Source organism: Pogona vitticeps, chromosome 1, assembly GCF_051106095.1.
Source record: "Pogona vitticeps strain Pit_001003342236 chromosome 1, PviZW2.1, whole genome shotgun sequence".
NCBI classification, from domain to species: domain Eukaryota; kingdom Metazoa; phylum Chordata; class Lepidosauria; order Squamata; family Agamidae; genus Pogona; species Pogona vitticeps.
The window spans coordinates 71,934,980-72,057,659 of NC_135783.1; the positions used below are offsets into that span (position 1 = coordinate 71,934,980).

A 122,680-nucleotide genomic window follows, 5' to 3' on the forward strand; every position below is an offset into this window, starting at 1 on the left:
AGTTTTGGATATCCCGGACAACCTAGATAGTATGGTTACTGACCTCGAGCCAGACATTCTTGAGAGTGAAGTCAAGTGGGCCTTAGAAAGCCTGGCTAACAACAAGGCCAGTGGAGGTGATGGCATTCCAGTTGAACTATTTAAAATCGTGAAAGATGATGCTGTTAAGGTGCTATATTCAATATGCCAGCAAGTTTGGAAAACCCAACAGTGGCCAGAGGATTGGAAAAGATCAGTCTACATCCCAATCCCAAAGAAAGGCAGTGCCAAAGAATGCTCCAACTACCGTACAATTGCACTCATTTCACACGCTAGCAAGGTTATGCTCAAAATCCTCCAAGGCAGGCTTCAGCAGTATGTGGACCAAGAACTCCCAGAAGTACAAGCTGGATTCCGAAGAGGCAGAGGAACTAGAGACCAAATTGCTAACTTGCGCTGGATTATGGAGAAAGCCAGAGAGTTCCAGAAAAAATATCTACTTCTTCTTCATTGACTATGCAAAAGCCTTTGACTGTGTGGACCACAGCAAACTATGGCAAGTCCTTAAAGAAATGGGAGTGCCTGACCACCTTATCTATCTCCTGAGAAACCTATATGTGGGACAGGAAGCAACAGTTAGAACTGGCTATGGAACAACTGATTGGTTCAAAATTGGGAAAGGAGTACGACAAGGCTGTATATTGCCCCCCAGCTTATTTAACCTATATGCAGAATACATCATGCGGAAGGCTGGACTGGAGGAATCCGAAGCCGGAATTAAGATTGCTGGAAGAAATATCAACAACCTCCGATATGCAGATGATACCACTCTGATGGCAGAAAGTGAGGAGGAATTAAAGAACCTTGTAATGAGGGTGAAAGAGGAGAGTGCAAAAAATGGTCTGAAACGCAACATCAAAAAAACTAAGATCATGGCCACTGGTCCCATCACCTCCTGGGAAATAGAAGGGGAAGACATGGAGGCAGTGACAGATTTTATTTTCCTGGGCTCCATGATCACTGCAGATGGAGACAGCAGCCACGAAATTAAAAGACGCCTGCTTCTTGGAAGGAAAGTGATGACAAATCTTGACAGCATCTTAAAAAGTAGAGACATCACCTTGCCAACAAAAGTCCGAATAGTCAAAGCTATGGTTTTTCCTGTAGTGATGTATGGAAGTGAGAGCTGGACCATAAAGAATGCAGACCGCCGAAGAATGGATGCCTTTGAATTGTGGTGCTGGAGGAGGCTCTTGAGAATCCCCTGGACTGCAAGGAGAACAAACCTATCAATTCTAAAGGAAATCAACCCTGAGTGCTCACTGGAAGGACAGATCCTGAAGCTGAGGCTCCAGTACTTTGGCCATCTCATGAGAAGAAAAGACTCCTTGGAAAAAACCTTGATGTTAGGAAAGTGTGACGGCAAGAGGAGAAGGGGATGACCGAGGATGAGATGGCTGGTCAGTGTCTGCGAAGCTACCAACATGAATTTGACACAACTCCGGGAGGCAGTGGAAGATAGGAGGGCCTGGCGTGTTCTGGTCCATGGGGTCACGAGGAGTCAGACACGACTAAACGACTAAACAACGACGAGGGGTAAATTCAGGCTTTTCTCAGTGCCTGGGGATATCTGACTAGGAGAGTTGCTGGGGCAGATTTTGCCTGCAATGGAATAGAAGTGCCACCTATATTCCTCAATTCAGTTGTGGGTGAAGACTTCAAGGTTGGGTTGACTTGTTCTTGGGTACTATGCTAATTGAAGAATGACTCTGGCTGTGTGAGAGACAGGGGCAGAAACTATTCTTGTCTTTATGAACATTCAAGGGAATTCAAAGCCAGATTAGCAGACCCTCTCAAAACGTCCAGAAGATAATGATTAAGGTATATAAAGAGGTTCAGAAGTTACTTTAGTTGTCTTAGTTATCTCTAAAGAGATGCCATGCTCAATTGCTGTCATGTTATGCTGTGCCAAGAGGGATTGCACTCTGTGCATGTAAGTGGATATGGGAAGGCCTGGAAAAAAAACAGAAAAACTGAGGAAAAAAGAGTCCCCCCCCCCCATTATTTTCCAAAGCCATTTTTTGTTTTTATTTTTTCTGAAAAAAATTGAGGAAAAATGGAGTGTGGAATATGTTCTTTTACAATGATAAATAAATATGCCTATGACAGGATATTTGAACTGCATAACACGAAGACCTTAATGACAGATCTCTGAGACGTTGTATATTTAAGTTATCTGAGAGAACATAAATGATGGAAGTACAACATAGATTAGATAGCTTTCTTATTTTCTGGTGTATTTTCTCTGTATTGCTCCTAATTGAGATTCATTTTGATTGTTTGCTCCAAATTCTTTAGATGCATTTTTGAAACCTTTTGAAATGTTTGCCTTTTTGTATTTTTCATTATCATTAATAAAATAAAAAATATTCTCAATTCAATTATTCAGATTTTGGGCTCAGAGGGTTTGTGGTACTTAAAACCAGATCTTGCCTTGACCAGCTACTGGGAATCTGTTTTATTGCAAAAGTGGTAGCAGTTCTACCTTAACCATGTGAATTTTTTGGAACTCCTTGAAGGCACTCCTTAGTTGGGTCTAGAGTGTCGGGAGGTACTGGGACCAGGCAGGTTCCCTAGCTATCACCACATTTTGCTCTCCTGAGCTCACTCACTCCAGGATCAACAGGGTAGTGTGGCTCAGTGGCTAGAGTGGGACTGAATGTGGTGGTTCATCACACAGAAAACAGTGCAGAATCATTCTTGCAATCTAGGAAATGCCTCTGTTAATGCAGTCTAGGGTTGTATTTCAGAGCCAGTCACCATAGTGAATAGAGTGTCAGACTGTTTCCCAGAAGGGTTGAGTTTAAATCTCTGCTTGACCATGGAAATACACTGGCAGGTAGCGCTGGCAAAACCACTCTTCCAATATCTCATACACTTCAGAAGCCCTCTTAGGGTCATCATAGATTGAATTGGCTTGAAGGCACAAAAGAGGCAAGGCTGCAATCACTGTTCGGCTGCTGTACTGTTTGCTCATGTTCGGCTTATGATCAGTGGACCAACTGGCAAGGAAGCAGAGGCTAAGTAGGAGACAGTGGCTTGCCTAAAGCCACCTAATAAGTTCCTATCAGAGGCAAATTTAAACAAGAGACTTTCTGATTCCCACCCTAATCTTCTAGGATGTGGTTCTAAACCAAGGATGGATAGATTTAAATGAAATGAAATGAACAATGCCTTGCTTCTTTCTTTCCTCACCTCCTCATGAATATGTACTACATATACATGTTGAGGGACTGGGAGCTACCCATTATCCTCTCCCTTGTCTCCTTTTGCTCTTCACAGACCTTTCTCCCATAGGTTCTGGATCCATCACCTCCCCTTCAATGATACTGAACAGATAATAGCGATGTTCCAAACATGGACCTGATACCTAACGACACCCTGTGTTCACTGCTCTAGGGATACAGGGTTCTTCCATCTGCTATGCATAAATATGTTAAAGTGAGGAGCGTACAAAGGAAAAAAAAACCTGACAACCTAATCACTTCTGTATGCTTTCCACCTGGAAAACTCTGAAAAGGATCACCATAAGTCAGAATTCACTTAATGGCACATTATTATTATTCATCCTAATTCAGCACTGACATGACTATATTGTATGCAGGAATTCAAACACAGATGTTTAAAGAGTTAGGCACCGAAAGCCATGGGTCTGGATCAAATAATTTGTCAGTCTTGGTTTCTCCTACATTCAGTTTTCCCTAAAAGCTTTCAAGTTCTTTCCATTCTAAACATGAAGTGTGTACCTTTTGGAAAATCCCTGTCAGCAGTGAGCAGAATGACACTCTTCCTGGTCCATAGCGGTGGCTTTTTGTTACCCCACCCCGTGTGGCAGTGAAGGCTCTGTACTCTCCCTTCCCCAGCCCAGCAAGACAACTGCTGAGGCTTGAACACAAACTTCACTCTTTGCCCTGTTGTTGTCATTGCGTTATTAACCTCTGAGGAAGAATATCCTGAAGGAAGTACTAAATATTAAAACAACGGTGCCTGTCACTAGTTGGAAAGAAAGAATGGAAGTGTCCTGTCTGGTTGGCGGTATCATAATACAAGCTAGTGGAAGATTACTTCACAAAAAGCCAAAGACTTCAGATTGTGTTGTCTCTGTATGGCCCCCAGCATAAACAAAATGCATTAGATGCATTTGCTCTCATTTCTGCTGTTGGCTCTCCCATTATGATGTGATATTTATGTTTCTTTCTAGAGCACTGTTAACTGAGGAAGGGGTCACTGGAGTCATTTCTGCATGAAGGGATAAGAAAGCTCTTGGCACGCACTTGGTTCTTGCAGAAGTTCCTAATTCCTGCCAAGTCTAGTTGGACCCCTTGATGATTGCTAATCTCTTTCAGTTGTATGGTCAACCCTGAAGCAGTTCCTCAAAAATGAGAAGGAAATATAATCTCCTTATTTAAGACACTGGAGAATCACAACTTGTGTAGTGTGTGCTTTGTGAGAAAGGGTATTGCCAAATACCTGTTAAGAAAATTACTACCCTGGAAGAAATAGCGAAATCTATTTTCAGAAGATCAGGCAGATTTTGAAAAGAATTACTTCAGATAATTGCTTTACCCTTTTGATATGTTTTACAGATTCTCACTAAAAAAATACACTTTTTATGTCTTTCCTTGACCTTGTGACATCAGCTGACCATTGTTTATTTCTGGTTGCCCACACTGTGTAGAAGTGCAGGCAACCAGGAAAAAAAATGACCACTAAATCTTTGTGTTTTTCCTTCTTGGGAAAATTTAAGGAAAGTAGAATAATTGTGTAATTAATAGATAATGAAAATTATTTTTAGTTGCAATATACAGTTGCGAAAAAAAAAGAGTACACTCTCTTTGAATTCTATAGTTTTACATATCAGGACATAATAAAAACCATCTGGCCCTTAGCAGGTCTAATAATAAAGTAAATACAACTTCAGATGAACAACACATGACATATTACATCGTGTCATGATTTATTTTACAAATAAATACATGTGTGAAAAACTAAGTAGACCTTATGATTCAATATCTTGTAGAACCACCTTTAGCAGCAATAACTTGAATAATTTTCTGTATGACTTGATCAGTCTCTCACATCATTGTGGAGGAATTTTGGCCCACTCTTCTTTACCATGTTGTTTCATTGAACTCTGCAGGCATTCATTTATGTACAGGTCTTATAAGGTCCCGCCACAGCATTTCAATTGGGTCGAGGTCTGGACTTTGACTGGGTCATTGCAACACCTTGATTCTTTCCTTTTTCAGCCATTCCATTGTAGATTTGCTGGTGTGCTTGGCATCATTATCCTGTTGCATGACCCGATTTCAGCCAAGCTTTAGCTGTTGGACAGATGGCCTCACATTGGACTCTAGAATACTTTGGTATACAGAGGATTTCATGGTTGCCTCAATTACTGCAAGGGACCCAGATTCTGTTGCTACAAAACAAAACTTCCTCCACCATGCTTGACAGCTGATATGAGTTGTTTGTGCTGATACACTGTGTTTGGTTTTCTCCAAATGTGGCACTGTGCATTATGGTCAAACATCTCCACTTTGGTCCAAAGGACACTGTTCCAGAAGTCTTGTGGTTTGTCCAGATGCAACTTTGCAAACCTAAGTCATGCTGCCTTGATCTTTTTAGGGAGAAGAGGCTTTCTTCTGGCAACCCTTCCAAATAAACTGTACTTGTTCAGTCTTTTTCTAATTGTACTGTCATGAACTTAACATGCTAACTGAGGTCTGTAGAGTCTGAGATGTAACTCTTGGTTTTTTTTTCAGTTTTTCTGAATATTGCATGGTCTTACCTTGGGGTGAATTTGCTTGAACATCCATTCCTAGGAAGATTGGCAACTGTGTATTTGTGAAGGCTTTCATGGCCGGGATCTAATGGTTTTTGTGGGGTTTTTTTGGCTCTTTGTCCATGTTCCGAAGGCTGTTCTTCCTAACATTTCACCAGTCTCTGTGGCCAGCATCTTCAGAGGACAGGAGTAGCTACTGCTGTCCTCTGAAGATGCCAGCCACAGAGACTGGTGAAATGTTAGGAAGAACAACCTTCAGAACACAGCCAAAGAGCCCGAAAAACCCACAACAACCATTGGCAACTGTCTTGAATGTTTACCACTTGTGAACAATCTTCCTCACTATAGAATGATTGTTTGGAATTGTTTGGAAATGGTCTTATAACCCTTCCCAGATTGACAGGCAGCAATAATTGCTTCTCTATGATCATTACTGATATGTTTCCTCCCTGGCATTGTGTTAACACACACATGAATGCTCCAGACCAGCAAACTATTAAACATTGGATGTTAGAGAAGTGGCCACATTTGCTGATGATCAGTAAGCCAAGGGCATTTGGTTAACAGCATGGCTACCTGCTGCTACTTAGCTTCTTAATTCCTATGGAAGCAGTAAGAATGTACTTAGCTTTTCACAAATGGTTTGTCCATTTTGGCTTTATTTTGTGTAAAATAAATCATGACACAGTGTAAGATGTCGTGTGTTGTTGTTCATCTGAGGTTGTATTTACATAATTTTAAAACCTGCTAAGGACCAGAGGATTTTTATTATGTATTGATACATAAAACCATAGAATACTTTCTTTTTCACATGACAGTACATCAGAAGTGCAATGATTCATAAACAGAAATGAATAATAAAAGCACACAGCAATTAATTAAGCTATACAGTATATCACAGAAGTGAGTGCACCCTCTCACGCTGGCGCTTCGACAGGCAGCAGGCCAGGATCCGGAGCAGCTGGCACTGGTGGCGGATCCAGAGTGGGGTCTCGAGACACCTCCATGCCCGGGATTCCCCCTTCTGCCACTACTTCCGGTTCCACCAACGCCACTTCCGGTTCCACCACTGCGGCCTGCCGCCCGCTGGATTTTGGTTTTTTTTTTTTTTTCAGTTTGGGCACTTGGGCCCAAAAAGATTCGCTGCCACTGGCCTAGGCCATCTTTATATACAGCAACAATTAATTTTTTCAGATCCTCAAATAGTTCATTACCATGAGGTGCCATGTGGAACTTCCAGTGACCAGTCTGAGAGAGTGACATTGATCACACCTGCTCCCCCTTCACACCGGAGACATGTGACACTAACGGGTCTCATGACACCAGGGAGGGGAAACGGCTACTTGGGCCCAATTTGGACATTGTCACTTAGGGGTGTACTCACTTTTGTTGCCAGTGGTTTAGACATTAATGGCTGTGTGTTGCGTTATTTTGAGGGGACAGCACATTTACACTGTTATACAAGCTGTAGACTCACTGCTTTACATTGTAGCCAAGTGTCATTTCTTCAGTGTTGTCACATAAAAAGATGTACTAAAATACAGTATTTATGAAATGTGAGGGGGCGTGCTCACTTCTGTGATATACTGTAAGTTTGTTACAATACTTCATACTCATTCCATTCTGCATGCCTAACTTTTTCCAGAAGTGGGATACTTCAGAGTAAGTCACAGCATCATTTCCCTTGTAAGTAACAAACAATGCAAGCCTATTATTTACTGACATGGGCCTAAGTTTAGAACACATTTAATGGGACTTCCCTTGGAGAAAATGTATTCCAGAACTTCATGAGTCCTCCCATGCAATTACTGGTGACCCATCCTCTAAATGTGCAGGGAGGTTGGACCTGCCTTGAATGTAACTTCATTGTAGTGAGAACCCCTGTCCTTAAAATGACTTGCCTTACAACCTCCTCCCACCATTTCTGACCACTAGTATTTTATCTAGTATTCCAGCATCCCAAACTGAAGGTATAAAGTACAACAGTAGAGGAGACAGCTGAGGTTGAAGGGTGGAGAGAAGGAGCCAGCAGAAGATGGGTGAAGAGCAGAGAGTCGACAAGAAGAACATAGGAAGATGTGATGAACACCACATGAAATCCCGGGTGTGGAAAGCAAGATTGCAAAATTTAAGGCTTGAGAATTGCCAAGGAACCAAAACCTTATTTAAATACTGTATTGGTCATGACAAGAAAATAGGGCTTGACTTAGAACAGTTCGATTTACTACTGTCACTGGGGAACCAATTTGTTAAGTGCAAAAGTCTGCAATACTTGTAACCTCTAAGTCAGGATATGGAGCACAAAATTAACAAGTGAAAAAGCATATGTATGAATACATTTTATTTGGCTTCCTTGCATTTCTATATGATCTGTTATGCAAGGACCTAGTGAAGTATCAGTGTCTTTATTCACAGAATAAATGTTTCCAGTTTGGGGTTTGAGCTAGGAAAAAAACATTCAGAATCTGTGCTGTTTTACTTTGAGGTCAGTTGTCTCTCTGGTACAGAACCCAATAAATGCTCACCAGACCAATGGATCTCAGGGGACCCGCAGGCAATTGTCATGTGATCTAGCCAAGCTATTCATTGTTCTGTTCATCTTCCCCATTTACTTTTGCTTCTTATTCACAGCAAGTTAGATAGTCTTTGCCAGACAGTGGCTTGCTCACAATTAGTTCACATTCATGTCTATAAAGCTGGAACACACCCAGAAGTGCCATTTTGCCATGGTACTCAGAAAACAGTTGTTAAAAATATTCTGAGAAAAAGTTAAAAGGGAGAAGCAAGTTCTTCATCAACATGGAATCGTCACAAATGGAAATGACAGTCACTGAGCAGAACAGTACTTCCGCATGCTCCTGGTTAAAAAAATAAAAACTTTGCAGAATTGGCCTCATCGTAACTCCATAGCGAGATACGTTCTCAAAAGTGTCTCATAAATTGACAGTAGCCCAACTTTAGTATGTATATGTGTGTGCACATAGGGATACTTTTGTATACACTTGTGATGACATATCTGTTAATCAAGTCCAACTTTTGAAATATAAAGGGTACACAGGACAAAAGGCCTGTGGACACATGGACTCAACTGGCCTACAGATATATGGCCCATGAACTGGACTACTGACCTGTGGAATGGCCTGCCTATGGAATAACATTGAAGAAAGCCTTGATTTGCTTCATATGCAGTAGCAAAAATGGCTGAGGATTCATTCCAGTATGGACTTTTGCATGATGGAATGAGCAAAGAAAGACAGACACTGTATATGATTGCTTTGGCAACAAGGCTCTGGTGGAGCTGGAAGACAATGGAACAGTATGGACAGGCTACAAAGTTGGATACTTTCAGTGGCTCAAGGCCCACTATAGTCACATTGTGTGCCACAGGACAAAGGGATGATTTACTTTCTGGGAATATAGAAAAGTGGTGCAATGCACTTTTTCTTTCTCAGCTTGCCATCTACCAACACAGAACTGAATTTTATGGGTAAAGGTAAGGAAGCCAACCAGAATGTAGGGAAATTAGGGGTATCGGTGGAGCAAGAAACAATTGTTGCTTGGGGCTCAGAATCACATTCTTTCATGCTCACATCGATGCTCAAAGGCAAATGCTTCTTAGCTCACTCTTCCTCATGTAATTTTTACTTTTGCAGATTTTGACTGTTCTTGGGCCCTTAAAACACACACACACACACACACACACACACACACACACACACACACACACACACACACACACACACACACACACACACACACCACAGAGAGAGAGAGAAAGAGAGAGAGAGAGAGATCTGCTCTATTTTACATTTTCCTTCTGATTTTCCCATCCAAATTTTCCTGGCTCAATTATCCTGCACATTCCCCCGAATCTTCAGGAACCTGTTCCTTGACTAGGTAGCTATATGTCTTTCTTCCTCAGTCTTTAGGACAAACATCTTGAATACAGTGAGCTTCAACTAGAAGACTGGTGGAAGGTTAGGAGCAAATATAGCATTTTATAAAGGGCTAACTGTGGCTAATTTTACATAACTGTAATTTCATCTGATCCTTGAATTCAGGTTTTTCTGCTTTGCTTTTTTTATCATTTCACTGGATTTTGCCAGAAATTCACTGATTTTCCTTTGCTTTCTTTTATATTGTGTCTTCATTTCATGAATCTTATTCTCTGTCTATCTGCTGTGATATAAATAAATCTTCAAATTAATTGCATGTATGGATAGCCTCAGATCATTTCTGATTATACCTTCTGCCCACTGGGGCAAATAAAGGACCTCATTTTCAATATAGTCCGCCATACACTACTACAGTCCTTCCATTACCATTCCTAGTCAGCTGTCCAATAGGCAAACTGTACCACCAAAAAGAGAAATGGAGCCGAGTATCATCTGCTCATTGATTCTTGCAGCAGCTCTCTCAACAATCTCACAGGGTGACTTTACATAGAAGCTGAATCAACCCAACAAGGCAATATCAGTCCCTGAAATTAGCTTTAAGAACTTTCCATCAAGAATTAAACTGCTGGAGTACAGCCCAGTGAGTCTAACCTCTCAGCCCTCTGGCAGTTCTAGAGGGATACAGTGGAATGTGGCTGATTGCATTGGCAGGCCTAAAAACATAAAGGAAAATCAATAGTGTCATGTTGCTCTTGTCACTCTTTCCAAAAGTTGAATGTCTGGCTCAGCCTCAGAAATGAACCATGAGATGGAGCTTAATTGAGATGCATCCAAATAATCAGTTTCACTCCAATGTACCTAGAACCATTTGATCACAGCCCATCTAAATATTTTTGCCAGGTACGAAAGAGTGGTCATGTTTAAACTGAGGTCAACCTTGATGATACAGTTTGTGTGTAAAAGAGGTGCTCCACTAAGTGGCAAAATACATCTGTTTGTCATAAGTCATGATTCTTCTTGTCTGCATTTCTTACATTTAGAACACATTGGTTTTTAATTGGTCATTCGATGGTAAACATGGACTTCAATTGAAGATCCGATTTCTAAAATGCATGTATCTGAGGAAATCCTGTAGTAAAAAGGGAAAACTGGTTGGCAGACAAACAACTCATTATATTCTCGAAGGCTTTCATGGCTGGGATCCAATGGTTGTTGTAGTTTTTTGGGGCTGTTTGGCCGTATTCTGGAGTTTTTTTCCTCCTAACGTTTCACTAGTCTCTGTGGCCGGCATCTTCAGAGGACAGGAGTTAGAACTCTCTGTCTTCAGACAGAGAAAAACCTCCAGAACACGGCCAAACAGCCTGAAAAACCTACAACAACCAACTCATTCATTACTCATAATGTCTAGTTTGACCCTTCCTCAAATGACTAATGACTGTTCAGTAGGATTGTAGCTTTCGTATGCAGTTCCCAGATTGTGATATAATGCTTCGAATTTGGAATGCACAGCTTAAAATAATTACATGTACTGTTTGTTGTTTTAAGAAAGTACCCAGTGAATTTATTCTTCTAGCATTTTGGTATATTCTAGTCAAATGTGTATGCTAGGGTAAGACCACACTGGAAAGCCAAATGGGAATGATTTGGTTTTGCTACACCCAATCTCCCACATTAAAATCACAGTGCTTTGCATTTTCCCCATGGGCCTGAAAATCATGCCCCAACTATGTCACTGTAACACCACCTACAGATATGCTCTCCCATCTTTATAGGAATGTATCACAATTAACTGCTCAGAAAAAAAGCCTATTTACATTGTTCTGTCTTGGAATAGTAGAAATCTCCCAGCGGCAGAGAAAGAAGGCCAAATCAGGAGCAAAAAAGAGCTGGACCAATTGAAATCAGTCATGCAGTCAGTAAAAAAAACACCCTCAAATTCATCTGTTTTATAAATGGAGCAAATTCCATCGTATGTGACCATGTAGTCACACTCTTAGTCTATACCCTTAAATAATGAAATAATTGGCTATGATAAGATAATATAACCATTACAAATTGCATCATATGAAATCATTACCTGCATGCAGTGAATTATTAATATAAAATGGTTTACTACTCTTGGGCATCATCATTACTACTACTACTATTGCATGCTATCCACTTGATTCCAATTTATGGTGACCCAAATGAGGGTTTCCTATGTGTAAAATACACAGTGATTTACCATTCCCTTTTTCTAGGGGCGCCCTGGGACTGTGCAGCTTGCCCAAAGCTACACAGGTTGTTGTTTCTTCTAGAAGAGATAGCAGGGAACCCAACTCTCAGCTTCTGGCTCAACAGCCAGATATATAGCTCATTGAGTTATCAGAACATGATCAATATGATACCTGTCCTTAACCTTCATTAGATTGCTACTACGTATATTAAATCTGCATTGTTTCACTTTTTAAGTTTATGAAGTGCACCTTTGATTGCAATAAGATTCCAAAAGGAGTTCCAGGGCTGTCAGCCATCAAAGGAGTAAACAATATGGGTGACAAACAGTATTATTATCTTTGCAGTGATGATTATTGTTTTTAAACTCTTGCTCTACATCCACTAGATAGACTAGTACAGGGAATAACTGACTGTTGATGGCTCTTGAAACTAGAGCACACAGCAGTCCGAAACCTGTGACCTATTTATTATAAAAGGTTGCTTGCAGTAACAGTATTTGGGTGCGCTCATTTAATTATTTTTTAATCCAGCCTTTCAGACAGAAAATCTCTCTCAAAGCAGCTCACAGCAATTAACATACAGCATTTATTTATGCACAAGATTTCATCATACTAGCCTTCCCACCATGGCTTCAATGCACTGTGCAGTTTTCAGGTCCTAAACATAAATATCAACTGGAGGTTACTGCTATTTGTCTATTTGTTTTGGTGGCTGCCCCTTTTGTGTGTCCTGGCCCTTTGATTTCTTGGCAAAAGGGCCCATTCCTTAGGAAAGTGAATCTCACAGATGTCCCAGGAATGCTGTGTGTGCTTTGCAGAGGCTCACCACCCAAAGAACTGTGTGCCTCCCTCTCATGTTGAGAGATGGGCATGCAATGAACCAGGAACCCAAAAAAAAAAAAAAAAAAAAAAAAAAAAAAAAAAAAAAAAAACCACAACAACCCAAAAACCCAAAAACCCATGAACCAGGCTAGTTCATGGTTTGTTTCATGAGCAGTTTGGGGAGCTACGCTTTCATGAAGTGAAAAAAAAAAAACTCTGAACTTTTTCATCATTGGTGTTTTGTTTTGCTTTGTTTCTGCCTTCCCCAGAAAGCCCTCCTTCATGGGCCCCAGCACCTATGTTACTCACTCTAGGTCTCTGCTACCCCCCCCCCCCCTTTGCTGCTGCCCAGCTGAGTAGGACAGTAAACTGTCTGGGGCCTACTTCCTGCCCCAGTACTTCCTGGAAGGCTTAAGGTGTTGCGGGAAGTATAGTTTTGCTGCCCATTGGGTCATATACAGTGGGGTCTTGACTTGAGAACTTAATCCGTATTGGAAGGCGGTTCTCAAGTCAAAAAGTCTGTAAGTCAAGTCTCCATTGACCTACAGTGCATTGAAAACCGATTAATCCCGTAACAGGCCGTTTTTGTTCCATTTTGGTTTTTTTCTGGTCTGTAAGTCAAATCTCAGTCTGCAAGTCAAACCTAAATTTTGCGGCCAGAGAGGTCTGTAACTCAAAAAGTCTGTAAGTCAAGCCGTCTGTAAGTCAAGGGTCCACTGTATAGGGAAACCTCAAAGAACTACACTTCTAACAACACCCTATGCCTCCGAGGAAGCAATGGGACAGTGTGGCAGTAGCAGAGGGGAGGAGGCCTGGAGTAAATAAAATAGGTGCTGGGGCTCATGAAAGGGGTTTTTCTCATTTAGAAATGGGCCTGAACCAAACAAACTACAAACTCTTTTTTAAAAACCATTCACATGGTTCATGGTTTGTGGGCACAGACGAACTATGAAACTTCACGAACCGCCATGGTGCTGGTTTGTGCCCATTTTTACTCGTGTGTTGTATTCCCAAATACCAGTTATGATGAACATCAGAGGACTCAAACCAAGTGACAGCAGTGATGTTTGGAGGATGACAGTGGCAGGTATGGCACTTCCATTTCCCTTGGCAATAATGAAGTGATGCATTCTAGACAGCGGCAGCTGGTCTATTAGGGCAAAAGGGGCATTGCCTCATCTCGAATTCAGGTCAGCCACAGCCAGCACCACTCCAGCCTGTCTCCTTCATAGAGGTGGGGTTGACATTTGTCACTCACATGGTCTCTGTATGTGTGTGTTTATGAATATATTTGCCGCTGCCTTTCAGTTCTTGCTCCATTTGCTTGCTTTGTGCCTTCCATCTGGCCACCACCAACAGTCACCAGCTGCCACTGATCCTGGCATTGTCTTGTGTGCTGTGAGCTATGATACATATTCTCAACACTGTAAATTCACTGGCTCTTTCAATGTGTGGATGACATGTGAGCATTATCACTAGTGGGTGGACTGTGGCTATGTTTCCAGAGATGCTCTTGGTTTGTTATTCACTTTATCACACTGTTACATTTTCTGGCTGTGTTTTTTTCCTCTTCCCTCCCAGGGTGACTACAGTATACACTAGCTACAGTGATCATTCTGCCTGGTATAATTAGACTACAAAATTGCTTAGTGCAATACCATGCACAAGACTGGGCAAACGGTGCCCTTCAGCCTACCATGATCCCTCACCATTGGTTAAACTGGCTCGGGTTAATGGGGGTTGCTGACCAAGACCATCTGGACACTAGATGTCCTGATGGCTGTGACTCACTGCATGAGTGGAAGCTTGACTGTAGGAGGCAGAATATGAGGCTCACCTAAAGACATGCTCCAGTTTTGCACCTGACTCATCATGCATCAATTTATCTCCATGTCACTTCCTCCTCAGAGTAAAGTTTTCATTTATCATACTCTATAGAGTTGCTGTAAATGGAAATCAGTTAATAAGGGTTAAGCTGTATTTGTGTGCAATATGTTTCTGAGCTCAATGAGTTCAGCTGGAATAATCTGAGCAAGGAAGGCAATTAAGGACTGTCATGCCAACATGAACTCAGGTTTTCTCCTTTGCCAGTAGGTCTGCTAGTCAGAAATATGCATTTGGGGATTGGGACCTTCTTATGAACTTCTGTGGTTGTCCAGAACCCTTAATGATTGCTATAATTGCATGCTGTCAAGTTAATTATGATTTATGGTGACCCTTTCCAGAATTTTCTAGGTATAGAGTATGCAGAAGTGGTTTACCATTCCTAGGGGCATCCTGGGACTGTGCAACTTGCCCGAAGCCACACAGGCTGGCTCTACTCACAGAAGACACAGTGGGGAACTGAATGTCCAACCTCTGGCTCTGTAACTAGGTACCCAACTCACTGACCTATCCAGACAGTTTCCAGAACCCTAAGCCATGAAACAGCTGATTCTCATCAAAATATGCTGATTATTCTTATAATGCTTATGTAAGAAATATTTTTCTGCAGCTCTGCCAGCACTTGTGGCCCATTCTGAATGCTGTGGTTAAGTGCATAAGCTGTTACAACATGGTCACATATTAAAATGAAATAAGACACAACAAAATAGTTCAATGTGCCTGAAATGAACTTAGTGAGAGCAAGGCAGATATATATATACCCTGACATGAATATTGAATTCAACTTAAGTCCTTATTTGTTCCTATACCTGGAAGAATATAGAAATAGGAAATGAGCTCACCTGCATTAAGACTCACACTGATTTTATATTTACCACATAATGGCTTTGACCAAGGTTAGGCTATCAAAGGACCAAATTTAGACTACCTCGTTTTTGGAGAGCGGAGTGGGGCTCAGTAGCAGAGCAGCTGTTTACCTTTTGACAGAGTATAGGTTCATGCCCTAAAAATAACAAATAGGGCTGAAAAGGACTATAATCTGAAACACTGAGAAGTTCCTGCCAAACAGTATGGACCAGAGATGCAGCACATGCTCATATCAATACCAACCAGGCCTAAGGGCTATTTTGAATCCAATACCATAGGCAGGGTCTTCACTTCTGGATGTGAACAATGCTGAGCATTATGGACCAGCATTCTAAACTGACAATCCTATGTTCCTTTTAACATTTAAAAACATTTTACAGAGTGCAAGTGCAATAAAGTCTATACTAATTACTCTGTGTCTACAGGGGCACCTGATGTGTTCCTCCCTTTGTTTTACCACATTTTGCATATTCTTGGTCTCATTCCTAAATGTCCTCTCTCTCTTTTTTTCTTCTCTCTCCCCTAAGACATGGAGCTAGTATAAATTCATATAACAAACATGTTTTATCTTTCATCCAAAAGCATCCTGGTTGCTTATTCTAAGTACATATTTCTATGCAGGTTTCTGTGGATAGGGTGAAAGAGATTGATCCAAATAAAAAGAAGGTTACCTACCTGTAACCATAGTTCTTCGAGTAGTCCTCTATGAATTCACACAAATGGGTTGTTTTGTGCCTGCGCTGAACGTCTCGGAAGATTCTAGAGCTTAAAGATATATGTTTAGTGGGATGTTCCCCCACGGACCACATGCTCCGCTCACCTCAGTTCCCCCTCAGTTCCTAATAATTCTCCTCTAGGTAAAGAGTTATTTTAATATAAACCTGGGTGGGATGTCTGAATTCACAGAGGAGCACTCAAAGAACTATGGTTACAGGTAGGTAACCTCCTTTTCTTCTTCATGGTCTCTGTGAATGCATACAAATGGGTGACTACCAAGCTTCACTTACTGGATAATGGGACGTCACGGTAGGAAGGATGCCAAAACAGCTCTGCTCTTGTCTGCTCCGGCTCAAGAACAATAGACTCGGCACTTGGTGTTCGTCCTCGATGCAAACATAGCGATGGTTGGTGTTCCCCATTGACGGCAAGGGCAATCGAAGATGGAATTGTTCAGAGACCACTCATGCGTTCTCAATGTCAGACGACTGAGGTGATCTGCAATGTAGTTCTCGTCCGTGAAAATGTGTACTGCTATCGGGAAGATGTGATGTTGGTAACACCATTCTACTCAATAGCGAGGTAGAGGAGGGAGCGCCTCCTTGCTTGTTCACATAGTATAAAGCTGTGGTATTTTCTGTGGAGAGCTGTACTACTCAACCCCTGATGATTGGTAGGAAAGCGTGGAAGTCTTTGATAATCGCTAGAAGCTCGAGATGATTGATATGGAGCATTCTTTCTTGATTTGTCCACAGCCCATAAATGTTGTGTTGAAGGCAATGTGCTCCCCATCCGGATGGACTCGCATCAGTGGTAACTTGCACCATTGGCTGGAAGAGTTGAAATGGTCATCCTACAAGTAGATTTGATAGAGAATTCCACCAGGTGAGTTGTTGGGATAATTCTGGTGTTACTGTGAGTCACATAGATGAGTGGTCTGTCATCGGGTTGAATAGTGACAAGTGCCATGACTGGAAAGACCGCATTTTGAGTCAGGCATGCTGAATCACTGAGGTTGTAGGTGCCATGAGCCCAAGGAGGTGTTGGACGTGACAGGATGGTATGGAGGTTTGAGATTGGAAGGGCTGAATGGCCATCTTCAACTTTACAATCCTTTCTTGAGGAATAAATGCTCTGGCCTGCAGGGAGTTGAAGAAGACTCCAATGTAAGTGACTGTTTGGGCTGGTTCGAGGTGCAATTTTATAAAGTTCACCTTGAGTCCGAGACTTCAAAGTGTGTCAAGCATGATACTGGTGGCTCTGATGGCGTCATGATAGGATGTCACTACTATCAACCAGTCGTCTATATAGGGAAGATTTGACCCGTTTTGTCTTTTTAGAGGTTGATTTATCTTTTTTCTTTTTAGAATTCCAGGGCTTGAGCTGAAGTCTTCGATACTGACGTCGATTTCGGTTTCGACTTTGGCTTAGACTTATCAGACTTCTTTGATCGTGGAGGAGTCACATAGCCGGGAGCAGGCTGAGATTTAGTTTGCTGCTGTACCGGTGGATCTGGGGATCTTGTGGACTCCATCAAAGCCACAGCAGGATTAAAGGATTTCTCCCACAAGTAAGAACGAAGTCTCTGGAGCCTGAGTTTAAGGTTTGTCAATTTTTTGCAGGCCACACAAGAGTGGGTAGGATGTTGCTCCCCCAGACGAAATAGGCAGTGATCATGGCTGTCTGTCAGCGGTATCTTATTAGAGCAAGCAAAGCACCGCTTAAACGGGCCTGGCGAGGACATAAAAAGCAGGAAAATAGAGGGAAAAAATGGCTGAGAGCAGGGGAAGCAAAAACACAGCTAGGGAAAAATAAAGAAAAACTCATGGGGGAACGCCGAATCACTAATTAGAAATAAAGAAGGTAAATTTAAGGTGTTGATTGATTGATTTTGATGCAATAGAATCTCAAAGGCAATGACTAATGCTCAATTCTTCTGGAGGACATCTGAACGACACGGCGGAAAAAAGGATCTGAAGGGAAACTGAGGTGTGCGGAGCATGTGCTCTACGGGGGAACATCCCACTAATCATGTATCTTTAAGCTCTAGAATCTTCCGAGTCGTTCAGCACAGGTGCAGAACAACCCATTTGTGTGCATTCACAGAGACCACAAAGAAGAACATTATGGTTCAATGAAGATTTGAATCCAGGTCTCTGTGGTCCAACCCAACGATTTTACTTCTACCTTTCTTGCAGTGCTCCAGCAGCTTTCTCATGGCACACTAGCTGGCATGTTTCTTCTGCAAGCTACCCAAACAATATTTGTACAAATTAAATAATTAATATATATGATGCTTCTAAGTCTTGCAACAGAAAAGAGAAGAAATTGTAGCTTCTCTTCCCCCTTCCCTCTGGGTCTTGTTTCCCACCTCTCCATATCCCAAACAACTGTCATTGAATCAGGTTTCTTTTCAGGCCACATGAAAAGAGGATGAAAATGTAGGCTGCCATTTTGAGAGATTTTTATTTTTAAAACACATAACATTCTCTGATTTTAAATCTGGGGGCCTGTTTGGCTCACGATTTTGAAATTACTAACACATTATATTGTCAACATTTTTAATGCAACTATTTTTTTGAAGATTGCTGAATTCCCTTTTATAAATAATTAGCATTCTAAACTGGACAAAAATGTAAACAGCTTATAGTAACTAAATATGCATTCATAGATACCAGTTAATTTCCCCTCCCCAAAAGAAGACTTTCACTTTTAGCTAGTTTGGAGCCCCGTATATAAAATGCTTCCAGAAAAACAGGCCTTCTTTCACGTAAGTGTTTAGTGGGTGAGGATATGAAGGCCTTAGCAAACTATTGCTTGAACATGGCAGATGTAATATAAAGTGGAAGAGGTGTGTGCGCATGTGTATTCTTCTGCCTTGCCTGCCAAAACACAATCATGTTAGTCTACATGTTGGCAGTAAAATGTATCAACAAGTATTGAGGCCTGTGGTATTTGAAGAATATGCCAGGTTTCAGTTTTAGGTTTGGAGAAAGCAATGACTGACATACTTTTGTTGGTTAAACCAGGCCAAGAGACATTTTTTCCACCACTTACATCTTACTATCCATGTTTTAAAATACAAATGCCTGAACAAGTACGTATGATGTTATTGCCTAAGGCAGGGGTAGGCAACCTGTGGGCCTCCAGATGTTGTTGCAACTGCAACTAGCATCAGTCCCAGCTGATGGAGGACCACAGATTGTCCACATGTGACCTAAGGAAAAGGAAAAATAGAGTACATTGGTATGGATCTCATTGACCCATAACAGGATTTTCCTTCTGAGTGACAGCACCTAAGACTGCACTTTTCTTTCGCAGTCTTCACTGAACAGACTATCATGGTGAGACCAATTGCATATGTCATGGAAAGGGCAGCATGCCAGTGATGGAAGCCTTTATGTGCATATAAAACATGAACAGGATTTGGGCCTATATACTTTACTGTTGCAAACAGTGCTTTGAAATCTTCAAATTCAAACACTTTATAGGCAGCTTTTAATAAGAGGTATTTTTTCTTTTATCTACTTGTATTTTTTCTCTCGTTCTTTTATGACTTAAGCCTAATAAAATGAATAAGTGGTTGGAGATAAATAAAACTGTGTATTTAGAACCCACTCCTGTCAAGGGCTGGAAAGCATTGGCTCTAATTCTAGCCTCCAGTTATCATCTGTTCAAGAGGAGACAGATAAGCTATCCACTGTAGTTCCTACTGTAGAAATATTTTCTTTTATCTTTAAAAAAGAGAGATGACCATTACTGACTATTTCTTTCTATGATCATATTTTATTACATTACAATGCCTTGCTTCAAAGTTACCAGCTGCTGATATTTTAGGAAATTCTTATTGTTTTAAATTTTTATTGTTTGCATGATTTTGTATGTACCATATGTGTGTGTGCTTTTCTTATATTAGCAAAAACAACCCTCATAGCTTCCCTTATCTGAATGATAATATTGTCATTTTTACATTTGTTGGCTCCCAAAATTTCACATCACATTACTTTTCAAGCATTCATTTGTATTTATTTCTTTAAATTATTTATACGCCGTCTTTCTCCCCATAGGGAATCCAATGTGGCTCACAACGGATACAATTTGAAATTTAAAAACACCATATAAATATCACATTAAAAAAACAATTAAACATACATTAAGAGTTAAACATACATTAAGAGCCTCGTGGCACAGTGGTTAAAACGCTGTACTACAGCTAAAACTGTGCTCACGACCTGGGGTTCAAGTCCCAGGTAGCCGGCTCAAGGTTGACTCAGCCTTCTATCCTTCCGAGGTCGGTAAAATGAGTACCCAGCTCGCTGGGGGGGCAATGTGTAGCCTGTACAATTAAAAAAATGTAAACCGCCTGGAGAGTGCTTGTAGCGCTATGGGGCGGTATATAAGTCCAATAAATAAATAAATAAATAAATATTAAAAAAACTCAAGTACAGAAACAATTGAAAAACATTAAAAAACCTATAAGTTAAAAACCAGAATTCCTGAGTTAACTTACTGCTTAAATGCCTGCCTGAAAGAGAAAGTCTTTGCCTAATGACAAAAGGACAAGAGGGAGAAGTCCAGCCTGGCTTTTATTCCAAATTTTACCTAACAGATAGAGATACCAACACTGTAGCATGATCGAATAGAGCAGACAGCTAGACTTGTTATTTAACTATAGCATTTATGGAAAGTGGGTGGGGAGATCCTGGCAAAAGTCCACCTACGATTTGGGGATTTATAGTGAAAGACTTTTATTGATACACAAGCAGGTATTGAATGTACTTTTATTAAAATCATAATTTTAAGCTAGCATACAGATCAAGGCATTCAAAAAGGCATGTCATGACAAATAAAGAGAGAATGATGCAATTTACAAATTAGGAAAGGGCAAAAAACAATAAAGTATCAAGGAAACAAATCCAACACCTGCCCGAATTTGAGAGGGGCAGACAAAACAGGCTCAATTAAGCATACTACCTCATGACATCAAAATCAGAATTCTGCAGATGTTAAAGACAAGAAATAATTTACTAAACAAGTAAATATGCTTGGCTTCTCCCTTCAACAGCACTGTGTTTAGGGGTGCTGTTCAAAATCTGTGTATAGCTTGTATGCTCCCAAAACATAACTACAAAGCATAAACAATTGATTCACTCTCTATCTCACACACACATACACACTAACAAACACAAACACACAAAGGCAGCTAAAGGACAGAAAAAGCCTCTAACCGATGAGGAAAATGGAAGTTCAGTCTCTCCTCCTCCCTGCTCCAATGGAGCATCATGACACTATGATGTCCCCTGACCCATGTCAGCCTCCCAGCATGTCCCAACACCCTCCCTGGCTGCCACTGGGAGCCACTATGCTAGGAGACGAGGTCAGCTGGGCTACTGCCATCAGACTGGGGACCACTGCACCGCCAACAACAAGGGCCTTGATAAGTCTGAGACCCATCTTTCTCAGGCCACTTCCGGGAGATGAAGAGCAATACAGTTTTTATAGATATTTATTTATTGGATATCTATTTATTTAGTAAAACATTTATTTATTTATTTTTAAAAATCTGTATAACCAAAACTGTGCTGCTCAGATCTGTGCAATTCAAGAGAGAAATATAGACTAAATGAAGATGGACACTACTTAGCTCCGCTGGAAATTAAAGTCCTTGTGTATACTAAACAGCATAGAGAAACTATACTAATATGGACAAGTATTATAATTGAAAACAAAGTAAAAATAAAGGAAAAAATAAAAAAATGTGCTGACACCTTAAAGACTTTTATATTTTATATGCGCTTTTTTTAGACAAGACCGCTTCATCAGACATGAGAGAGATAACATGGCAAACATAGGTAAAGGTAAAGGTTCCCCTTGACATTTAGTCCAGTCATGTCTGACTCTACGGTGTGGTGCTCAACCCCGTTACCAAGCCGTAGAGCCAGCATTTGTCCAAAGACAATCTTCTGTGGTCACGTGGCAAGCGCAACTAGACACGGAACACTGTTACCTTCCCACTGTGGTGGTACCTATCTATCTACTCGCATTTACATGCTTTCGAACCGCTAGGTTGGTGGGAGCTGGGACAAGTGATGGGGGCTCACTCCGTTGCGTGGATTTGATCTTATGACTGCTGGTCATCTGACCTTGCAGCACAGAGGCTTCTGTGATTTAACCCACAGCGCCACCACGTCCCCATCGGCAAATATTTATACATGGCATCAAAATACAGATTGTGGTTGGCTGGTAAGAAAGTCAGTGGGTATCTAATAGTGAGATGATAGCCTCTTTAATATATAGGTATATTCCATTGAAGATTGTGTTGTAAAAGATGCAAGAACCTTTGCCATAGAATAATAACAGTAGAATAATATGCATGCTAATTATACTGAGGAGATTGGCCTTTTACAGCTGCTAATGACCCTTTCTTTACAGGATGTTTTATAAGTAGCTACAATGGTGCGTGAATTACCCCAGGCAATGGATGAGCACAAGTGCAACATGGCAATGAGTTAAGAATCTTTGGTTTGCTTTTGAAGTATTTAAGGTGGATCTGTTAAGGAGGAAAATATATATGGAAGATACTGTACAGCAGAGGTTGTCAACCCCCAGTCCGCGGCCTGGTGCCGGTCCGTGACCTGAGCCGGACCGGGCCACGCAGACCTCCTGCCCACCGCACGCATTCCCCTCCCCACAGCTGCTTTGTGCACGTGTGTGTGTGCCAGCACCGGTGTGAGCACTCCCCCACCCCTTCATGCATGCACCTGAATGCCCATGTGAAGGGGTTGGTGTGCGGGCGGGTGTGCAGGTGCACCTGCACATGCACGAAGGGGTGGGGGAACGTTCATGCTGGCAGGTGCTCCCCCACCGCTTTGCGCATGCACCTGAAAGCACACACGCACCCCGTGTGCCTGCGGGGGGGGCGCCTTCCTCGGAGGCTCAGCTGGTCCGCAGTCCCAAAAAGGTTGGTGACCGCTGCAGTACATTACAATTATTGTAGTGGTTGTTGTAGGTTTTTCATGCTGTTTGGCTATAGTCTGATGTTTTTTCTTCCTGACGTTTCCTCAGTCTCTGTGGCTGTCATCTTCAGAGGACAGGAGTTAGAACTCTTGTCTCTTCGAGAATACACATTATTGTAGTGTTTATATTTGGTAGTGCACTAAAAAGCCTTGGCTTATACTGAGACCATTGAAATGGATGTCTAGCCGGGCGGATTGCCCGGCTGCAACCCTACATCGACACGGGGGCGCTCACCACCTTGGTACATGCGCTCGTAATCTCAAGATTAGACCACTGTAACACGCTCTAAGTGGGGCTGCCTTTGAGGCTGATGCAGAAACTTCAGGTGGTGCAGAATGCGGCGGCTAGACTCCTTACCAGAGTGAGAAAACACCATCACATTTCTCCAACGCTTGGCCGCATTGCATTGGCTGCCCATCTGCTTCCACATCAACTTCAAAGTTTTGATGCTTACTTATAAGGCCCTAAACAGTTTAGGACCTTGATACTTGGCGGAACGCCTACTTCCACCAAGGTCTACCCGGATCACCCACGCAAGTCAGGAGGTGAGGCTGAGGAGCCTGATGCCGAGAGAGGCCCGGAAGGAGAAGACAGGAAACCGGGCCTTCTCGGCGGTGGCTCCTCGCCTTTGGAACAATCTCCCTCCGGAGATTCGCGCGGCCCCTACGCTGGGCATCTTTAAAACCCAATTAAAAACATGGTTGTTCATTCAGGCCTTCCCTCCAGCCAATTCTTGATTTTCTTCTTTTTTCTCTACTTTTCACTTTATTGTAGTTGTTTTGTATTATCTATGTATTTGTTGTGTTTATTGTTTAATTTTATATTGGAAGCCGCCTAGAGTGGTCCAGTGGTCCAGATAGGTGGGGTATAAATCAAAACAAATAAATAAATAAATAAATAGGATGTGTATATATTTTATATCTCTCTCCCTGGATTCTTGTTCTGTAGCTTATTTTTCCAGAATCGCCACTTTTAATTCATGTGTAGAATGTTCTGATGAATTAAATTGGTGTGAAATAGGTTTCTGTCTGTTGCCATTTCTGATGTCTGATTTATGTCAGTTAATTTTCGTTAATTATTGTGAATAGAGGCTGTCCCATCTGTCCTATTTAGAGTGGAGATGGGCATTGTTGGCAAAAGATGGCATAAATAACACCAGTAGAGGAACAGGTAGAAGTCCCTTTCATGTTGGTTTGACATTGCTTGGTCCAGTAATCGTGTTGCCAGAGTATTTATTCTGGCAACACAATTACTGGACTTAACAATGTGAGGGTAGAGCTGGCATCTGTAGCAGCAAACAAAGCTATCAAACGATCAATTCCAACTGGAGTAGGAAAACAAGAAAAAAAGTTAATAAAAGATGCAGCAGAATCACCAACCTATAAATGTGGCTGTTAAATGAAGGCCTACACAGTTATGGTCATGCTTTATGGTTAGGCCTGAGGTTTGATAATATGTGAGCGGGTATGTAGACTATCTCCGACTATCTCCGACTCCCAAAGAAAAGGTATGCCAGTGTGAGGGAATTGCTATCTGCAACCCTGGTGTGCCATTTGCCCTTAGCCCATGACCCCTGGAGGGCCTGTCAGAAGCTGTAACCCTGAAGAGGAGGCCTAGAAGCAGATGATAAGACCCGTCTGAGCAAGGAGGTAGAAGAGGGACTAGCAGGCAATCGGCAGGAATAAAGGTGGGGGAGAAAGGGGAGGCAGGGGGCTAGATGGAGTTAATGGATCACTGAGTCAGAAGAGGTGTGGGGCAAAGTGGCTAAGCAGCGGAACCCCATCTTTTGCATGTCAGGGGACTACAAGTATGTAGAGAATGCCTGGACTGGGATCCTGGCTGAGCTCTCAGTCACCAGAAAAAAGAGGTGTGGAGGAGGAGTGCCTGTCTTTAGTTATTCAGCATCTCCTCCTTGCATCCTGAGTCAATGGTGAGGCAAAGGGGGAGATGCTGAGGAACTAAAGATAAGTTTGACTGGAAGGGATCTTTTTGGGCTGGGATGACTATCAACTAATGCAGCAGTAACCAATTGTTCCTTCCGTGCCTTTGATTTTGAAGAGAGCCTCTCTGCTTAAGTGTCTTATCCCCTTAACTTTTTAGTCTGCTGGCAGTTAAGTGCTTTTAGTGCCGTTATAATGCAGTCTGCAGGAGTCTACTCTAAGGAGGCTGTTAGTCTGTTGAGGCCTGTCATTGTAAGCAGTTGTTTTTTATCTGTTCAACTGTGGGTAAATGAAATCTTTTTATTCTTTCTCTTGCCAATGTTTTAGAGGGAATGCCAATTGATGAGACAAAAAGAGGTGGTCTAGTCTAGGGAGACTTGAAGCTAATTCTGCTTTGCAAGTCTCAGTCCTTCTACTACACAGCTAGAGATTTTTTTAACCAGAATTCAAAAACTCTGAAAATGTTTAAGATATGAAATTTAGTTTTGAAACTTTAAATGATTTAAGGCCTAAGAGTTTGAAAGATTATCTTCCTTCGTCCACTCTGTTCAGCCTCTGAAGTCCTTCTCTTTCTGTTGTTACTAGCTGTTGCTTTGTGGATGCCTTTTTTCAGTGGTGACACTACTTTTACTGAATGACCTCTCTCAAAAAAATTCACTTTATTCCTTCAAGTCCCAGGTAAAACCTGGCTTTCTACCACATCTGGAACTAGCTGAAGTTAATTTATTTCTGCTTTGTTTTAGTTTATTCTAACACCTGCCATTTGTTAGGTATTTTTCAGCTTCTCTGTTCTTCATTACTTTTTGTTAAAAATTTTTTAAAAAAATTGAATGTAAAAAAAAACCCTAGATGGGGTTGTTTTTGTGAAGAAAACTGAAATTAAATTTTACAAGTAAAATAAGGGTCTCATCAAGGCATAAAAACCCATGTCTGGGATGTGTTATTTCAGAGTTCATGGAGAAAGTTCACACGATCAAATGCTTTTTACTACCAAAAAAATCACAAGATGGAAAACAAATGATGGGGGAAATTTCTAGCCTTCAGCGCTTCCTTGCAGAATAAGTCATTTATCATATCTGTCACCTTCATCCATAGTCTGAACCGGTGCAGCCCAGACACATGCTTCAGCAACAAGTGGATGATCAACGAGGAGTGGGGAAGCTTTGGCAACCCTCCCGATGGCTTGACCTATAAATGCCTCTGACCCATCCCGCGCGGGCGAGCGCTTAGAGACTGATGGAAGTTGTAGTCCAAAACATCAGAACTGCAAAAAGTGTGTATGTGGGGGCAAAGGTGTAATGGAAACCCCCGCTTTCTGTACTTATGAATGTCTATTTCTCAGCGGCTTTCAACATTCTCCTATGAGGGAACCTCTGCAAACGGACTCTCCACAGCTCGGGAGTCGCGCGTTGTTTTGCTCCTTCCCTTTCGGAGTCCTCTCTGGCAGCCACTTCCAGCGGCGCCCTCCACACACAAAGCAAAGCGAAGCTGCGCCGCCTGACAGGAGCGCCGGGCCCGCGTGGGCGAGGAGGGCGGCCTGGGCGCGTTACCGCTCCGCAGTTTCGCTCTCGACTCGAGCCCGCCCGCCTGCCCGCGCCAGGGCTGGCAGCCAGAGCGGAGGAAAAAAAAAGCGGCGAGCCCGAAAAGCGCCCCCCCCTCCGTCCCCAAACCTCCCCCGTGTAACCTGAGTCGACTCCGCCGCGTTTCCTTCTCTCCTGCAGGGGGCGCAGCCGCCGCGGGAAAGGAGCCTCTGCGGCGAAACGAGGCGTGAGCCGGAGCCAACCAAGGGCCGCCTCACTCCCGGCTGCTTCTGCCCGGGCGGTGCCAGCGGGAGCTCCCTCCGAGCACATGGAGGCGGAGGCGGAGGGAGCGGGAGAGGCTGGCCCCCCCGGCCAAGGGGGCGGGACTCAGCGGGGCGGCTCGGCGAGGGCGGGAACCTCGGCAGCTGCTGCTGCTGCTGCTGGTGGTGGTGGTGCTGCTGCCGCTGCCGCCGCCTGCTCAGATGGGAGCCCAAAAGGGGGGAAGCCGTGCTCAGGGGCGAAGGGGAGCCAGCCGGCGGTAGTGGCGGCGAGGCGTTGCTCCCCGGGATTCGGGCTCTCCGGCGGGTGGGGGCGAGGGAGAGGGCAGGGTTCATCGGCCGGGGGGTTCCCGAGCGCTGGACCGAGCAGTTGGAGGATGGAGCCCGTAACCAAATGGAGCCCTAAGCAAGTAGTGGAGTGGACCAAGGGTAAGATGTGGGACTCCGGCTGCTCCTCTCTTGGCTCTTCGAGTCTGGCTCCGGGGCAGAGCTTCCTCCTTCTCTTTTCCCCCTCTGGGCAGAGGTTTGCTCCGACGGCTTCCAGCCCCCTCTACTTCTCCTCCTCCCAAACTTTCCTGCTTCACTTCGGGGAAGGGGGAGGGAGCCCTTCGCCTGACCTCCTCACCCCTTGCTCGCCCGTTCTCCCGCCTCCGGGTCCTCCTGCTTTCCTGACTGGCTCCTGTCCCCTCTTCCTCGCAAGAAGGACTGTTTGTCCGCCCCGTCCGGAGGGAATCATACTTTCAATTAAGTACTGTATTGCTCTTAGTACGGAAAGTGCTTCGCAAGATCTGTTTGCCCGCGCTCTGTTGGTCACACACACACACTCACTCACACACACACACACACACAGAGAGAGAGAGAGAGAGAGAGAGAGAGAGAGAGAGAGAGAGAGAGAGAGGCAACGCACACACACAGGCAACGCACACACAGACACAGGCAACAGACACGCACACACACACGCACACACGCACACACAAACAGAGGCAACCGCCCGCACGCGCGGGCCCTTAACGAGAAAAGCCTGTCCCTCGTGTGTTAGTAAGTAAGTAAGCAAACAAATAAACCAGCCGCTGCCCTGAACGTGTTTTTGCAGGTTGGCATAAAATCCTGAACTGCTGATTTGCTTACTCTTCCCCTTTTAGGATTTCTGCAAGCTTTTTGTGTTCACCAGAACAAAAACAAACTTCACGAAGTTTTACCTAACACGGGTTAGATGAGACTGAAGTGTACTTTCCAGACCACATGAGTGAGGGAAGAGAAGTAGTGATAACATCCTGCTTTTGTAATAACAAAGACACGCTTTACATTTGCTAGCACCAGTCTATCAGCCTTGTGTTGTCCTTATGGCTTGAACTTAAACAATTAAACAGTTAAAACTGCCTTCTGTATACAGTAGTCTGTTCATAATAATCTGTGTGTGATCTTAAATGTGCCTGAGGCTCCATAGAATTTTCCCATTGAAGACATGTGCTATTCCCGGCTGGTTATATTTCTACACAAATGACCAATTAACATTGAGACTGGGGGTGCAGTGCACACTTTCTGGGGTGGAGGTCATTTTGAGTTGGGCAGGGCACACTCCGGAGCAAAAGTGCGCAGACTTGCACTAGGTAGCACTTCAAGTTTTCTTGTTTTCCTTATGAGCTTTAGAGTCATTTCCCACTTAATGAATGCAACTCTGTTAATTACTAACTTCCATAAAGGTCCTGTCATTAACTTCAGCTTTTAACTTCATTTATTTTCCCATGAGGGAGATGAATGCTTCCTAAACCCACACTGTATAGTCAGAAGCAACTATATGACTGGACATTCCTTGTGGATTATGTTTTCAAATAAAGTGTACTCTGTGATTATTTAGATTAGACCTTGTTGTGAGTTGAAGGCAGGAAGAAACACAGATGTATCATAGCAGAAATGGTTCTTAGGACCCTTGCTTTCCCCATATATAGTCTTCCTGGTTTCTCTCAAGTTTTGTTTTTGAATGTGTATCAACCAGTTGAGTTGGTCTACCAAAATGCATAAAGATCTTAAGCTAGGCTATAAAACATCCCTGATTTTGCCTCCTTTATGGGACAACTCTTCAGTATTATTTAGTGCAAATTGGATGCTCCGTCATACTGCAATTAAAGCTTTGTATCTAGAAGTGTCAAATAATGGATTCTCGCCCACCTTCATTTTGCATCTGTGGACCTGACTGATTATTACATTTCGAAATGCTCACTCCAACCTGAAGAGTTACTTGGCGAATTAGTAAGACGAAGGTTAGAGATGTGTGTCTGCTTGTTAAAGAAACTGTTCTCTATCCTTTTTGCCAACTTCTCATGGTTTTACTGTTCATTCTTGGCTCAAGTGCTTGCAAATCAGTGTAGTTAAATCATCTTTCAGGAAAGTATGTATTTTTTCTCTCCAGTTGGATAGCTTTCTATCTCATGTGTGTTGAATTGAACTTTATCCCCGGTTCTGTCCCTCCTGCTAGTAGTCATGTGTTCTGCTAATGCAGAGCCTGCTTTCAAAAAGGTAATGTAAAGGAACTGCAAAAAACAGTTACGTTTCTGATTTGTCAAGTAATGAATGAAAGTAAAAGAGCCAATCTCTCATGTATGAACAATTAATACTGCCAAAAAGTTTTAAAAATAGTTTGGTAGAGAAATCTTTGGAAGCACTAGGTGAGCACAGTCTGGACATATAGGTTGGCCATACATTGATCTTGATGCGGAGTTTTCAAGCTTGTACAGTATTTAAATTGATATTTTGCCCTTGAAAACATTGAAGCTCATGTTGAGGCTTCATCTGTTCACATAAGTATGGAAGGTTTCTTTGGAGCTGCCTTGTAACTTCATGCACAGTCTCTAAATTACTCTATCTTCTTTCAAGTAATTTTTCCTGGATTAGAAAATTTATTCTTCTTTATTTATTTCCTTTAATTCTGTCTCACCCTTCTCCCAAAAAGAGACCTGTAGCGGCCATGCTTTCTGCACGTGGAGTATTATGATAGCGTTGTAATGAAAATGTACTTTGCTGGTCCATACTTGGCAATTCAAAAACAGCAACATTCCCATTCAGTTCATGGACCTTCTGGTTAGTAATGGACCACAGGATTCATAAGGGGGTCCTGCTGTTTTGAAGAGACACACTGGAATTCTAATGTTTTGGATTCTTTTGCAAACCAGAAACCAAAGATCTGCAATTCAGAAGACAAAAAAAATGCATGTTAACCTACTGTAAGCATAAATTATGCAAATGTTACTGATCTGGTCAGATTGTGATCAATTATACAAGAGCAGCATTCAGTAGCAGCTGAAGCAATGACTTATTATTATTTAACAATGTTTCCCATGCTAGATAAGATAATACACTGTTTTGGATACAGAATAGGTTGCTAGTGGAAAGGATTAATGGTATACTGCCTAAGAGGTGGTGTGCTCTACCTTGGAAGTTCCCGGTTCAAATTTTACTGTAGCCACAGTAAATTGTGTTGAGACTTTCTTTCATTGCTGGTATTACCCTCTTCTTGCTTTCCATTCTGCAATATGGCAATAATACCTACCCTCTAAAAGTTCTGTTAGTAGTCCTTACACGATGGTGTGCTGGTGAAGTGCTCTGAACTTTTAAAAACAAAGAAAAACACTGCGTAAAATGGCATTGGGATGGGTGAGGAGTTGGGGTTTAGGAAAGATAGAAAAGTATGACATGGGCCCTACATCACAGGTTCCTTCTAACACGGGAAAGGAAGGATCCTTCTGTGAACTTTGTTAAATTCATTTACCTTAGGAACTGAAGTTTAGTCACAAAATGTGTTGCTGAGCCTTGCCTTTACTAAAACTCCTGGCTGTGGTGTGACACTTCTAATCCCGGGTTAAAAAGACCTTCACGGTCCATTTTCACTTCTGCTCACTTCTTAAAAAAACATTGGCAAGAATCAACAATAGCCTCTCAGGGCCAGAAATAGGAAAAGTCCCTTTTGTGGACTACAGCTCTCAGCATCCTGCAGCCGGCATGGCCAGTGTTGTATTCCAAAAAAGGTAACTTTTCCCCATTCTAGCTTAAAGATATACTTGATTTGCTTCCAGTAATAACATAGTTTGCTTTCTTCTGTTTATTTTAGTGGAGCCTCCCCTAATTAATCAAGGTCTGGCCTAGCCACAGTGAGTGGCTTTAACTTTCCTATGGGATGTGTGTGCTTTGAACAGGAGGGGTTCCTAGCTGACAGAATGCCCTTTTTTTCATGCTCTCAGTGTGAACTGACCTCTCAGCTGAACATCAAAAGAGTTCCTAATGGTATGCTGTGCCTGATGAGTTTGTAATAAAGCAGTGGGCTGGAAAAAAAAAAGTGAACTCTTTACAGGCACATGCTAATCACTTTCTTTGCTTTTGGACATCACAAGTGTCATTTAAAAGCATGTAAGTAGCTTGATAATCACATTGGTGTCATGTTTCATTCTGAATCCATAGCCAAGAAAAATGCCTTTTTTGGCAAAGCTTTTGTAAGTTGTTATTTCCAACCAAAGTTTTACATTTTAATCCTGTTATATCTGCTCTCTTGGGGACTGAAAGGAAGGCTATACATTTCAGAAATAGCTGTACAGAGACTAACATGCTAGACATTTTTGCTCCTACAGTCTGTCATTATTGGATTTAATATTGCCTGCAATAACCTGGGACTATTTACAAGCTTTGGCAATGAGAAGGAGAAGAAAATATGTGGAACCCAGGAGACTTTCTGCCAGTTAGAGGGGACATATAGATGGGCTTTATGGGGGAAAGAATTCATTCTGCATAAGGCAGCTTTCCCAGCAATTAAGGTGTATTCTGTTAGGAAGGTGCAACCAGAACTTGGATGAGTGGCTTCGTTTTTTGTTTGTTTTGTTTTGTTTCTGATTTACTCCTAATCTTAGAATCCCTCTTGATGCCTGAGGGATTTGTGGAGTTGTATTCTAAGAACAGCAACTTGTCCAACCCCTGATTATAAATTCCTGCAAGATACGTATCAGCTTCCAATAGAGTTTTTAACCTCTTTGTCAAAACCACTCCTCTGTTCAAAAGATTTGATTTTGCGCCTCTTAGAATAGTGAAAAATCAGAAGCCACAGATAAATTAAAAGGCAAAAGGTGAAGTGGTGTCTGTTGGTTTCATTCTGTGCGCAGATGAATTTAAATCCGGAAAAAAAATGAAAGATGTTTTGAGGAGTTCTTCAGTTTTGAAATTCTGACAAGAAATCTCAATTCAGCATTCCCTGAGGTGGGTCCTTCAGACATACAGGGCTCTTATCATTCCTTGGAATGGGCATGATAGTTGAGTATGATGAGGGAGGGATATAATGTTCATGACTTTGTGTACCTCGGCTCAACCATCTCTGACACCCTCTCTCTAGATGTCGAGTTGGATAAACGCATTGGCAAAGCAGCCACCATGTTCTGTAGACTCACAAAGAGAGTATGGCTCAATAAGAAGCTGACGACACATACGAAGATCCAGGTCTATAGAGCATGTGTCCTAAGCACACTCCTGTACTGCAGTGAGTCCTGGACCCTTTGTGCACGGCAGGAGAGGAAGCTGAACACCTTCCATATGCGTTGCCTCCGACGGATTCTTGGTATCACCTGGCAGGACAAAGTTCCAAACAGTGTAGTCCTAGAACGAGCTGGAATTTTCAGCATGAATACATTACTGAAGCAGCGACGTCTACGTTGGCTGGGGCATGTCGTGAGAATGACTGATGGTCGGATTCCAAAGGATCTCCTGTATGGAGAATTAGTGCAGGGAAAGCGCCCCAGAGGGAGACCACAACTGCGATACAAGGACATCTGCAAGCGAGATCTGAAGGCCTTAGGAATAGACCTCAACAGATGGGAAAACCTGACATCTGAGCGTTCAGCCTGGAGGCAGGCACTGCATCACGGCCTCTCCCAATTCGAAGAGACCCTTGCCCAGCAGGCCGAGGCAAAGAGGAAGTCACAAAAGCAGCAAAAGCAGGGAGCCAGACAGGGGACAGATTGGATTTGTCTTCAGTGTGGAAGGGACTGTCACTCTCGAATTGGCCTTCTCAGCCACACTAGACGCTGTTCCAAATTCTCCATACAGAGCACATTACCATAGTCTCTCGAGACTGAAGGATGCCTATGATAATGTTCACATTTTTTCTACTCCAGCTTCCAAACTCTCAATTCTAGGACACCAACATTTCACTTACTTGGAGAAAGGCCTAGCTTGAGAACTCCATGGCCTAGTTCCAGCTTGTTGTTGTTGTTTAGTCGTTAAGTCATGTCCGACTCTTCATGATCCCATGGACCAGAGCACTCCAGGCCCTCCTGTCTTCCACTGCCTCCCGGAGTTGGGTCAAGTTCCAGTTTAGGTTCCTGTTAGAAAAGGAAGCTGTCCTGGTACTAGCTTGGAGACTTTCAGCCAGGAGACTTCCAGCTAGCACCAAGGTCGCTTCCTTTTTTAACAAATAGTCTAGAGCTAGGCCATGGAGCAATCATTTTTCTTCAGATGAGTGAAGTTTAAGTGTCTATAGGTGCGAGTCTGTCACTCCAAAAGGCATATCCCTAATGGTGGGTCTTGAAATCCCACACATTTGGAAGGCACCAAGATGGAAAAGTCAAATCCCAAATATTTGTGATCTTTAAGAAGATGTGCATTGTTTTTCAGAACTATTGTTTGCTTAAACAGGACCTGCATCCACATGTGCAAAAATTGGGAGGACATGGGAGCAATCAGAATCAGTACTGTTACTTGTTACCTTTATATCACAACTCCCCTTGCTGTCTAGTTTAACTGTTTATGTAAACATTTCGTACATATGCATACGGCAGACTGGAACTGTAGGGCAGGAAAGCACTGTACTATAAACATGCTCTCAGACAGGCTTATTTCACACCATTAGTTCTCTTGGGAATTTTAGTACGCAGATGCTCTTGTATCAATGTTGCACAAGATCAAAAGCTTCAGGAATGCAGAAGCTGGAGGAAATAATTGGGAGTGACTTTATCCATCTTCTCACTAGTTTGTGGAAAAAATAAGAGATCCTCCCAAGTTCATCTGCTTTTAAGTTTTTATTTTCAAGAAGTGCCAAAATATATAACCCTTTGAAACCTGTTCTTTTCAAAAGTATTCAAGCAAGCATAGCTGTTAGTTGAATCACTAATTTAAAAAAAAGACACTGTTGTTTAAGCAAACATACCTTCTTTTGGAAAATTTTAATTTTTGCATAAGTTTATCTTGGCTTGTTTTCCTGAGGCTTTGCTATGAAAAAAGGTATCTTATGGGTCATATAAATAATAAGCCTAAATGTTTGTAGGTAGCATTTTAGCATGTTCAGTACCAATTTTTAAGGTACATTCTAAAGATTACTCACTAGTATAATGACTGTGTGATCAACCAGCATCCTCAGATTTTACACACACAATTGTTAATTAGTGGCATGTGTTGATAAACAGCTCATGTTTTAAGAAGGCTCATCAAATTTTGCTGTAAAACCACCCTCCCTGATCTGCACCATATGGGCTGTTTTTCTGGGTAAAGACATTAATCTGGGTGAAAACAGTAACAACAACTCCACTGTTGTGTTAAGGCCAGAGGAATTAGTGAGACCTGCCTACTGATAGGAAGAAAGTTTTATGCAGGCACTAAATTGAGACCTTCAGGCAATTATTTGAAACATGTTTGGTGCGATTCCTCTTGGCCAGATGCTACTGTGCCATAAATGTACAGCATCCTTAAGTGTCTACATCTAAAGTGTGTGTATGTAAGAGAGATTGGTAGGGACAAAATTCCTTTGTTTAATTCAATAGTGAGGAGCCTTTGTCACTCACACCCAACTCCATTTGATTTTTACATTTCAGTCATGATGCATATTCCTTAACATATATTTTATAATAACATTTTAATGTAATGCAAGCTGATGTGTTATGGTCTATGAATTAATGATCTCCTAAAAACTGACCCAACTCTGGGAGGCAATGGAAGACAGGAGGGCCTGGCATGCTCTGGTTCATGGGGTCACGAAGAGTTGAACACGACATAACAACTAAACAACAACAACAAAAACTGAACCCATGGTGCTGTTATCAAGCCTGTTAATCAAAACCTGCTCTCTTTTTTGGGAGAAAATAATGAATTGCTGAAATATATATATTAATGTTTGTGACCAAGTTGCATATAGTTTTAAATTGCTTTAATTATTTTATGTGTCTCAAATAGACAGAATTGCTTGTTTGTACCCTCTTTCTGCATCTTGTGATATAATACAGGACATAAATCTAAATAAATAAATGGGGTGACATAGGAGTCAATGTTTCTTATTATGTAAGCTCTAGCAATTCAAATATCAGCCAAGGGATGTAGACATTTATTTCTTGTCTTGCGGGCCACATTCGAACGATCAAATCTTCAATTTAAGAAGCCAAGAAATGAACAAGAAGGTCCTTCCTTCATTTGTTCCATGGAGCAAACAAACTAAGAAGCTTCTGATCAGTCATGGTTTTCTGCTGTAGCTGAACCGGAAAATGATGGATGTCAGCTTTGAAAAAAAAACCCGAATATGTGGAACCAACTTGACACCATGAATTAATATTCTTGGCTTGTTTTGAAGTTGGTAACTAATTTCTTGGTTCATATGAAACAGTACCTGCACATCATGGTGAACCATGGTAGTGAAGTGACCTCCAAATTTCCAACCATGGGGTAACTTGGTCACTTTTCAAGGTATAAAGCTAGGTGAATGACATTGGTGGATGCATATGGATTGGATCTTTGTTTTGCATCAGGATGGGAAAGGTGCTGATAATTTCTGAACTTCCTTTCTCTTTCTCTGTCATAGCATAGGCAATATGACAGCACTAAATTTTGCACTACTGTGCTCTTTTAGTGAGTCTCCTATTGCCATATACTTTGTACTATCATTGATGCTTCCAGGGACAAATCAGTTCAAGGTGTCCTGTTGCTTTTTCTCTCTCTGCATACTCATGCATATGTTTTGAATTTACAGCGCATGTGAACAGAGGTGACATAGCTAATACTTCCTTCTACCATCCATTTTTAAAAATTCTTGTGACAATCATGAGAGGTAGGTTGCATGGAGAGGTAGTGACTCATCTAGAGCTCAAGATTGAGTGGAGATTTGAACTCCATTCATCTCAGTCCTGGTTTAACCTTAGTTTTGGGATAAAAAAGTCTAATCCCTCACGCTAGTTCTGCACGTGGTGCTGGCTTTAAAAAAAGTCATACTCCTTGGTGTTATTTTTATTGAACATTTTTTTCCAGTTACTATGAAAAGCTTTTCATGTTTTGCATTCGTATTACTTTCTCCCATGAAACAATTGCATCACAGCTGTTTACTCTTTAATGCTGCAAAACATATAGGGCACTGAAATAGGAAGAAGTGCCATTTGGGGACATCATGTCATCTCTTGTTGTTGTTGTTGAACTTGTGTTCTTCTTAATGCTTGCTTGAGAGCACTTAGCTGGTGTTGCTAGGTATTAAGTAATGTAAGTCCACTTGCGTGGGTGCCTTTACATTCCTGCTTCCCAAGTTCTTTGTGTCTGTTCTTTAATACTGAAAATGAGTCCTGTTGTATTCTGTTGCAGAAGAATTTCCTTTGTTTCCTAGAGGTTAAAAATATATTGAAAGAGATCTTGCATAACAGGCCAGGAAATGCCTTTGAAAGGATAACCTTTCAAACTATCTGTTGCAGTTTTCAATAGGGCCAGCTAGTGAAGAACAGGCTGTGGCACTGAACCAAAGCTCCATGTTTCTATTACTTTAATTTTATTTCAGTGCTACCTATTATAGTTATAGAGTAAGAACAGTTGTTTCTGTTTTACCATTAGTTTGGCCTGTCCCCAGTTTGTTCTCCCAGAGAACTGTCATTGGAACCTCACACACAGATGGTGGAACCCCTTGCCCAGTGCTGGCAAAAATTAGAGGGAATGTTATCCTCCCCCATAGGTCTCAGGAGAACAGGGTTCAAATTTCTCTTCAGCCATGGCTACTCACTGGCGGAGTGGAACTGATAAAACTACCCCTTAAATATTTCATTTACCTTGAAAATCCCTATTATGGTTGCTATAAGTTGGGTTTTACACAGACAGACAGACAGACAGACAGACAGACAGACAGACAGACAGACACACACACACACACACACACACACACACTGCGGAGGAGCATGGGAGGCTTATGTATAGTTTATAGGCAATTTCATCCATATAGTTTAGAGCAGAGGTCCCCAACCTTTTTCACCCCACGGACCGGCTGGGGAAGGCGGTGCACCCTCTGCTCTCGTGCGCATGCGTGAACGAGCATGCATGCGCAAACAGCAGCGAGGCACTTGCATGGGCGCAATGGAACATGTATGCATGCTTGAATCAGCTGTGCGGGGGTGAGTGTATATGGGGGCCCCAGGAAGTCTGTCTCTGCAGCCCAGTCCAGCTCAGGTCACGGACCAGCACGGGCTGTGGATTGGGAGTTGGGGAACTCTGGGTTTAGAACACCATTTCCACCTAACTTTATGTGGAGACCCCAGACCTCTCTGTGCAACATCTCACCTGCATGAAGACTAGGAACTTGTTATGACTTTAGAATTCATGGATTTTGGTGTAGGTTTGATCTGTGATTTTTAGTTTCTATAATGGGAGGTGTGAAGTGCACTTGGTCTGTTTTTCAATTGCTATTTCTAGCTTTAGGCAGTAGTGTTATTGAAATGCTTCTCAAGATAGAACTGTGTACTTACCTGTGCAGGTAATTATAACTTACACAGCTGTTGCAAAGTAAAAGTTGTTGTTTTCAGAACCTTGCTATAGTAACAATAGTCACACTTACATTCTCTCTCTCTCTCTCTCTCTCTCTCTCTCTCTCTCTCTCTCACTCACACACACACACACACACACACACACACACACACACACACACCAGCTTCCAGTTCTTCTGTTACCAGATTTTTTTTTGTTAGTGCTGTAGTTTTTTCAGTTGTGTCCTCAATAGTGAACCTTCCCTTTGAATTTTTGGAACAAAAGACTATATACTAGCTGGTAGATGCAGTCAACAAATGGGTTATTTATTGATCTGACTTATCATTTTAATATATTGTAATAGCATTTCTGCTTCATTGACTACGTGAAAGCCTTTGACTGTGTGGACGACAAACTATGGCAAGTTCTTAAAGACATGGGAGTGCCTGACCACCTTATCTATCTACTGAGAAACCTATATGTGGGACAGGAAGCAACAGTTAGAACTGGATATGGAACAACTGATTGGTTCAAAATTGGGAAAGGAGCATGACAAGGCTGTATATTGTCCCCCGGCTTATTTAACTTATATGCAGAATACATCATGCGGAAGGCTGGACTGGAGGAATCCCAAGATGGAATTAAGATTGCCAGAAGAAATATTAACAACCTCAGATATGCAGATGATACCACTCTGATGGCAGAAAGTGAGGAGGAATTAAAGAACCTCTTAATGAGGGTGAACGAGGAGAGTGCAATAAATGGTCTGAAGCTCAACATAAAAAAAATGAAGATCATGGCCACTGGTCCCATCACCTCCTGGTAAATAGAAGGGGAAAATATGGAGGCAGTGACAGATTTTACCTTCTTGGGCTCCATGATCACTGCAGATGGTGACAGCAGCCACGAAATTAAAAGACGACTGGTTCTTGGGAGGAAAGCGATGACAAACCTCGACAGCATCTTAAAAAGCAGAGACATCACCTTGCCGACAAAGGTCTGCGTAGTCAAAGCTATGGTTTTTTCCAGTAGCGATGTATGGAAGTGAGAGGTGGACCATAAAGAAGGCTGACCGCTGAAGAATTGATGCTTTTGAATTGTGGTGCTGGAGGAGACTCTTGAGAGTCCCCTGGCCTGCAAGGAGACCAAATCTATCCATTCTGAAGGAAATCAACCCTAAGTGCTCACTGGAAGGACAGATCCTGAAGCCGTAGCTCCAATATTTTGGCCATCTCATGAGAAGACTCCCTGGAAAAGACACTGATGTTGGGAAAGAGTGAAAGCAAGAGTAGAAGGGGACGACAGAGGACAAGATGGTTGGACAGTATCATTGAAGCTACCAACATGAATTTGACACAACTCCGGGAGGCAGTGGAGGACAGGAGGGCCTGGCATGCTCTGGTCCACAACGTCATGAAGAGTTGGACACGACTTAAGGACTAAAAAACAAAAATAGCATTTAATTCTGAAAGATTGTTTCAGGTCTTCCTGTCCCATTTATTCCTTCACTTCTTTGTGTGTCTTCCTCCTAATTTGTGTGTGTGTGTCCTTCTATTCCTATTGAGTAGTTCTGTTCATGTAACTATGTGCTGGTGCAGTAGTGTGGGTCAACTTAGGAGAATGACTATCCTTCACAGGTGTGCTAGTGATATTGTGAAAAGGAATGTGTGATGCAGCAGCAAGTGGCTCTAGCACCACAAGAAAACCACTGCTTCTGTGCTTGAAAGAAAATATGAAGCCATTATGTTGCTTACAGTTTTGTTGTGTAGACGTGGAGCAGCATGCTGCTATCTCGTTAGTCTATACCACTAGTCCATACCACACTGTTTTCTTATCCATTCCCTTTCCATAGAACTGTATTGTCTGATGTCAAAAGTGCATGCTTTGAATCTGTGGAGGTTGAATAATCTACTTTGAATCAAACTGTTACCTGTGTTTGTATCAGTTTTCTGTAGGTATTTTATTTATTGATACCAGAGGTGAGAAGAGGATTTGTTTTGTTTTGGTTTTGGATGCAACTCTTGGACTTCCTTCAACTAACATGTTTGGTGACTGCAGAAAGTAACTATTCCAAGTTCTGCTTGCCACTGTGGAGCTGGGTGTACAGTTTCTGGTGTATCACATTTTCTGAGTAGGAAATCAATGGCAGGCAACTATTGCTGTATTGTGCCAATTTCATGCATAGCTTGGTTTTTGATCTCCAATGGCAGCTAAACAGGGCAGAAGTAGGCACCTGATTCCTGCTGGCACAGATAGGTACCTTTCTAAGCATCACTGCTGCAAATGGCAATTTGCCAGAAAAGATCCTGTTACTAGGACTGGCTTGATTTAACTGGAAGCCTCTTCTACCCTGCTCACGCTCCCTGATGGCCCAAGGGAGACTTCTGATTAACTATGGAAACATTCGACCCTGGTTGTCATTGCATTGATCCTAGGAAAAGCAGATTTTATTTTCTTTTTGCCCAGTGAAGTCAATCTTCAGACCTTGGTGCTGTATGCAAATAAATATGTAGAAAACAGGGATGATTCTAGTGTGTAACCTTACCTTAGTGTGCATATTTCACCTTTGTTGGAATCAGTAACATGAACAGTTGCATCTGTTGGCACTGAGTATTAGATTCTCAGGGAACTTGAAATCTATAGAGATTTCAAGACAGTGGTCTTGCAAAAAGGCGCTTGCAATATAATGTAGGGTAATGGCTGGTATTGTATTCTGTAGCGTCACTGGCACAACAGGAGTGACATCACCTGGCAGCAGCCGATTGCTGCTAATTCAAGAGTTCCTGTTTGGATTTTGGGTTATGTGCAACCATCTCACTGTGCCCAAGTCACACACAGCCTGACATTGAATCAAGGACTCTCTAAGTAGTAGCAGTCTGCTCCCCTTGTGCTAGCAGAGCTACAGAACAGGAGACTGGCATTGCAATATAATGCATAGTTATGTGTGCATGCATCTGTCAACGGGGGACCATCCCTTATTTGCCAGAAGAGAGTGGCTCAAAGGAAGTTGTTGAGACTTGTCTGAAGAATGTGGGCTAGAAACAAAACTTTTGTCACCCAGTGACAAGCAAAGAAACAGCTCAGAGAAAAGACCAATTGTGTATTTTTATATATATTTTAATTGTATTTTAATTGTTCTAAATTTTATTGTATTTTAAATGTTGTAAGCCTCCCAGAGACCTTTGGGTAGTGTGGGCGGCATATAAATTAAATAACTAAATAAATAAATATAATCTTATCAGATAATTTTTTGAGGTTTTAAATTGAGCAAAACGCTTCTTTAAAATGTATAGTTAGCTTCCATTGCTCTGCTGCGTGACATATATGACTGCTGTGTACACATAAGTCTAGGCTCACTAATTGCCACTCCTCCAAGAAAAATATGAGAATGTTGGGCAAGCTGCAAGTAACATGTTGATTGTTGTGTAATCCCCCCCCCTTTAAAAACACAGAACTTAATTCTCATTTTTGCAGGTCTTATTGTTCTATGTACCTTCAAGGACTCCTCTGCCTGAATTGAATGCTAGAAGCTTGTTGAACAGTAAGAGAAAGCTAAAACCCACCAAATCCTACAAACTGTGTGACTTGGCAGTGTGTCCCTGAATGTCGCTGTTTGGCACAACAAACTGGGAACTGCTGCTGTAAAGGAGCAAGTGCTGTATGATAGGTTTTATACGAACAGTACCCAGCAGTAACGCATTTTCTTCCAGGAGAGCTTAACCGTCTAGGTTAGATGGACAGAATGGGAACAAGTGATTAGTCAAGGTGGGGGCTTGATGGGAGGTGGGTGTCGCAAGAGGCTCGGTAAGGCAAGGCTGGGAGTGTTCGTCCAAAGCTTCCCTGCAGAAATAGGTTTTGAGGTAAAAAGATTAAAAAGGAGGTTGCCATAAGAAGCTGGCCTTTCTTTTTCTTTCTGGGGCTAGCACCTGAGATGACTGCTGATCACAAAACTGTATCCGTTTTCCAGTCCCTGCAGTCCATAGGTTTCGAGCATACTACAAGGGATAAAGAAAAAGCCGGGTGGAGAAATAGGATGGGATGAGGATAATAGGATGGGTAGTCTGTTTACTCTGCAGGGAACTGAGAGCATGTGATGTGTTTCTTCAGGTGCTCTTAATCAAACCAAACCTGCTGCCCTGCCACAGAAAAAGAAAAAGAAAAAAAGGGGGACGAGTGAATACAGATTTATATTGTACAGATTTCTCTACTGTTTCCTATCTTAAACATGCTAGGAATTCTTTCAGAGTACTTGATGGAAATTCTTGGCAGTATCACATGGTGGAAATCTCCTGTTTGGACTGTGCCTCCCAGAATCCCCCCAGCCATTGTGGCCCCTGGCTAAGCTTGCTCGGGAATTCAGGGAGTTACAATCCCCCACCCCTGAACAGTTCCAAGCTGCCGTATGTGGTGATTATATACAACACTAGAATTGTAGACCGTGAGAGCCACAGTTAAGTTGCTCTCTGACAGGTGGCCATCCAACCTCATCTTAAAAAACATCTAAATAAAGGAGAACCCACCACCTTCCAAGTAGCCCATCCCTCTGTCAAACAGTTCTTACAGCCCACATTTTATCAATCATGTTTTGTCAAAATCTCCTTTCTTGTAATTTGAATGTAGTGGTTCAGGTCTTCCTGTCTGAAGCCAGAGAAAATAAGCTTGCATCACCATCACCACCACCATGTGCTGTCAAGTGGATTCTGACTTATGGAGACCCTTTCCAAGATTTTTAGATGTAGAATATGCAGAAACTTTTTGCCATTCCTTTCTTCTGGGAATGCCTTGGTGCTGTACAACTTGCCCATAGCTACACATGCTGGCTCTTTTCCTGGGATGCACGATCGGGAATCAAACTCCCAGACCCTGGCTCGTCAGCCAGATGCCTAAATCACTGAACTATCTAGCTAGCTGTCCTTCACAGTAGCTATCATGACACATAGTCTCCAAGCAAAAGGTACCCAGTTTCCTCAGCTGTTCTTCACAAGGCTTTGTTCTGAGGTTCTGAAGCTTTTCTGTTAAGAAATGTAATTGGAATCTCTGAACAAAAGGATCCTTTTAAAAAAAACCTAAGACATTTCAAGAAGCACTTAAAAACTGCTGAAGCAAATACAGTGGTGCCTCGCTAGACAGTTACCCCGCATGACAGGTTTTTTTTTTGCTAGACATTGACTTTTTGTGATCGCTATAGCGATTTGCAAAACAATGATTCCTATGGGGGAATTTCGCTTTGTTTGGTCCCTGCTTCACAAACCGATTTTCGCTAGATGACAATTTTGACAGCTTCCTCCACGCTCACAAAACAGGTGTTTTCGGGACCTAAGCTTTGCAAGACAGCAATTTAAATAGCTGATTGGGGGTTCGTAAAGCAGCTTTCCTATGGCTGATCTTTGCTAGACAACGACGATTCTTCCCTATTGCAACGCATTAAACAGGTTTCAATGCATTCCAGTGGGGAAATGCTTTCCGCTAGACAATGATGTCTCTAAACAGCTATTTCAGTGGAACGGATTATCATCGTCTAGCGAGGCACCACTGTAAATGAAAGCTAGTAAATAAATGAAAGCTAGTAAAGGAACGCAGGATGATAGACTTCCTTTGGAAATCATGGGCTTTGTATCATCTTTTGGTGAACTTCCTGCTGTCCATCCTGGTGAGATCTGTTGTCTGTCCTTTTTTTAAAAATGAATGTCTTTATAGAGTGAAAGCATTCCCTTAACTTCACTTGAGTACATTCACTTAAGTAAATCACTGTTGCTTAGTTGGTTTAATAAGAATTCCAGAAAACAGCAGCTGGAAGTATTAAAGGATGATGTATTGCATAGAAATACTGTGGGAAGCCAGTCCAGAGTTAATTCTTCAGCATGCTGGATTACTTTTACTTTCCAAATATTTGCTTTTAGAAATGTTAATTCCAGAACTTGCCCCCACTGCTATACCTACTGCAAGATAGTGGTAAATGGACCAACAGCAGTTTTGTCCCATTTTGTCCTGTCTTTCCTATATAAAAGGATTGAAATACATGATAGCATGGTGGGTTGTCTCCGCTCCCCGCCCCCCCCGCCCCGTCTCATTTGTTCAAGATGTTACAGTGCTGTTTTGCTGTGGTTTTTTTTTCTAAAATTCATTTGTTCCCAAAGTGATGCAAATCTTCTATTGCTAAGCTGCTTATCAACTTGGTATCTAAGCAGGCACAGTGGGAGCTTTGTAGTGCTAGGTTTATTTCTCTCAAGGTTTCAGGCAGCTAGGAATTGCACACTTGCACAAACTCCAAGTATAATTGGAGAAGAATGTAACTCCCTGTAGGCAGGTCACATGCTTGGCATGTCAGTACCTTTTATTCAGCTCTCATTCACATAAGTATTCACTTCCCAGGTCTTGAACTTTCCTGAGAATTTAATGATTTGTACTTAACATTGATCGAGCTTGTGCTACCTTGGAAAAACCTACAGTGAGAAATGTAACAGTCTGTGTTCTCAGACACGAGGAATATCTGAATCTGCTGGTTGTCAGATTGCAAAGTACTATATTTTCAAAAAGATTAAAAGTCTGAGTAACAATCTATACTTATGGTAGGATTGGCATACTGAAAGAAAAGCTAGATGTGTGCTCAAGTTATGTCTAGATTATTTTAGGTTGGTTGAAGAGATGGGGTCTTATGTTGGGTCAAACACCTTTCTTCTGAAGGGCAATAAAATTATTATTGTTGTTGTTTTAAAAATGCCACACACACACCCCCATGAAGCTGTTTAGGATATTAGACTTTTGGTGGGAAGCACCCTGGCCTTTGGCCATTTTGAAATTGAATCAAGGCAGTCCTTACAGGTGTGAGCCCATCTCTTTCATGTTTTGGCAGCTTTCTTGGAATGTGTGTTGGGTTTTTGTCAAACTTTAAGACTAATCGTATCTGGAGGCATATTCTCAATATAAGCAGATGAGGGATGGATATGGGAAGACATGATCAGAACTAAGCTGTGATCAGGTGAGATATGAGCAATCTGTGTGGCCACTTGGCAATCTGGGATGTTCAGATGGCATGTTCCCTATCTTTAACTGGGGTGTTTATACAGTGTGGTTTGTCCCTGTCACCCTGAGCTGACGGTGTTCAAGTTACACGATCATCTGACTCTATTTGGGCTAGATTAATGGAATCTTTTTGAAATGTTTTGCATTGTTATAGGTTACTCATCTTCTAGTATTGTTGCATGCCAAATTGCATTTTATTGCTGTAACTTAATTATGCTATTAATAAAAATTCTGTGCCATCATCAGCTGACTCATAAAGCGTGCTGCTTATATACCACCGCAAAGCACTTAAAGCACTCTCTGGGTGGTTTGCAATTTAATTATGCAGCGTATGTGTTGCTCGCTGCCCCAGCAAGTGGGAGGGGTACTCCATTTAATGGACTCAGAAGGATGGAAGCCAGTATCAGTCTGGAACCAGCTGTCTCAATCCACTGGGATTGAACTCAGGTCACGAGCAGAGTTTTGACTGCAGTACTGCTGTTTAACCACTGCACCACAAGGCTCTCGCACTATTAGATTCTTCTTTGAAGGATTACTTTTAGCAGTCCTCCAAAGGCTTTTAAGATATAAATTATCGAGAAATGTTCACCAGTCCCTCCTTTGGCACTTTAGATCTGTGCAATTTGCCCAAGAAAGCTCAGGGGCAGGCATGTAACCCCACCTGTGACTCATGCTTTGGATGATCCCGGCTGGCATCTTTATCAAGAGGCACAGTGAGGATTTGAATTTCCATTGAGTGATACCAGCAGACTGTGTTATTAATAGTATCTATTTTTCCTTTAGTTTTTCTTTAAGCTGACCCTGTGTTGTGAGCAAAGTGAGATGTAAATGAAATAAATAAATAAATAAAGTAGGGGTAGGGAATCTGTGCCCATATGTTGTCAGATTGCAACTTCCATAATCCCTCATCATTGGTTTCCTGACTAGGGCAGATGGGAGTTGTAGTACACCAGCATTGCATCCACCACCCTGCCCTAGAGCGAGCTCTCAATCCATAGAGCTCGCTCTGCCTGGCTTGCTTAGCAAGTGAGAATCAGCTAAAATCAAACATGGAAGACCAGTAGTTAGTGACCATTACTTCAGACTGCCTCAATGCAACCTTACAATGCATGGGTCTAGATCAGATTCCCCTCATGTGATCTGGTTAGGCATTTCTAACTCTTTTCTACACAAAGTCATAACAAACTGAAAAGTTTACTCCATTTAATTGATTATATGTGATTTTTAAAAAGCTCTCCTTGTTAAACAAAACAGCCGACTGTTACAGACAGCACTGATGTTACCTGTCTGTCATGGGTTTGGAGGGAAAGTTCCATCCTATGGGGAGTGGAAGGCGGGACATCAGGAGGAGGGGCTGTACTGTATAAATATGTGATGCCTGTGTGGTGAAGGCACACACTGGAAGAGATGCTGAGAGACACTGGGTTGTGACGAAGCAGCAGCTGGGAAGAAGAAGCTGTTGTGGGAGTCTGTGTGTCAGACAGGGTACTACTGTGTGTCAGAGTACCAACCTGATAGGTTCAGGTGTCTGTGGGTTAGCCAGAACTGATAGGTTCAGGGTCTGTGCTTTAAGTTAAGGTTCTGGGTGAACCAAACTGTATGTATGTATAAGTGAAACTAAGCCACGTTACTTTATCTTATTCACCTGATTGTTTTATTTACCCTGTTTGTGTTTTAAATAAACCTTATTCTTTTATTTGTTGAAAATCCATCCCTGGTCTGTGTGACTTCTTAAAGGGAATGGTTGGTGGCAGCTTAGTGTAACGTGTGGCAGATCCCAGTAGGTCTGGGTTTGTCACATTGATTGGTGTCCAGCGTGTGGGATACGACTGGTCCAGTTGTCCAGTGGTCCAGCAAAGCCTTGGCAAGTGTGCCCAGAGCAAGGGGGGTCTAGTCAGGGACAGTCTGAGGCGCGTAGGTAATCTTCTAGGTGTACCTCACGGGGAGGTGCGCTAGTAGAAGAACGTGCCAACTGGGGAGACTTAGATTAAGGTGCTCTGAGGCAGCCTAGTTTTGGCGGGAAAAAGCTGAGGCAAAACTGCGTAGCAACAGTGATCTAGCTTGCCAGCTGAGAGGCCCAGCAGAGGGGGGTAGGCTCTGACTCGATACTGTTGCAAGTTTAGTGCTGAAGAACAGCAGCAATCTCTAGGGAGAGCTGGTTCTGAGGCAAAAAGGAAAAAAGTGGTCGTTTTATTTTGAGGCTTGACTTTTTAAAGCAGCCTGTTCTGAGGGGGGATTATGCCCTTGACTCGAAGCCAGATGGCCGACATGAGTGAAGTGAAAGACCCCCAGATTGACCAAGGTTCTGAGGATGAATTTGGCTCAGTGCAAGGTGACAGCACAGGAGAGCAGAACCCAGAACTTAGAAAATTGCTCATAGCCCAACAGCATGAACTGAGGATGAGGCAATTTGAAGTGGAGGAAAGGGAAAGGGAAAGAGAAGAAAGGGAAAGAGAGAAACAGCGGCAATTTGAAATGGAGGAAAGGGAAAGAGAGAGACAGAGACAATTTGAATTGGCATTGGAGAGAGAGAAAATGGCGTTTGAATTAAAAAAACTGGAACTGATGAACCAGAACAATAATAATAATAGGGATTCTGAGGGAGGCCAACTGTCTAAGGCTGACCTGAAGAAATTCCCTGTGTACCACAAGGGAGATTGTCCTGAGGTGTTCTTTTCCTTAGTGGAAAGAGCGTTTGTGGACTTCTCAGTGAGGGAAACTGAGAAGATGACCATCATGCGATCTTTAATCAGTGGTAGCCTGGCTGAGGTTTATGCCGAGATGCCTGAGGAACTGATGAAAGATTTTGCAGAGTTTAAAAAACTGGTGTTTGCCAGACATGGGATAAATGCAGAGCAGCTGAGACAAAGATTCAGGTCCCTAACCAAGAAGCCAGAACAGACTTTTACCCAAGTGGGGGCCCAATTGGTGAGGCTGCTTGAGAAATGGCTATCGCAGGAGGGGACAGAGACCTATGAGCAGCTTAAAGATTTGATAGCACTGGAACAGTTCTATTCAGTCCTGCATGGGGAATTGAAATTCCAGGTGAGGGAAAGGAAACCGAAAACTGTGGCAGCAGCCGCAGAGATCGCGGATTTTATTTCCCAAATAAGAAAGCCCTTGGGTGAGGGGAAATCTGTAGGTAAACACAAAGAAACCTACAGCAAGTACTCTCAGGGACCAGGGAAAAGCCAGCAAGGGGGAGGGGCCCATGGTGAAGGGAAGCCCTCAGACATGAAACTAAGACCTCAGAATTTGGAGGGAAAACCCAAACAAGAGGAGAGAGAATCAAAATACACCCGGAAATGTTATTTCTGTCAAGGAAAGGGTCATCTAATCTCAGAGTGTGAGAAATTAAAGCAGCTAAAAGGAATGGTGCCTCAGAATTCTAGTGGGACCAAGCCAAAAGCTGTGTTCTGTGTCCAGAAAGAGCAAGGCTCAGTGTCACAGAGGGAGCCTGTTGCCATGGCTACTCAGTCTGGAACAGCTACCTATGCTGAGCAGGCTGAGGAAAATGGTCCTCTTGTGGAGGTAAAACGCTGCTTGCTGGTGAAAACAGATTCCCAGTTGTTTGAGACAGCAGGGGTGGACGTAGGAATACTTGACCGTCAGTATAGGGGGCTGCGGGACACTTGTTCCCAGGTAACCCTGTGCCATCCAGATATTATTCCTCGGGAGTTTATAATCCCAAATGAGAGCATGAAGGTGGCAGGGATTGAGGGGCAGGTAATCTCTCTGCCAGTAGCAGAGGTACCTGTCAACTTTCAAGGCTGGAGGGGAGATTGGCGGCTAGCGATTTCATCGACTCTGCCAGCAGCCGTGCTCGTGGGAAATGACCTGGCTGAACATGTGAAACGGGTGCTAGTGATTACACGCTCACAAGCCACCACAGGGACAGTTCAGGGGGGTAATGATGAGCCAGAGACGGAAGCAGAGGGGAGTTCAGAAGCTGTGGTGGAAACCTTAACCACAGACAGCAGATTTGGACAGGAGCAAAAGGCAGACGCCACTCTCCAAAAGTGTTTTGAACAGGTGACTGACGCCCAGCTAACACCTGAAACCCCAGTGAGATTTCTGGAGAAAAAGGGGATTTTATATAGAGAAACCCTGAGGAATATCTCAAAAGGGGGAGATGGGATCAGAAGTCAGCTGGTGGTACCTGAAAAGTATCGCCCCATGATCTTACCAAGGGGGCACTCTGACATGTTTGCTGCGCACTTAGGAGTGAACAAAACACAGCAGAGAATCACACAGAATTTCTACTGGCCTGACATAGGGAAGCAGATCAGGGAGTTCTGTAAACAATGTGATGTGTGTCAAAGGCAGGGGAATAACCGCGACAGGACCAAAGCAAAGTTGTGCCCTTTGCCTGTGATTGACACTCCGTTCAAATGCATAGGGGTGGATATTGTGGGACCTTTGCCCAAGGCCACAAAGAGGGGGAACAGGTTCATTCTAACAATTGTGGACCATGCCACAAGGTATCCTGAAGCCATACCCTTGACTAACATTGAAACTAACACAGTGGCCGATGCTTTGGTGGGGTATATGTCCAGGATGGGATTTGCCTCAGAGATAATCACAGATTTGGGCGCATCGTTCACATCAAAGCTCATGAAACGCTTATGGCAAATCTGTGGAATTAAGCACAAGGAAACCACTGCCTATCATCCTGAAAGTAATGGGTTAACTGAGAAGTTCAATGGGACTCTAATGCGCATGATTAGGGCTTACTTGGCAGAGAATCCAAACAATTGGGACCAGAAGCTGCAATCCCTTTTGTTTGCTTATCGATCAGTGCCACAAGCCAGTACCGGGTTCAGTCCGTTTGAACTTCTATTTGGGAGAAGGGTGAAAGGGCCCCTTGATTTGATCAAACAAAATTGGGAGCAGATCACCCAGGATGACCCACAAGACGTTGTGACATACATAGACACCTTGATGAATGACCTAAGGAGAAATCTAGAGCTGGCAGCAGAAAACCTGCAAGCTCAGAAGGTCAGACAGAAAACATGGTATGACCACAAAGCTAGAGAGAGGCACTTTGACCCAGGGGAGGAAGTGCTTTGGCTTAGGCCCTGCAGAGAGAATAAACTGCAGCTCAAATGGGCAGGACCATATAGGGTCATTTCCAAGATGTCAGACCTGAACTACCTAATAGAGCAGGAGGAGAACCAAGCAAGGAGGGTGGTTCATGTGAATGCCCTAAAACCCTACTACAGAGGGGAACAGAGGGTGTTATTTGTGATAAAAGCAGCTGAGAGTGAGGAAGCTGAATTACCCTTCTGGGAGGGTAGAGGGGAAGTAAAATACAACCCAGAGGAGGTAAAGATCAGTCCTGCACTCACCCAAGACCAGCAGCAAGAACTAAAAATGCTGCTTAGTAAATATCAGCAGGTGTTTTCCAACAAGCCGGGGATAGTGAAGGGAGTGATGCATCGGATCCACACAGGGGATGCACCCCCGCAGGCAGTATCCCCATACCGAGTAACGGGACCCTATAGGGACAAGGTGCGGAAGGAGCTGGACGAGATGCTGAGGGAGAACATAATCGTCCCCTCTTCTAGTCCTTGGTCCTCTCCGATAGTCCTTGTGGACAAGCCTGATGGGAGCATTAGGTTTTGTGTCGATTACAGGAAATTAAACCGTGTAACCACTCCTGATGCCTACCCAATGCCCAGGCTAGACAACCTGATTGAAACCATAGGGGGTTGTCGGTTCATCTCATCATTGGACCTGGTAAAGGGATATTGGCAATTAAGAATTGATCCCAGGGATCAAGAAAAGACTGCCTTTTGCAGCCCTTTTGGTCTCTATGAGTTTCGAGTCCTGAGCTTTGGTCTCAGAAATGCACCAGCCACATTCCAAAGGCTGATGGACCAGACCTTGGCAGGGCTCAGTGACTTTACAGTGGCCTACATTGACGACATAGGGATCTTCAGTAATACCTGGGAAGATCACCTGATACACCTGGAGTTAGTGCTGCAGAGGTTAAGTGCAGCAGGGCTAACAGTAAAGGCCAGCAAGTGTCAGCTGGGTAGCCCAGAAATAAAATACTTGGGTCACATGGTAGGGGGAGGAGTGATAAAACCCCTGGAGGCCAAAATAGAAGCTGTTCGTGATTGGCCTAGACCCAACACCAAGAAAAAGGTCAAATCATTTCTTGGGTTGGTGGGCTACTACAGAAAGTTCATCCCGAGGTTTAGCGAGATTGCGGCTCCGCTGACCGATCTGACGAGGAAGACGGCTGATGACCGCATCCCGTGGACCAGCGACTGTGAGGCGGCGTTCCAGAGGTTGAAGGAGGCGTTAATCAACTATCCTGTCCTGCGTGCTCCAGACTTCGACCGGGAGTTCATCATCTACACCGATGCGTCTAACAGCGGGGTAGGAGCAGTTCTGTGCCAGGAGGATGAGAATGGTGACCAGCATCCAGTGTCCTACCTGAGTAGGAAACTTCAAAAAGGTGAGAGACATTTGGCAACCGTGGAGAAGGAGTGTTTGGCCATAGTCTACGCGATCCAGAAGGCCAAGCCTTACATCTGGGGAAGACATTTTATTCTGTGTACTGACCATTCACCATTGCAATGGTTAAAGACAATGAAAACCCACAATAGCAAACTTATGAGGTGGGCTTTAAATCTACAGGACTATGACTTTGAAGTGAAGGTGGTCAGAGGGTCAGTGAACTGTGTTGCTGACGCCTTATCAAGAAGACCTGAAGAATGAAGACGGCGAAAGAATATGGACTATGTGTATATATTGGTGAACAAAAGTTAAATGTACCTGTGTTTTTTCTGAATTTGGTTTGTATGAATAAAGGTAAATTGATGTAATGTATATGGTAAATGTTTAAATGCCTATTTGCTATGGTTAACTTGGAGTGTAAGTATGAGTAAGTATTATATGGTATGTATAACTGTTGTTGTATGTTTTATTCAGGTTGTTTTTTGGTGAAAAGCACTTTTAGCTTTCCCCCTACAAAACAACTTTTAAAGAGGGGAGGTGTTACAGACAGCACTGATGTTACCTGTCTGTCATGGGTTTGGAGGGAAAGTTCCATCCTATGGGGAGTGGAAGGCGGGACATCAGGAGGAGGGGCTGTACTGTATAAATATGTGATGCCTGTGTGGTGAAGGCACACACTGGAAGAGATGCTGAGAGACACTGGGTTGTGACGAAGCAGCAGCTGGGAAGAAGAAGCTGTTGTGGGAGTCTGTGTGTCAGACAGGGTACTACTGTGTGTCAGAGTACCAACCTGATAGGTTCAGGTGTCTGTGGGTTAGCCAGAACTGATAGGTTCAGGGTCTGTGCTTTAAGTTAAGGTTCTGGGTGAACCAAACTGTATGTATGTATAAGTGAAACTAAGCCACGTTACTTTATCTTATTCACCTGATTGTTTTATTTACCCTGTTTGTGTTTTAAATAAACCTTATTCTTTTATTTGTTGAAAATCCATCCCTGGTCTGTGTGACTTCTTAAAGGGAATGGTTGGTGGCAGCTTAGTGTAACGTGTGGCAGATCCCAGTAGGTCTGGGTTTGTCACACCGACCCCCCCCTTTAAATAAGCCTTTAGTTGTTTTTAATGCAAATGTGTTTAAAAGGCAGATAACACACATGATCTTAGAAGAGGCATTGTGACTTCTTTCTCACATGATGGAAGTGCTTTTTCTGATACTGCTTTTACTGCAATGTGTGTGTGTATTATAAAAAAAATAGGAGATTTTGCCTTTGGAATTGTTTGCTTATTGAGTTTACATCTTGTCTTCCCACCAGAAATGGCACTTAAGGCTGTTACATTCATATGCAGTTGTAATTGATTTAATTAAGATTCATTTAATCAGGTGACAGTCTGAACAAGAAGAACAGGTTTCATTAAGTTCTACATAGTTGTGTAATATTAAGAGTTGCTACAAGAAGGCCCATGCAGCATTTGGCGTAGCTTTTGCTATATTGTTAGAAGTGGCTTTTCCTGGTATACCCATACGAAAAGGGTTTGGGATTAAGGGGCTATTTACCTATTTTATTATTTTATTTATTGTACGGTACCTTTGGATTGCATAATAACCAGATTTCTCTGGATGGTGTACACTACATTAAAAATATAAACCACAAAAAGTGAAACTGGTTGGAAAAAAAGTGTGTAATGCAATTGTGATAAAACTATTAAAACACTTCTTCATGAAGTCTTGGATTTCTCCTGCAAAACAGATTAGATTCCCCTACTGTGCACCATGGCGTACTTATTTGCTAGCATTTATTAGTTACATTTATACTGAAGAGAGAATTCATTGGTCTTCCCTTGTGCGCACACACATGCATGTGTGCACACCCACACACCCCACACCCCTGTCCTCATCCCCAGCTGTGTCAGGTTGGCCCGACTGTGATAAAGTTACTGATCCAAGAATATCCAGTGAATTTTATGACCCTTAGTGGAAGCTAGAATGCGGATTTCCCATACCTTAGTCTGGTATCTCAAATGCTGTAGTACACTGTAAGAGAGAGCAACAACATCTCAGACTGTCCTACTGCCATCATTGTTGTTACAGAAAGCTAGGAACTGAGGAGAGGAGGAAGAATCGGAGAAGGGTCGGTCCAGAAGTGGTCAGTGGCATCCTCAGATGTGACTGACTGGAAGGCTGTCATTATTTGGGCTACCTCAGAGATCCGAATGGTCAGCCATTTGCTCTGTGAGATGTAGTGAAGAAAAGTATTTCTTTGTGTACATATGACTGGGGTGCATCATAGTTCTAATTCAGAAAACAAACACAGTGGCAAACAGTCTGTTTGGCATCTTTAGTTTATTGTGGGGTTTCTCTGTAATTGCCTTTATAATTGAAGTGTTACAAGTGGAGGGTGGGTGTTTCCTGCGGCTACTAGTCATAATAGCTCTGTGTTTTTCTCCCTACTCCCTGCCCATGTTTCTAAACAGGTTGACATCAGCTAGATTTCAGTCAGAGCTTGGAAACTTTCTTTTCTTCTTCATAGCCTCTGTGACTCACGTAAATGGGTTCTGCACCTGTGCAGAGGCTTGAAAAGAATACTCTGACCAAATTGAATGGGACTCCTACCGAATGAATATGTATTAATGTGCCTAAGCCAATTGCCTCCATTCATTTTCATCCACCACCAGAGTGACATTGTTGGGGTTCTGCGTCCTAGCTGAGCCTTTTTATCTACCTCACATGGAATTTCTTATTTTCTCATATTTAATTTTTTATCAGGTGATTTATTTTATTGTTGCTTTTCTTATCCCTTTCCGATTCTTCCCTTTGTAGGGTTTGCCTGCACATATGACCTCTTTGGCCCTGTTTAAGAAGTGTGTCAACTGTGGGGGAAATTTCACCCATGGCCAGTTGGTCAATGTTGCCTTTAACATTTCTGATTGCAAGTCAGATAGCAAATGTTTCATGACATGGGTGAGTTACCTATCTCAGATTTTCTCAGTACCATGCAAAAGTGCTCTTGTTAGTCACTGTTTTCTTCTGAGTCATTTTATGGGTGTAACAGCAGTCACTATGTCTTCTTGCAATATGTGTGCATTAGTAATCTGGGAGCCCATGTAGGTAGGGGAAAGCAATGCTGATGATGACAAGATGAGCAGGGCTCTTTGTTGCAATCCTCCAAAAGAGGACTACATGGTCCTAGGAGGTATTCTGGCCCAACCCGGGTGTTGCCCCATGTCCTCCAAGGAGCTGAGAGCTTTCATTGCAACATGGCTTCCTGTTTTCACTGTGGGAATAAGTCTCAGTTTTAATTGCTAGAGTTCAACCAAGTAAGCCCTTGTGACTCACAGACAAGTCTTGTAATCACAGAAAAATCCATAAATGTGGGGACAAAGCAGACTTTCAGTGGCAGGCTCCACACACCAAGGTCTTGGCACATATGGTATGACTGTATAGCATTGAGCAGAATAAGTTAGCATGGCACATACTTCCTCATGCCTGGGAAATATAAACAGGGCTTGCAGTGTATGCTGATTCCAGCTCCCCTCCTTAAAATAAACATTGGCTTGCCCAGGTTAAAGTTAGGGCAGTTGTTGATCTCCTAAAATAAATAAATATTTGCACATTCTCCAGAGTGTATAAATATAACTCCTCCTGGAATGGTGTTAACCTGGTTCCCTGGGTGGTACACGTGGAACTTGGATTATTTCTGGGCAACTGAGGAAATAAACTGTAAATTTAGAAGGAGTTGTTGGCATCTTAGTTTTTATGTGACTTTTAAAACTTTGATGCATTTTAAGCAAAACCCTTCCAAATTGATTGCATATTTGGTTGGGTTCCATTCCCAGCCGTCATATCCCACATTAAAGAAATCTGGATTCTAAAATAGTATGAAAAATGGGATTATAACTGTATCCTCCAGAAAGATCTCCAGATATTTACTCTGTTTGCAAAAGCAACAGACTTGTGGCACCCTGGAGCTGCCTTCCTCACCCTAATAATTTCCTCAGACTTGTAGTTCGTTGGTACATTTGGAAGGCATTAGGCTGCAGAAAGTTGCCTTAAAGGTTAGCATTTTTTTTCTTAATGGCACCTGCTTTTGTGGATTTGCCTGCTCCCAGTTTGCTGTGGTGGGATTTAAAAAGAAGAGGGCATTGCAAGTATGGATGTGTATTTGCAGTATGCACAATAAAGTGAGTTCACTTCTTGCTTTATGCATACAGTATATCCAGGTGAATGATCCCAATAGGTGGTAGATGGTCAGGAGAAGTGAATGCTGCAGTGTCTTATAGCTTAGGAGAATCTCAAGTGTATTGTGGTAGGGTGGGAAACCATAAACAAGGAAACATACAATAGGAAACAAATTGTGAGATTCACCTTGAAAGGAGATAACACCCCAAAAGAGATGGAGAAATTATATTAACTCTGTCACAAAACAATTAATGAACTAATTGGTCATCCCATTGGAGTAATAGTTCTTAGTACTGTATAAACATTTGCAACCATTTGGTCAAAGAAACTGTCTGAAAGAAATTTTCAGCAGTGTTTAGTTATATTGCTCTGATTCCTTTTGCTGAACACTCACCAGTTTTGAATGCCTTTAAGTGGAGTGTGCGTTCTTCTGTGTTTTAAAATAATTAATTATAAGGACTAGAATGAAATAGCATCAACCAAGAAAGCTTGAATGTTTGTGTGATATGGATTGTCCACCAAATATTTGGAGGGAAAACAAGGAGTTGAGTTTGCTTGAGTTGTGTTCTTACAGCCCAGACTATTCACAAATAGGTCTCATATACCAAGCTCAGTGGCACTCACTCTGTGGCAGGTGTACACATAATGTCCTTGACCCAGGTTTCTTGTATTGAAGTTAAAATATAGGGAGTACCTCTGCTAGACACATGCAGAATATGTTCTCTGAGTAAACTTGGCCAGCAGATCTGGCTGTGAGGAACAAAGATCTGAAAAGTGCTGTATAAGAAACAGCAGAAAAAAGATACTGTTTGCCTGAGTTTTTAAGACTTTCAAAGAGCCTGTATTTGCAGTATTAGAAAGTGGTCTCTGCGAATTTCTTTTCCTATTGATATATATTGATATAAAACATACCAAAATTAATTTCTAGACCAGATATCCCTAACCTTGTGCCTGGAAGATGTGTTTGACTACCGCTTCCTTCATCTTCACTGAGTATAGCCAGTATCCTCACTATCTGGCCAGGAATGATAAAAGTTGTAGTCAAACAATCTGCTTGGAATAGTCAACAACAGAAAATTATAGCTCTTAAAGCTAGCATAAAAACATGCAGCCTACCAGGTAGAATCCTAAGTACTGCACAATACCAGTGTTCGCTAGGTCTTGTCCCTCAGTAGGCCCCATGGAAGGGGCATAGTGGGCATGTGTGCCTATGCTTGCTGCTTGTGGGAGAGGTGGTGGGTTTTTTAAGTCCAATTGATGCCAGTTGTTGTAAACAGTCAGCCTTTGCAAGTTTCAGTTCAGAGTTTTTGTTGAAACTTGAATTGCCAGCTGTCTGCAGTAAATCTGTGAACACACTTTTGTTTCCAGCTTGTGTACTCAAGACTGGTTAATAGCTTGGGCTGATGTGTTGAAAGATCATGTTTCAGACAAATGTTGTCAATTGCTGAAATGTTCCTAAAACCCTATTGCCCATTACATTCTGAAAGGTCATTAGAAGAAGTAAATGAAAGAGGAATTTCTTGTGAGTATATTGGGAACCTCTTTGTACCTTCACCAAGAGAAAAATCAGTGATTAAAAAAAACCCAATCACATCATGATTTAAATCATGATTTATATTTTAAAAATTGAATGTTTAAATTTTAAATTATCAAATCATGATTTAAACCCTACCATATCTTCTTTCCATCTAATTTCTTGCTCCTGTTTTGCAGGTTTTTGAACTGGCACAAAGTTTGAGATGGTACCTCCAAAACAGCAACTCCCATTTCCTTGTCCTTTTTTTAAAAAGTAGGTGATGGGAATTATGGGCTTTTTGTGTTTTTGATGGTAATAGAGAAGCCAGTGTTTCAGAAATAGGCTAAAATCCTGTTGCCTAGCATAGTAAATCACACTTGAGTAGATGCATTGAATTAAAAGGTTTTGGCAAATCAACTCTTCCATAGGTTCCCTTGATTCAAATGGACCTAATCTAACTGCAACATAATTTAATATAGTAAGTCACAGAATAGATTTATTTGAATCAATGGAACTTATGCAGGAGTTGAGTCAGTAAATCCCCACTGATTCAGTGGACCTACTCTAGTGCGACTTCTTATGCTAAGCAACAGGATTTTGGCCAAAGTGTAGAAGTCAATTTCTACCACAGTGCTGGCTGTCCTAATTAGTGGTGCTTCTCTTTGTTAGTAGGCCCCTTGGAGTAAGCTGTTTGTGCAGATTCTGAACATAAGCAGGAGCTCTCTAGTCTGATGGAGTATGTCCGTCACCCATGGAACGAAAGAATGCTGCTGTAATCAACGGGCAATCCTGGTAGAACTGTCCTCTAGTAGTATTTATGTACAGCCCAACAATCCATTTGGTATTCGTAAGTTCTACTGTGATAAATTGGATATTAGCCCTTAAGTATGGGTTGAATTTACATCCGTCATTTCTTCTTGTGTGGGCATGTGGGTGTTTTACATATGGAAAAAAATCTTTGTTTTGTAAAGATATTATTGTTAAATTTATGAGAAAAGGGAGTTGAAAAAAGTACTGTGATACCAAAGAAGGTCTGTCGTTTCTTTTCGTACTCCCAACTGCCATCCTTCATCTTTTTTTCCTGAATCTACAATTGGTTTGCTAAAGAAATGTGTTTTCAAATAAGTTGTGGTTGCAATTTCCAAAGGTTGAGCAGGAAATAATAGCTAAAGGTGCCTTAAATTGTGGTTTGACTTCAGTAAGTGAATTGTGACATTGACATCCTCCCTTTCCTGAAAGGAGCAGAAGGCAGTATACTTTGTCCCCCACCCCACTACCAAGTGAGGTAGTTTGGACAATTTGAAGAGACACTTGTTCAGCAGGCCTAGGCAAAGAGGCCGTCCCGAAAGCAGCAAAATCAGGGATCTGGACAGGGGACAGATTGTATTTGTCTTTAGTGTGGAAGGGATTATCACTCTTGAATTGGCCTTCTCAGCCACACTAAATGTTGTTCCAAGACCTCTATTCAGAGCACGTTACCATAGTCTCTCGAGACTGAAGGATGCCTACAGAGTTTAGGCTGATACAGTGACTAGCATAATATTTGAATCCAGGTCTCCTGCCTCCTAGCTTAGCATTCTAGTTACCACTACTGTGTTTTTTGCATGTGTTTCATGGTCTCAGTAGCTGCTGTATTTGTTTTCCCATACATTTCTCTTCAAACAAGCATGGACTACGTTACATTAAAGTACAGCTCTTCTGAATGAAGACACAACAACAGACATTAGTGGCTATATTAGGAGCTGGAAACAAACATTGTTTCCAGTGCAGTCCTACATTTGCCTGCTCAAAAGTAGTTCCCATTGACTTTACTGGGGCTTACTCTGAGGTAAGTAGGTATAGGAATGCAGCCTTAATTAAGTTTTAAGAGATTTTGCTGTTTTTTAACAGTCCCAGTCTGGTTTGATGGAATGAGCTACTGTGCACTTGGGAATGTATTGAAATTGGGTGGGTGGGGGAAGCAGCTGTCTGTTAATTGATGTTCCTTAGAATGAGGGGTTGGACAGAATTACTTTTACTGCTGGCTGTGTGTGTGTGTGTGTGGGGGGGGTTTAAGGATACAAATGGGCAGAAGGATCACTATAATGTCCACCTGACATAGTGAGGGGAACTATGGGAGTTGTAGTCCTAAGAGTAACATTTCCTTTTCTCAGAACACTTACCTGAATTGGCTTGTCATTGAACAACTCCTTAACTTAATTTGGTTGCATATGTAAAGCCATAATTATGAGTGATTACAATATTATTTTTTAATCTCTCAACTCTTTTGAAGTACATTTATGTGGAAAGTAGGAGTTCCAATCCGGTTTAGTGATTAAGTATAAGCCTGGAAGCTGTGTTGGTTAATTAATCTAGAATGCAGGCGTGTAATCTCGGGGGGTGGTGGTGGTGGCTGGGAAGGGCTGTGTTTGGGGGTGAGGTGGAAGGAATGCAGATTTCTTTAAAGCTGGCAAGAAATGTTTGTGTTACTGATTCTCTGGAACATTAGAATTGTGCTGCATGTTTGGCTGAGCTCTAAAGCTGGAATGCAGGTGTCTGGAAACTGACTTTCTTATAGTGGATATTGTTTTAATTGGAGCCATGAGTAAAGTGGACAAGGTGTGACATAGACATGGCATCTCTTTCCCCCTCAAGTGGAGACACTCCTCTGTATGTAGAATATATAGATAATGTATGTCAAGTTAATACCTATCTACATATTACCATAGCAGTATTAGGGAATATAACTTACTGTGGGCCAAAATACTTCTGTCAATAATCTGGTGGGTTATCCCTAGAAGACTTTGGTTCAGAGATTTATGGAAAGCTCATCTTGATATTGGGAATCAAACTTGCCTGCATGGCATCATGAGCTCAGAGACCCAGGTTTAGTCCTCACTGAGCTATCAGACTCTGCTGAGTGACCTTCATTTTTTGATGAAGAGAGGCATCTATTCCCTGTCATCCTGGCCTATGTTTCAGAGACAGTGTGAGAATAAAGTGGGAAGGAAATGAATGCTGCAATAAAGGGAACTGGTCAGCTTTTTCAACATCGAGAGCCTCATCTGGTGTCAGCCAGAGGCTACACATGCCCACTCACACATAGTGCCCCCCCCATACATATTCTTGCCTTCTGTTACACATACGAATGGGCTGTGATAAAAACTTGGGAGGATTCTCCTGGTTTTAGGGATCACACAGAGTGTGAATGAGGGCCCCATGTAGCCCACATGCCTCGGGTTGTGCACATTGGAGTAGATACATTTTAAAATTGGAGCAAAATATTCTGTTTTAATTTTTTTATTGCCTTCAGCAAGTTGTGCAACTTGCATATGAATGAAGCTTGGATACTGTACTTTGTTTTCTGCAAAGCTGGTCTCTTTTTCAGTTTCTTTGTTACATGTTCTAGTTGGATAATCTGATTGCTTTCCTACCAAGGAATTTACCCAAACAAAGACGTTGTTTTCATGTTGAACTTCTTTCCTAACCTTCTAGTGTTTCACTGAACTCTACTGTTCTGTAGTATCTCTAGGGAGAATAGGGTTCCTGTACTTTTAATGTTTGTATGTAGAAGACGGAATTTCATTCCTAATCTGGAGATGTCAGGAATTAAATTTGGACTCCTCTGCATGTTAAATGTGTTGAAGTACAGCCCTGGTCTGTTCTTGCAGAACTGACATCACCATCTTGCAGTGTTCTGTGGGAAGTAAAATGATGCCTTGTAAATTAAGCATACCAGAGTTTTTCTACTTAGACAATCTAACATTAGCTGGTATTTTATAAAGCAACATCAAGTAAAATGCAGTGCAGATTTTCATGTGGGTTTATCTCAAATTAGGGTTTTCACCTTCACCCAGCCCTGCCACAATTGCCCTGTTTTTACCATATTTCTCATGGGCAGATAGTCAGTGGACAGATTCTCTTTCATTGTGTATTCTTACCTGAAAGTGCCATCTTGCCTGTAAAACTATGTAATTCCAGTTCTGGAATTGCATACATACTTATATATACATACCTATATATACATACTTTTCTGCATACGGCTAGGGTATTCTAGGATTTATCATCCCTTAAAAAGTTACTTTCCCCATCTTTGGTTCACTGGTCCTTTGACAACTTTGTTTTGCCTGTTTGAAAGGCATCCCATTTCACAGCAAGTATACTCGGTTTATTGAACTTCTAATGCTTTCTGTCATAAAGGCTCAAAATGTGAAACAACAGAATGATAAATTGCGGGGGGTGGGGTGTGATATAAGGAAATGCAACATGACTGTTAGAATTTTCCTACCTCCCCAAAATAAACTCCAGATCAAATTCTCACATTCATACTTACTGTTGCACAGAATCTGATTCCCTTTGGCTGCATTCAGATTGCAACTAGTCAATGTTATTAGACTAGATGTGGTAAATTGATAAGGAATTCTGACAGTAGCTTTTGGTAGGGGTTTTAAAATTAAAATAAAATGTTGGGGAAATTATGAAGTAGGTTAAGCTGAGTTGCTTAAGAACTTTGGAATTCAGAAGCTAAGGGTATTTTTTTAGACCTGTTGAGTATATAGATGCCCATTTCCACAACATCACATCACTGAATCTAGTTACAGCTGGGAGAGTCACACGCTGGGTTGAGCTGAAGAGGGTCAGAAGTGGGGAAGGAGATCATAAGAGTGGTGCAATTAAAGGACAGAAAGAGGAAAACAGGGCAATTAGGCTGCAATTCTCTTCTTAATTTCCTAGGAGTAAACCCCACGGAATGCAGAGAGATTTACTTTTGAATAGATATGTGTAAGATTGCCTCCTTGATCGCAGTGCATTGCTGTGACTCTGTTTAATAATACATAGTTCTAAGGAGAAGCAATAGATAGTCACCTTCTGATGTTGTCCTGTGTGCAGTTTTACTGGGAAATATGTCCTATTCTAATCTCATTCTGTAAGACTTATTTATTTCAGTCATATTTGCAGGTTCAACACTGTAAGCACTAGACCACATTGTCTCCCACTTGCTATGTGGCCACAGGTCTGAATCCCTCAGAGAGAATTTGAAAATAAATAGATTTGTTTGAACAATTTGAAAGTAAATGCTAGGATTGTTTTCATTGTTTTTTTACCGCCCACTCCTGCTTTTATTTTTAATGTGTGTGTAACAGTGGATAAGGCGGGCATGTGATCTGAGAGTACAGTATATTTTTCAGGAACAACAATATACTAGAGAAAAGTTGTGGGTATATGATTTTAAAGTGTAGCCAGAAATATGATTACAGCAACATTCTTTCTTATTTAGGTTTGGATGATTGCCTGCAGCAGTATGTCCCCAAATTCGAGCGAGAGAAGATAAATGGTGCTCAGCTGTTACAGATCTCCCACCAGGATCTTGAAGAGTTGGGTATTACCCGGATTGGACATCAGGAACTTGTTTTAGAGGCTGTGGACCTCCTCTGTGCACTGGTCAGTTCATAGAATTAACATAGAGGTGTAATGTTGATCGTGTAATTTTTCTCACCATGCCTGATGGAATGGTTTCTCAAAAGGGAGATGCTCCCAGCAAGAGTGAGCTAGGCAACAGCTCCACAGTCATGGTCACAAGTCTCTTAATGAAATGAAAATGAAGTTGATACAAAGGCAGCTTCACTTCTGTTTAAGTGGTAGCATTGATTGAAATCATGTTGCTCCTACCTTTAGAAGACATTTCAGATTAGTAGAATATTCAAGTTTGCAATGAACTCTCGAACTGAATGCTTGAGATGGATGGGGTCTAAGAATCTGAAATGTAGTTTTCTTGACCATGGCACTGGGGTTTGGCACTCTGGTTACCAACAGGAGAGGTCCAGGCACCCACACACTCTGGTGTGGAATTCAGCTATGGTTGTCAAAGAGTAGCCCGGGCCCTTGTGTTGGTCTCCCAGATGTCTCTTACTGAAATCTACAGCAATAACAACAGCACATTTTTCCTGCTCCTGGAATCCTCTAGATGTAGTGATCTTGCAGCCAAATCCTGTGTCCCCTAGACCTGCAACTCAAAAATGAAACTGGAAATGGACTTCCATCAGCATTTGATTTTGACTCCGCATAACTTTTGCTGGTACAGCCCCCTATGGGAGTGGGGAGTTGAAAAGATACTCAGCCCTCAATTAGGTGAATGGATTGTCCCCGGCTAAGGAAAGTAAACAAGGCACAGATTAGCTAGCTCTGTAGAAGTAATAGTATGCTAGAGTAGCTGTCCCATCTTTTTCAGGATTTACTACCACTTTCTTAAGTTCCTTTGTTGAAGTTGTCCACATTCGTGAAGGAATGGGCTTTTCAAAATAAACAACAAGCATTTCTTTGAGGCCTGGACCCTGAAGTGGGGAATGTGCATTTCATTCTTTGGGTTTGGAAATGTGGATCTGAATATTTAGAAAAGCAGCTTCTCTCTTCTTGTTGACATCTGGTCCAGGGGGCATGTCAATCTTTTACAGCAGCATAAAATGAAGAAATAATCTTCCTTAACAAGGGTGGATCCTTTTTTCCTCCTATGTATTCAGGATATTCTCTTTACCCACTTCGTCCATCCCTTTTCTTAATTCATATTGCATTCGTGGATTGTGTTTGATACAGTTTACTTTATAATGGGGATACACTTAGCCTATGTGCCTGTTCCAGTTCTCTAAACTAGTGCCAAAATATACTGTTTCCTTAGTGAGAATGGTGGGAAAGAATTTTCTGTCACTCTTCTGCCCTTACTCCGCTACATTCCATTCATTATGTAACACTTTTCATATTTGAGTGTATTCTTCTTAAAATGGGCAGAGACTGGTATAAAGTGTACTCCTGGTTCAGAAGGGAGGGATTGAAATAACTTCTGCTTGATAAATCGAGGTGAAGTGCAGAAATTAAATGACCTGTTATAAATGTTTTACATTTGAACAGTTGACCTAAATGCACTCCGAACTCAGCATTAGACAATTGGAAGCATATTTTTTTTATTTAAAAAGGAAGCATATTTTAACTAAGGAATTATAAACATAGTTCTCCATGCTGGAGATGTGTTTATAGTGTTATGCTGGCAGAAAACATCTGGCAAAATGGTGAGACTATTGGAACTTCTGCCTGGATTAAATGCAATGTGTGGAATAAGTCAATGCATGTTTGATGTTTCATTCCCTGCTTGTTTTAATGCTGGATTTCCCATATGTCCTTGAAACTCAGTAACACAGTGGCACTGCTGCCCACAGTACATTTCCAGGAGGAATTGGCCTCTGGACCACCTAAAGTTGCTCACTCCTTCTACTACATTCTTTTGCTTCCTAAAGCAGTGGTCCCCAACCTTGGGCCTCCAGATGTTCTTGGACTACAACTCCCAGAAGCCTTCACCACCACCACTACTGGCCAGGATTTCTGGGAGTTGAAGTCCAAGAACATCTGGAGGCCCAAGGTTGGGGACCACTGTCCTAAAGGATGAGATAAAACAGAGCTGAGTGTCTGCCAGAACACAAGGATGTCTTCTTTAGTTTCCTTCTGGTTTCCTTCATAAAACAGAAGTTTCGAACCAAGACTTTTTCAGCTGACAAGTATGCTAAAGGTTCCTAGTAGACATGGGTGCTTCATCCTTGTATCTAGGGTGGCCCAATTCGCACCCCCAGAACTGGCTGGCCCATTTACCGGGCTCTGTGTAGTGCTTGGGTCCTTCTTTGACGGCGGTGGGCCAATTCTTGCAAGAGCCCAGGCAGCCCTTCCTCACCTCCCTGAGCAGCCGTCAACTCATCAGAAGAGCTGGGAGACTCCCTGTCGCCCCTCCATGCTGAAGTAGGCGGCTGCACATGGAAGTGGGGAAGGGCCCGCCAAGCTCCTGATGGGATTGATGTGCAGCCACCAAAGAACCTGAGTGCCACATGGAGCCCAGTTCTGGGGTTGGGAATTGGGACACCGTGGCAGCTGTGGTGCCGTGAGTTGTTTTTCTTATCCCTGGATATGAATACAAAATGCCTGTGTCTAGTTCCCCTAGTTTAGCCGAATTGTTGTCCCACCCCCTTTTAGAGGTAGATTGAAGGATAGACTTTTCTTTTCTCACCATCATTAATGTTTCTTTGGGGAGCGTGGAAAAACGCTACACCATACAGTGGTGGCAGTTGAATGTGAAGCTGTGGCTTGTACTGTACTGGTCTTTTCATTAGCTCTAGTTAAGACTGGCTTTGGTGTTGTCCAGGTTCAGATGCAATAGGGAACTGCCATTAATCTAAAAGGGAACTGAACGTTTCCAAACTGCTATTTACATCTACATTGGAGAAGGATTGGGTGCCCAAGCTCAGGGTCTTGCAATTCTGGATTGTGGCTTGAAGAGCCTTGTGGCACAGTGGTTAAAACTGCTGTACTGCAGCCAAAACTGTGCTCACAACCTGAGATTCAATCCCAGGTTGCTGGCTCAAGGTTGACTCAGCCTTCTGTCCTTCCAAGGTCAGTAAAATGAATACCCAGCTCACTGGGGTGGGGTGGGGGGGTGGGATGTGTAGCCTGCACAATTAACTTGTAAACCGCCAAGAGAGTGTTTGAAGCACTATGGGGCGGTATATAAGCAGCACACCTTGTTTTCTTTACTTTTTTTTTAGTGTTGAACCCAAGTCACCCCAATGTTAATTGCAAATTATTATTATTTTTTGCTCTTTTCAAAAATGCTATTTCAAAGAAGCTGTTGAGATGAATGAAGTCTAAGCTAGGCATAGGATATTTGTATTAGTATCCCAAAAGACATAAATATGATTATCAGCACCACCTGTGTCTCTGGAATCCCTGCCCCCCGAAACCTTCCAGTCCACTTACTGCTCTCCGTGAGGTGCACGTAGTTATTGTCAGTCGCATAGCACCAGTTGGGGAAGTAGCCTGGCTGGTGCTTCCCCACCTCTCCACACAGCCGACCACTCCTTGGAAATGAGCAGTTGAGAATGATTGTCAAAGGAGAACATAGTCACTGACCCAAGAGAAAAGGGGAATGTGGAGCAAGTGCCATCAGGGCCAGCATGTCGGCCATTTTGAGGGGTGGGATGTAGCAACCAGAGGCACTGAATCCTTATTTCTTACACCATTTCCCAAGTGTTAATCCAAACAAGAATACTGAGTGTGATCTAGTGGGCAGAGTGATGGACTAGGACTCAGGAGGCCTGCTTTAAATTCCTGCTCAGCCATAGAATCTCACTGGAGATGCAGAATTGGTAAAAGCATTCTTTAACTATCTCACTTACCCTGAAACCCCTGTTAGGGTTGCTATTAGATAGTTCTGACTTGGCAGCAGATAACACACCAAACAATGTAAGAGGATTGGAGTTGTACCTGTTTAATCCCTACTTAACTGAATTTATTGGATGGCCCTTGGGCAAGTCAGTTTCATTCTCTTGGTAATGTATTAGTGGTGGACAGATTGCAATAAAAATGAAGCCACTGCAACTGACTAATTACTACTGCTGTTTTGAAGGGCTGTGTAAGTAGGCTTAGTAACATTAATTGCACCTTTTTAAAAAATAATGAAATCAAAAACTTAATGGTCCAGTTTCACAGTTTGGACAGTACCACATTTTATTTTATTTTTTATTTAAAATATTTTTATGCCACCTTTCTCCCCAAAAGGACCTAATGCAGCTTACTTCATTAAAACAGTATTTAAAAGCTGAAACAGTAAGTATACAAATATTTTTAAAAAAGAATTAAACACGTATTATATTAAAATAGTAATTGAGATCACTATTAAAGCACATTTTAAAAACCAGAGCACAACAGTCCATTTAAAACCCCTCTCAAACCACCCGTCATTAAGGAAAAGCCTTCCTGAAGAGAAAGACCTTTGCCTGTTTGTGGCAGGACAGCAAAGATAGGGCCAGCCTAGCTTCCCATGGCAGGGAGTTCCAGAGTCTGGGAGCAGTGACTGAGAAGGCCCTCTTTCATGTCCCCCCCCCCCAAGTGCAACTGTGAGGGTGGTGGGACTGAGAGAAAGGCCTCCCCTAGTGATCTTAAAGCCCAGGCAGGCTCACAGAAGGACAACATTAATTTTCTTCTCATTTTTTCTTGATGTCTGTAGTAAAACACATGGTTTATTGTGCTCAGAATACTGTCTGTGCAAACCATAATAAGTTTTAGGGCCCCTTGTCAGAGGCAACTTGATCCACAGCTACTCAGATTAATGATTAACAAAACAGGAATGTTTGACCTTAACGTGTTTTCAGCAATGTGGGTTTTTTCTTTTCTTTTCTATGTGATGACAGGATGTGTTGAGTTGAAATGTGGCCTTGCACATATCCCCTATTGTTGCCTATGCCACTGTGGAAAAAAAAAGTTTTAAAAATAAAACTGCTTTCAAACTATTTGCTGTGGTTCAACTGCAAATATTTATCTCCATGTATAAATTACATCAGCATTCCTGATCCTGGTGCCTTCCAGGTTTCTTAGACTACGGTTCCCATCATAACCAGGCAGCATGCCAGCACATGTGGAAGATTGGCATGGATGGCATGTGGGTAGAGAAAGTAGTAGGAGTTCCAGAGTCCTAATGCTGACACTTGACTCAGTTGGGTGTCTGTCTTTTAAGTAATTATATCCTGAGTCATGCTGAGTACTTTTAATCTTACTACTTATCTTTTGGAGTAACTTTCTCCAAAATATATTCGCGAAGGCTTTCACGGCCAGGATCTAATGGTTGTTCTGGGTTTTTCGGGCTCTTTGGCCGTGTTCTGAAGGTTGTTCTTCCTGACGTTTCGCCAGTCTCTGTGGCCGGCATCTTCAGAGGACAGCAACCTGTACTCTGGTGTAGTTGGCTTGGGAGTGCAGTATTTATGGCTGTGAGATAGGCTTTTGTCTTTTCCTGTAGATGGGTGATTAGTGTGTATTGTTGTGGGTGTATTGTTGTGCTAAGGGAAAGAGATTATCTGTTCCTGTGGTTGATGGGTGCCATTAGCTGGTCTTTTGTGTGTAGTGATCCCCTGTTGTTGTGGGTGGGTAGAGTTCGTTGTCCTTTTGCACGTAATATGTTTGATAGCTGGGAGCCAAGTTTTGTTGAGCTTCATACTTTCCTCTTTTTTGTTGAAACTGTGCTTGTGCTTGTGGATTTCAACGGCTTCCCTGTGCAATCTGACATAATGATTGCTGGTGTTGTCCAGTATTTCAGTATTTTGAAATAGAATTTCATGTCCAGTTTGTTTCAGGGCATGTTCAGCTACTGCAGATTTTTCTGGTTGTTTTAGTCTGCAGTGTCTCTCATGTTCTTTGATTCTGGTGTGGATGCTTCGTTTTGTGGTTCCAGTATATACCTGGCCACAACTGCAAGGTATCCGGTATACTCCTGCGGTGGTGAGGGGGTCCCTTCTGTCCTTTGCTGACCGTCTGTCTCCTGGGTTATACCAAAAGCCCTTCAAAATGATATCTTGTGTTTATGCCTGTACCTGATTGATACACTATTCCTTACAAGTGGTTTATATCTGCATGCAGAGTTATGTGTTTTCAACAAGGAGCCCACTCAGGAAGGGTGAGCACTGTGCTATAGATGCATGGATTGCCGTTTTCTATGAATTTAAGTGAGAGGACCCCAGTGTTTCTAGCAGAAAGTTTTGGATTATAACACTCATAATATCTCAGCCAGCATGCAATATGAAAAGGCTTCTCTCAAAACTCCTTATGGAGTCTTGCTCTTCCGTCTTTCATCAGCAGTCCTCCCCACTGTTAGTTGGAGCTGGGCCATAATTTGCCAATTTCTGTCTTACAGTCAGTGACTCAAGCCTCCTTTTTTTTTTAAAGAATCCTTATTCATTAATAGGGAATGGCTCTTTCTCTTTGTGTGTGTGTGTGTGTGTGTGTGTGTGTGTGCACGTGCGTGCGCTTGGCTATGGTCATGAGTCAATCCAGTTTTGTGACTTTTCATAGCTCGTGATCTGTGTCCTGGAAAAATTAACAACAAGAAACCAACCTAAGAAAATTAGAACCATCACTTTTTAAATAGTTGTCATTATGGCGTGGCCTTGCATTTGCAAGAGGCTGTGATCCTCAGACTGATATGCTGCTTTCTCCCTTTGCATTCAGCAGTTCTCAGCAGGCCATCATTGGACAGTTCATTTGAACATAACAAACTGCAGTTTGCCAAACTAGGATTGCAAATCAGGATCAAAACGTAGATAGTTTCTTTACATGGCACTATCAGTAAAGAAATGGCATAGGAAGGGAGGAAGCGAAGGAGGTTATATATGCCCGAGCATATTATGTAAAATGGGATCTGTGCATGTCTCAGGTTGATGAAGTTGGATTGCTGCTTTCTGGCACTAGTTTCTCAATTCAAGAACATCTTTTGTTCTCTTTTCCATTTGTTTTAGTTGTGTTTTGATGTATTCAGGAAGGTCCATCTTGAACTTTGAGCTATGTAACTTTTGCAATGCTATTTTGGAGGTGATCTACAGTTTATTTAATTATGTTCAGACCAAACAGAACAAGAACTGAAGTAGAAGTGTATGATTGCCCATGTGTTTATGCCTGTCCACTGTCACTTGGTCTTTTGTAGTTGCCAATAAGATATATAATGTGAAGAGCAACACTTTAATTCCAACAAAGCAATAAACAGGTAGCTAAAAATTTAATTCATTTCCATAAAAATAAAAACAGATTTTAAAAAATCAGTTATGTTAAGGACCAGTTTGAAAAATCAGTTGGTATACAATGAAGTGTATGAAATGCAGATGTTCCTGTTAAGTTTTATACTCCTCAGTTTAAACTTGAGTCATGACCTGAACCAATGTCAAATATAATATTATAACCTACTTCTCTGTACATTATTGCTCTTTTTAAAGTAAGAAACATTTGAATCTATGCTGTTCGTTTATAATTATAAACATTGACAGGTTTCACTTTTTTATGCCACATACAGTGGTGCCTTGAATTACGAACTTTTTCTGTTCTGGAATGGTGTTCACTGGTCGAAATGCTTGTAAGTTGAAGCACCATTTCCCATTGAAATACATGGGAACGGGATTAATCCGTTCCAATACTACTACTACTACTACAATTATTAATATTAATAAACATTGAGCATAATAGCTGGGACTGAAAAAAAGTCACCAAAAGCAAACAATAACACAGCACAGAAACTTAACCCCCCTCAGCCAACACTCACCCTGCAAAACCCACCCAGAAGTTTCTAAAAAGCAAAAAGCAGCACCTTAGCAGGCACACCGATGCTTCCTCTGATGGCGCTCACTCCCTGGCGGATGGTGGCCAGTGACAGGCCCCGGCCGGCAGCATAGCGCAGCTGAGGCGGCAGTGGTGGGGCCAGTCATGGCATAGAAGGTCCTTACTCATGAGTAGACCCGCTCCAGGGATGGGCAGGGAGTGCACCAGCTTCCTGCACCCCGTGGTGATCCAGAGCTGCCCCCACCTCTCCTTCCTCCTCCTGCATTGCAGGAGTAAAAAAGTTCCCTGACCCCCTGCTCTAACTGTTGGGGTGAAAGAGCTACAAAGAAGCAGCCTCTTCTCCACCAACGGTTTGAATTTCCTGCCTTTCCCCCCTGCCTTTTTCTGTTCTTACACGAAGCTCTGCTTGCAAGTCGAAGCAAAATTTTGCGAGCGGAGCTGTTTGTAAGTCAAAATGTTCGTAGGTATGGGTGTTCATAAGTTGAGGCACCACTGTAAATGAATATTTATATATGTCTGTTAAGCAGTGTCATCATTATGTTCCCTCTCAGGGAGAAACCATTTCACCCAGTAATTTGAGCAACACTTTTGCCTCGTGTTTGACCGCAGTTCAGCACATCAAATAAGGAACTGGAGTTTGTGCTCTGTTTTGAAATAAATAGCCTTCCTCAATACACATACAAGCCTAGGAATTTTTACATTTGTGCAGTTTATGGAATGGTATGCATAGAAGGTTGCAGGTATCTCTAAAGGATGTGTTTATGTTGTGCACAATACTTGAGGTTAGTAGAAAACCTTTATTAATGGTAACACTGTATACTTTAATTTTTTTAGGAACTCAAAAATAGGACGTGTTGCTTAGAAAACCATATGTTAGAAAAAGTGGCCAGTTGGTTTTAAATCAGTTATTTTTAATTCACGTTTTTTTCTTGATGATTGCAAATGCCTGATCTAGAGTCCCTTATCATTCTGCCTTGACTATAAATGAGACTCAATGAATGCAAGTTTGACTATATAGCTGTGAAAGATTTTGGATTTTGGTATACATATATCGGGGTGTGGTTTGTCAGTTTAGGATTTTTGGTCATCCAACACATAGTGGAACTGGTTTTATTGGATTTGAGTGCTCATTGAAGATACACTAATATAATTAATCTTGGTGTGTAATCACGGTACATGGGAATCCCCTAACGTTGTTATAAAAAGCATTCAAAAGTTAGCACTCTGGGCCTCCCTCAATACAGCCAAGTTGGAATCAAAATAGATAAATGGTTGACCTCTTCTTCAGGCTCTTGAGCAAACTCAACAGTTTTCAGGAGGTTAATGATTTAAGGAAAGTAGTTAGTTCCCTGAGGAACTCAAAAACTTATAAAATATTGAATTTCAAGTGCATTCTGTGTCAGCTTATAAGCCCACAGTTGAAAAGCCCAGTGAATGTTCCCATAGAATTTAAGTTGAATACACATCTGTGGCACCTGGTAACTATCAGCACCTCCATGTGGTGGCCTGTCTCCTGCTTTGAAAGCTTTGAGATGATATTTTGCTCACTGAAAATTGCCAATCTTTTCTATAGAATTACGGCCTCGAAACAGACAACATGAAGAACCTGGTTCTTAAGTTAAGAGCTTCTTCCAACAATCTGCAAAATTACATCAGCAGCCGGAGGAAGAATTCCAATTACGATGGAAATACCTCACGTAAACCTCCCAATGAATTCCTTACTTCAGTGGTAGAGCTTATTGGTGCTGCTAAGGCTTTACTGACATGGCTGGACAGGTATGATATACTGTATATTTTTAAACACGGGGGGGGGGGGCGGAAAAGAGAGAGAAAGCAGTTCATTTATTCTGAGATTTATATTTGGGTTAGTAGTGGAATTTCTCTTTTTCCCAGCCTGCTCTACTCCAACACATGTCCTCTGGCCAAGGCAGACTTAAGAAGAAGGCAGTGTATATCCATTTGTCTTGCATGGTTTCTTTGAATTCTTCTCTCATAATTAAAATATCTTTCTTGCTTTTAAGAGGATATTCTTATATGCTACCCTAAGGATAGATTACAAAGAAGTATGGCACTTCATAAAATCATTCTAGAACCATATTACTTAAACAGCTAGACAACACTCAGTTTGTGAATGGCAGTGCAGTCTTATAATGTCTAGTCAGATGTAAGACCTAGTCAGATCATTGAGGCTAAATTCCAGGTAAGTGAGTATAGAATTGTGGCCTGAGTTTTCTGTGCTGAAAGAAGATGGGTGGTGAATGGCCAGTCAAGAAAAGTGCTTTGAGGCAAGGAGGATGTTTTTATTTTCTGGCTAACGTTGTTGATTATGCTGTGGTGACAGCTGCTGTGGAAGATGACAAGTATCTGAGCAGATAATGCCACAGTTTGAGAGCTGGCAATAAATACAAAACCTCTTATATTCTGACAGCTGTTCAGAGAGCTCTGCTCATGAGACAGGAAGTACAGAGGAGACACCATGAGGGAGAGATTGTGGGAATGACAATATGAAGTGGAGATCTGTAATGACTTTGTTCCTAACCTTGAGTTGAATCTGTTGCTTTGCAGTTTGTTGCATTTGTTTTTCTTCCATCCTTTTTTTTAACTATCTAATTAAAAACCAATTGGACAAGTTAACTTGTTTACAAAGCTGCTCTGTGTTGTGACCTGTTGTGGTTTACTTCCTTCCATTTGTCTCTCTAAAATTAGTAAAGAAGTGCTGACCATAAAGAAGCCTGCAATTATCCTTTTAACTGATGAACTAAACATTCCCCCCACCAAAAACAAACAAAAATGTATTAAAAAGGTATACCAGCTTTCTTTTTCTTGATGAAAGCAAACTATGGTAAAACACTGTTTAGCTTTCATCAGTGTATTTTTAAATAGCAGTTAGAAAAAAACTCTTAAGCACTAGCCAGAATCATATGGATCATTTACACAAGTGTAAGTGAAATGGTGTAAGTTTGGTTTGTACTCCTCATCTTCCAACTCATGAAACTGTTGTATGATGAGGAATATAAATAGTAACTCATTATGTAGCAGTAATTCACAGCTTTAAATTATCCCATTGTCATTACACCAATATAAAAAACCAATAAGATTCTGGCCATTTATTTCTTTGTTTAAGCTCAGGGTCCTCACTTTCTATAAATCTCAAGGAGGGATATGTAACTCTCTCTCCTGTGCTTTCTCCTAATGACTTGGTGAGTCTCATAGCTGGAAAGGCTATGAACCCTGTCTCTTCAATCATGGTCAAGTACTTTCAACCACCTAACCACAATACTCCTTATTTAGCTATTGCTTGCTTGAAAGGCCAGTGTGAGTACAGAGAGGCTATGAGGTGACACAACAATATTCAGAGGACTGGTGGCACCTCGTTCTACAAAGCTCCTTCTGATTGCTTATAGGAAAATGTCTTCTGCAAGTAGGCTAGTGGACATGTCTAATTTTCCTGCACAATTTAGAGTTCTGCACAGTCAGCTGACATAAATACAGCACGCTCCACACTGATTCCAGAGCTGGGGAAAATTACTGGTTTGCGACTTGACCTCCCAAAGTGCTTAAGCCAGCATGGTCCAGTGTAGTTTATATATGTATATTTCCGTATGATCTTGTGTAGACATTCACCCTGATTCCATAGGTGGCTGGGATGATGCCTCCCACCCCTATGCCAATGTAGTTAACACTTTGGAGCCATTTTGCACTTGGGTTGCACCTTCTTGTGAGCAGTGACTATGCAGGACTAATGAGCCTCTGAATATTGTTGCTTCCAACAACGTTCCAGAACAGCGTCAAAGAGTTTATTTTACAGTGTGTTAAAATTCAACTGAGGCAATTATTTGCTTATCATTGTGTACCCTTGTTATTCTGTGGGGCTGTCTATGAATGGTCATCAACAGTGACTCTTTTTTTTCCGGCAAACACAGCAGATTTTTGTGTACATTAAGTTTTATCCCTTGATCTCTTGGCCAAAAGATAAAGATCGTTTTTTTGTCTTTGGAGTAGCAAAAAGCTCATCATTGTTTACTTTCTCCCACGAGTTGTCCCAAGCTTTTTGCTACTGCGTGAGAAAGAACAGTGCTCCAACTGATGATATTGTTGAGAAGAAGGACAAAGAAAAACCCTTTCCCATCCTGATACCTATATTGGCCATGTATATAAACTGACAAATTCAGATTCTGCTTCCCTTTACTTTGTCCTGCAAGTGAATGGCTTTTTTGCATCATCTGTGGTGCTTGATAGACAAAGGTAAATGAGAACTTCAAGGATCCCTCTAGGAGAGAGATATTATCAGAGTTAGTACTGTAGTTATATTTTGGGATCGAAGTTATATAGAGCAGAGGGACCCTTACTGTACACTATAAATCTGTCACAGCTGAAATAGTCCTAAATGGTCACTTGCAAGTTGCCCAACAAGTGGCTATAATAATAGACTATAGTTGGGTGGACAACATACATGAGCTCTATTTTCTTCCCTGTTTTGCAGCTGGCTATGCCAAGCTTCTGTTCTTTTACATGCTTGAGGGGGTGAATACATTGCCCATTAAATGCCATTGGACTACAGCTCCTATAAGTCTTAGTCAGCATAGCCAGTGGTGAGATACCTTTTTCTTCATACAGACCACTGTATCTGTTCAGTCCTAACAGAGCTGTAACCCATCCAGATAAGAACTTGAGAAGCTATTAATCTTTCTTGGTCCATATGGTCAAACATCAGCGGGCAGAAAGCTCCCCAGAGCCTCATGTAGGCTGCTTTCACAAGTCCACCTAGACATGGGAAGGGTTCATCATGAAACCTGCATGTCAAGCATGTGTTCTGCTACTGAGTTGCAGTCTTTTCCCTGTTTGTTACTGAAATACCCACAAATGTGGAACCGTATATGGACACAGCCTGGAGAAGTGGGACTCCACCGTTTTTCTCTTCTAGATTTCCTTTACCTGTGGATTCCCCCAGCTCTGGATAAAATGCCCCAAACTCTAGATAAGATGTCCCCACTGACTTAAAAATATTAGGTGGCATGCAGTAGGAAACACTGCTGCCTGAGACACTGGAGAGTCACTGCTCAGCAGAGGACATAGGACTGGGCTAAATATACGAATAAGTTGACATCAAGCAATTTTGATATGTTGTGAAGATGGATGTAACATAGCTTGGAGAAGTTACTTTCTGTATTACAGCTCACAGAATCTCCCAGCCGTCCAGCCTAGCCAGTGTCGCAATTCTGGGAACGGTAGTGCAAAAACAAGCAAACAGTTGTGACTAACATTTCTAATGTCATCAATGTGCTAAAGGCTTTCTGTTCAAGGGTGCTGGGCAGGGTATTTCCCTCTCTGCCTTTCTTAGGGACAAGGGTCATTGGTGGGAGCTTGAAAGGGGAGAAGTTCTTAAAGCACACTTTTACACACTGGAAGTGGCATCTTGTACTAACCAGCTGTGTGGTTTGTATTTTTGCTTCTGCTGGTGGCACAGGCCCCCTCTGGAGTACAAGCATTAAAATAGTAATGTAATACTGCCATTAATATAATGCAAAGTTGTAGAAATATTAATGAAATCTAGCTTGTAGAGACCATGCTGAGGAACCCACCTTTGCCTTTTCCTTACTCTGTATAGGCACTCACTTGTGTCCCATAGCTGATTGGGAGAGGGTTCTACAAATGGGCTCGTCGGTGGCAATTCTCCTGCCCGCCTGCCCCAATGTTTCTTTGGAATATGCAGGGAATGGTCGTGCTGCCTTGATTTTTGTGAGGAGGATAATTTGTAAGAGAGCAGGGGAGAGCGAACCTCTTTCTGCAGTGTGAAACAAGAGACAGCTGCCTTCCTGACAAGGCCTGTGCTGTGGTTGGAGGATGGGGGGGGGACACATTATTGCCTGTTTTTCATGCTAATATGGTGGGGGGAGAGGAAAGAAGCTGCACAGGTCCTTCTCACTGTCTGTTCCTTCTGAAGTGACTGCACTCTGGAGGAGCCATCAAATGAGGGAAACAGATGCTCTTGCCTCTTTTCTTTATCTCCAAAGTCCCGGAAAGACAAAGAATGCTGACGCCCCGTCTTTGAGTGAGCTGTCCTTTCCTTCTGCAAGGGCTTCTGTCTTTTTTGTAAACCACTAACGTGGGGAATGTGTTTCATGTTTCAAACAAACTTTTGTTTTGCCCACCGCAGGGGCAGATTGAGCAACATTGGTAGTAGCTTTTGGTTCTCAGTGGGTTCATAGCAGCTTCCACTGAGTCCAGAAATTGAGACAGGTCCTGCCTCTGATAGGCAGAGGGCTTAGCCAAAGGTAGGTCTCACTGGCAACCAGAAAGAAGAATTGGCTAGTAGGAAAATGTTTTCATTCCTAGTTAAGGCATTAATATGGATTAAGCAGCCATGAAGAATTAGTGCTGACTAAGAAGATTGACAGTGATCATAGTCAGAACTTGGATTTTTAAAAAACTTTTTTTGGTCTATAACTTCCAGAAATCTCCTAGCCAAATAATAATAATAATAATAATAATAATAATAATAATAATAATAATAATAATAATAATAATAATAATAATAATAATAATAATAATAACAACAACAACAACAACAACAGCAACAACAGCAACAACAGCAGCAGCAACAGCAACAACAACAACAAACAACAAGGTTTCTGAGTTCCAATCGTACTTCATTAAATCCTGGTGAGCAAAATTGGTAGTGAAGGCTTCTGGGAGTTGTAGTCCAGGAACATTTGGGGATCCAATGTTGGGAACCACTAGTCTAGGCTAAGCTTGTGGCAATGTCTTCTGTTATGCAGCCCCTTTATTTCCTTGTTGGCACATTTCTTGTCTTATCACAGGACTCCATTTACTGGGATATCCGACTTTTCTGTGACAAAGAACAAAATAATTCAGCTGTGCTTAGATCTCACCACCACTGTTCAGAAGGTCAGTTAACATCTTTGTGTGCCTGTCTTTCCCCTTGCTCCTTCCACATTTCCAGAAATCAAGTGAAATGTTAGATGTGCAGAAGTAACTATAGTATCATTTTTACAATGTTTCTTAGTAACAGGAACAAATTGAAATCTTGGAGGATTTTGAGAGCCATTATAGCAAACAGGTGTGTGCAAGCTGCTGCCAGGTCTACTCACTTGAGTCCCACATAGCCCCTTTCCCCTCCAATGCTGTTTGCTTAAGAATTATTTCCCCAGTCTTCAGAAATGGTGATTGGATGGTCATCTGCCTAGGATGGTTTAGAATAGATGGAGTTTTCTGCACTGGCAGGAGCCGGATTAGATAATCTTCATGGTATCTTCATGATAGCTCTATAGTTCCGTGATTCTGTGAATTGTAGTGCCTGACTGTCACCTAGTTAGTTACTCTGGAGGTTTGCATGGTATCTTGATGGGCCAGATGTTATTAATATCTTGGCCCCATACAAGTCTTGTTAATCTTCCCTGGCTTTTCACACATAACATTCTCTTGGTTTGAATGTTCTTCTCATACACGGCTACGGTGTAACTGGGGCAGCTCTCCAAGTTGGGGATTGGAGGCCTCGTTTGGCGTGGCTCCATTCCTTCTTGGAGGACCGTCCCCAGAGAGTACAGCTTGTCGAGATGACTTCCACCCTGTGGATCTCACCAATGCTATTCAATATCTATATGAGGTTGCTGGGTGAGGTCATCCGGAGTTGTGGGGCCTGGTGCCATCAGTATGGTGATGACATCCAGGTCTACCTCTCCTTTTTTCCAACTGCAGTGGATGCTGTTCCAATCCTTGAACACTGCTTGGGGACCATACTGGGGTGGATGAGGGCAAATGGACTGATGGAAATCTTGCATGTGGGTAGCCCTGGCATCAGTCGGTTGGGAAACTCCCTCTCCTTTGGGGGAGTGACTTTTCCCACGAAGAGTGGGGTTTGCAGCTTGGGCATCTGCCTGTACCCGGATCTCAACATGGAGTTGCAGGTGACATCTGTGGTCAGGGCAGCCCATTCCCATCTCCGGAGGATTGCCCAGCTGTGTTCCTACCTAGACGCAAGGGTGCTCTTGATTCTGATTCATGCCCTCGTAATCTCAAGAATAGACTACTGGAATGTTCTCTACATGGGGCTACCCTTGAGGTTGATGACTTCAACTGGGACAAAATTTGATGGCCAGATTAATAATTGGGGTGAAGAAATTCCAGCATGTCTCCCCCACTCTGGCCGCCCTTCATTGGTTACCAGTTCATTTCTGCATCGACTTCAAGGTTATGATGATAACATTCAAAGCCCTAAATGGTTTAGGACCTTGGTACCTATTAGAAAGCCTGCTCCCAGCCAGATCTGTCCGTAATACCCATTCTTCACAGGCAGGGCGGTGGAGGGCCTTGACCCTGAAGGAGACCCGGATGGAAAGAACAAGAAATTGGGCCTTCTTGGCGGTCACCTGTGGAACAACCTGCCCATTGAGATCCGCCTGGCACCCTGGCTGGATGGGTTCAAACGAGCATTAAAGACTTGGCTCTTCTGCCAGGCTTTCCCTGATCATTAGGTTTTCATGATCTCTGCCCCCTTTTACCCCCTTTTGCCATCTTTTTCATCATCCTTTTTACCACCTTCATTGCCATCATTGCCATCTGTTTTAATTTACCCTGCTGGCTAATATATTTGTTCAATGCATGTATTATTTTATTTCTTAGTGTTTGATATTGTGCTGTTTTTCTTGTTGTTAGCTGCCCAAAGTGGCGTGGTTGCCAGATGGTGTGGGGTATTATTATTATTATTATTATTATTATTATTATTATTATTATTATTATTATTATTATTATTATTATTATTATTATTATTATTATTATTATTATTATTATTATTATTATTATTATTATTATTATTATTATTATTATTATTAATAATAATAATAATAATAATAATAATAATAATAATAATAATAATAATAATAATAATAATAATAATAATAATAATAATAATAATAATAATAATAATAATAATAATAATAATAATAATATGCTTTCATTATCCCTGCAACCACCCCCAGTATTACAGCTAACAGTGCTACCTATAGCATTATCTTTTTCTTAGGTCCTCTAGAACAGGATACATCATCTGAGATGGAAAAAATATTGGGAGTTGTAGTTTAGGGGAAGCTTCAGTCAGAACAATGAGGAGGGGAAGATCATTTTTTTCTAGCTTTTCCTATTACTGTAACTCCCTCCATTCAAGCTGTGGGTCACTGCAAAACAGTGTAGGGTGGTACACGGGGAGACAAAGTTGCCCCAAAACACACCTGTTGCCATTCTGTGAATGGAAGTCCCTGCCAGAACAAACTGAGTTCCATCATCAGAGTGACATCAAATTGATGCAACCCTTAAAAATCTACTATACAACCTAAGATAGAGCTTCATTTAGATTACTGCTTAGGTATGTCTTTTAAAGTACAGGGAACAATGTAATCTTCTAAATGGCCTTCTTTTAATTCAGTCATATTTACCTTTTGTTGAGTAAATAATAATTTGTTGCTCCCCCCCTCCCCGATAGTATATTTGGAGAATTTCAGATAGTATTTTGAAAAACACAGGCTTTAATGTTAGGGCACATTCTGGATCAAATGTTAGTACCTAATTTGCTAGTCTTTTGCAAGAAGGAGGAGTAGTTAATATTTTGGGTATGATACAGAATTCAACTTAAGCAACAGATTTTTTCCACCTCTTGCTTCCAGACACAGACTCTAGAATGCCCAGTACACAAAACAAATGTGATCGAGAATGGAATGGGACACTTTGCTGGATACAGCAATAGAACAAAGTATAAATTAGAATCCTCATCTACCCTGTGTCAGTTGAAGCATCTTATTTTCATTTAAGGTTCCCTTCAGTATAAGTCGTTGTTTTCTCAATTGAACACTGTGTCATTGGAAGGGAAAAGCTGTAGCTCACTGATAGAATACCTTTTCTGCACATCAAAATATTCTGGCTCAATCCCCAGCCTCTCCTGTTATGGCTGCAAAAAACTTCTTTCTCAAATCTTCAGGCAAAGATGAGGAACATGTCACCCTCAATATATTGTGAGCCCGAAGTTCCCACCCGCCCTATCCAGTATAGTCAGTGGTGAAGGATAAGTGGGAGTAGCAGTTCACCAGCATCTGGAGGGGAGTCACACATTTTCTTTCTCTGTGCCCTAGAGGGCTGCTGCTACTCCGTGAAGATGTTACTGGGCTAGATGGCCCACCGCTCTGACTCAGTGTCAGGCATCTTAGTGCTTTTTGTTTTGAAAAAAACTGTTTTGTGTTTGACCGGGTCACACGTGCAAGATAAGGTTTCACTTGTATTTTCTCCATGGCACAATCAGTTGTGGAACTGGAGAAGGTTTGTGCACACCCAGTTTGTGCAAAAGGGGCATTCAGTGGGTAGCAGCTATACTTTTAAAAACCAACCTCCGTGAAGGTAGTCTATTGCAAAACCGACAGAGAGTCAGTCTTGTGGCAGCTGAAGGACTAATACATTTTATTTGCTTAAGCCTCTGTGGACTGCAGATCACAGAGATCTGAGCCAAGTAAAACATTGTGGTCTTCCAAATGTACCAAGATGCTTCATTTTTATCAGTGGGGTTTTATTCTGCTTTGATATTATAATTGTGTTGAACTGTAGTCAGTTTCTGTGTTTTTATCAATACTCAATGTTTAATTTTGTTGGTGCTGAGCTTTGAATCCCAGTTTTGGTTAAAGAGTGGTATAGATCAACTAACTAAATAAGTGAGGGCAGTTTTCATTGAGTTATAGTTCTTGTACTTCCAATGCACTCAAAATGTTCAAATCAGAAAACGCTGACTTGTTCTGAAGAGAATTTTGAGCGAACTGAAGTCATTTTTGCCCATAAGAGATAGGTAGGAAGCTCTGACTTGTGCCTTGATCAATTTGCTGCATCTAACATTGCGTCCCATCAATAAAAGCCAGCGTAGTGCAGTGGCTAGAGGGATGGATTAGGATTGAGGGGACAAGGGTTTGAATTCCACTTGGCCGTGGAAACTTATTTTGGGGAGTGGCAGTGGTAAAACCACTCCTTAAGTACCTCATGTACCTCAAGGACCCTATTAGGGTTGGTGTAGGTTGCACACAACTTGACAGCACATAACACACAGTTACTCTGTGTGAAAATGAATGTTTCAGCATAGGGGACAACGTTCCCTGGGTTATCGTCAAAGCCATTTAAGGTTCCTTCATATATCTTTTACTTACTGGACAAACTGCCGTGTCAGAGTGTCAGTATGATGCTACATAGTATCTTCCAGCAATAGAATGTTTCTTTACTCTCTCTTTTTTTTAATCTTTAGGACTGTCCTGTAGCTGAAATGGAAGATAAAGTTCTTAGTGTAGTAAGTATGAAGATTTGTGTTAAACTTGTCCTTGAAATTGTTTGTCTTTGGGACACCTCTTTTCTTTGTTTTTGTTATGTGCCATCATGTCGCCTCCAACTAACGAGATCCTATGAGTGAGTGATATCCAAAATATTCTGTCTCCAACAGCTCTGCCCGGTTCCTGTAAACCCAAGCCTGTGGTTCCTTTCAGGGAGTCAGTCCATTTCATATTTGGTCTTCCTCCTTTCTTGCTGCCCTCACACTTTCCCAGAATTAATGTTTTCCCCTCCCCCAGAGAATCCTGTCTTCTCATGATGTGCCCAAAGTAGAACAGGCTCAGCTTCATCATTTTTGTTTTTTAGGACCCACTTGTTCATTTTTATGGCAGTCCAGGGTATCTTCAGAAATCCAGTACCATATTTCAAGTGAATGAGTACTCTTTTCTTTACTAAATTAAAAAGAATGATTGAAAACAGGTTTGTGTGCTTTAGAGCTCGAAAGGTATAGCAAGCAATGGGACTTCTGTGTGTTCCCCAGAGTTGTGAGAAACACAAACTCGCTGTTAGCTGATGCAGAAGCCCTGTTTAGACATTCAGCCTTCTTACAGAGAAGCCTCATTGTGACCAGACCTCCTGCTTTTTCAGGGTCTTGACTGCACAAAAGTTTTCACTCACATTCAGGTAGACACAGGACTCTCCCCACCCACCCACCCTCGCTGGTGAGACCTCAGTGCACAACATAGAAGGCTGTGGACTTAGCAGATGGGATGTTGTGGGTGGAACTTGTGTGCATGCCTGTGTTCCCTCCTTACTTTTAGACAAAGTATAAACATGTTGCTTCTTTAAAATGCAGTCTCCCAGAACACCTGAGACAATATGGCCATCAGTGGCTGTGCTGGCTGGGGATTCTTGGAGTTGTAGTCTCTCAGAGTAGCTTCTGCAAGGGGTTTCAGCCTGTACATGAAGTGCCCACATTAGCCAGGGAAGCATGGGAAACAGGAAAACATCTGAGGCTGCGTGTTCTGTGACAAAACAAATTATTGGTTTTTGTTTCTCTTCTGTTCTCTATCATTTCAGTAAAATATTGTTCTTTTTATTACTTACTGCAAAAGTAAGAAAACTATAAATTTTTGTTTTACTTGCCTAAGAAGTTACTGCTCATTCCTCATATTTCATTGCGTAGGTGAAGAGTTGATTTCAAAGTAGAAGTTGAGGAGACATACTCCTGGCACAAAAAAAAGTTAAACCGTATACACTCTCTCAATTTGAGCCATAAAGCTATCAGCAGGGCTATGAATGGACCTTGTTCTGATAAAAGGTGCATGGCACTTAATGTGATACCAAAAATCCTGTTTCCAATTCCATTTAGATTGAAAGGGGAGTTTCCCAAATATTTTTGTAGCAGCCTTGTGACTAGAAGAAGGATGTAGTGACATGCTTTTAATATTTTGCAATGGTTAATCATCGCTTCCTGCTTTTGACACAAATCAGGCTGTGTTCTTTGATAAGGCCTTCTGCCTGCTGATAGATGGATAGGAATGCACAATAGCTAAAAATACACCCAATCAAATATAGAATGCTTAACGAGCACACTCTATTATTTAAGAACAATTCTAGAGTACTCTCCATTTTTATTACTAATTGTGATTTCATTTTTCCATACTCTCTCTTATTTATTCTATTTATGCATAACAGTTACATTCATGCTTTTATTTTTCCCGTAGCATTGTTTTGAGAGTTTTTTTAAAAAAATTTCAACAAAGGTGTATATGTTTGTGTGCATGTGCATGTTAGCTGTTCTAAATGGGCATGTAAGCCATATTTGTAGAATTTAAGCCTGAGTTAATACGTCAGGAAGCATCATGCTTCCATATCACTGTTCCTCTAACCTTGGCTCTCCAGATGATATTGGATTCTGAAACTTCAGCCAGCATTGCCAATGGTTAAGGACTCTCAGAGATGCAGTTCCAGAAGGGACCCCATGTCTTTACGGATGGTGCTACTGCTGCCAAACCAATCCAGGAAGCTGCAGTTAGCGATACTTTCCCCATTATGATTTCCAAATTAATGGACAAATGGGTTAATGGCTTCTGTGGCAAGCCAGGATTTTAGAGGCCAGCTGTGGAAATCATGGCCTAAAGTAAGGATTTTGTCATTTGGATCAGGCTATTGAGTCAGGCTGCTGGTCTCATTCATCCCAGTACTGATTGGTCTTTTCTCCTCCTCTTTTTTTTTCTGGACAGTAGCCTTCTAAAGTTTCTGGGTGAGGCCGGGCTCTTGTATCACAGTCTTGATCCATACCATCCTGTTAAACAAGTTTTGTTGATGTGTGCCATCAAGTTGCTTCTGGTTTATAGTGAGCTTAATAGGGCTTTTTGAGATGTTCAAGATATGGTTTACCGCTGCCATCTTCTTGTGAGTTTTCATGGCAGAGCAGGAATTTGAACTCTGATCTCCAGAGTCCTAGCCTGGCATTCTGTCTACTACACTTTGCTGAGTCTAAACAAGAGGTAACAGAAGTGTTTCCAGGAGTCTTGTACAAGCATTATATATGCATTGCTGCTAAACTAGATGCCAGTTCTTTTTCCACCTGAGTATTTTATCCTCAAAGAGTTCAAGTGCCATGAGTGTCTACCATGATCCAAAGCCTGTTAAATTCTTGCCCTTTTCCATGAGACATGTTTTGTACTCTGTATGAATCTCGTATGAGATTCTTGGAATGACTCATTTACTGCAACTCTTTCCTGTGTAAGACAGGCTCAAATAAGTGTCATCCTAGATTTGGAATTAGGGTAACTTTTTTCCAAGTTTTGGAGGAGATGCTTTTGGACTTCCAGAATTGCCCAGCCGTGCTTGCTGAAGAATATTGGGAGTTGTAGTTAAACAAGTGTTAGCTTTCCTGTGGTCTGCGGTCCTCATATACTGATGTTTGGGTCACTAGAACTTGCCAGGTGTTGTGCAAGTTATCCTTTGAGGGATCCACCCAGTGTGTGTGATTCCAAATGGGAGGAAGGGATTATACATGTTGGTCAAAACACATCTGCATTTGCCCACACGATTGTCAGGTTTGAACAGTATGTGGTGCCAGGTGTTGACATTATCAAGACCTGATCCTGGCCTTTAGCATGCAGTGGGTGCTATCCTAGGCTGCCTGGGTCTAAACTAGAGCCTACATAGGAAGAATGCTAGGCTTTGAAAGGTGTGGGATTCCTCAGTTTGGGATTTTAGGGAGGTGACTCTTCCTTTCCTTTTACTGCAGTTTTCCGATAATGACCCCCTCTGCTCTGCTAGGCTGCTGTCTCACTTCTGAAGGTGGCAGTTGCTGCAGCAACAACTTCGGAGACAGATACCAGCAGGAAAATTGCTGCATGAGAAACTGTATAGCTGGGAGAATTTGTCTTTTTCAGAGTAAAACTCTTTGGGTCCTTTAGTCAATAGGATCTGTAACCCTAAAAGATATATTTCATAAACTCTGGAAATATGGGACTTCCTTCCCTTCAAGCTGGATTCAAATCAAACCCTTCTCATGTTTGTTGTGTTTTGGGGTTGCTTGTTTTAAGGTAGGCAGTCATATAGCAAACATATAACCTAACACTACCCATTTCCATTCTTATTCAAAGAGAGAGAGAGAAAGAGAATCTTACCATAATTCAAGGAACCCACATCAATACAAATCTTCAGATTTTCAGTCTTTCTCTACCTTTCACTTCTCAGCTTGCACTGTCCTACAGGTTCGAGGCTGATGCTGAACTGTGTGAATTATTCATTCATTTCATTCCAAACATGCATCTTTACTCTGAAATGACAACAGTGTGCCTGTGATCAGTTAAAAATGAGGCCAAACATAACCATTAAAATTTGTCCCATATAGACCAGTTTCACCCTAATAGTTTCACCTTTCAAGAGAAAGGTGTTTATATGCTTATGAAGAATGCTTAATGTATGAGCTGGTGCCTATTCCCAAATAGAACAAGAAGCCAACACATATAATGGGATAAGATGCTAATGATCCTCTCCATTTTAAAGGCAGGAGCATGCAACTAATTGGTCCCATCCAGTGTCGGTTGATTGTGGTGCACACATGCATGTCTTCTCCATAGATATTCACTCAACACCATCTCCCATTATCTCAGCAGGCCAAGTTCCTAACCCTTGCTCACTTGAGGTCCAGGAATTGTTGGATGGGGTGCTGGTGGTGGAGCTAAATGTCTGCAAGGGTCTCTGTGGGTCTCCAGCAATACATTACAGATAGTTTTATTAGAAAATTTAAGTGCTAAAAGATGTCTAGTAGTCAGTGAGGAGCTTTTCACACCTTCCTTAGTTTACAAATGATTTTCCTTTATTTTGTGGTTGATCATTGGGAGGTAGGCGTGAGCTTTGTTTGTAAGATTGATCATGCCAACACAACATGAAGGCCTGCCAGAATCATGTCTGTAGGACACTGAATGTGATTTTGACTTATAACAATGTACTATTTGTAGTGTACAATTTGTCCCTGAAGTTGCTCTTCCTAACAGTGACAGGGAAAAAAGTCTGGGAAGCAAGATCACATGAAAATGGGAGAGGATTTTACATCCATGGGTGTATCTCCATAATATGCACTAAAACTGACATTTCTCCATTGCTAGGAAAACAATGATTTCTGAAGTGGTTTTATGGGTGGATGGAGATTTTCCTTTCTACTCCCCCTCCCTCAGTGATCTCCATGGAGATCATTGTTTCTCTGCTGCCAGTAGCAATCTGACAACAAGAATTTCTGAACCTTGGAAGAGGCTCATTTTCCCCTTTCACACCCTCCAGTGGTCCTGCCTGAGAAAACTGTCCCTGTTGTATTCTTCGTAGCCAATGCTTCTGAAATAGGACCATAAAGAATACAGTATTTGGAAGTCCTGTGTAAAATGGCCCTGTTGAGGACTCACTTGTCCAAGGAGTAATTCTTGCCTAAATACAGTTACACAGGATTAAAAAAATAATAATTCCCATCAATTGCTCTATGGGGGTGCAAATAATCTCTGCACAAAGGTATTGTTTATCTTTGTGAAACAAAGCAGGCAACATACAGGAAGCACAGGAGGACCGGCTAATTGTTCAGAGAGATGCAGATAACTGACCTGATATTTCTAAACCTGAGAAACAAGGCAGCAGCTGTTATAATTCTGCCGAGTATGCGCAAAAATATTTTTTGCAAATGCAGGAGCTGTTGTCAATACAGAGCAGGCTAGAAATGTTTCACCACTCTTGTACATGAGAATAAGATAGTTGAGAATTCATATCCCTGATCGGAGTTGTAAACAAATGTTGCACCTAATAAAGTTTGTTAGAGATCCTGGGTCCGATTACAAAGGCATGAATTATGGCTGTAGGGTTTGATTTTGACACAAGGACCACAACTTTTCTAACCAGGGAGTTAATAGGATATATTCCTGGTAATTACTGCAGTCTATAAATCTGGCTATAGTAACAAACCAGGGATGGCTGTTTAAATCGTGCCTCCCCTCCCCACCAGCTTTGTTTCAGGGAGGACAGAGAATTTATGTACAGAAACAAGTATCACTGTAACTTGTGTCCATACTTTCTTCCAGTCAAAGGTTTTAAATGGAATTTGTGACAAGACAGTCCGCTCAGCAACAGATCCATTAATGAGCCAGGCAGCATGTCTTGAGGAGGTTCATTTAACCAATATCAAACCTGGGGAAGGCCTGGTAAGAATGCTTCTTTTTTCTCTTTTCTGAATTATTGCCAATTATCCTCCTTTCATCCTTTAAAGTGGCCTAGTTTTCATGTACTGAATGTAATTAAGCTGGGGTAAGAACAAGCACTTTGTGTTAAGCAGTTTGAATCTGCGGTCTGAAACACTGATAGCCATGTGAGGACAAGAGCTGCTGTTCTCTTCCTTGAAGGGAAGCAGGGAATTCCCTCTTGAAATACTTCAACTGCATTAAAAAAAGAAGGGAGAAATTGTTCCAGGGGAATTGAAACCTCAGAAAATTGCTAATATCATGTCAAATGTCAAGATCCATTTGGACAGACCATCTCATTGAGCTGAATAATGTCAGAATTAGGTAATACATAAAGTCTTCTGACAACTGCAGAAGGTTGAATGTTTCTGTCACTTCAGAAATAATAAATAGTGAGAAACTATAGCTTGTATGGATTTTGCATTGGCCAATATTCTATTGCTAGTTTCAACTAGTCTAGACTCATTGACTCAATGGGATTTACATTACCATTCAGCTATTTATTCAGTGGCTGAATGCCAATTGTGTAGTTGCACTGATAACTTGTGGAAGCAAATTGCCATAAGTGAAGAAATCTCTATAGACACTATCTGTTGTATATACAGTTGTGCAATTTGGCATTCAACATACTGTAGAAGTTTTACAATGATTTCTGAAATTAATGGCAATTTGCCTCCCAAGAGGTATGCTGTTTGCACAACTGTGCAACAAGATTGCAGCCAGTAAGTCTACTTTTACTTGGGACTAGCAGTAAGACACTAACCATTAATTGTAACAGGGTTGCTTAAGGCAGAAATTCTCAGCTAGTAGGCATACCAGTGGTTGAATACAGGTTTTGTCTTGGGTAGGATATGAGATTTGTAATAATATGAAGTTATGGAATGTTTAGCCTTATTTCTATTGTCATCATAACAATTCAGCTTGTTCCTACTTAAACCCTTGCATTTTATTTGTACTGTTCCAGTCAAGTGTATACTCAGTAATATTATTACCCTTTCCCACTGTTAATGGCACTATTATTTGTTTTGTTCACTCCCAATAATAATACTGCAATTTCATGACCTTAAAACTTGCCATAGCTTCTAAACATGTTTACCAAATATCTATAAACATAGCAATGTCCTTTTTGGAAAACCCAAGCTTTTTGAGGCTGTTATGTTGGGATCCAGGTTCTTTGACGGAGTAGTTTGTGAGACGTGAAAGGCTGAAAACCAGCAGCTTAAACTGTGTTCATGCGATAGATTTTTGAGAGGTATTACTGTTATTCTTGAAGGGATACTTGTTCATTTTATATATCCCATGAGATATACATGGATGTGCATGTATGAGAGGGCTTTAAGAATATAGAAGGGTGCTTTCTTGTATCCATGTCTTCACAGGTAGCTTTTTTGACCATTTGATGGAATATACAAACCCCTGGAGGATACTCTCCTCAGCTTGCCACACAAGAATTTTCTTTTTATGTCACTCAGGAATGAAATTGACTGGGTCAGAATTTGAACCAAAACTCATTCATTGAACCAAAACTCATCAAAACAGGGTGGGGTGTTTTCCCCCATCCCAAGATTTTTTTCCTTTTTCCCACTGACTCCTTCTGACTCCTTCACTTGTACAGTTAAACAAATGCTGGATTTGGACTGGTGCCAAGATGGCGTTGAGGGGAAATGGTTCTTCAGAAATAATTGTATGATCTTCTAGGTAATATTGTGGTGCACAGTAATTACTGATACACTTACTGTATCTTTTCAACTATCTGATTTAGGGAATGTATATAAAATCTACATACGACGGATTGCATGTTGTTACTGGAACAACAGAAAATGTAAGTTTTCTTTTCCTTTCTCCAAACAGAATGAGAACAAATCATTTTTTAAGCAAAATAGAACTCAAAGCATCAACTTGATTAAACACAGATTCCGAGCTTGTCATAAATTAGTTTATTTGGATTTGACAACATTATCATTAATTTAATATCCTTGATTGTGAAAACAGAGCATATGTGTATCTGATGGTATCAGCCTCATATCAACCCATTAGTTAACTTTGCAGCATGTAAATAAGGCAAGGATATTTCAGAATGCTCCTGCCATTTCAAATAACTGGAATTACCTGAACTATTGTTGAGCAAAGTGCTTATGATGCTTAGTCTAATAAATGCTGGTTGTGCAAATATGAGCTTCCATAATCTGTTGTGTCCTTTATGAAAGCAACAGCAGGATGTTTAGACAGGGAAGGGAATGTAAGATTCCACATACTTCCTGGAACAACACAGGTTTTCAAGATAACAGAAACAGACCTTTTTAGCAGTAAAGCTTCACAGGGGTTGAAGGAGGAAAGGACTTGGTGATGTTTTGCTGGCATTGAGAAAACAGTCAGAGGTGTCCTGTCAGTTAAAGGCTAGTGATATTTCTTCTCATTTGGAGGACAGTGACTTCACCTGGCAAAATAGATATGAAATTACGAATTTGCTCCTGCCCATGAAAATACAAAATCTTGAATACACTGAGATCCTAAAATGTGTCAATGACAGTAGTTTCAATCTTTATTAATGTGCTGTCAAGCTACTTCCAACTTACGGTGGCCCTATGACTGTAAGATCGCCAAAATGTCCTCTGCTCAACAGCCCTGCTGAACAGCCTTGCAAACTCAAGCCTGTGGTTTCCCTTAGGGAGGTAGTCCATCTCATATTTGATCTTCCTCTTTTCCAGCTGCCTTCAACTTTTTCAAACATTATTGTGCTTCCCATGATATGCCTCAAGTATTACAGCTCCCGTTTAGTCATTTTTGCTTCTAGAGAGTGTTCAGGCAAGATTTGGTCTGTAGTTGGACCTTTATTTTTTATCTGACCATAGTCCTGTTATGTGTCACATGGACCTGCACTTACAAGGTAAATGAGATATTTAAGGAGTGGTTTTACTAGTTCCCCACCTGCACACACCCCATGATTTTTTATGACTGAGAGGGGATTTAGACCCAGGCCTCCTGAGTACTAGTCCACCACTCTATCCACTACAACACCATGGGTGTAGACTTGGTCTACTGTTAACTTATTTGTCCTTTTGGAGAGCCATGTTCTCTTTAAAGTTCTGCCTCAACACCACAATTTAAATGATTTTTCCCCTCCTGTCCGCTTTCTCCACAGTTCAGTTTTTCACATCTGTACATAGTACAGTGGTGCCTTGCAAGACGGGCACTCTGTTTAACGATGAATCCGTATTACGACAAGGTTTTTGTCGACAACGTTTTGAATGGGGCAATTTTGCTGCACGATGATCGGTTCCCTGGTTCAGGAACCGATTTTCGCTTCCCGACGATCAAAACAGCTTTTGTTCCCTTTTGTTGTTCTATTTCTTTGCACTGATTATTGTAATAGTTTCTGTTGTCTTTATGCGATAGTTGGTCACCTTTTGCTTCTCATCTGTCATGAATAATTTTTAGAGTTTCATGAATCATCCATCTTGACTTCTCTGTCTCTCTTTTTTGACTACAGATTTTTTTTTCATTCTTTCCTGATAATATCTCTGGTCTGGTTTTCAGTTAATTGCCGTTTAGTAATGTAGCTTGTGGTTTTCAGATAATTGCAGTGTACTAATGTAGGGAGGCAGTGGAAGACAGGAGGGCCTGGTGTGTAAACATTCAGGAATATATCTGAATCATATTTTAGCACTTGGATTTATCTAGTGTTCTTCTTCAGCTTTATTCTGATTTTTGATGTTAGTAGTGCCCGGTCTATGAATGGCCTTGTTTTGCCAGAACCTGTTTTGAATGCAATCAGAATGACTGATCTCTGCTTGATAAAAGTTTCTGGGCTATCTTAAATTTGCCTTCATTTTGCTTTGATAGTGATATTTTTAAAAAATAAAGGTAATACTATTGACGTAAACAGTAAATCAGAAACTTTTACAGTGTTCATTTCCGATCTTGGAGAAGTCCATATCTCTCCAGAGGAGTAAGAGATCTAAATGTTCCAGTCTATCTCCTTTTCCTGCTTTGTAATGACTACCAGTGCCACCTGCCCAGATATAGAGAACACACATTTGCTTCACATTGCTACTCCTCATCTGCTCTCTGTCCATTTGCATCAGTAAAGGAAAGTCTGACGTGGCAGTTGTTAAAGCTCTGGGATTATTCAAAAGGATGGAGACGTGCTGGATTCCAGTCAGGTGACAGGATTTCCAATTTTTTTTAATGACTTGTGATTTCCTGTTTTTGGTGAGAATTCTCTGTCCGAATCAAACTTGTCAGGGCATTTTCCAAATGCTTGTGATGTAGTTGGAGGGCTGTATATTCAAAAACAGTAGTAACAGTAACACACAAGTTTCTTAGTCCTGAACGATATATACCTTGATGTTTGTAACCTGCATTTCATATGACCACAGGTATGGCTGTATATATGCAGAGGAGAGATGGGAAATAACTGCTTGTGGGGGAGTGTAATTCCCAGAATCCCATGGCAAGCACCACAGTAGCCGTGCTGGCTGTAGAATCCTGAGAGCTGTAATCCCAAAAAGCAATGTTTACCATCTTTTGACCCAACAGCATCATTGGCTCCTTTCTTTGGCGAAATTGTTATTTCTTTGCTATGGACAGCTCAATGTGGCTGGAGGTTCCCAGTCTTTCCCAACATCCTTCTTAATTTTTCTCATAGCTTTTTTTTCTTTTTTAAAGAAAGTGCTGCAAGTGTAGCATTGTGTTGGGATTCTGACACGGTACAAATGGAATGTCTTAGATCAGTCAGATGGTGGTGGGTGAGCAGTCTTTCCTAGGGAAGCTTTCCGTTCTCAGGTAGCCCAACGGGGATCATTCTGTCCTGCTTTGCACTTGATCAAGGAACAGGGGAAATGAGGCAATTGTTTCAGCTACATGAGTCAAGTGGATCAGTTTAGCACTCCTTCCCTCTCTGTTTCTCTGACACATACTGTCAGGCAGGTATCACTAGTTGTGACACAATGTTAGGGTAGCAGAGATTCTTCAAACCTTAGCTGCTGCATTGTGTCCTGTATTGGATTCAACAGAATGAATATTTTAGAAGCCAAACTGCTGTAGACAGCTAACATGCCACTTGTCTTTCGGGATGTCATTACTATGAAATTTTTAATGCCCTGCATTTTCAGTAAACATGAGTGATAGGTAGTATGTTTTCTGGGGTTCAAATAGCTCATTTCGGTAACTACAGTAGAGATACTGTGTTAAATTGCCATCTTTTTTGAGTAAGTAAACAGTAAAGAATATGTGAACTCAAATGACTCATGTGTATCCTAGTACATTTTCTTTAAAAATTGACATGGTGAATTGCAGCAGAAGTATCTAAACTCCATATTTTAAATTTGCTCTTGAAAAAGGATGGGGGAGATTCTTAAACCTTTGAAATATGACTGAGTCTTCACCCAGGTCTTGTCACACTAGTTGAGGAGAACTTTTGATCTTTTTAACAATCCCTTGTATATACTGTTTTGCTCTTGATTTGATCAGATTACTTTTGAGTATCCTCTTCAGCTTGTGCAGAGCATGAAGTGCCACATTCATGTGAGATGGTGCTTGCATGAGCATTGTCATTCCATGAAGAAAGCCCACTCTCCACTTGCCAACAGCAGTAGTTCTGCAAACAGCAGACTCCCGAATCCCACTTTGGGCAGGCTTTCCGCTTAGGAGAAGCTTGGTAGGATACTGGCCTTAGCCCTTGATTTCCCCTCTCCTGCCCCTGGAGTTCCATGTAATAGGTGAGCCCTGCTGACTTGCATTTGGCCTCATATAAATGTTTGGCATTTTCCTAATTACTGAATTTATAGTTGCACTGGCACGCAAATCTTGAAACAGGCTTTTTTGGGGGGGGGTAATTTTTAAGTGGTTAAGTAAATAAAATATGCATTTCTCTCTGTCCTCTGTAGTCTCCTGCTGATAGATCTCAGAAAATTCATGCTGGTGATGAAGTGATCCAGGTGAATCGCCAGACTGTGGTATGTAAACGGTATTTTGTGTTGTAGTTTATTTTATTTATTTATTTTTATTTATTTATTTATTTGATTTGTATCCCACCCATCTGGTCAAATAGACCAGTCTGAACGGCTTCCAATAAAAGGAACATATACAATAAATAATAATAATATTACAAACAGACTGACATATATGAGAATAAAGGAAATAATAAATAATGAAGATTAGGTATTGACAGGAGGGAAGGCCTGGACATACAACCATGTTTTTAATTGGCTCTTAAAAGTGCCCAGCATAGGGGCCGCCCGAATCGCCGGAGGAAGGTTATTTCAGAGGCGAGGAGCCACCGCCGAGAAGGCCCTATTTCGTGTTCATTCATTCCGGGCAAGGGTCCAAGGAGGAGGTGGTGGCTCGACAGCGATCAAGCACCCTGGCCACAGAATCAGGCGTGACAGGCTGAAAGGAATCAAGAGTCACCGGGCAAGATGGAGCACTGGACATCTCTGCTGGACTCACCGTATTCAAAAAAGGAGTTTTCTTGATATTCAGCTTAGCAGATTTCACAATATGAATGACTTCGAAGACAAATGTTTATCTTGATTTAACAGTGATATCCCTTTCAATTAAATTCTTGGTTTTTAATGGAGCATTCCTTACCATTCTGTGCATTCATCAGTAGCAATGCAAAATTATGTTTTAAAGACAGCTGAAGCAGGTGATTCTCATTGAATCCTTAAGCGTGAAGACAGTCATGAGAAATTTTACAGAGTTTGAGAATAGTCTGTCTATGAAGGTAATCACGCATACAGTTTCTTATGGGTTGCCAGTCATGTGCCCAGGCATGTAACCAATGACATGATTAAGCTGTGCAGTCAGGGAAAGACCAGCAGATTATGAACGGCCTGGAAAATAGGTAACATTGCTCACACTCATGCTTATGCTGAAATGATTTCATAAGGCAATGTGGTTCTGACCTAAGAATATTTATAGACCATTAGATGTTTTATAGTCCTATCCAAATTAAAGTTTACTAATGAAGAAGGGAGTGTGGAGTGTGTTTGTGCATGTATGTGTTTTGTGACAAAATGCAGATCTCTGGAAACAGGACTAGGATCCATCTCCAGTTAAATCAGGCACAAGGTGATGGGGAAGAATCTCTGCCTGACAGAAGGGATGTGCATTTCCGTCTCCCTTGACACATGCATCTGGCAGCTACTTCAGTGTTGACCTCTTTGCCACCTTAAGCACTTTACAATGTTTGGTGCAGAAGCAGAACCTGTTGCCCAGTGTTGCTCATTTGTTCAGCCCAAGATGTTTTAGGACCGAGATAACGACAGCTGTTCTCTGTGCCTACAGTTTCTGAGGGTGAAAATACATGGAACTTGTGGTTTTGATAGGTTGAACTCTTACTGCTATTGAGAGACTTTACTGGTCAGCAAGCACAGCTGCTGCTTTTGAGGAATGTGGGCAATCAGTCCCATTAAGTGGAGGGGCTCTGCTTTGAGGAAGTAGAATTCAACACTTATAGTTTCTCACTGTCAATCATTTTGCAGTCTTTCTCTAAAAAAAAAAAAGAATCCTGCTTCTCAGCTACTGTACATAAGGTTGCATATAGCATACAGGAAGCATAAAAGCAAACTTTCTTAAAACAAGATGGAAACATATTCATCACCACTGCTGGCCAAATTCTATGTATCCGTTTGCTTTGCCCTGCCCACACCAATTCTTTCTTTTAGCCAAGGCCAAGTGGCTTGATGAAGTCCCTTAGTCACTAGATATGCATCCATTGAAGAGATGGGGATGTGGAACTGGATTCAATGACCAATATTTTCGGCAAGGCTAGTGTGTCTCTCTTACTGATAGAGATGCTAGGCAACCCAGTTTCCTTATCTCCTTATAGGTACAGATACAACCTTGGGATGGGGTGTTTTACAAAAGTAGAATACAGCTTGTCTTAGCATTGTGTGGTGATAAAGAGACTGCAGAGCTGATTTATTATATCTTCTATTTGTGCTCTCAAACTAGGAATGTGAATGATGTGTGAATGATGTCATATTTGTACGTACCATCAGAAAGCTAAGGAGAGCATCCACTAAAACGTTGCACTTGTACCCTTGAACACAAAAAACCCTACCAAAATAAAGACTTAATATGTAGCTGCTAGAAGATGCTCAAACTAATATGTCTATCATGTGAGGTGATGATATAGTGGATATAATGTAATCTCTGACATAATCCAGATCTTGTGTTCATAATTATCCAGTTAAACAATTTTGTTTATTTTGAAGGTGGGTTGGCAGCTGAAAAACCTTGTGAGGAAACTCCGTGAGAATCCTTCTGGAGTTACACTACTGGTGAAGAAACGCCACACAGGATCTTTTAATTTTACTCCTGCCCCACTTAAAAACTTAAGGTGGAAACCACCACTTGTTCAGGTAACTTTCAGTCATATAAAGCTCTGTTTTTGCTTTTAGACCTCTCCTGTTTTATTTGATTATATGCTAGGTGACTATCTCTTTTTTTTGTCTTCTAATGTTGACTATGGTAAGGGGAAATGTAACATAACATCTGCATATTTAAAACTCCACAAGCCCATGGTACCCTAAAACTGCCTACAGAAGAAAGGTGCCCTACACATCTGAGCTAGCTAAAGATTGCAAAACAACCACATGGCACAATCCCCCAAGGGCTGCATGTTTGTGAGGGGGCACAGGGTGGCTATTCTGTGTGTGAGACCAACACCACTGTTTTAGTTTACCTTGGACCATGACATGGCACTTTCCCATAAGCAGCTCTTCTCTTTTTTAAAACATGGAGGAAGATTTTATCCAGTGATTTCTTTCACATTCCACTATATTCTGAAGTGATTTTATCCAGGAAGGACTGGCCTGTGTGCATGTTTCTGTCTGTTCTAATCAGTTTTATGCTGCTTTGGTGGGCCTTGAAGATCTGGAATGCAGGCATTTGTGCACATCAAGTAAGTGCCTTTACAATCTAAACTTGGTGCCCAGATGGGAACCTTAAGGAAGCATTTTAGTTTAAACGTTAGATGCTTGAAAATGGAGGTGGTCTCTCAGGCCTTATCAATTTAGGTCTTTATTAGGTCATACCAGTACCTTAAATTAAACTTCGTAGACAGGAGGGAGCCTATGCTTGTGTGGGATGTCTGTGTAATGTGCATACATGTAAAAACCTGCTCCTGGCTTAAGAACCAAAGGTTACATTTCAGAAGTAATGTATTCTCATAGTTTTGCATAAACAGTGTTATTAAAATAGTTTTTCACCTTCTGTTACTGTGCAGAATGAAAAAAAGACCAATGTATATTGTGACCTCTCCTTCTGCATAAAATTATTTCCCCTTTTTAATATACCAAAAAGAAGTGGGAGGGCAGGAGGGATGATTTTTATGTTGAGGGGGGGGGGAGATATAATCCCTGAAGGAGAACACTGTTGATCGGGACAGATCTGTCCGAGTAAGGCCATTTGGGGCCAAATTGCTTTTAATCTTCTGGGCAGATGAATTCTGAAGTAAATATTTGCTGGGTTGAAAAATGAACGAGGAGGGATTATGTTTGTTTAAAAGAGCAGGGTAACTCAGAGTCTCCTCTGTAGCCTTGCTGAATTGTGCCCCCACCCACCCTAGACCTTGCAGTTGTTGAGATCAGCAAAATTATGGATTCTATGATCCCAAGGGCCGGGAGGGAGAATGTGGAAATGAGAAAAGCATTAATTACTTCAAAGAAATGTTGATTTTGAGGCTGAACAGGTAATGGCATGGGAGGGAGTTAGTTTGATGCCTTCAGGACCTTAAGTAATAAATGAATTGCTGATATACACAGATAGAGTTCTCAGGACTTCTTTATGCACACTCTTCAGCAGTTGCTGCGCAAGTATATACTAACAGGTGCTACCATCATCATTCCTCTGAACAGTGGTATAGATGGATTGAAAGGCTAATATGGACCACAGAGTGAAAGTGGTTCCATGTTGTTATTGTAGTTGTTTAGTCATTTTGCAAAAAAAAAAAAAAAGTAACTTGCCAGCCTGCAGAAACCCATGGGGACATCAGGTAGAGAAGGTGTCAGAAAATGACCAAGTCAAGATCTTTTTTTTTTTTTTAATAGTATTGGAATTTTTTAAAAAAAAATTATTTGGGGAGGATATGGATCAGGTCTTCAAGCAAACTGATGACATACTGTACATTGAAAGTAACATGAGTGGGCAGTTAGGAAAAATGAGTATATCAAGCATGGCAATACTTTTATTTTAACAAAGAAAAGAAAAAAATAATGATCGAAATCCAATTTCTAATGGTGTAGGTCCCAAGCCTCTTCATGGACAGGGAGATGTCAAAGGCTCCAAGGGCATCACCATAACAACCCTGTGGGCTGTAGTATGCTGCTGGGACAGTGAACTTTATTGTTCTTTATAGGTGGTCCCCACTGATCCCCGGTACTCTTCCCAGTCAGTCCCTCTGCCTCCCATGGTGGTTCTTCTTCTTGAGTCAAGACAGTTCCCTTAACTACCCCCTGACTGAGCCAGATGGTGCTGACCCCATAAGTGTCATTTTCTCGGGTCTCCTGAGTATGGAGGCTCAGTTGGCAGAGCTGCTGGCACTTTTTTTTAAATTAACATTTTATTAGTTTTTCAACATATCTACATACAGTTCATGCTTGTTAAACATTGTGTTATATGGGTTGCTTATAATTACTTGTTTTTTTTTTTCGTCTTGGTGTCTTCTTAGTTGTCCCTTCAAGATCTATACCTTTTTTAAGCATTTGAACCACATACAATATTGGCTGCTATCATAATATTGCTCTCATAGTATACAGTGTTCTCAAAATCCTCTAATAAAATACCTAATAAAAGCAATTCTGGTTTCACATCTATATAATTTTGAGGCAGTTTAACCAACCAACTTTGTACTTTATACCAATAATAACTAAATAGGTTCCTAACACATAATTAATGTTATCTAAGCATTTTATATAGATTTTCTTTATCAATCAATCAGACCTTTATTGGCATAGACAAGACAACGTATAAAAGGAAAGTTAAAAGAGGAGTACAGTTTGCTGGTCTTTGTTACACAGGATTGTAACATAGTGTAGAAAGGATGCTACACTCGCAGATACATCCTGTAAAGAGTCACTCAACATAAAATAAACTTTGTCGGCTTCAGAGAGGCCTGATTTGTTTTTTAAAATTGGTTCTAAAAGTTGTAATTGTAATTGTTTAGTCATTTCTATCTCCACATTTTTCTGTCATGTCTATATCAATATCTAATCTAATATATGTTAATTAAGTAACTATTTGTTTTACCTCTTTCTTATGTCTAGCTTCAATTTACCTTAAGAACCATCGTGTTATGCCTTACCCTGATTAGTGATCTCTTATTTCAGTTTGATTCTCTTTTCTAATATATATGTCCCATTACAATTCCAGAAGTTAGGTATATACATGCTTTCAACGTTGAAGGCCACCTTAATATTTTTTTTCCTTTATCTTTCTAAGTCACTCCTCTTGTTTGTCTTTTCCTAATTCTTATTCCTATCTCTCTAAAAATTCTGCCATCCCTTGTACCTTATGAGATCATTTTATGTACTTGGTCTATCTCCAATAGATCTTTCAGCCTATTTTTAATTAAATCTGCTGGTTCTCTCCCCTTATCTTCCCTTAGCACACCTAAGACTCTCCTTGGCTCCAGAGTTAGAATTTGATGTAATACATTTTTTTCTCTGATTTCCTCCAACCCCTCCTTTGGGGGCGGCTTTTATTTTCTTCCATACATCATCCACCACCCTTTCATTTCCTTGTTCATTATTTCCTGTCGACTATAGTCCCTCTTTAACTGGTCATTGAATAATTTCACCTCTTCGTTGTGGGATCTTGCTATTTCTAAAATTGCTTGAAGGGTAGATTTTGTTTCATCCCAAAATGTTCCTTGTTGTAACATTATGTCCCAGATATCAAATAATTGTATTCCAAGTGAATGTTGTCCAGTTGCTCAATGTAATCAGTCCAAATTCATCAGTACTTGCTTCAATAGGTCCATTTTAATAGAGTGATCATCTTTAGGGTTAAACTTGAATCCAGTCTCAGACGTAAAGGGTTTCCCCCGCTTGGAAGCTCAAGGACATTTGCTCACCAAATAGTTCACTCAATGTTTGTATTCGTGGCCTATGTCTTTTGTAACCCAGCCCCAGAAGCGGTCCAAGATACATCCATATGTTTTTATTGGTCCACATAGGTCCACATTATCCAGATATATATTCCAAGATGACTTGTCGTTGTTAGACTTTCCAGGGTTAATTTATCAATGCTTCAATTAGTTCTCAGAAAAAAAGGAGGGTCAAACAGATTCCTAGCTTAAGGCCGACATAGAGTGTTCAAAGTCATTGTTCTGGGCTTTTTGTCAATGCTTAGATAGCCATAACATAACAAGTTTAACTCCCAGAGTTGTTTAGCTAATAATGATTTTAAGAGAAGGATTTCTTAAGTTTCTAACGCCAAAGCAATACCAAACTTCCTTACTTGAAGTATAATTAAATGTCTAATTAGTGTCCAATTTATTTGAATTTCTTTGCGTCTCTTCCCTCTCTCCAGATTCACCGCTGTTCTATAAGTGGTGGGGATAAGAGACACTATTTCTGGGATAGGGATTGTCTCATCCAGGGATAGTCATAAAGCAGTATGGTTGTTAAAATATTTCTCACCCAGTGGTAACAACAATGTTAATTAGCTGATTTATCACTACTCTATTGCCGGCTGCCAACGATTTGCAAGTGAGCTATGGTTTTGCCCACTGGTTGATTGGGGAGTTTCCCGGATCAAAACGGGGCTAACCGTCCCCCCCCCATGATCAACAGGCTTCTCCCCCATTTCACCACCTCTTGGGGGTAGTTTTAACCCCCGGGGTCCCAAACAGGTCGGAATTCAGCCCAGGGGATGGAGCTCCACCCTCTTGCTGTTGTCTCATTGCAGCATCAAGATGGAAGTCTCAACCTAATCAAGATCTTGTGGGATTTCCAGATCCAAACTTGATGGGCACCTTGAACATAACACACCAGACATAGTCGTAATAAAATGAAAACATGTCTGGATCATTGAGATTGCAATTATAGGAGATGCCAGAGTTGAAGCTAAAGAATTGGAAAAACTTAACAAAATATAGATATCTGGCAGTTGAAATATCTCGCTTGTGGATGGAACATACCTCAGTGGTCCCCATAGTCATTGGGCCTTGGGAAATGCCCAACATTAAGGAATATCACACAGTATTATACGCAGTTGCAGATCTCAGAAATAAAACCATTCAGAGCTACAAAAACAGTGCATATACTTAGTTGATATTTCTTTGCTACTTAGGTTTTTGGTTAAAACTTGTATCTGTTAAATAATACTAGTCAATGTTTTTATCATTTTGATTGACTGTGCCTGGTATTGTTGGATTATGATGATAATGATGGTGATGGTAATGATAATACAGCTATAAAGTGTGTGCAAAGCTCAGCATATGCCTCATTTCCTGTGTAAATTGTACAGGGGAGTCACCTCATGGAACCATGGATGGGCAGAAACACAGTATCTGCTTTTTGTGTAGAATTGTATGCCATGATGCTTCAAAATGGAGTCTGAAGCCACATAGGCACAGTGTGATCACCATATGAATGAAAGACCTGCATGATGACACAGCCAAATAATTTGAGAATGTCACATACAAACACATATAACTTCCCTTTCACATTGCTGAGGAAAGTAGCCCCCATTTGATTGCAAGGGAAGTAAAAGGAGGCCCAGAAGTAGGGTTGAACTGCCCACATCTTTAATTGGGAAGCTAGAGATTGAATTGCTGACTGATAAGTTTACCACCCTAGGTTTTAAACTTTTTATTGTAGAAAACTAGTATAAAATGCTGCATTACACAAATGCTTCTGTGTTTCTGCTTTTTTTGCAGGCCCAGTGCAGATTCATATACACAAAGAAAGAGGGGCAGGGGAAATAAAAAAGTGTAAGGCAGTTCCACATATGACGTATTTATTTTACCATGATATATGTGGTGCTTTAAGCTAGTACTTATTTGAAAGCACTATATAGACATTTCATGCACAGAGACACAATAGAGAATCAAAAAGTAAAAGATGTAATCAAATAATTTTTACCAGAAATTCAAGTGGGAGGTTAAAATGAGAAATTCTTTGTCATACCAGTGATGGAAAGGACAAAATACATGGTGTGCTTCATTTTTACTTAAGGATTTCTCTTATGTTTTCTTGCTGCAGACCAGCCCACCCCCAACAACAACCCAGTCACCAGAAAGCACCATGGAAGCTTCCCTGAAGAAAGAGAAGCCAGCTATCCTGGACCTTTATATACCTCCACCACCAGCTATTCCCTATGCTCCTCGGTAGGCTGTTAGCTCCATATTGCTTAATAAAAACATCCTGTGTTGTTCTGCCTGATCAAAATCTGTTCTGTTTTGGGAAAGTTCATATGGTTGTTTTATATCTTCCTCTTCCAGATTCCTTCCATTTACCATCAACTCTTACCATGTAATAGCTGCCTTCCTTCCTCCCCTGCGGCTCAGTATTTAGCCAGCTGCCCTCTTTGCAAAAGTGCTAGCCAAGTGGCCAGTGCACTTGAAGTGGAGCCAGTCCTCTGCTTTGAGCAGCTGGTGCTCCTTCTTAAAAGACTCCCCTCCCTCTTTGTGTACTGTGGACAAGCAGACACAAAGTACAGTACTTTGTGTCTGCTTGTCCTGCCTCCTTTTGTTTAGTGTGAGCTCCTTCATTCCTTCACCTCATGCTGTTGTTGCCTTGCTTGCGCTTCCCTCTCCTTCCTCCTGTGCTTGACTGGCAGGCTTGCTCTGCCTGTGCTAACACTTCAGTTTCCTCTGCCACTCTGTTGTGGGCGCCTCCCTCTTTCCAAAGTACCAGCCTGTTCAGCATGTTTTGAAATAGAGCCAGTCCTCTGCTTAAAAATGCTAGCAGCAAATTGATGAGGGGCCGCTGTGTGTCTGAATGGCACAGCCAAGATAAGATCTGGCATTTTGTCAGCTATCCACAGAGAGCAACAGCAAATTATGCAGACACAGGAACACCAATAGGATTCTGGCCAGTTAGTAATCAGAATATTTTAACTAGAGTGAGATTATAGATGGCAGCCTGTTTCCTTTGAAACTCATGGTAGTTCTTGTCATTGACTATGGGAGGAAAAAGTCCTCATCAGAGGTTAAAGCCACCCTGTTCTTTCAAGATTTTGATGGCTAGTAATTTAAGGCTGCCTTCTCCATTTTTTAAAAACGTTGTTTATTACTACTTTTCTATCCATTTGCAGTCTTAGGCTGTGTACAGCTGGCTGGATAGCTCAGTGACGTGTCCGGCTATGGAGCCAGAGTTTGGGAGTTCAATTCCCCACTGTGCATCCTAGAAGAGCCATCATGTCTGGCCTTGGGCAAGCTGCACAATCCCAGGGCATCCCCAGAAGAAGGGAATGGTAAATCACTTCTGAGTAATCTCTACCTAGAAAATACTGAAAAGGGTATCCATAAGTCAGAATTAACTTGAAAGCACACAATTATTGTTGTCTCAACATGTTCTGAAGTTTTATTTTTACTTTCCATTCAAAACCAGATTGAAAGTATCTTGAATATTGGCTAGTGGAAAAGTTAAATAAAATTGATCAATCTGAATTTGTTATATCTTGTCATAACCAGGCAGGGGTCTGTTTATGTAGAGTTCATGGACTTTCTGTTGTACCGCTCCCATAGGCCCTTGCCAGTGGTCATGCTTCTGGGAGTTAAAATCCCAACATGTGGAGGGCCAGATGTCTTCCACCTCTGCTGTAACCCTTGGCCAGTGACTCTCTTCCCTCTAGCATTATTCAGCCTTACCTCATTTGCTTACCTCAAAGCTTTGTCCCGTCCCAATGTTTCTCTGCCATCCTTTGTCAAGCACTCAGGCTGCTGTCATTCTTTGTTGTGAAATAAACTAATTTTTTATACAAATTTGGCACCCAGAAATACTGTATTCTGTATTGCATGTTATGTTATGCCAATCAAGCAAAACTGCATAAATTCTCTTGGTATGCATAATTGATTGGCAAGCAGGGACTGATTTGCATGATTCATGAGTTTGTTAATAATCCTAAGGAGGAGGAAGGTGAATTGCTGAGCACTTAAAGCTTTGCTCCTGATCACAGAAATCCTATTCAGCTACCTGTCTGGCGTCTGTGGTGGCTCCATTCTTTTATTTACAGATCTTCAGACTTGCTGTCACTTGCAACCATGGGAGGTAGGAAATTGCATTTACACAAACGAGAAAAAGGGTGAGACTCTCAGTTCTAGGGCCAGTACGATGTGTTATGTTTTTCCTGAAACTGTATGAAATTGCACCTTACTAATGTCTTACCTGCCTTTTCTGCTCAGTAATAGCTGAAAACTGCCTTTTCCTCCAAGCTAGGCAAAGGATTGTTCATGAGTACTGGTATTTAACTTCTTTTATGTATACACCTAATCAAATCCAATATCTTTCTAGGGACGAAAAGGGGAGTTTTGTTTATGGAGGAGGCATTAAACCCAAGCAACCCCCACCTGGTTGCAAAGGTGCAGAATCTCCCAATTCTTTCCTGGATCAAGAATGCAGGAGACGAAGATTTACTCTTACTGATTCTGATCCATTGCCTGGTTATCCCATGGATGCAGCAAATATACTGCCAGCAAAGATGAGGGAAAAAACACAGTCATACGGTGAGAAACATCTCTGCATCTATGTGGGAGTGTGAGTGTGTGTGATTTTCCAAAGCGCTGGACAAGAGGTGAGCAGCTTGCGGCCTCTCTGGATTCTTGAACCACAAATCACATTACCCCAAGCCAGCATGAGTAGTGGTGAGGAATAAAGGGACTTGCAGAGAAACAATATCTGAAGGCCCACAAGATGTCCAACCCTACTTTCAGTGACCTCCTCTGATGCCTTTCATGTTAAACATGGAATACTAAGAAACATGGTTTTCTTTGGACTTTTATGTCTAAACCCACTTAGTAGCATTTGTCAAATAAAAGCCCATTGAGTCATCACTTTTTAATGGCTTACTTTGTTTATGCACACAAACATGGACATTCAAAATTTGACTAAGCTAAGATATCAGGAATTGTGTAAGTGATGGCAGTTGTAATGAAATGTCCTGAAGTGCTTACACATTAGAAATGTGTGTGCGTGTACACAGTCGTAAGATTTAAACTGCAGTCATATATGCACTGACCTAGAAGTAAATCCTCCTGAAATTATTAGGACTCTTTCATTGGTAGACATGCAAGAGATTTCTACTTTCCTAGAGTTGAAGGCAGGTGCTACTGATAGACTGTGTCTGCCCTGCAAGCTGTTTTACAGGCTTTGGCCCCACTGCATAGCCCAGATTTTATTTTGGCATGTAGAATCATTAATTGTGGGGGTCCTTTTTTCAGAACTAAAGTGCCTAGAATGTCATTTCTAGTTTTAAAAAGGCCCAGAATCAATCAATCAATCAATCACTGAGATTCCCCCCACCAAACCTGCCCATAATGTCCAAAACCACCTCCCCCAGCTGGCTTCTGGGTGTGTGATTATATAAAAAACAGCAAAAGGATGGAGCAAAGGGCATATAGGCTGAAATCCTGTTGCGCAAATTGGATTATGTCATCAGCTGCAGCTGTGCCACGGCCATTTCAGAGCAGGTAAAAACTTCCCATTCCCCTCAATTCCGAGGATCCCTAAGGATCCCCTTCATCCTGGGGAACCCTATGGGAGCTGTGGAACAGAGTAAGGGAGGGTTTTTAAGCCCCCAAATTGCTGCCACCAGCCCCAGTCTTGCTGGTGGTGATGTTCACAGTTTAGATCCATCCTTATCCCATTCCACAGCTCCTAAGAGTTCTCATTCTGATGCCGCAAGGCACGCTAATGAATGTGAATTAGTCTCTTCCTCTTTTCAATGGTATGTGCAAAAGCATCTCATTATTAATACAGTTGTAGAACCAGCTAATTTGATTTTAACTTGATCTTACCCTTTCACAATAGCATTGCATTCTTAGAATCTTGTTCTCTGTTTCCTTCAGGTAAACCTCGGCCATTGTCCATGCCTGCAGATGGAAACTGGTTGGGAGCAGTAGAACCTTTCTCCAAGCCTCGAGCAGTGGGGAGGAAAGGTAACGAGATCTTGTTTGGGGTGGGGGCTGCTTTTTTAAAGTCCACTCCTGCATTCCTGCCAGAGTTCAGCAAAGTTCCATGTTTGGGGCCACTGTTTCCACACTTGCCTATCCAGCAAAGTTGATGGTGGATACACATTCTGTAGTTTTGCAGGATGTCAAGCATCCACTTCTGCCTTTGCCATGCCTGGGTACCAGAAACTGATAGTGGGGAATCTTCGTTGTTGAAGCACAGCTTTCGGCCTTTATTTTCCTGTTAATGGGTGTCCTGCCTGGAGTCAATAAGGTAGCCTTTGCCTCAGCAGTAGGGTAACCTACCATAAATGTTCAGAAGGCTGTATCAGTTTGTTATTAATTAATTGTGGTCCATCAGGTAGATTCCAACTTCTAGCAATACTCCCAGGGTTTTCTAGGTATAAAGTACTTGGACGTTATTTGCTAGTCCTTCATTGTAGAGGTGCTTTCAGACCATGCAGCTTGTCTGAGGCCACACAGGTGACAGTGCACATAGTCCTTTATACAACACAAGTTCTGGATAATCTTGGCTGATCCCTCTCCCAGGTGAAACAGTGAGGTTTTGAATACCTGGCTTCACAGGGTGCTGAGCTATACCAGCTCTGCTTTTGTTTATGCTGCCCTTCCATCCCTATTATTAGTGTAACTTCCCTGCCTGAGCAGCCAGAACATAAATTTTGTTCCACATACAGTATACAGTGGTGCCTTGTATAACGAGTGCCCCGTTTAACGACGAATCCGCATAGCGATGCGGATTTTGCGATCGCAGAAGCGATCGCATCACGATGTTTCCTATGGGGAAAAATCGCGTTGCGATTTTTCTCCATAGGCCTCATTTCCCCCCAGCTGACCGGCGGCCGCTTCCAAGCGACCGCGGTGGAGGTTTCCCTGGTGGTCGCTCCGAAGCCTGTGCCGCCCAGCTTGGGGGAGAAGGTTCGGAGCGCCTGCGGTGGACACTTCCACATAGGTTGCTCTGAAGCCTGCTTCAGAGCAACCTCCGGGGAATCGTCCACCATGGGCGCTCAGAAGCCAGCACCGCCCAGCTGGGGGGATAAGGTTGGAGCGCCCACAGTGGACGCTTCCCCGGAGGTTGCTCTGAAGCCTGCTTCAGAGCAACCCCTGGGGAAGCGTCCACCGCGGGCGCTCGGAAGCCAGCACCGCCCAGCTGGGGGAAAATGGCCGCCCGCAGCATTTTTGCGCCTTGCTTACCGAGGCGGCAAAAATGGCGGGCGGATGGGGGATTCTTCGCTTACCGGTGAGTTTTTCCCCAATAGGAATGCATTAAACGGAGTTTAATGCGTTTCTATGGGTTCCCCCCCCCCGCGCATAGCAAAGAATCCGGATAGCGACGTTAATCCTGGAATGGATTGTCGTCGCTATGCGGGGCACCACTGTATTATATTCTAAACCAGGCTTCCTCGACTTGGACTCCTCCAGATGTGTTTGACTAAAAGTCCTGCTCTCTCCAGGCTGTATGCTCAATGTCTGTTGTTAATGATGTAAGCCATCGTCTAACACATGTGGAAGGCACCACATTGAGGAATTCTGATCTGAAACTTTGATCAGGACTGGCCGACTGTCCATGGCCAACACCTCACTATCTCAACGTAAAAGACAGTGCCAAGGTATGGAATGTTGGTGGCCTCCATTTCTTCTAATCTGTTCCACCATGTATTTGAAAACAATTAACTTGCTGACCTCTTCATTGGACCTTTTTAGGAGCCTTACATTCAAAAGTGGCTAGTGCTTTATCTGTGTTGTGCTACCACTCTGAGCTGGAGGCAACCAGTTTGGTATAATGAAAAGCAGAACCTAATTTTTGCTCTCTTGCTCTGAGATTATTATTCCTTTGCTTGACATTGTGAGGCAAATTCCGGGTCCTTGTGTGTAGCAATAGTTACCAGAATCTGAGTTGCCTGAGTGTCGGGAGAAGACAACAACATGCACAAAAAAGTATAGCCTTTATTGAGTTTTATTGGGCAAGGAAAGGATTGAATAAGATGAATTGCTGTTTATGGCCCTCCAGAAGTATTGAACATGGTATTTTGGAGTCCTAACTAGTATGACCAGTGATTAACGATTCTGGGAGTTGATTCTCAAACATCTGCAAAGCTGAAGGTCCTCATAACCTGTAGGCATTAAAATAACATTTGGTTACGACTGTTGAGGGACAGGCAGCTTTGGTAAGAGAATGATTCAGAGGGGAGAAACGGTGAGACGAGAAGAGTGCTCCTTACTGACTTCTTACCATTCTACCCTCTCGATGCACAAATTTATTTCTGTAGGTTTTCAGAGGTTGGCTTATGAGAAGGAAAATTGTGGGACCACCCTCTCCATGTTTTTGATCCAAATCAACTCTTCTCAGACTCCCTCCCCCCTTCTCCTAAGAGAACCAAGCATAGGATTAAAGTGCCTACCTTCGTACCTAACTTTTAACTCAGCCCTAAAGATGATCTCTCCTCTTCAGTTTGTGTTGGAGAAATTTGAAAAGAGGGTAAGATCAGGATGCAAATTGTGATAGCATTAGAGAGAGGTTAGGAAATAGAAAATATGCAAGTTTCACTTTCTTCCAGATATTCATTCTTCAAAACTCATTTCCCCCCTACCTGAATAGGAAATCTGCAGATTTTGACTGATCCTTCAACAACTAACTGAAATGAAATTCTCTCCCTTCTGCACCAGTGATAGTCAGTACAGGTGTTCCCAGGATAGAGAGATCAGTGTCGCAGCTGCCTTACAGCCATTAAAGATAAGAAGAATCTTAGGAAAGAGGTGGCAATCACAGAACAGTTCTAAAATGGTTGGATATTCAAGGATTCAAAGCCAGATTTGTGACCATTAACCTTTCAAAATTCTGGTCCTGGATGGCTGAGTCCCTGTTTTGATTTCTTGCACATTCCATTCTAAACAGGAAAAAAAAATCAATTCCTTCCATTCCAAATATGAAGACATCTGTGAATGTTGATAAATTCTTGATAAAAATGAGTTAGAAGGTAATTCTACCTTCCTAGTTCAAGGTGATACCCACCTTCCATGCAGGATAAAGGGGAACACTTGGTGCCATATGAATGTACAAGGAGCATGACTGTGAACATGTCCTCAGGGCATGCCGTGCCTCAGCCTCTGGGGCTTTACCAGTGCGAGGATTTCTGAATCTCCTGTTTTGTGTTACAGGTGAAAATGCTCTCTGCCGGTACTTCAGCAATGAGAGAATCCCACCCATTATTGAAGAAAGTTCCCCACTGCAGCATCAGTTTTCCAGGCCTTTAGCAGAAAGGCAGCTGGTGAGGGGCGCAGACTACATCAGGGGAAGCCGGTGTTTTGTTAATGTGGATCTTCACAACAGTGCAACCATCCCTTTCCAGGAGGATGGAGCCAAAAAGCCACCAGTCACCTCGTCGACAAAATCCTCCTCCGCTGAACCCTCTTTGCTAGTCAGCTGGATCACGAGGCTGAAGCTATTGACTCACTGAATTTATCGACTATATTTGGATTTTTCTGGGCACATGGGAGTGGGGGAGATATTTTACTCAGTGCCTTTTCCTCTTCTCCCTCCCCAGGTCAAATGGCCCTGCTTTATCTACAGAGGTACTTAATAGTTCTGGAGTTTATTTTGTTTTATTTTTGTCCCCTGGTGAAACCTGCTCTTTTCTCACTGTTACTGTCTTAAATTCACTGGAGTCAGAAAGAGGGCTTTATTTGGTTGCCAGGAGTGAGGGTGGGAGTGAGGTATCGCAGGTTGTAGGTTTTCGTCCCTGTCTGCCCAAGGGTGGAAAGGAATTGACTCCCCTGGAGAAACCAATCAGGCTTGAGTGGTTTGGAGGTCGCCAATGTCCTGAAGTCTGCATGACCCACGCAGAATCGGCCTCTGCATTGCAATGAAGGCTGGCAGCCTTCCATTTGCTACAGCACTCTGATGTCATGGTGGATGTGCAAACTATGTAGCACTCAGGAAGAAAAAAAAACACCCAAGCTGCAATCTCGATGAAAAAGAAAGCAGGCAAAGAGGAGACAAACACGTGGCTTCGTTTGTTTGTTTGTTTTTTGTCCTTTTAAACAATGCAGTGGGTACTGCAAGTGACTTCAGATGACAACTCTGAGGAATAAAAGCCAGTTTCTTCCTTCTTTTTTCCCTCTGGACCAACTACGAATATAAACCTATCCAGGTTGATGCTCCAATTGCTCCTTTTTTAGTACAGTTCAGCTATTTTTCCCTGAATTGCTGAAGAACTCATCCAGTTAAGATATGGATTGTTACAACATGCCAAGGAAATGCATCTCTAGTGATAATGGTAAACCTGAATATATCTTTCTGCTTTCTTTTTTCCCCCCTCTTTTTCTTCCTTCAGAGAAGGACAAGAAATTATTAAGACTGAATAGCTGTTAACCAAAGTGTTCTGAAAAGAACCCCTGTGGGCTTTTGGTGCATCCCCAGTGGTTCAAGGTTGAACTGGTTTGATATTACTTGTGCTTTAAAGACTGGCTTGTAATAAATTAACACTTTTATATGACAGGTTTGCTCTCTTGAGACATGGGTAGAAAAGCATGTTTGCCCTTTGTAGAAGCTGAGTTGATTTGTGGAAAGGAGGAACTTGTAAAAATGTGTCAGGATGCTGAGAATTTGTTGTTTTAAAAACAAATGTAGAAAAGATATGTTTTTGTTTTTGAGAGAGAGAGAGAGAGATTCACAAGCAGCATTGCGTTTGAAATAATTTTAAAGTACTAAGATTGTGCTTTTATTTCTCCCCCCCCTTTCTCAACTTCATGCAGTTATTATGTTTCCTCTCCTAGAGAATTGTATTCTAATTAACCAGTGTAAAAAGTTACTAGTCCTCAGTATTCTTCCTTCTTATCTCATTTGGATGGTTTTGTAGTTGCTGGGGACTTATGCATCATTCTGCACTGAAGAAAACAGCAGATTTTACACTGCTGTCCAACAGTATCAGTTTGAACTAAGTGAATTGCTTTGAGCAGTTTATAACAAATGTGGTATAGATCTTTGGAGGTATCTAATCCTAGATATAATGGTAACAGCTTTTTTTAGCTGGGAAAGGCAGGTGTTAATTTATGCAGAAAATGGACAGAGTTTTACCAGGATCTGTGAATTAGCACTAGTTTCTACCATTAAAGAATGTGTATATTTATGACTTGATCTCATCCTATCTTCACAGATGAGAGCCAACAGTAACCTAGCTTGAGTTACTGTTCTTCAAAGCCAACCCTGATATTGGTACTATCCAGTAAATTTCACTTATGCTGCAGTATGCAAAATCTTTCAGATTCATTTTAAGGGGTAAAGATTTATTGAAAGAATTAAAGCTGAGTCCATTTGAAATATCAGTTCTCAGTAAAGATCTAGGCAGACATAGTGGAGTCTGTCTTGCAGAATTCTTACATATTCTGAACCTTTCCAGTAGTGATAACAGTACCTCTGGGCTCTGTATATTTTAACAACCTGGATTGGGGATAAAGCTTGGTTTTCGATCAACATGATAATGTCTCTATTAGAATTGCTACCCTTCTCCATACCTGCTTTTCATTCCTTGAGGCTTAGCCATAATTGCCACAGAAAAATCTACAGAGTCTTGTAATACCTTAAAGGCCAACACATTTTATTTAGCATGAAACTTTATGTACTGCATCCCAACTTGTCGCATTCATGGTGGCTGAAGGATTATGGAATTTCTTGCCCAGAAAAGGAATTTTTCTAGATTCTAGTGACACATATTTGGTACAAATACATCTAGGATTATCTCAGTGTTTCAGAGAGATAACAGAGGCAAAGAAAGGGTAGTGTTCCTAAGATTACAAATACATATGGACACAAATGGCCGAACCAAGGGTTTGTGCCAGTTTTTTTGACTAAAGAGGTGTTCAGTGCTTCCCAGCCCCACCACCTCTGGCGGGTGACCACTTAGACGTAGTGCCCCCAGCTTCCCTGCCCTGCCTCCTTTGGGCACTGCCTCTGAGTGGGTGCCCAGTGGTGGTTGGGATGCTGGAAACTGCTTGACACCCGTTTGGCCAAAAAACAAACTGGCACAAACCAACGATTTGGTGGTTCATGCTCCTCTCTGATTACAAAGCTGAGGGACTGGGGAGTTCGTAATTCAAAAACATAACTTTTCCACATAACCCTTTTTTTTATTCCTGATCTTCAGTTAAGCCAAAGTCTCATGATGAGCCTGATCTACACTTTCAGATGACAAAGTTCCCACAGAATTTGGTGGGTTTCTTGAGGGAAGGCATCACAGTTTACAGAAGGGCATTTCTGTCCCTGGCATCTCCCTCCCCTTGACAAGGCAATAGAGTACAAATTCAAACACACAGAGTTGCAGTGGAAAGCAGATGGCTGTTTGAGCCATCAGTATACAGACTTCTAAATAATTTATTTCAGTGCCTGTCATTCTCTAGTACCCTTCTACAAGGGCCTTTTAGAGAAATCTTTAAAATGGCCTTCCTAGCAAAGGAGGAGGTAGCTGTACATATAACAGGAAAATATAGATTTGATGAAAAACAGTTATGTAGGATTCCTTCAGGCCTATAATTCAAATTAGTACCCTTCAGTGCCTTTTGTGACAAGTTTTGGTATAGTTTCTTGCCCTTTTCAGAAGCACAGAATGCAGGGGGGAAAATGACCTACGTAGGTCCACAGATACAACAACCTCACATAGGCAGTATTCCATTTGCACCAGCAAATACAGTACATGATATGGTCAAAGTTGCTGGAAAGAAGTGTTTCCACCTGAAAAAATAACCAGAGAAAAGATATTGTGGGATTAAGGTATAATATACTTTTCCCCGCAAGTTTTTATATCTGAATAGGGCATGCGTTCTAGTAAACCTAATGGACTCACTGGCTATCTGTGCACTTTAAGATAGCTTGAAAGATTGTAAGCCTATGGCTATACATGGATGCAAAAATACACATTCCTAAATGTATGCTTGAAGCAGGGCAACTACTTCCTCGTAGTGTGGGTATCTAATGGGAAAAACTTGGGGAATAATCAAACCTGTGAGTGATTGAGGAGAGCAGTCACAGTGGCTTACCCACATGGCCAGCACCATCTATCTTTGTGGTGGGGTGCCTGCTGGGTGGGAGTGATCTATGGGATTGGCTGTCCGCACATCGCTGTTCATGTGAGACATTACTTTTGGGTCACTGACTGTATACATATCGAAGAGCTGATGCTGCTACCACAAAATAGGTTGCCCTCTTGAAGAAAATAAGAGAAACTAACTACTAGCAGCAGTAATAATGTCAGATAAAGGAAACTCAGGTTTTCCACCTTTGTAACTAAAAGCATGCTCATGTTTGAACTGGAACTAGATGATGCTACTTCTTTGGGTCATTCTGGTTTCCTATAAAAGTAAAACTGATTCTTCGGATAGGGTCTTGTTTGCCTAAATGTGGAGCACAAGAATCCCCTCACTCCAGCAGGTTTCTCATTACATGACCAATTGTGTGACCCACTCTTTCAACCAGTGTGAAAATGGGAGCCTGTCGCAATGTTTACATGACTGCCCTTGTCGTTTTTAGCCAACTGGATGCTAGTTCATATATCTGACAATATAAAATCGGTGGGGAAACCTTTCCCCTCTAGGTGCTTGCATTAGAACTCTCATAAATCCCTTACTGTTGGCCATGTTCGATGGAGCTTTTGGGAACTGAAATCAAGAACATATGAAGGTCCAATGGTTTCCCACCCTGGAATGAAATGAATTAATAAGCAAGTAAATCCAAGTCTTGCGATTTGGGTGGAATTTCTGGGTACTTGGCAAACAATACAGAAACATCCTACCATGAGATTTGCTCTTATTGCGTCAATGTTAATGAAACACTTTGGTTTCATGTTTGATGTCTCTATCCTAGCATTTAGCATAAAGTACTCCCAAGGCAGCTAACAAAAGGCAATGAAATGCATATTCAAATAACAGCCAAAGCACTAAAGCCAATAAATAAACAACTTCAACTGCAGGAATTAAAACATGAAAGCAAGTATAAAACCATCAGTCAAATGCCGAGCTGAACAAAAGAAGTTTTTTTAAAAATTCACTTAAGTCACCAGTTGGAACTGTTTTGCCTCTGCCATTTCAAGATTCTTCCCCACCTTGGCCAAAGTTAATCAAAATAAAATCACTGCACAGAGGTTTGTAGCTGAACACAGAAAAGCTTTTATCTAAGTTTTGATAAATGCTTGTAATACAAGTTTCTGCAAGTATCACTCCTAGAGATCACTGAATGTATCAAGAAGGATTAAGGTGGGTGCTGCTCAAATTTTCAAGCAATATGAAAACTGGCAGGGCTTGCTCTACCACTACTGCAGAGCCGCCTCAGAGATATTGGCTATGTAATAACTGCATTACGGGCATGAAGAGTTCATGCGACTTTTTATTGCAAAAAGTAAAGTTGCTTCTTCAGCCTCTGGCACTATGTTACCACATACCGTACTTTGACTTGGGGTAGGGTCAAGACAGTGCAATCTGCTGTTGTACCTGAAGCAACAGGTTGTCTTGAGGTTGGGCAGTGCTATTATCGGTGCTACAATTTGTGCTAAAAGCAAGAGGTTCAATATCTCTTGACTCCCACATTTTGAATTTTGAGCCACAGGATATAAACATGATTATCCTAATTTTCATTGCTCATCAAGGTGATGGCAGAGTTAGGATTAGAGGAATTAGGGTCAGTCAGACCATAGGCATAGGCCCACCTAGTCCAGCATTCCAGACCCATAGTGGTCAGCCAGCTGTTTCCATAGGAATCCCACAAGCAGGACATGAGTGCAGGATGTCATATTTATGAGCAGTCAGAACACAGAGTCATACTGCCGCTGATAACCGAGGTGGTTAGATGGCCATCACAACCAGTTTCTAGCTCTTTGGACTGCAAAGAGACGTTCAGAAGGCTTGCACGGATGGCTGGGGTGCGCTTGCAGGTGGGGGGAGTGCTCACGCGCATGCCTGGATGCGGGGCACACTCGGGTGGGGAGCAGGGCACCTGTGCGTGCGGGTGGGTGAGCTGTGCATCGGGGGCGTGCGTGCGGGGGACGGGAGATGTGTCTCCGTGGCCTGGTCCTCCCAAGGCTATGGCAACTGGGGGTCAGGACCCCTGCTTAAGAGGACTAAAAATGACAGGGTAAAAATGTGTGTGACAGACCATACAAATATAATGAATACTGTTTTCTGCTTTTGGTACAAAATTTGTTCATGGATTTTACTTCTATATTACAGCCCTGTGTTTATTCTCAGTGTTTACCACATCACTTTCTTGTGCTGAGCAGAATACTACCAAAGTGTTTGAGTAGCAAAAACAGATTCTGGAAACAGCTGCTGAAGTACCTCACAAAATTGAAAAGGCTCTGCAGTTTGTGAGCTGGAACTTGGGTTATAGTTCCTGAAGAGCCCTCAAAGTGAGGTGCCTCCCATCTCCCATCTGTGTATTTTTTTTTTCTAAACATGCAAGTATATTATTCAAACTGGAGTTTTTTCAATTAAATTTGGAGATGTCTTTGATGTAATGCAAGTTTCAATGTTCTGAAACTTGTGTTACAGTTAATAGAAAAGCCCTTCCTAAAGGAAAAATAGCTGGCTGGATAGGTCAATGAATTACTGTAGGTATTTGGCTGTAGAAGCCAGAGGTTAGGAGTTCACTTCCCCACTGTGCCTCCTGTGGGTAAAGCCAGCCTGTGTAGCCTTGGGCAAGCTGCGCAGCCCCAGAACACCCCCAGAAGAAGGGAATAGTAAACCACTCCTGAGTATTCCCTTCCTTGAAAACCCAGAAAAGGGTTGCCATAAATCAGAATTGACTTGACAGCACATGATTACTATTATTGAAGGAAAATTATGAATTGATAATTTGACCTCAGTGTATAATAATTTCTTATTATTTATCCTCCTGGGGGAGATTGTTTTTGTGCCAGTCATATGAGGAGTAAATAATCTGAGTTGAGTGTTTTGAGTTGGCCTTGGGCACTTTTTTTTCATCCACAGTGAATGGAAGGAGGAAGGTTCCTTTACCGGCTGTACTTTTAAAAAACTTTGCTTTTGAAATATGAAGTCTGGTCTTGCCTATTTTATTGGGAATCTCTTGTGAATGAGGCCTCATCTGAAAAGAAATATGCACGCATGGAGAACATGTGAGCCTTCTGATTTTCAGGTTGAAACTCCCATCTGCCTTAGCCAGCATAGCTCAGTAATGAGGGATGATGAGCATTGTAGTCCAGCCACATTTGGAGGACCACAGATTCCCCAATCCCTGCCTTTGTTCTCCCGATATATAATGCAAAGTGAACTTGACAGTGAAGAGTAACATTGCGCTAGGTGCAACACACTTCTTAGCATCCAGAGATTGTATCTGAGTTCATTGGGAGCCTGGTGGGCAGCACCTAGAATTGCAACTTTGAGAGCACTGCAGAAACTCTCCTGATAGCAATGTTTGCAGCAGCTAGGAAAGTAAACGGGGACACTGGCAGTAGGAGGACACATCTGGACTGGCAGAATCTGGAGGCTTCTCTTACTCTTTGCAAAGGAGAAGGTACACTGAGTTCTGATGGGTATGGGAAAGCAAGTTGTTTTGGAAAGATGTGTTCACCCTAGATCACTTCTAGCTAGCAACAGCAATTTTGTGTCAATGTGTTCTTTGTCTCGGAAACGAATGAATAATCTGCTTTCCTTTCGGTAACCAAGATTTAAAAGCAATATTCTATATAGGCCCAGGTAGGGAATGAAAGATGTCAAACATTCTGCCAAGTCAGGAAACAGATGGTAGAAATGGAAAGCTTTACTCTTCTAAATGGAAACAAAACAGTTTTCTCCCAACGCTTGAGTGTTTTTCTATTGCCAAGAGTCAGCTTCTAAAATGAAGGTGTCTAAAAAGAGACAGAGAAATGTAACTTCCAAAGCTGCTTCTGGGTAGGCATATACATGGAAATCAGCACTCCTCACTTGAAAACTGGACTCTGAGAGAAAAACCAAAGCAGACTAAATACTAATGGTTTGTTACTCCTTCCACTCACTTACACACACACACACACACTCTCTCTCTCTGAAAATCTCTCAAAGATATGTCTGTTCTGGCTAGGAAGTATTAATACCATTAGCAGTAAATTGGCTAACCAGCACAGTTGAAATCAGTTTAGTTCCTGCCAGCAGACTGTATACATGTACATGATTGCTCAGGTTTTCATGAAGAGTGCAATTTAAAGAGATTTCTGAATGTGACCTCTGTTATTTTGTGCTGCACAACTGGACTAAGCTGTCTGCTTTATCTGAAAAGCTAAGTATCAACAGTGTAAAAAAAGGTGGCTTTCAAAATCTATTCCTGGAATCCTTTTGAAGCGTATCTTGGTTTGTCAGGACTATTAAAGTTAGGCAGGTTTCCTTCAAAACGGCTTCCCCACAATAGCTGATCATGGTCTGCAATTTATGTCTGTAAGGGGTATTGCTTAATTTCAGTTCATGCAGGATGCTGAGGAGCCTCAAGACGGCATCTAAACAAACTATAACCCCAGAATCCTTTACAGCATCTGAGTGTTTGTTGCCTTCTTCATAAGAAATCTTTCCATGATGGAAAGAATTCCTTGAACACAGAAAGTTGAGAAGCGGCTGTCATGTGGATTTAAAGTATGACCTGCACATTAACTTTTGTCAGAGCTTGGAACATAATTAAACAAACAAATTTATTTGTTATGTGTTGGCCATTGCTGTTTTAAGTTCCTTGTAAATATATATAACAACCAGTAGCTATAGAGAGAGCGAGCTACTGAATAGTTAAAGATTACTGTGCAGGGTATATATATAGATTAAAGATTACTGTGCTAATATATATTAGCACATATATACACCACTTAGCACAGTAATCTTTAAATATATATATTTAAAGACCCCCAAACCCTGCAAAATGATCTTTGAAAAGCATTGTCTTAATTAGCAATATTTTTAGTTAATTAGTATGTTTAGTCACAAGATAAGACAATAGTTTTCAAAGATCATTTTGCAGGGTTTGGGGGTCTTTTTATTTTCTTTTTAAAGTGCTTTTTAAAAAATAAAGGTACTGAAAGGTAGTATAATAATATTACCACTTAGCACAGTAATCTTTAAATAACCAGTAATCTTTATACTACTACTACTAATGATGATGATGATGATGCTAATGCTACTAATGCTGCTGCTGCTGCTGCTGCTGCTGCTGCTGCTGCTGCTACTACTACTACTACTACTACTACTAATACTAATACTAATACTAATAATACTAATACTAATACTAATACTAATACTAATAATAATAATAATAATAATAATAATAATAATAATAATAATAATAATAATAATAATAATAATAATAATAATAATAATAATAATAATAATAATAATATGCTCTCATTATCCCTGCAACCACCCTCAGTATTACAGCTAACAGTGCTACCTATAACAGTATCTTTCAGCTTTTGTTGTTGTTGTTCTATTGAGACTTATACTGTAGCTCAGCACTGTAACAATCCTTATTCTGTTTCAGCAGGAACTGCAGAACATTTCTATGGAAAAAATCTCACTGGTTTCCCAAATGGTACTGCTTCTGTTTGTCTGTGTGTGTTCAGGTGGAACTGACTTACATAGTTACCTTAATAGGACTTTTCTGTTAAGGAAAGTGAGATATTTAAGGAGTGGTTTTGCCAGTTCCACTCTCCCAGTGAGTTTCCATGGCTGAGCAGGGATTCAAACCCTGTTCACCAGAGTTCTCTACCCACTACCCTCCACTTCGAATGCTTCTGTTTGCTTCTCTAGTTTAGCACTTTGTTTCAGTGGCAGGAGAGCTCTAACATAAGCAGAGGAAGCCATGTCTTAATATTTAATCCAGTGTGACTCCTTAACCACCTACGCTGCCGTGACATTGGTTTTAAAAATAGAAGGCTGCTGACTACAGAGAAGGGGGTGGTGGAGAGAGAGTTCCAAACTTGACTTTGAAAGGAATGTAACAATCACTCATTCTTTTGTGTTTAGGTAGGAGACTTGGTCAGCCCTGAAACATTAGTCAGCCTTACACCGTTGTTCCTGAGGAGGAGACAAGGAGCTACATTTGTACATTAGAGATGTTTGAGAAATTAAATAGAGAAACTGCCCTTCCTCATTTAGTTTGGCCTTTTCTGGGAATTTACTGAGTCACTAAGTTGTGATTAGTTTATTAAAAAGACAAAAGGCAGAAACAAGGAATACTCCCCCTGCTGATTCGTGTTGATAAGAGAATGGTGAAAATCTTGAACATTTTGTGTAAAAATGTCTTTTAAATGTGACTTTTGAAAATAACTAGCTGTTACTTAATTACTAACTACTACCTATATAAGCAGGGCATGGAACATGGTTTAGTAATTGTATATTAGTTATATACAATAACTTTTAAGAGCATCTTTTAAGCACTGCTTGTTTTAATGTATTCTCGAAGGCTTTCACGGCTGGGATCTGATGGTTGTTGTGGGTTTTTCGGGTTCTTTAGCCGGCATCTTCAGAGGACTGGAGTAGGAACTCCAGAGCATGGACAGAGTTCCTACTCCAGTCCTCTGAAGATGCCGGCCACAGAGACTGGCAAAACGTCAGGAAGAACAACCTTCAGAACACAGCCAAAGAGCCCGAAAAACCCACAACAACCACCATTTGTTTGTATACTGCCCATCTATTGGGAAGCCACTACTCTGGACCATTCACAACCAGTAAAAGAGCTCCTAAGCCCCATCCCCAAATGAAGAGCACTGTGTGGCTTTATCTATGACTTGAAGAATCGCACTCATGGGTAGTGGAGCTTGTCACTTGCAAAATACAAGCATTTGCAGGCACATCTAGTGTTTAATGTGACATTTTGGTCACTTTCTGAAGAAAACTGAAGAAAGATAACATTCACATAGTAATGGATAGTGTTTGGCCTCCCCATAGCCTAGTAAGGTTGCTCACAGCTTGCTTTCATTTTAAAGATGGCACTGGTTTGCCTAAGGGAAGAGAGAGTCTCACCAAGAAACTTGATTGTCTTGTACTCCCTTGTTCAATTCCAACCCTCCCTCCCTTGAACTATGTTGCTTTGGTTTTGTTCCATCATTATGGTTCCTCTGAGTAATTTATAGCAGAAAAGGTCCAACAGGACATCTCAGTTTAAAAGGAATTTGTGATTAGAGAATGCACTTGTGTGCTTACCTGCACAAGTTATATGTGTTAGTTGCATGAAGAATTTATTCCTAACAATTTGACCTGCCTGGAAAACTAGGCCTGTCCGACCATTTTGCTGTCCTGAATAGAGCTTGGAAATAACTGTTAATGTATACTGTAACTAGTTATTTTTTGAGCAATGAGAATTGTAAATAATAGTTCCAAGATTTTTTTTAGGTATTGTGTGAAATGCTGAACTTAATTAGTGTCAATTAAGTAACATCTCATTATTTACAAAAGTCACTTTTAATGGGCCTTTTTACAAGTTTTCAGGTTTTACAATTTTTCAGATTTTATATCATTTTCTTACCAATTCCAGTCGGCAGGGTTCCTCTGTCGTTTGTCTTTTTAGAAATATTTCCTTGGTGCAGTATCAAAATGGGCCACTAGAGAGACACAGAGAGTGTTTCTTTGTATTTTTCTGGCTTGTCGGTAATGACAAGACATGCACTAATAGAGGGCAGTACAGTACAACAATCTCCTTGTCAAAAGGAGATATGCTAACAACAACCTGGTTGTTGAGAACAAGTTCCTTTTAAAATGTAACATCTGGCACAAGAGGACAAGGTAATGACTTGGTTACCTCAGTGTATGGCCAGCAATTACATACGCATTACAGAAAAATATGAGACGTATGAAGCTCACATAGGGGACGTGGTGGCGCTGTGGGCTAAACCGCAGAAGCCTGTGCTGCAGGGTCAGAAGACCAAGCAGTCGTAAGATCGAATCCATGTGACGGAGTGAGCGCCTGTCGCTTGTCCCAGCTCCCGCCAACCTAGCGGTTCGAAAGTATGCAAATGCGAGTAGATAAATAGGTACCATCTCGGTGGGAAGGTAAACAGCGTTCCGTGTCTAAATCACACTGGCCATGTGACCATGGAAAGATTGTCTTCGGACAAAACGCTGGCTCTATGGCTTGAAGAGCGGGATGAGCGCCGTCCCCTAAAGTCGGACACGACTGGACAAAAATTGTCAAGGGGAACCTTTACCTTTACCTTTTTATGAAGCTCACATAGGCTCCCAAGTTCTGCTCACTATCCGTGTCTTTCCCAAAATGAAGGCAATTAAAATTCCACATTTAGTGGTAGAAACTGACAAGCTACAATTTCTGCAATATGATTTGTAGTGAGAGAAATGCTATGGGTTTCATATGACAGAAACTGGAGTTAAACACATGTTTACATCTTTGTATGGTTACCCACAGTTATTATTGGTTGCCACCAAAATATAAAAGTCACCCTATTTTCTGTATGGTAAGTATTTAATTTCGCAACAGACACTTTATCAAATTTCTGGACGTGTTTAAGTCTTGGCCTAGGCAAATGACAAATTTTCCAGCGTGGTTAGCAGAATATTTGGGTGACGATCCACATACACAGGAAATGTGCACGAAGTGGTAATGACAGTATGTGCTGGAGATGCATCCCAGGGGTTCAGGGAAATGAGCAGCAAGGTCACAGGTGAACCGCATGAGAAGTCCCTTCAAGGTTGAGCTGTGGGTTACGCATGCCTGCGTTTGTTTAACTTGGCAGGGGATTATAATGAGTTAGCAAAGGCTGTCCCACCGTTCATCAGTGCTGCGCTGAAACCACTGGAGTTCTGGGATAGATAAGAAAAGTTTTCTGGCTGCCAATATCAAGCCACTTGCAACAAAATTATGCCTGCTGGCTGAAAAATAACTGAAGGAAAGGAGGTGGATAACATCCATAATGCACACACATACAGAAAAACCTGGGTTTCCTATAGCTTCTGCTTTCAGTAACAGAGCTGCAGTAATTCATAGCTGAAAACCGTCCGTTTTGTTCCAAAGGACAGGAAGAGGAACATTTGAGTTCTGGCAAATTGACATAGCCAGCCACGAGGCCTTCTTGAAACTGCGGCTGTGAAGCAAACAAACGCCAGAGGCCCCAATAATGTGCACGTGTTAATGTGGTAGCCTTGGGCTCAGATACTCCATGATTTTGAAAACCGCAGGTGTTCACTGTAACTTCTAACAGAAGCTGTGACTCAATGGGCTGAATATTTTTTTTGCCAGAAAAATGTTGGCAGCTCTAGCCATCCTCAGTGCAGCCGCTGCAAGTGAATGGGGGAAATCTGGCAGAGGAAGCAAAGGCAGAAAGGAAAAGGGCATTTCCTTGATAACCTTCACAGAAAGACTGGTTTGTGCCACTTCAGGCAATGGTTTGCATTTGAGAATTTTTGTGCCTCAACTGAATCAGGTTGCAAGTAGGCATGTTGGCAACCTGTGGTGCCCCTGAGCAAATGGCTGCTGCGGCCACTCCTTAATTCTCTCCTCCTTGGTGTGCAGCATGGCATAAAGGAGCCTGCTTACCAAAAACGATACACTCCACCCCCCAATTCCCCTGATGTAGTTCCATTCCAATGAGTGCTGTGGTAGAAGGATTTGGGGAAATTAAAACGGCAGCTCCCTTTGTAGTGTTTGAGCTACTCAGCGCTAAGGTTGCCAGGTCAACAACATCTCATTCTGAACGTTCAGGGCCAAAAACATTCTATGGGGAAGAGGTGGCAAAATGGTGTGGGTGGGTGTGGCGAGCAGACATCATGAAAACACAATGATGGATTTAATAGCCAGTCAAGTAGTGCTACCAAAGAGTCCATTTCCCAGAGTCTCAGGAAAAAAATTGCAGACTTAAAACTGCAAAGTACAGTGGGAAGCAAGTGCATTACTTGGAAGAAAAAGGGACACCATTTTCTAAACCAAGAGTGGAACAAGAGTAAATATGGATGTACTGAGTGATCAAGGTTAATTCAAAAGCAGATCATCAGGTAAGCGGTATCTCCTTCCTTCAGGCTTTGGGGAAAAGTCTGAGATGCGGGGAACAAACTCCAAAACCTGAGTTTCAGGGCCAAACCCCTACGAATTTGTGGTGGTGTTTTTTTTTTTTTTTTTACTTTGACCTTTCATCAAAAATCCTTCCTGTCTATAGGTAGAGGTTCCCCTTGACATTTAGTCCAGTCGTGTCCGACTCTAGGGGGCGGTGCTCATCCCTGTTTCCAAGCCGTAGAGGCAGCATTTGTCCATAGACAGTTTCCATGGTCACGTGGCCAGCGCGATTAGACACGGAACACCGTTACCTTCCCACCGAGGTGGTACCTATTTATCTACCTGCATTTTTACATGCTTTCGAACTGCTAGGTTGGCGAGGAGCTGGGACAAAGCGACGGGAGCTCACTCTGTCGCATGGATTCGATCTTACAACTGCTGGTCTTCTGACCCTGCAGCACAGAGGCTTCTGCGGTTTAACCCGCAGCGCCACCATGTCCCTCCTTCCTGTCTATTTCCACAAGCAATTGTTTTC

General features: G+C 41.7%; 1 protein-coding gene across 2 annotated transcripts; it reads left to right on the forward strand.

The window, feature by feature from the left end:
* Positions 1-27,041: 27,041 nt before the first annotated feature.
* CNKSR3 (CNKSR family member 3) lies at positions 27,042-110,317 on the forward strand. 2 transcript variants are annotated; one of them, XM_072995079.2, is made up of 13 exons: positions 27,042-27,410; positions 62,146-62,309; positions 71,569-71,771; positions 76,817-76,904; positions 81,286-81,327; positions 86,891-87,010; positions 88,809-88,868; positions 92,935-93,003; positions 95,269-95,415; positions 101,263-101,387; positions 103,516-103,727; positions 105,069-105,158; positions 108,348-110,317. In XM_072995079.2, exons 1-13 carry the CDS (start codon positions 27,359-27,361, stop codon positions 108,644-108,646), a joined length of 1,671 nt encoding a protein of 556 aa, XP_072851180.2. In that variant the 5' UTR covers positions 27,042-27,358; the 3' UTR covers positions 108,647-110,317. The 2 variants fall into 2 exon arrangements, with proteins under 2 accessions (XP_072851180.2, XP_072851184.2); XM_072995083.2 differs by lacking the exon at positions 62,146-62,309 and having other exon boundaries at positions 27,271-27,410.
* The last annotated feature ends 12,363 nt before the right edge of the window (positions 110,318-122,680 follow it).

Bases quoted from the DNA above. Each gene is read 5' to 3' on its own strand.
- CNKSR3 (XM_072995079.2), top strand. From the start codon at position 27,359: ATGGAGCCCGTAACCAAATGGAGCCCTAAGCAAGTAGTGGAGTGGACC. The intron at 27,411-62,145 runs GTAAGATGTGGG...TTTCTTATTTAG, and splicing joins AGTAGTGGAGTGGACCAAGG to GTTTGGATGATTGCCTGCAG. The intron at 103,728-105,068 runs GTGAGAAACATC...TGTTTCCTTCAG, and splicing joins GGAAAAAACACAGTCATACG to GTAAACCTCGGCCATTGTCC.